The 144,179-nt window shown below is 35.6% G+C and overlaps 12 protein-coding genes and 1 long non-coding RNA gene across 18 annotated transcripts in view; 4 read left to right on the plus strand and 9 right to left on the minus strand.

Annotated features, from left to right (window-relative positions):
• Positions 1–4,123: 4,123 nt before the first annotated feature.
• On the minus strand, positions 4,124–4,994 carry LOC108988065. The gene is made up of 3 exons (XM_018961166.2): positions 4,884–4,994; positions 4,532–4,620; positions 4,124–4,367 (listed from the first exon to the last, which is right to left on the minus strand). Exons 1-3 carry the CDS (start codon positions 4,905–4,907, stop codon positions 4,220–4,222), a joined length of 261 nt encoding a protein of 86 aa, XP_018816711.1. The 5' UTR covers positions 4,908–4,994; the 3' UTR covers positions 4,124–4,219.
• A 4,136-nt stretch (positions 4,995–9,130) lies between these two features.
• LOC108988243 (COBRA-like protein 4) lies at positions 9,131–12,053 on the plus strand. The gene is made up of 6 exons (XM_018961453.2): positions 9,131–9,379; positions 9,510–9,589; positions 9,894–10,350; positions 10,743–10,890; positions 10,995–11,272; positions 11,549–12,053. Exons 1-6 carry the CDS (start codon positions 9,328–9,330, stop codon positions 11,830–11,832), a joined length of 1,299 nt encoding a protein of 432 aa, XP_018816998.1. The 5' UTR covers positions 9,131–9,327; the 3' UTR covers positions 11,833–12,053.
• Positions 12,054–12,137: 84 nt separating this feature from the next.
• LOC108988242 (COBRA-like protein 1) lies at positions 12,138–16,028 on the minus strand. 2 transcript variants are annotated; one of them, XM_035684760.1, is made up of 7 exons: positions 15,935–16,028; positions 15,147–15,226; positions 14,143–14,599; positions 13,538–13,697; positions 13,170–13,447; positions 12,667–12,886; positions 12,138–12,303 (listed from the first exon to the last, which is right to left on the minus strand). In XM_035684760.1, the coding sequence occupies exons 1-7, from the start codon at positions 16,026–16,028 to the stop codon at positions 12,243–12,245; spliced, it is 1,350 nt and encodes a 449-aa protein (XP_035540653.1). In that variant the 3' UTR covers positions 12,138–12,242. The 2 variants fall into 2 exon arrangements, with proteins under 2 accessions (XP_035540653.1, XP_018816997.1); XM_018961452.2 differs by having other exon boundaries at positions 12,302–12,886.
• A 9,879-nt stretch (positions 16,029–25,907) lies between these two features.
• LOC108988008 (metalloendoproteinase 5-MMP-like) lies at positions 25,908–27,170 on the plus strand. The gene has a single exon (XM_018961086.2). The coding sequence runs from the start codon at positions 25,978–25,980 to the stop codon at positions 26,884–26,886; it is 909 nt and encodes a 302-aa protein (XP_018816631.1). The 5' UTR covers positions 25,908–25,977; the 3' UTR covers positions 26,887–27,170.
• Positions 27,171–30,061: 2,891 nt separating this feature from the next.
• Positions 30,062–30,415, plus strand: LOC108987981 (metalloendoproteinase 5-MMP-like). Its single transcript, XM_018961062.1, has one exon. The coding sequence runs from the start codon at positions 30,062–30,064 to the stop codon at positions 30,413–30,415; it is 354 nt and encodes a 117-aa protein (XP_018816607.1).
• Positions 30,416–39,787: 9,372 nt separating this feature from the next.
• On the plus strand, positions 39,788–51,777 carry LOC108988142 (solute carrier family 25 member 44). Its single transcript, XM_018961278.2, has 6 exons — positions 39,788–40,093; positions 41,118–41,499; positions 41,706–41,902; positions 42,389–42,533; positions 43,520–43,673; positions 51,349–51,777. Exons 1-6 carry the CDS (start codon positions 40,032–40,034, stop codon positions 51,375–51,377), a joined length of 969 nt encoding a protein of 322 aa, XP_018816823.1. The 5' UTR covers positions 39,788–40,031; the 3' UTR covers positions 51,378–51,777.
• Positions 51,778–52,617: 840 nt separating this feature from the next.
• Positions 52,618–55,371, minus strand: LOC108988143 (uncharacterized protein C9orf85 homolog). Its single transcript, XM_018961279.2, has 7 exons — positions 55,236–55,371; positions 54,971–55,092; positions 54,818–54,870; positions 54,587–54,650; positions 54,384–54,426; positions 54,244–54,291; positions 52,618–52,971 (listed from the first exon to the last, which is right to left on the minus strand). Exons 1-7 carry the CDS (start codon positions 55,314–55,316, stop codon positions 52,807–52,809), a joined length of 576 nt encoding a protein of 191 aa, XP_018816824.1. The 5' UTR covers positions 55,317–55,371; the 3' UTR covers positions 52,618–52,806.
• A 7,914-nt stretch (positions 55,372–63,285) lies between these two features.
• On the minus strand, positions 63,286–66,202 carry LOC108988164 (receptor-like protein kinase FERONIA). 4 transcript variants are annotated; one of them, XM_035692435.1, is made up of 3 exons: positions 65,500–65,612; positions 65,175–65,371; positions 63,286–65,019 (listed from the first exon to the last, which is right to left on the minus strand). In XM_035692435.1, exons 2-3 carry the CDS (start codon positions 65,349–65,351, stop codon positions 63,349–63,351), a joined length of 1,848 nt encoding a protein of 615 aa, XP_035548328.1. In that variant the 5' UTR covers positions 65,352–65,371; positions 65,500–65,612; the 3' UTR covers positions 63,286–63,348. The 4 variants fall into 4 exon arrangements, with proteins under 4 accessions (XP_035548328.1, XP_035548320.1, XP_035548326.1 ...); XM_035692427.1 differs by having other exon boundaries at positions 63,286–65,371; positions 65,500–66,070; XM_035692433.1 differs by lacking the exon at positions 65,500–65,612 and having other exon boundaries at positions 65,175–65,461.
• Positions 66,203–68,061: 1,859 nt separating this feature from the next.
• Positions 68,062–70,899, minus strand: LOC108988156 (receptor-like protein kinase FERONIA). The gene has a single exon (XM_018961302.2). It carries the CDS (start codon positions 70,850–70,852, stop codon positions 68,261–68,263), a length of 2,592 nt encoding a protein of 863 aa, XP_018816847.1. The 5' UTR covers positions 70,853–70,899; the 3' UTR covers positions 68,062–68,260.
• Positions 70,900–92,796: 21,897 nt separating this feature from the next.
• Positions 92,797–102,562, minus strand: LOC108987980. The gene is made up of 3 exons (XM_018961061.1): positions 101,946–102,562; positions 99,928–100,063; positions 92,797–93,351 (listed from the first exon to the last, which is right to left on the minus strand). Exons 1-3 carry the CDS (start codon positions 102,560–102,562, stop codon positions 92,797–92,799), a joined length of 1,308 nt encoding a protein of 435 aa, XP_018816606.1.
• Positions 102,563–108,784: 6,222 nt separating this feature from the next.
• Positions 108,785–114,674, minus strand: LOC109016345 (protein FAR1-RELATED SEQUENCE 5-like). The gene is made up of 6 exons (XM_035686833.1): positions 114,314–114,674; positions 110,189–112,116; positions 110,019–110,093; positions 109,861–109,914; positions 109,705–109,764; positions 108,785–108,856 (listed from the first exon to the last, which is right to left on the minus strand). The coding sequence occupies exons 1-6, from the start codon at positions 114,672–114,674 to the stop codon at positions 108,785–108,787; spliced, it is 2,550 nt and encodes an 849-aa protein (XP_035542726.1).
• A 4,285-nt stretch (positions 114,675–118,959) lies between these two features.
• Positions 118,960–121,129, minus strand: LOC108988244. 2 transcript variants are annotated; one of them, XR_001995643.2, is made up of 2 exons: positions 119,648–121,129; positions 118,960–119,570 (listed from the first exon to the last, which is right to left on the minus strand). It is a non-coding gene; the product is annotated as an uncharacterized LOC108988244 (long non-coding RNA). The 2 variants fall into 2 exon arrangements; XR_001995642.2 differs by having other exon boundaries at positions 119,702–121,128.
• A 21,199-nt stretch (positions 121,130–142,328) lies between these two features.
• Positions 142,329–144,179, minus strand: part of LOC108988161 (receptor-like protein kinase FERONIA) — a 3,251-nt gene continuing 1,400 nt past the window's right edge. The window contains exon 1 of the mRNA XM_018961307.2: positions 142,329–144,179. This exon is cut by the window's right edge and continues 1,400 nt beyond it. Within this exon, the coding sequence (XP_018816852.1) occupies positions 142,732–144,179 (1,448 nt within the window). The 3' untranslated portion in view covers positions 142,329–142,731.

Genomic DNA, 144,179 nt, shown 5'->3' on the forward strand with positions numbered 1-144,179 from the left:
CTAAAATCGAAACGACATGTTTTTCAAAGGGTGGTACTGGCCGATTAAGGGGGACAATACCGACTGGCATAGTTTCAGCTGGTTACGATTGGTTCATCAGTGTTCCGAACCCCATCAAACAATTTAACAGCAAAATCATTAAAAAAACCAGAAAAATTAAAAGAACCCCATCAACAAATCTCCAATGTGGCGAGAGGGACGATAACAAGGCTGGAGAGAGTGACATCATCATTAGAGAGAGAGAGAGAGAGAGCTGAAAGCCTGAAACAGTGCAAATGGATCGGAAAGGGAGAGGGACGACAACGAAGGGAGAGAAGGAGGACAATGTGCAACAACATTGGAGAGAGAGAGAGAGAGAGAGAGAGAGAGCGAAAACGGCGCAATGGAGGGGAAGGGGGCTTGGGTTGAAGCCTTAACCCAAAATAGTGCAATTTGATGTATTAAACCAAACAACATTGTTTCATACCTACACCATAAACGTGCTTTTATTTTTTATCTTTTATTTCTTTTCCTTTAGCAATTGTGTGGTGTAAAGATGATGAGTAGAAGAACTATTTATGTACAGCTCTATGAAGCATACAATGCATACTTAATAAAATGCTTACATGACACAATTTGATTTTGAAGATAAATTTAAAAATTTTAATATTACAAATTAAATCTTATTATTTAAGTAATGAGGATAATATACTTTATATACAAAATATAATAACTTTGTTTAATTCATGTTCATTCTTTCGTTCTCGACTGCTGACACAGCATCCATTGAGGATTTCTTCTATGGGATAAAAGGAAGCATTATAACAAAAATTGTAGTAAGCACTAGTTTAATTTTATTTAAGTGTTATCGATTGCTGTTATAGGATTTTTAATTTTTAAAGAAATTCTTCTTGGCACCTGCAGATAGCTTCGATACATGAATGATATATTTTAGTTTGTGTCAAATCATGTTAACGGATCGTATTCGTATCGTATCAAGTCGTGTATATTATACGATATAAGTTAGCCTAAACATGAACTGTTAAGGTTAGCGGGTCAAATTTTCAAACCCTAACATGACTCATTAAAATAACGGATTGATATGACACGACCTGTTTCGACCCGTGTCAAGCCATTTATGTAAATAAGTTGAATTGACCCAAATAATCAATTTGACCTGATTAACATAAGTTTACATAAAAGTTGAAATCACAAATCTCCCAAAAATATAAAACTAACTATATAAGTTCAAAATTACTATCCAACTAATAAAAACACCAAAATTATAATCCAGAGGAAATGTGGGAGGCAGTCGTGACTCTTGAGAATTGACTCAACTGTGAACTAAGAGAGAGTGATGGTAGACAGTTAGGAAATATGAAATAAGGTTAGGGTATTTTTGTTTTTAAGTTAAAAATGATATAATTTTAACTTTGAGTAAAAAATTTAACAGGTCATTAACAGGTCATTAACAGGTTAAGCAGGCTGACCCGTTAGTAAATTTGTTAATGAATCATGTCTTAACGGGTCAAAATGTTTTGACCCGAACCTATTAACATCAAATTCAAATTCTCTAATTTTGTTTCGTATTGGGTTAACAGATTGTGTTACGTATTACCACCTCAATTTTAGCTTGGTTAGATTAAAAAAAGATTAAATTTCTTCTCCAATAGTCTCGCCACGTACAATCTCCAGGCACCCGGGGGCATTCCATCTGAGTGCTACGACTAGTACTTCTTTGTTAAAAAAAAAACCCATCCGTCACCTGATGTACCTAGCGAGTGAATTAAACTTGAAAAATTTGAAGCCCAACAATGAGAGTGAATAAAAAAAATCAACCTACATATGATGGATAAAGTTTTACATTCTGAATAGAAACAAATTAATCCATGAAAAATAAATTCAAACATTGCTGTGGTTGATTCAGGTTCTTCAATCTGTAGGAAAATGAAACAAAAAGAACTATGGAAAATATATCATAATCTAAGACTAGATTGTTGTGTTTCTCTGGGAAGTTTCGTCAAATACTTGGTGCCAGATTTCTCATGATTCCAAATAATTTTACCAAATTAATTTTTCTGTCAGACCGCCACAAGCAGAGAAAAGCTTACCATAACGAACGGCTGTGGTAATGCTTCTAGTTAAGTCAGTAATAATTTCCATGGTTGTGGTGAATATCTCTAGTTGCCCTTCTCTTTCTCTCTCGCGCCGTTGATGAGATGAACCCCCGGGACTCCGGGAGAAGCTTTTGCTTGGAAAGGGACCTATATATACTGCAAACGGGCCGGTCCGGTCTGGTCCGGCGATGGATCGAAAATTTTCGGTCCATTATTTTTCCGGACCGGACCGGACCGAACACCCAAAGGGACCAGACCGGACCGATAGCTATCGGTCCGATCCGGTCCGGTCCGGTCCGCCCTTTTTTTTTTTTAAATAATTAATAAAAAAATTTATTTAAAATACTAAATTAAATTAAGTGACTTATTAATGTGGATTATGTAATAAACTCAATAAAAAAATATTTTATATGGTCAATGATAATAAATTAGATGAAAATTATATTATTAATTTATATAATTACTATATAATTAACTAATTGATATTATATATTTATTAATTCATAGAATATTAACAAGTGTTAATAGTATATTTAAAATTTTATATTGTTAATAGTGATAGGTTAAATGAAGATATATATAAAATATTGTTAATTTATAGAATATTAACAAGTATTAATAATATATTTAAAAATTTATATTGTTAATTGTACAATTATTATATATAAAATATATATAAAAAATATATATATTTTTTAATTTTTCATTCGGTCCGGTCCAGCCCGAAAAAACTGTGGACCGTGGACCGGACCGAATGATTTCGATCCTCTAAAATATGGACCGGACCGGACCGGTCTAAGTCTCGGTCCGGTCCGGTCCGGACCGAAACGGTCGGTCCATTCGGTCCGACCGGACCGTTAATCACCCCTATATATATATATATATATATATATATATATATAAAGCTCTGTGGATATATATAATTTATAGAATTCTGTTACATACATTTTAGGTACTTTTTATGTATTTTATTGATATGATTGATCAAAATAGTTATTTCATATTAAAAAAGTGATGTAACCAATCACATCAATAGAATGTATAAAAAATATACAAAAGTAATTACATATAAAATTTTTATCTTTTATATTTTTTATGTTTATTATTCGTGAAGTGACGTGGCATATTTCATATTGCCACATCAGAAATCATGAGGAGACTTCATGCACCAAGTTGGACTGGCGATGGGGTAATACGTACTGCAAATAGAATTATTTAAAAGTTGAGATAAGTTGAGATGATTTGTGAATAATATAATAAAAATTGAATTATTTATTATATTTTATGTAGAAATTTAAGAAAATTGTTTTCATATTTAAAAAAGTTGAATTGTTTATTATATTTTGTGTGAGAATTTAGAAAAATTGTAATGATGAGATGAAATAAGTTGAGATGAGTTAATGTGAGTTTTAAATGCGAACAATACCGTATTCTTTGAGATTTAAGTGGTATCTATTATAATTATAATATAGTTATTATATTTATATTAATAATATTTTTTTAATATTGTAAGACCAATTTTACTGACGTGTTAATTGTGTGCTAGGCAATATATATTTTATATAAATGGTCACGTTATTGGTTAATTTGGTTTTATGTACACAATCTGAACAAAAAAAGAAGCAAGATAACCAGTCCTGGCCAACCGTTAAAAAGGGCATGAATATTTTCTTGTTCACAATTCCTGGTGAAACGCGTACATGAACGGACTATGCGAATCAAACCGGATCACGAGTTACATTCAATTTGAGTTTTGAACCCTCAAGCGCTACAAGGAAGTTTTGAGTTGTTGACCCTGGACTAAAGAAAAATTATAAATACACGTTACTTTTCACAACAAATTATATATATAATTATATTTTTAAAATAGAAGGTATTTTTGTAAAATATTTTATAAAATTAATACATTTTATAAAATTACATCTATTTTAAAATATATTTTATGAAATTTGTTGTAAAATGTATTGTGTAGACACGGTTACTCCCGATATAAATCCAATCAAATAGGAAACAAGAACAAATAGCACTCGCAGCAAAGGCACCATATATAAACAACAATCATCAAACACAAAACCGACCCATTTTCCCATGGATGGATTCTTTTCATCTATATATGTGCTAGCTCATTTATCTTCCGAGAAGAAGCGGTTGATGGCAGGCATAACCTCCGGCGGGCGGCTACGAAGGAACCTCCGGAAGCCATGCTCGGCGTACTTCTCACCCTCATCTTTGTTGTCGAGCACTCCCATAAGACGGTGACTCTTATTAACTCTGCAAATGCCATGCATCCCCAAATGGTTAGGCCCAAAAACTAAAAACTGCCTAGCTAGTAGTAGTAGTACTCGTTCGTACGTTCTCTCTTTAAATTTCGAGTGTTTAATACAGATTAATGTAGCTAAATTATAGTTTGTATATATGATGTACGTATAACGTACCTAACATCGGGATTGCCGAGAATGTTCCTTGCAAGCTGGAAGGCGCACAAACTAGTAACGAACACCATTGGGGCCAGAAGTGGATATATCTGAAACCACAAATAAGAAATATATATTAATTTGTAGAAGCCGCCAAAACGATAAAATGTTACCAGATTCTAATTGATGTTCCTCTAAAAATAAAAAATAAGCTTTTCATATCCCTATATGTCGTTGGCTTTAGGACATCAATCTCGTACATGCAATAGTTTATTGTGCATCAAACCAAGATAAGAATAGCGACGAAGTTGATCAGACGACCTAAAAGGATGGATATAATTAAGACAATAGACATCGTGGCATGGTTACTTACCTCTGGCTTCATCCAACGCCCCATCAGGAAAATCTCTTTCTTAGAAAGGTGTGTGTTTTTCAGGAAAAGTACGTGAATTAATTGTAGCAATTAAACAGTACTGAATAGGATGTCGAACCATGCTTGTGTATTATGTATATATAGGCCGTGTGGCCTTGTGGGAAAGCCAAGTACATTACAGTGGGCTGCTTCCGTTTAACGTTTGAATTTTTACTCCAAAACCAGGGGCTTTAGCCTCTTGTTTTCCTTGGAGTTTCCATTTCAGAGCGTTGACACCTACGACTGGAATGTTCCAATTCCGTAAAACACGTTCAAATTTACCATACGTTCTTTTATGGTAATGAAAATGGAATGAAGTTTCCTGACTAAAACCCTCTTAGAAAAATACGCGTCATCCTCAAAATCTCAGCTGGCCTCATCCAAGAAAGACAATCATATAATATATATATATATATATATATATATATATATATATATATATATATAAAGCAGCCCCTATATAGTATATATGGCCATATATTATGGGTCAAAAGTACTCTTATCATTTTGTACAGTATATATATTCGTATCCTAGATTTAATTTCTTTATTTAATTCATGTAGTACTGTTTCAAATTTAAATATAAAAAAATATTTAAAATCACAACTTTATTTTTTTTTAAAAAAAAGATATCATACAATACTGAATAAACATGATCACATTAGTACTATAGTATGATAGAAATAAGACTTGTTCTTATCTATTAGAATTAATACTGATAAATTTTGCTTCTTATTTGACTATTATTTATTTAAATCTATGTTCTTGTTTATTCTTATTTTAATGGTCCAACTCCTCAACTAATGTCGATATCCAAAACTTAACGAACTAAAATTCAACGGGTGCTTATCTAAATCTAGGTTGAATGAGTCTATAGTCAGTCAACGGTCAAACACGTCCTTCCGTGAGACCCAACCCATCATCTTCCCAAGCTAAATGTGCAGCAGTGGGCTAATAGTCCATGGGCTCATAAAAAGGAGACATAGATAACGGACCGCTGTGTGCTGGATGGGCCGGTGCAACTACCAAATTACCAACCCAATCTTTCCAGGCCCGTTTTCCAAGCTTAAATTAGCCGAGGATGGAAGAAAAAATAAAAATAAAAATGCCATTCATCATTTTTTTTTTTAATTTTCTTCGTCTCTTTATAATTATTCAAATGTTATTTGTTAATTTTTAACTTCAATTAGAACACTCTCATTGGATTAGTAAAAATTAAAGGACATTTTTTTATAAATATAAAAAAAATTTAACTTTTAGTTATTTCATTCACATAAATCTCTACATTAGAATATCTATTTTTTCATTATATAATAATAAAATAATATAAAATAAATTTAGTTTTAGTTATTCACATCAAATCTCCACATTAGATTATACATTTATTTATTATATAATATTGAATAACTAACAATTTCAAAAATATTTAATTTTTTTAATTATTAATTTATTTTATTTTATCATATTTTACTGTTCTACCTATTATATATTAATTAATAATCATATTCTTATTATATTAATATATCACTAACTCATATTAATATATCAATTGTGATAAAATATGTGATAGAAAAAAATAGAGAGAAAAATAATTAATAAAATATATATGTACAGTAACTTTTAAATTTAAAAAAATTTTTAAAATTTATTGTAACTAAATTCTAAATATTAAAAATTTAACTAATTCAATATGAACATATTTTATTTTTTAATAATTAAATATTCATTAGATTTAACTTTTACTTAATTCAATAATTCAATGTATCCTGATTAAAAAGGCTTACAAATATTATTTTTCAAGGAGTTTGAAGTGCTACGAATCCTGTGCCCACCCTATCCTCACCAACCACACATGCGCACAGACACCATTCTTTTTTTTTTTTTTTTTTTTAACATGTTAGCATTTGGGAAATATAAGGGCTGGATTAGTTATATAAAATTAAACTATTTAATCTTATCATATTTTATATAATTATTAAAAAAATTTAAATTTTTATATAAAATATACTAAATAATTGAATTTTTTTAAATTTTAAAATAAAAATAATATTATAATAATATTTTATTTAATTTTTAACAAAATATTGCATCTTATTCTGAACTTTGTAACCAAATTAGACCTTAGTAATCAATTTTCCCATACACTTATTATTACTCTTAGATCAACTCTTTTAACATATTAAATATTCAATAAATATTATATCTATATATTTTTTTAACATATTAAATATTCAAGAAATATTATAAGATTTATTTTTTTTTCAAAACGATTACGTGGTGGTTACACACTTTACGATTGTATGCAGACTTATTTTTTCAGTTATTTATCTCTCTTGCTGACATAAACTTTAAAATATAAAAATTTGATGTATTCTTGGGAGACTTTGAGAATTCTAATGAACCTTTTTGTTGACATAATATTTTTGGTGGGAATCTTGATCGACAACTTTAATCTTGTCGTGAGTAAATGCTGAATGTGATACAGATGATCTTCGACTTTCAATCACTTGAAGTTAAGCATTAACAAGCTTCTCCGATCGACCGGATAAGTTTTTCTTTTAAGTGTTTTTTTTTTAATATATTTATTTATTTTTTTTAATAGAGGATGGAACGTCCATACTTTATTAGTAAGCCTCACTGTGCACTGTGCAAATCACTTTGCAAAAGATAAAAATCAATAGATGCCTACAAAAATATTTTGATCTTTGGAGTACGGACAAATATACTGTCTTAAGTTGTACTTAGAAAGATTACAGAAGTAAGTTGATTACTCGTAAAAGATTAGGCCCCATAAGCTCGGTTTCTTTAAGGAAAATGCTAGCTCTATCGTTCTTCTTTCCCTCTTGAGCGTCCCGCTTAATGTGGCATTCAGGTGGCATGATTTAATAGATTCAAAAATCCTCTACCCTCTTCTTGCATTTCGTCCTCGTCAAGCCACCCTTCAGTCCTGAAAACCCTCAACTTGCATTTCGTCTTCTTCAAACCATACAGATCTTTCACTTGAAATTGAAGGTCACCACCAACCCATCACCACTGAAGCCCCGCTGCCCACCCCTAGCGCCTTCCTTTAATAGGATCAAATCTTCTAAACCTTGAGACAATATGTCATTGCATGATGATTATATAAATTAACGAAATTATAGGTTGGCACGAGATGTAATATAATCCTAGATATGTAGCTATAAGACTTGGGATTATTTATTGAGTTGAATTGAGCTGAACTGAGTTCTTGATGAATAATAGTAAATTGAGTAGGTAGAGTGAGTTATATGAAATCCATCTAAAATGAGTTTAGATGTATTTGAATGTTAAGATTGAGTTTAGTATTATTTATGAGAAATTGAAAAAGTTGTGGATCCTATGTATAAAAATGTGTTGAGTTGAAAAAGGTTATGAATTCCATATATAAGGAGGTTTTGAATTGAAATGAGTTTAGTAATTTGAAAGTTGAGTATTTGAATGTTAGACTCAGCTTAAAATCAGATTAAACTAAATTGATCTAAGTTGAATTTTGCAGCCAAACGATCCTAAAGTCTTGTTGTATATATTAATGCTAAAGTTATAAATATTACAACTCATTATTAATTAAAGGTTCAGGACGCAGTGCAAGGCAGGGCTACAGGCGCCGAGTGGCCGAAGACTTCAAAAGGAGGTATTCGAGAAATTTTATTGTTGAAGCATCCGAGTCAGTTGAACATATATGCAGAGGGGATGTCCTTTTTTTATCAGAAAAGCGACTCGCCACTTGTCCTTTTACACGTTTTGCTTGCTTCAAACTCTTTCTTCTGACTCAAAACATGAACATGATGGCTAGGTTTCAAAGGAAGACTCAGAAACTAGTCGGCAACAACAAACGAGTACTAAGCAAGGGACAGACAACAGTTGCCAGCAAACATGACCAGAATGACCATGGTGGACATAAAATGACTATGATACACATAGATTTCTACATGCATAACTAGTTCTTTCTAGAAAGATGGTCTCGTTCCTTAAATTACCAGGGTTATCGGGGTAAATTCATAGCTTGCTCTACCTACCCCGTTACCTGTCACATTTCAACTTCAACCTGCAGGGGTCCAGAACCGTTGGGATGTCTTTGCGTCTCCCGCCTGTTCTCTAACCTAGCCGTTACTTCAAGTTATGGGAAGCCAACAAGAAAAATTCATAAAGATGGAGCGACCGAGACCGACTTGAAAAATTTTTACAAGTAACTAACCACCATTAGGTGAGCCATCTCTAGAACCTGACATTTCCTTTACAACGATCTCTGTTATTCTCTCCTGTATACATACCAAACTGGTACCCATCTCACTTGGCCACCGACGCATAAGTGCCCTGAGCATTTCAGACATTGGACTCAAAACAAATCTGCAATATCAGAAATATTAGCTGAGTTTCTGACACTATGAGATTTATCGTCTCAGCCTTCTTCTTCCTTGCATTGCTTTCTTATGCGGGTAAGCTTATGCATGGTTCCCTCGATCCAGAATGGATTTACAGGCTTCTTTTTATTAAGGTTTTGCTTTCGGTTTTATAAGAACTGGCTTCTCTTTTTTGAGTCCTAATGTTTCTGTTTTGTAATTGTAGTTGCATATGATCCCTTGGATCCAAATGGAAATATTACGCTTAAGTGGGATGTCATGTCTTGGACCGCAGATGGCTATGTGGTGAGTATAATTTTAACAAATCCTCTTCTCATCAATGTGGAAAGCCTCATTGCCAATTAACTACACTAATTACCAGTTATCATGGCTAACTTGAATTGGTAAACCAAGAGAAAACCAAGTTATATATAACTCGAAAGAAACATTTTCAATGGCCAAGAATATGATCGAAACCGTCCATATATTTTCCATGAGGTTTTTTCCCTATGCCAAAATTGGCAATCTTGTAATATTTAAATATATATATGTACTGAAAAGATTTAGAATGGAATGGATCACTATGTTTTTTCTCCAAATAATATGGCAGGCGGTTGTAACAATGAACAATTTCCAAATGTACCGCCACATCATGAGCCCAGGCTGGAGCTTAGGATGGTCATGGGCTAAGAAGGAAGTGATATGGTCCATGGTGGGGGCTCAAGCCACTGAACAAGGAGACTGCTCCAAGTTCAAAGGCAACGTACCTCATTGTTGCAAGAAAAATCCCACAATTGTGGATCTTCTCCCTGGAGTTCCTTACAACCAGCAATTCTCGAATTGTTGCAAAGGTGGTGTGGTGGCAGCATGGGGCCAAGATCCAACAGCTGCTGTCTCAGCCTTCCAGGTGAGCGTGGGGCTAGCTGGTACTTCAAACAAGACTGTGAAACTTCCCAAGAACTTCACCCTGTTAGGTCCAGGGCCAGGGTACACCTGCGGCCCGGCAAAGGTTGTGCCTTCCACCATTTTTCTCACACCAGACCGCCGCCGCAAGACTCAGGCACTCAGTAAGTGTATCGTCCCTTCAGTTATCTAAATTTTATAAGAATCCAAGGTTAATCATATCATCATTGTTTCATTTGATTGCTAATTAGAAATAAATTAGAGACTTGTAGCAGAACAGTTTATATTAGGCAACAGGAACTCGAACTCTTTTGTATTACTAATTCCAAACTTTCATATGTTTCTGGAATCTGTACCCTTATTCAACATAAAATGGAGTTGGAGTTCGAGAAGACTGCATTAATATTTTATTCACAGCCTTCCCACATTAAATCAAGTTTTTAAACTACTCCAGAAGAACTCGTGTAACATATACAATATATCTATTTTGTTGAGTCCTAAATCTGTCTCTATGATTTTATAGGAACGGCTGACATATTTACTCTTTTTTATGCAGTGACATGGAACGTGACCTGCACTTATTCGCAGTTTCTTGCCAGGAAAAACCCGAGCTGTTGTGTTTCTTTCTCATCCTTCTACAATGAAACAATCACTCCTTGCCCCACTTGTGCTTGTGGTTGCCAGAACAAGCACAACTGTGTCAAGTTAGTCTTTTGTTTTCAACATATCTTGAATTCAACACATACAACAAGTTGTAGCGAATGCAAAGATGACTAAAATTTTCTATGAATGATTTATTTTTTTACAGGAGCAACTCCAAAATTCTTCAAGTGAAGGGAATAAACACGCCGAGGAAAGACAACTCTCCGCTGCTGCAGTGCACACACCACATGTGCCCCATCCGCGTGCACTGGCATGTGAAGCTCAACTATAAAGACTATTGGCGTGTGAAGATTGCCATTACAAACTTCAACTATAGGATGAATCACACACTCTGGAGTCTCGTTGTACAGCATCCAAATCTTAATAACGTGACACAAGTTTTCAGCTTTGACTACAAGCCTCTTCTTCCCTATGAGTCTATAAGTAAGATTTCCATCTGTCACGCTAGTTATATACAGGGTTCAATGTCTGTATAGTGATACTATTCTAGAGAAAAACTATTTTTATCCAAGATTTTGTCATACCCAACTCACTGCTGATTTCACATTTAAAGCAGCTGTCTATTTAAGTGGAAGGCATATGAAACAATTTATATTAGATCATGTCAACCAGTATATAAGGTTGGATATGACAAAATTTAGAACGAAGATCAGCACCGCTCAATAGTCTAATTAACATGGCTTTTTCCTGTGTATGCAGATGACACGGGTATGTTTTACGGCATGAAATTCTATAATGATTTACTTATGGAAGCTGGTCCATTAGGGAATATTCAGTCGGAGTTGCTTCTTCGAAAAGACAAGAACACTTTCACCTTGAAGCAGGGATGGGCATTTCCTCGCAAAGTCTACTTCAATGGCGATGAGTGCATGCTGCCCCCACCTGATACATATCCATTTTTACCAAGTTCTTCCCCTAATAACCTATTTGCTTTGTCAACATTGATTTGTTCATTGCTTTTCCTGTTGATATCTCTCTGGTGATGGATCACCTAGACTCTGGAAATGTTCAGTATCTAAAATTTTGAAGCTAAGGATACTTTGACACAGACAAAAGTGAGCAAACGTTTAAAAGATTCAACATTTTAAAAGGACCAAACTGGAGCTTGTGCAAAGAAAAACTTAATAGACTCCGGGATGGAATTTGTAATTTGATTTCTATATTGCATTGTGATATATACAAGTCTTCGCCTACGTTTTGTTCTTGTTTTTGTTTTCTTTCATTGTTTTTTGGAAACTAAGCAGGGATATTTAAAAGGTAAGCATTCTACTGGGCAAAAAAGCTCAATATTGTTTCCAGTAGTACTTTATAAATAAGATATTTGATTTACATGCAAAATGGCTATTTGATCCATCACAGAATGTGATTTAATTGAATCAACAAGCTCAGAGGTTCAAAAAAGAGGAATAAGGACAAAAAGCAATATTGATATAATCCGAAAGCAGTTCCATATCCTCGAATAGTTCTTATTGGGACTACAATTACAGTATGCTTGTGGATATTGCACGTAAAACATCATTCACTTGTATGTGAAGATAGTTACTGCAGCTAGAAGTAACAAAAGGTAGTGAACTTACCCATCCATACGCAATATACAAAAGAATAATAGCCCTTGAGATCATAGCGCACACAAACTCAATTTAACTGCTGCTTGAAGTCATTGCCCAAATGCATGAGAGCTGGAGTCAATATGATCCTTCTGAAAACTTTAGAATATTTCATATAGGTGACCTGGAGATTATAAGCTTTACAAATATGCATTTGTGAATGTCAAGGCTGACAAGAAAGTCATGATTAGTGTAAGCAAGGAGATGTACTTCCGGGAACTAGCATTTGGCAACCATGGATAGGCATCAGGAGGTGGCATGACACAGTTATCGCCATTGAAATAGACCCTTCGAGGGAAAGCCCAACCCTTCTCAAAGGTGAAAGATGCATCTTTCCGAAGAAGTATCTCTGACTGAACATTACCCAGAGGGCCAGCTTGCATAAGCAAATCATTGTAGAACTTAATTCCCCATAGCATGGCAGTGTCATCTGTTGGAAAGCAAAATATGTTAAAAGTTAAAACCCTTTCTGAACTTCCAGTATTCATTGAAGGAAAACATGCAAATCTATTATGAAAAGTCATGAAAAACTGCCATTCACTTCATACCTAACAGTAGTAAATACCAGTTTAGAAAAAATAGATAATGTGCCCCAAGAAAAATAGAATTACTATCCAATCCCTCCCCTTCCCATAAAAAAAATGATGATAAAAAAAAAAAAAGAAAAGAATGAAGAGCAAGCTGGAGCATTTCCATGTTTGGATCTCACTTACTTATTGCTCCATAAGGATTTAATGACTTGTAATTAAAGCTGAAAATCTGGGCCATATTGTTAAAGTTGGGGTGTTGAAAAACTAGGTTCCAATCTGTGTAGTTCATCCCATGATTGAAATTTGTAACTGTGATCTTCACCCTCCAGTATTCCTTGTAGTTAAGCTTAATATGCCAGTGGACTCGGACTGGGCACATATGACTGGTACATTGAACCAGAGGCAGATAGCTGTTATTGCCAGAACCTGAAACAACTGAAGCTAGATGTGGTGAATTTGCCCTGTAAGATGCACAGAAAAATAATATGTGAGGAACATATCATCCACAAAGGTGGGAGAAGAGTTCAACTGTTCAGGCTAAAAGAACTTACTCAACACAGCTCCCTGGCTTAGCCATGTCGCTTTGGCAGCCACATGAACATGTAGGGCACGGTACTATTGTGTCGTTATAGAAGGATGAGAGTGAGACACAGCAAGTCGGAGTTTTTTTAGCTAAAAACTGTGAATATGTGCATGTAACACTCCATGTCACTGCCAAGAAAGAGAGATGAGTTTGAATCCAAATATAGCTGTAAGGATATTTTAAGGTATTTATTCAATCATGATATATTTCTAGTTATTGGTAGCATTTTCACTTAAGATAACACCAAGCTCACCCCACCCATTTACTACCACCAGCAATTCAATTTTTCTTTCTCAAATGTAGATATAAACACAATTAACATAAATATAGATAAATAAGTTTTCAGGGAGATAACACATTAGATATTAGAAAACAACCTTCCACACAAATAAAAGGATTACTGTATCCCATGGCCACTAGGATATACATGCACAGAAAGAAAGTAGATGAAATCCGGCACAAGAGATTTATATTTCTGTCATCTGTTGTAAAAACGAAAATACCACAGTACTGGCTTGGTCCTTAAAACTGAGAAGGAACATTCATAGATGTGATCCTTATTATGTAACTTACTCAAAGCTTGGGTGACTCTCCTTTTATCTGCTGTAAAGAATTTACTTGGTTTAACAATTTTTACAAGTCCACATGTATAACCAGGCCCTGGGGCTTGCAGAGTGAAGTTTTTAGGCACTCTGACTGTTTTGTTGGAGGTTCCAGTGCGACCGACACTGAGCTGAAATGACCCTGCCGCATGAGCTGGATCTTGCACCCATGAATTGAGTACACCCCCTTTGCAACAATTTGCAATCTGCTGGTTGTAAGGTGTTCCCGGCAATAGATCCACAATTGTTGGATTCCTTTTACAGCAATGTGGGAAGCTGTTTTTAAATCCAGAACAATCCCCTTGCTCTGTAGCTTGGCCTCCATTCATGCTCCATATTATCTCCTTCTTTGCCCACGTCCATCCCAGTGACCACCCTGGTGCTTGAATGTGACGGTATTGCTGGAAGTTGTACATTGTGACAACTGCCTGTCCATTTGATGGAAACATTGATCAGAGAACACAAAGGGAATTTGATCCTTTTTAATTTTGGTACAGCTTTGGCAATCAAAAGAGATGATTTTAAGATGCTGAACACGGAAATACTTCATGTGACTGTATATAACAAAGGCCGCTTCCTTAATCAATAATTTTTAAGGGAATTCCTAAAATTCAACTAGTCGACTCAGAATTTTACCCTGTTTTAGTCAGATGGAAAAAGTCTGATTCTGAAAATCAACAGAACTCAAAAACTTGGATGCTGCATTTTGGATAAACATGGTAGACAGCCATTGAATTGAAAATGGGAGTTTAGAATTACTTCTGCCATAGCAAACATTCATGACTCTAATCAAGATGCAAATTAGAAACCTAAACAGAAAAATAACTCTGCCTTTTTTATGTCAGAAAAATAATTCTGTTGCTCAAAAGGTTTAGATTAAAAGCTTGAGCCATGTGCATGAACAGTTGATATTATACATTGTTAGGTCTTGGTTTCCATTATAGAAAGTATACATATCAGCAAACTAATACTCACAACATAGCCATCAGGAGTCCAACTCATTATATCCCATTTGATTGTGATATTTCCATGTGGGTCAAGTGCATCATAGGCGTCTGAAGAAGAAAAAACCAGCCAAAACATGATAAATAAGAGAGAGAATTGTCACTCTTAAAAAATGAGAATCAGATGTAGAAAAGTATAAGATAAACTACGAAACAGAGGCAATTCTTAATCTTGTTCAAGCAGTAAAAACGCCTAAGAATTTAAACAGCAACTATTTTGGAATGAAACTTAAAAGATATATTAGACTTCTATCTACTATTTTCATTCACAAAAAAAATTGAACAGCTAAATCAACTTACTCCACCGAATTATCATTGTTGTAGCACCATTTTCTATACTTAGAAGGTGACTTGAATGATTATATGAAGAACAGCATAATCTAAATTCGATAAGGCAGCATGTTTTATATAAACGATTTTAGAAAATACTGAAAATCAAGAATTATAGCCCGGTTTGATCATCGTCAAGCTAAACATGGTAGCAGAATATGATAAATACTAGAAATTTAATATGACTAAAGGACAAACCAGCTCCTCAGTCATTTAATACAATGAGCAAATCCTGGGAAATTCTGAAAATATTATTCCAATCAGTCAATAATAATCCACATCCCCAAGAAATGGAGTTTCATTAACGGCAAGACTATTGTTTTTTGTAAGTGATTAAAGGCTGAAAAAGTATACATGGATGGAAACAATAAACAGGCAAAGATACCATATTTGGCATGACAGAATGGAGAAGAAATAGAATACGCCAACCTGTTGAATTGAAATAAGTGCAAGAAAGCAGAAACAAAAGCGCAACGGTGAAGTTGGCGAGGAAAGCTATCATGGGTGACAACCAAAAGCCCATTTTCCGGGCGAAGATTTTCAGCTTCCTGTTTCAATGAATGTCTATTTTCTTGACCGCCACAAGCTTTCTTCCATTGAAGACTGAACTCTGAAGAGCGAGATACGAGAGAATACGGAAGACGGAACGCGGTCTAAGCCAGCATTTGCTTCACTCAGCAAGTCGGTTCAAGAAAATCAAGTCCGACTTTTAAGCCCATTGCAATAACAATGTTAAAAAAAAATTGAAAAGTATCTTAATATAATTAATTGAAAAATTCTACTTATAATTCTCTGAATCAAACACCAACATACCAAATACTAATATGAGATTTTTTATTTTTAAACTTTTATTTAAATACACATATATTAAAATATAAATATGTATATTTAAACAGAAAAATAAAAATGTTATTATAAAGTTTCTATGCTACATGCTATTTATGTAGCATAATTTAATTTATAAAATTTAAAATTTATCTTTTAAATCAAATTATAATTTTTTTTTGAGTAAACAGGTGTCAACCTTCATTAAGAGAGAACTTACAAAGTTGATTTGAAAAACAAATCAATTACAATCGTTAATGACTCTCCAGTACACTTTCGTGACTGACATGGTCTAGTCCAGACAGTAAATCTCTAAAGATCTAAATCTTTAGAGAAAATACCCTCTCTGTCCACGACAGAGATTACAAAGCCCCATACCCTGACTAAGCAGGGTAGGGTATCCCAAACCCCAACAACTCCGTCAACGCGGAGGGGGGACTAATACTCCATTCGGACCAAAGTTCGAAGGTACTAATTTTTTTTAGATTTTTATTTAACCTAGAGACTACATTACACAAAGAAAACTACAAAGAAAAAACACTGCAACAAAACAGAACACAGGGGCTGCTGTGGCGCGTGCAGCACACGCGCCACTCTGGGGAGGAAACCGCCAGTCAACCATGGAGGTCCCGGACTCACAGACTCCAGAAACGCCGCACGTGGTGTTGGCAGAGGGTTCCCGGGTGGTGCGTGGAAACCACGCGCCGGACGTCGCCGAAACTTCGAGCAGCGCGTGCGGGCTACTCGCCGCTCCGTTCGGTGCCGTATTCGGTGGTCTTTAAGATCGGCGGCAGGGCATCACCATGGAGGGGCGCGTGCTGGCTTGTGGCGGCGGGAAGACCCAGAACGGCGATTCATACTTATTTCTCCTGAAAAAACATAAAAACACAAAACAAAAACTACATAGAAGAGAAGGGAAGGAGGAAGAGGACGAGGAAGGGAGGGGAAGGGAGCCGAAGCTCCCACTCCTCAAGCCGGATCTATGAACGAGTTCTTGGTTTCGGCAAAACGAGAGAGCGCAGAGCTGTGTTTCTATTCAAGAGAGCGCCTTAAGGAGGGTGAGCCAAATTATAATTGAATATTAATGATATGTAGTATAAAAACTTTAGAATAGAGTCATTGTAGTATAATTACATTACAGTCCGATAGTATTTATTATTCGTATCTCTTATAAGTGATACTGTACATTTATCTTTAATTTCTTATAAAAAAAAATTACTTATATATAGCATAAAACGTTTATCTTTAATTTACTTATTGACCGCAAAAAGCGCATGGATACAAGTACTTATATCTTGGAATAAAAGCTAATTCTAAATCCGTTTTATTGCGTAACTCGCGCATATATTGCGCAAATTAAATACTCATAAAAAAATGGAAAATACTATTTCCACATAAGATTTCTACCGAATTGCATTTTATTTTTGAATTTTAATTTTTTTACTTAATGATTAAGTAAATATTTTTAAATGAATTTGTATTTTTTTTGTATTTTTTAAAAATGTTTAAAGTGTTTAAAAAAGGAAAAAAAAAACATTTGCCTTTTGGTGAGATTCTCTGTAAGAATGGGTGTAGCAGTTTCCAAAAATGGAAATAAAATTGTAAATCTTATTACATGCTAAGATGAATTCGATAAATATATTAGTCATAAGATCTTAAATTCAACAGAAAAAAAAAAAAAAATCTAAATTACAGCCAACTAGCTAGTACCTCCAAAATAAACTCTCACCGTCTCACGATTAATAAATATTTTTAACAACATATATAGATTTTAGCAAAATCATACCTAAATTCTTCCACAACCATTTATAATCTTATAAGTAATTAATGAAAAATGCTAACTCTTCACAAGATCAATAACTTACAAAAAACTTACTTATTCATATGTCAATTATTGATATGTTAAAAATTATGAAATTTAAAATTTAAAATTTGAATTTCAAAAGAAGTTGACTGACAAAATCATGAGTTTTGAATGTAAAATTATAAGTTCATGTAGCACTACTCTAAATAATTTTCCCATTTCTCTAACTCTTTGGATCTAGTCATTCTTGGTTTTTATTAATCTGCTACGTACGTACAAAGATATATATATATATATATATATATATATATACCTGCACTATTAATTAGCTAATTTATACAGCATATATATGTCCCACTATCATGATGACTGTTGTTAAATCTTATCAATCCTACAAAAAAATTTTCTTAATTATAAAGACCAGCTTCTAGCAAAAATATCCATCCTTAAAGTCCTTTTAGTATGTATTTTATTTTATTTTTATAATAATTTAGACCGTTACCATGTTAAATACAAAAAATTAAATTAGACAGAGAGCATTAATGAATTCTATTCAATATGTTGCTTTCGGAAGACTGGCCATGTATGTGAAAAAGACCTTTTAACTTTGAAAGTCTTAGCTTATTTCTAATTTTTATTTATTTATTAGTCGTTTTTTGGTTGTCGTTAAAATATAAAAACTATTTGTAAACTCCAAGTTCATGAGAGACAGTCCATGCCTTCGATGAAACGTTACGTACGTAATTTTGTCTGCATGCATGCATTCAAAATACAAAACCGTGTTCCTCCATATGTTACTCTTGTGTTCGTCGACGTTACACATGCAGCGGGAACTGCACGTTTTGTAAGGCGGCCGGCTAATGATGTTCTTTTTTATTTGGCGTTACGTTTGGGACAAACCAGCAGGTTAAAATAATTTGTCGCTATTTCCTTCGAGGAGTTCTCTAGGACGTACAATATAAATATTGGGACTAAGGAATTAATGCATGTATGTTTCTGATCAGAATATGGAAGGTTGCAACTTGCAAATACTTTGGGGGAAAGGTCGTTACATCTCCGAATTAAATTAGTAAATCACAAAAGGAAGGTTGCTGCATTGATCTACGACGATGATTATATATATGAGAAATGATAGTTGCAGTCTAAATACACAAGTGCGTGCCGAACAATCACTTTAAAAAAAGTAAATAAATACAGAATTTACATGAAAAAAAATTAATGTTTTAATAGTAGTTCTCACTCTTTTTCAAAACGACTGTATAGTGCTTGCACATTTCACGACTGCATGTAACATAAACAAAGAGTCTTGATAACACCTTCATGTATAAGTAGATCAAAGAAGTGTTCGAAACTCTCATTTTTCCATCATATATATGCTTCAAACTATCCCATGATCTGATCAAGTTATCCCAATAACAGTTCATCAATATATATGAAATGGAGTTATATTACTTGAGAATAAGATATATATCTAGGCTCAAATATTTAATCAGTACACGTACTGATCTCTCCATTCAAAAAATAAAATAAAATAAAATGTGGTGTTCATAAACAATCAATCTTATTTCTTCAATATAAAATCTTAAGCAACAATGATAAGAGGTAAGCGCTTTAAAATCATTTATTATCACCATTATGTGACGTTGATTTTCTCTAAAAATGTTATATATAGACGTACATGACTTCCTATACTTTGGGGCAACCTTTTAATTAACTTTTTGAGATTCGATTATTTCAGTTTTTTAAATTATCTTTTTACTTTTTTTTAATATGTTTCTATATATATGACACTCTACAATTGAGACTGACCTGATTTATTTAACAATTTAATAATGGTTTATTAACAGAAAGATCAAAATAATTGAAGTTCAAAATATAAAGAATGAAAGTTCAAAATTAGAGTATAATATATAGCCAATCTAGATCTATCTAAAGAGCAAAGTACGGGGACTATTTTAATATATTTAATTTTAAAAAAATAAAGTAATTATTTTTTAAAAAATAAAGAAATACATATAGTCCAAATGAGGCATTTTCTCTAGATAGTGTGTATATATATATATATATATATAATCTGTGAAGAATATACTTCCTTCAAACAAATATCCCATCTGTCTACCTAATATATATAGATATATGTTAGTGAAGTACACAATAATATAATAAAGATTACAATGAAATTAATATTCAAACGAAACCAGTAATTTAATTGGACTGATCATCAGGCACATAAATCTCGTTATCTTTAAGGAGATTCAAGCCCTCTGTAATATACAAGGTTTCAATTTAACCGATGCAGCAGAACTTCCTTTGACTTGACTCTTCCAGTATACAACAAGTCAACTGATCGTTGTATAACCAGAACCGACTCTGCACAAGTTATTGAGCCCAAAGCTCCACCAAAAGAACTTTTTTTTTCTTGAAAAAACTCTCAAGAATATATGCTCACTAGTTTGTTTTTCTTGTCTCTCTTTCTCTAAATTAGTTTTTCTCCCTCGTACATAAATAATAAACAAATATCAATATTGGACAAAAATTGACCCTGGACGTAAATGGAACAAAAAACAATAAAAATAATTAAAGCATCCAACTTTAACTATCCTTCAATGCCCATGTTTTTTACGAAGAAACAAACATCTACTTTTTTTTCATACTTTCTTAAAACCCAAAGAAACAAACGGCAACCTTAATTTTTTTCATACTCGTTAAAACAAAATGGAGAAGGAGAGGGAGAGGTCCGACGGAGGTGGAGATGGAGGGAGGGAGGGAGAAATGAAATTTCGAGGGAGAGAGAGGGGGGGAAAATTGAGAGGGAAGAGGAAAATGAAACTGATGATGTGGACAAGTGGATTGCACTAGGCGGTTGTATCCATCATTTTTCTAAAAGCAATCTTGAAGATATCATGCTTTGGCACTTGAATGCTGCCACTTAATACGTCCTAAAAAAAACTAAAGGAAAGCAACAATCGTGCTAAGAAATAGACATATGTCTAACTAATACTATCTATTAAAAAATATTAATGTTCTTCCATTATTTTTTAATAATAAAAAATAAAAATAAGAGAGACAATATTTTTAGACAAAGAATAATTATTATGCATTACGAAGATATGCTTTGCATTGAACCCTCACTTAATAAAATAACAACCTTTACTCTAGAGTCAGTAGTAGTCTTAAACTTGAACTATGACTACTTAAGGAAAATAAAAAATTATTACTCACACTTAGTAACCTAGGTGTTGACATGATCGCGAGTTTTATTAGTCAGCACATTACGGTCTTGTGTTAATCCCAGTTTCATGAGTATATTTGAGAATAAACCCAATTCTCATAGAGAGTGGCTCCACTCTCATACTCACATAAGTGAAATCTGTCAAGGGTGCTCCTGTAATTCTTACACCCTACTCATAAGAGGCGCTACAAAATTTCATTAAGAATTTTTTCAAAAACTCATCCTCCAAAACATTATAGGATAAATGCACTCACATCATAGGACTGATAAATAAAATAAATAGTGCAGTTCTTATGACCATCATATGATTCATTTTTCTATTTAAACCCGATTTTCAGGATCTCCGATTCCCAGGTTGGGTATCCTCATACATGACTCATGAATTTAAAAGTTTTACTGTCATTTCCCTTAATGTATTCTAGACTCTTTCTCTTGTCAAGGCCTTGGTTAGTGGATCTGCAAGATTATCACAAGACTTAACATAATCCACGTTAATAACATAACCATCAATCAAATAAGATTTCATAGTACTGCATTTTCTTCTTATGGATTTGGATTTAACATTATAATAATGGTTTTGTACTCTACAAATAGTACCAGTACTATCACAATGAATTAAAATGGGTAGAACTAGTTTTTCCCATAAGGAAATCTCACATGTAATAAATCTCTGAACCAGTTTGCTTCCTCACTTGCTGAAGCTAACACTATAAGCTCAGCTTCCATGGTTGAATTAACAATAATCATTTGTTTTTTAGACTTCCAATATACAACACCACCATCCAAAATAAAAATATAACCAGTAGTTGAAAGATAATCATCTGATAAGGTACTCCAATCAGCATCACTAAAGCTTTCGACTACAACATGATACATTTTATAAAACAAGCCATAATGTTTTGTACCGGATAAATATTTCATTATCCGATGCATTGCATACCAATGGTCTCTTCCAGACTTGGTAGTAAATCTACTAAGTGCTCCTATCACATAAGCAATGTCAGATCTAGTACAATCAGTCGCATGACATAAACTCTCAACCATGCTAGCATATTCCTTTTGATTAAATACATCATCATCATTTTTAATAGAAAATAAATGGACACTAGAATCAAAAGGAGTGACAACATGCTTGCATCCAACATAATTGTATTTTTTTAATAATTTTTCTACGTAATGCGATTGATCAAGAAAAATACCATCAAAAGTTTTGGTGATTTTCATACCCAAAATAAAATTAGCCTCACCAAGATCTTTCATATCAAAATGGTTACTAAGCATTTTTTTGTTTCATCTATGACATGCAAACTAGAACCAAATATTAATAAATAATCCACATATAGGCTAATAATAACATAATGAGAATTTTTTCAAGATTTATGATAAATACATTTATTACTTTCATTTGACTTATAGTCATTTTCGATCATGCAAGAGTCAAATTTTTCATGCCATTATTTAAGGGCCTGCTTTAAGCCATATATGGCTTTTGTCAACTTACATACTTTGTTTTCTTGGCTAGGCTCTACAAAGTCTTCGGATTGATCCATATAAATTTCTTCATCTAAGTCCCCATTTAAAAAAGCTATTTTAACATCCATTTGTTGAATTTTTAAATTATAAATTACTACAAAGACAATCAATAATCAAGGTTTTTATTCTTGTAACTGGAAAAAAAAGTGTCGAAAAAATCAAAGTCGGCTTTTTGTTTAAAACCTTTTGCGACCAGCCTAGCCTTGAATTTTTCAACTATTCCATCCGGTCTAAATTTTTTCCTAAGAACCCATCTACACCCTATGGCTTTGCAACCTGGTGGTAATTCAACTAATTTCCAAGTTTTGTTAGAATTTAGTAATTCATCTAATTATTCACAGCCCATTTCCAAAACACAGAATCATGTGATGCTAAAACTTCTTGTCAAGTATTTGAATTTTCCTCAATATTATAAATATAATAGTCGGGACCAAAATCTTTTTCAATTCTAATTCTCTTACTCATTCTGAATTCAAAAGTTTCTTCATTTTGTGAATGAGTAGAAGAACTAGTTTCAGAAAAAATATTTTGTCTAAATTCTTGACCCCCACTATTTTTGGATTTAAAAGAAAATTTTTCTTTATGAAAAATTGCATTGCTTGATTAAAAAATAACTTTATTTTTTATATAAAAAAATCTATAGACTGGGCTATTTTTTGCATATCCAATACAGATACAAATGATAGTTCTAACACCTAATTTGGACCTTTTAGGATTTGTTAGCCTTACAAAAGTCAAACAATCCCAAACTTTAAAATATCCCAAATTTGGCTTATACCCCTCTCCATAATTCAAAAAGTGTAGTTTTTAAATTTTTGTAAGGCACCCTATTTAGAGCATGAGAAATAGTCAAAACTGCTTCACCCAAAAAACTTGAGGGAACGCCTCGATCAATAAACATAGCATTCGTCAACTCAATCAACGTTCTATTTTTTCTCTCAGCCACATCGTTAGATGCAGGTGAGTATGATGCAGTAGTTTCATGAATAATTCCCAATGACTGAACAAAATTATTAAACTCATTTGAATCATACTCTCATTCTAAATCTTTTAATCTTTCTACCAAATTGGTTTTCAACTTCATGGAGGAATTCTTTGAACTTTTCAAAAGCATCGCTTTTATTTTTTAAATAAACATACGTATATTTTGAAAAATCATCAATAAAAGTAATAAACTATCTATTTCCTCCACGAGTTAAAATTCCTTCAAATTCACAAAGATCGATGTGAATTAAATCCAACAATTTGGTATTTTTTTTTTCAATACTTTTATGAGGCCGTTTTGTCATTTTTGCTTGACTACAAACTTCACATTTTTTAAAATCATTTGTCAGTTTGGGAATTAATCCTAAACTACTCATGAGAGCAACATACCTACTATTGATATGACATAAACGTGCATGCCAACAATTTAAAGAAGAAAGCAAATAAACATAAACATTCGATGCTTTATGCTTAACATTCAATTTTGAACATTCCATAACAAACATAGCCATTGCTCACAAAAACTCCATTTTTCATAATAACATATTGATTGGATTCAATAATTTGTTTGAAGCCCGATTTGTTGAGTAAAAAACTCGACATCAAATTCTTGCTAATAGACGGTGTATAGAGCATATCTTTGAGCATCAATATACATCCAAATGTGAATTTCAACTCAACCTCACCACTACCATCAACCTTGGTTTTACTTCAATCACCAAGAGTAATTGTTTTCTCTTCTTCTCGCTTCAAAAACTTACAAATTCGAACAAATTGCCCACTTTTGCCACAAACAAAATAAGATTGATTTTGTGAAGGGGCCATTGGTTCTTACTCTTTTAGCTTGGAAATCCCTTTTTGTCGTGAGGTCTACTAAAATTTTTGAAAAAATTCATTATGGCTTCAAATAACTTTTTCTTAAATTCTGACCTTTGGACAAGATATAATTTTCATAAATTAAAATGAGAAATGATAGTTGTAGTATTAAGTGTACGTGCAAGCGCCATGCAATTATTTTGAAAAAATGAATAAATACGAGATCCACATGAAAATAAAATTAATTTTTTAATAATGGACTCCACTCTTTTTCAAAGCGACTGTACAACGCTTGCATACTTCACGACTGTATGTAACATTACTCTTTATAAAATTACCTTTGTTGTGAGAACGTACAAGACGTTCAAAAAGCTTAGATATAAGAGCACCATGCACTTCCATCTTTTAAAATTGATTCCCTTGAAACAAAAGGGCTTATTGAGATCTTCAACACTTTCGGTGCATTTTTCGGTTGTAGGCTCCATCTTGAATTCTCCTTACACCATAATATAATAAAAATCACAATGAAATTAATATTCAAATGAAACCAGTTTGGACTGAGGCACGAAAATCTCGTTTTCTTTAAGGAAATCATTCAAGTCTTCTGCAGTATACAAAGTTTCAATTAGGGTGTGTAGCGCAGTAGAACTTCTCTTGACTTGACTTCTCCATGATACAACAGCCTAACTGATCGTCGTATAACTCGAACCAACTCTGCACAAGTTGTTGAGCCCAAAGTTCCACCGAAAGAACACTTTTTTTTTTTTGTTTTCTTTTTGTCTGGAAAAAGTCTCAAGAATATATGCTCACTAGCTATTTTGTTTTTCTTGTCTCTCTTTCTCTAAAGTTTTTCTCCCTTGTACAGAAAGAATAAACAAATATAAATATTGGACAAAAATCGACCCCAGACGTAAACAGGGAAAAAAAAAACTAACACTATCTAAAAAGAAACGGCTACTTTTTTTTCATACCCGTTAAAAACAATCTTGAAGATATTGTACTTTGGCACTTGAATGCTGCCATTTAAAACGTCCTAAAAAAGATTGAAGGAAAGCAACGGTCATGCTAAGAAATAGATAGATATTGCTAACTAATACTATCTATTAAAAAATACCAACAATATCTATGGTACTTATGAGTTTAAATATAGTCAAAATCTAAAATGAGTAACTTATATATATATCTATACCCATAGTTGCACGATCTTATTTCTCAATGCATTCGATATCTTGACTGCCTGGACAACAGGCGACCCTGTCCATCACGTAATTACTCGAGATGGCTAAGAATCTCCATTTTTCAAAATCATCCATTCTTTTCCTCGCAATTCATGTGTTCCTCGTAATTCTCTCAGGAAGTTTTACGCATGCATCCCATTTTTCTAAATCCATCCAAGGCCTAGGGGGATCCCTCAAGGGCCAGAGCGTGGCAGGCTTAAATGAGGTCAAGCGTTACCTGAATAGGTTCGGATACTTGGGATACGAAACTGCAGACAAACATAGCGTCGATGATGATGAGTTCGACGAGGGCTTGGAGTCGGCTCTTAAAATGTACCAGAAATATTACAATTTGAAGGTTACAGGAAGACTTGACTCCGATACCATCAAACAAATGAATGTCCCACGATGTGGAGAACCTGATACATTAATCAATGGTGATCTGCATGTCTTACGTCCACAATATGCATTTTTTAAGAACAATGCTAAATGGCCACCTTCTAAGCGCCATCTCACGTATACCTTCAACTCCACCGCCAAAGCCGTTCGCATGGAAATCTTAAACGCAACTTGCTACTATGCTTTCAAAAGATGGGAGGCCGTAACTAATTTCAGGTTTCAAGAGGCACCTCAAGGTACAAAGTCTGACCTAGTTATTGGGTTCCATCGAGGTGATCATGGGGACGCGGCCCCATTTGATGGGCCTGGTGGAGTTTTAGCTCATGCTTTTTCTCCCACGATTGGTCAACTTCATTATGATGCAGATGAGAAATGGAGTCTTAGCCCTAAGCTAACTATAAACCAAACGGACATCGTGTGGGTCGCAATGCACGAGATAGGGCACCTTCTTGGACTTAACCACACTCAGGTTCAGGATGCCATTATGTTTGCTTATGTTGCAAACGGAGTTACTCGAAGAAGTTTGCACCCAGATGATATAAGGGGCATACGTGCTTTATATGCTAATTGATGAATATTAAGTCAATGTATGTAAGGCAAGAATGACTTGTTTTGTAAGGCTCATTAAGCAACATAAAGTTGATTTGTTTGATGCGTGAATTCGATTAAGAGTTGTGCTACATGTATTTATAATTTTATTTTACGCACAACATTATACATATTGAGTAAAAGACTTATTTTATCAGTTTTTTTAATTCAAATTTTTAATTTCATAATTTTCAGTATGTATATCAATAGTTGACATTAACAAGTAATATTGTTATCATGTAAGTAAAAATTATAAGTATAAATAGTATTTTCCATTCGAATAAATCTTATAAGGGATCGGTATTATTGGCTCATCAATCAAAATATGCAGTTTGTTAAAACTTAACTAAGCCTTCTTTATTTTGACCCACATTGAATTAGGCATTAATTAGTAGCCAAAATAAACTTAAGCTACAATTTCTTTTTAAATTTAGAGAGACTCTAAATTAGCTACAACCAAATTTATTTTGATCTTTATTCTTGATATCTCTTACTCTCAAAATGTTCTAGCCAAAACTCTCTTTTCTTAAGGGATGCATCGGTAATGAGATGAGGTGAAAAATTATGATAAGTTTGTGAATAGTAATAAAATAATTTATGTTAAGATTTATATTGGATTCTGAAAAAGGAGAGAAAAGTAGTTAGATAAAAATATTATAAAGTTAAATAAATATTTTAATATAAGTTTTTAACATAATTTTTATTTTGAAATTTGAAAAAGTTGTTTTGTTTTTTATATTTTGTTCGGAAGTTTGAAAAAATTGTATAAGATTTTGTGTTTTGATAATGATTAGATAAAGAAAGTTAAAAATTTGAAATTAAAAAGTGTTTTGTGTGTAAATGATGTTTGAGAAAGAAATTGTGAGAAATTTTGTGATGAAACGAGGTGAGATGATTGCCAAACAATGCCTTATTCTGTCTTGCACAGTAATGACAACTGAGTCTATATTCCACATGCAACTAGAATAGCAGCGAGCGAGCATCAAGCATGTTTTTTTCTTATTCTTCTCTACTAGTTCTTGATATGCCTCTTCATTGTACGGAGAATACTTGCTGCATTATTTATTGTCACGTTTAATCTTCCTTCAAGAATACTCGTAGTACTTGTAGAGGGATAGCAAATTAAAGGGGAGAAGAACTGATCAAGAAGGCTGCGAAAAATCCAGCAAAGCAAGACTGGTGTTTGGGCACCGGCCGGGAGAAAACGGGGACCGATCGATCGAGCTAATTAATTAATCCCACTTTTGGAGAATATATACTTGCTAGCTTATATATACACACAGTACACACACACATATATATATATATATATATATTTATATTTTCTAGCCAAAGGCCAGATGTCCATGTATACATGCTATAAGAAAAATGAATACTTAAGATGAATTATTTATAACAAGAATGACAATTTACGAAAAGAATTAACTAATTTGAATAGAAAATTAGCATTTTTGTAGCAAGTAACTAGACGCAAATAAGTATATATTTATATATATATATATATATATATATTCTTTTTTTTAGCATCTAATCGCAAGCTGCTAGGACACCCTGCAACCCTTGAATCTAATTTATATTAAGAGTACTCCGATCACAGTTTGACACATGATATATCGTTTTCACTTTGATCGGGAAAACAAAAACTACTCGATCAATAAGTACGTACTCTATTCTTGGAATTATGGCAGCTATATTTTCAACAATAAGCCTATCTTTCAACATCCAGTGATTTTGTGTTTGTTAATTATTAAACGATAAGCGTACAATATTTGTTAATAATAAATAAAGAATAAAGAATAAATTGACAATATTAATGTTGTTATTATATAAAGCTAAAACGGTACTGGATTTGAATTTAGAATAATAATTCATGTACATTGATGAATTATATATGCCCATTAATTATTGATTTAAGCATCTAATTGATAGTTTGATAATTTCAATAAGCACTAGTTTAATTTTTAATTCGGACAAGCGAACCAAGCTAGCTAGGTATATATATAAGTGGTCTTTTATTGAGATTTTTCTAAATTTGCTACCTTTGTTGCCCATATATATAACAAAATCAAAGATAGTACCTATACCTGATCTCTCCAATTCTTCTCATCTTATAATTACTGCCAGAAATCAATGTAAAATATATAAATATTTAAAGTACCCATATAATTAAAAACTTTCAATATGGAATCATGATCTTCTCTTTTAGATTTTTTTAATTAATTAACTAATTAAAAATTAAGAAATAAAAAATATAAATACGGATATACAAGTCATCATACTTTTTTATTTTCTCCTTAATTTCGCTTTCTTTAATTTTAAGGAGAAAAACTAAAATAGTAAAAATTCGGCAATTTTTTGTTTATAAAATAATTGATTTCTTCAAACAAGCCAATTCCTCTGAATGCAGACTGTCAATAGTACCTAATATATCCATCCACTTAACTTCTTAACTATAATCCTAACCTAATTTGAATCAGAATCTATATAAATACATACCGGCCCATACCCACACACGCACCATAAGTTAAAAGATTTCTCAACACATGATCCAAGCCCTAGCTAGCTAGCTAGCAAGTAATCGAGATGACTAGGAATATCCATCTTTCAAAAGGTTCCCTTCTCCCAGTCTTAATTCATGCAGTACTGTTTCTTGTAAGTTTTACAAATGCATCCCATTTTTCCGTACCCATCCAAAATCTATACGGATCTTTTAAAGGCCATACGGTTCAAGGTTTAAATGAAGTCAAGCTTTACCTCTATAGGTTTGGATACATGGGATCCGAATTTGCCGAAAAACACAGCCTTCAAAATGATGACGATCATTTTGACGATAACTTGGAGTACTCTGCCGTTAAAGCGTACCAGAGATTCTATAAATTGAATGTTACCGGAAAGCTCGACTCCGCAACCTTAAGGCGGATGAATGTTCCGCGATGTGGAGCGCCTGATAACGTCAACGGTCTTGCTCCACAAGAAGCAGCAGTACAACCACACTATCATTTTTTCCCGAACAAACCGGTATATATGGCCGCGTTCTAGGCGCCATCTCTCATGTACCTTCAACTCCAGTGCCAAATTAGGCCCTCCAATGAGAATATCAAGGGGAGTTTTCGCCTATGCTTTCAAAAAGTGGGAGGAGGTAACTAAGTTCAGATTTCATGAGGCGAGTCAAAGTTGAGAAAGCTGACGTAGTTATCGGATTCAACAAAGGAGAACATGGGGACGGGCGGCCATTCGATGGGAATGGTGGGATTTTAGCTCATTCTTTTTCTCCCACAATCGGTGCGTTGCATTTAGATGCGGATGATAATTTTAATCATAGACCCAAGATAGGTAATAATGAATCGGACTTTGTGTGGGTCGCAATGCACGAGATAGGGCACATTCTTGGACTAACCCATAGTTCAGAAGAAAAAGCCATTATGTTTGCTTATGTGGAGGATGGATTAACCAGGAGAGCTTTGCACCAAGATGATATAATGGGCATACATGCTTTATATCCTCGTGAATAGCGCAACGGATCGAGGCGCGCGCGCTGGGAAAAGGTGAATTGGCTAATTGGGCTACTTATGATCGGTTGTCATGATTTGATGAATAATATTATTAGACATGATGAATATTTAATTTTCAGGTAAATATATAAATGCATGCAAGTACGAGATTTTTATATATAATTATGCTAATAATATAATTTTCCAACATTGCTTTACTATCATATATGTTTTGCCGTCACGTGTACTGCGACCTAAGTAAAAAAATTATTTTTTAAACAATGAACTCCACTTTTTTTTAAAAGAAATACACAGAACATCCTAAAACTGCTTCCAGCATTACTCAAAGACAAAAATAATTTATCGTGTAAGGCTAACTAAGTAACGCAAAGTACAACAAATTTGTTGATGATAAGTTTGATGCATGAATTCAAATATATCCTATAATTAAGGCATTGGTATAATTAATGGTATTTGCTCAATTAAAATATGTAGTTTGCTAAAAATTTAGAGTGATGATACACATACAATCATATTTTAAATTGATATTACAAAAACAGCCCTTTTTTAAAATATAATTTTGTAAAGAAATGTGTTTCATGAAAAGGATTGTGAGCATATCATTTTGACAAAATGTAACTAAACCATCTCTATTTCAAGTACTCAGATCGATCAAAAGTCAAAATAAAAAATATCTTGTGAATAGTAATGAATTGGTTAATGAATAATATTGAAATGGTTTGTGAATAGTAGTGAAATAGTTTTAATTAAGATGTTTTATTGAATTTTAGGAAAAGAGAAAGAAAAAGTTGAATAAAAATATTATAAAGTTAAAATATTGTTTGAATATAAATTTTTTAATATAATCTTTATTTTGAAATCCGAAAAATTAATTGTATTATTTTTTGTATTTTATTTAAAAGTTTGGAAAAAATGTATTGATTATGTATTGATTAAATGAAAATATTAAAAATTTGAAATTAAAAAGCGTTTTATATTTGAGTGATGTTTGGGAATGATATACCTAAGAATACCTAAAAATACCTAAGAATACTAGTGTTTCCAAACTAGCCCCGGGCTTGTTTGAGATTACTCATCTCATCTCAAAATTTCTCATAATTCTCTTCCCAAATGCCACTCACTTTTCAATTTTAAATCTTCAAATTTTTCATCTAATCATTATCTAATGATTACAATTTTTCCAAATTTCAAAACAAAATATAAAAAACAATACAACCATTTCCAATTTCAAAATAAAAATAAAATTTAAAAATTTTTATTCTAACAATATTTTAATTTTATAAAATTTTTATTTAACTTTTGCTCTCCCTTTCCTTAAAATCCAATAAAATATCTTAACTCAAATAATTTCACTATTATTCATAAACTATTTCACTATTATTTATAAATAATTTTACTACTATTCAGTATTCATAAAATTCTCATATCATGATCTAGTTATTATCTAAAGAAAGCTGCTAAAGACAGAAAGGAATCTCACACACTGATGTGGCACACTAACAGTATACTGCCACGTCTTCTTTCTTTTCTTCTTTTTTTCTTTTCTCTCTCTTCCTCCCCCCTCTCCCTATGCCTTCCCTCCTCCCCTTTTCCCTCTCTCTTTCTCTTTGCTTTCCCTCCTCGCCGGCGTTGTCTGCCCTCCCAAGGTGGTTCTCGACCACCACATACCATCGACTCAAATCCCACCACCCCAGCCACCTAGCGGCATGCGGTCGATCATGCACAATGTGTGCAAAATGTGGTCCTCAGCCACCAACGTGCATAGCGAGCTGCCATGAGCTCCACACCGGCGGTGCCGCTTGGACTGTCGGTGTCTTCTACCCACTCTGAGGTAGTCCCAGACCACCATGGCCGGCGTAGAGAAAGGGCATGGGGAGAGGGTAAGGGTGGCGGCACGGGGGGAGGGGAGAAAGTAAGAGGAAAAAAATAGGTAGAGACGTGGCACACTAATAGTGTGCCTCATCAATAAGTGAGATCCCTTTGTATCTATAATATTTTCCTTATCCAAATATGCCCTAAATGTTTAGCCAGTAAGCTACAATATCTCTTTAAATATTTAGAGAAACTCTCTGTCTACAAGCAAATTTTTTATTTCTCTCTTACTCTTAAAAGTATTCTATTCAAAACTCACTTATTTTTCTCTTTTATACAGTAATAACAACTGAAATGCCGCAGTCATCAACCAGTTTTTTTCCCTTCATCTTCTTCCCATCTCCGTAGACCTCTCCATTGGTGCAGGCATTTATTGCTAGCTGTTCGTGCGTGTTCAATCTTCGTTCAGAGAATACTTGTTGATTCTTGCATTTGAGCTAAATGCTAAATAAATGCCACGAAAATTTGTTTAAATATGTGAACTATCGCTTGTTTTAAAAGTTTAATTAAGTGAACAAATATGTAAACTTTAGTATTTATTTTATGCCTTTGACATTTTCCTTCACGCATGAGCCAAATTCCTTCTTAATAAGGTGATCTAATATGTGAAATATTTAATTAATAAGAATTATCATTTAATATAAAAATTTAAATTAATTAAATTATATACATTTTATTATTTATTTTATAATCTATACTTTTAACAAAGCCAAACGTGATAAGAAATACTTGTAGCGTTTTCAAAATAGTAATATTTAATCATTATAATTAAAGTTTAGCTAATGTACCAATGATGATAGAGCAGTGCTATGTACAGTCCCTGAATTGGGGACTCCGTTCGCACCCTAGGACAAAATGGTCATTTGTTATTTATTTGAACCGCACTAATTCTCCTACCCCTGATTCAATCTGAAGTCACAACTTCACATGCAGTGAAATCACACATATGAAATGCTCAAAATTTACTCACTCCTCTTTTCAAAACTCAAGAGGAACAAAAAGTAATTAAAAGAAGAACTAGAAAACTAGAATGACAATTGCAGTGCAAATATCTCTGTTACGATTCAACCTGTGTAAGTATAAACCTTGGTAAGGTTTCTAAAATGTAACTCACAACAACCTTGTAAGTATAAAGATGGAACTCACGGGATGAAGGTTAGGGCATAAGGAAAACGATGCATTTCGTTTCATTTGATTTTTTTCTTCTCATCTCTAGGAGTCCAAAGACCAACTGTCAACTACATTCAATAAATGGGACCCACTTTAAATGAAACTATGTGTTTCATGGGCGTGCGCAGGGAGTCCCTTTTTTCCAAGAAGAATTATTCATGATAATATTCTAGCGAAATACCGTTTAATTGGTTTGTAAAGGTAGAGACACACATCGTTTAACATATTGTTTTAACTCTTGCGAAAACAAAAACTACTTGGGAAGTCTATTCTTGATAGATATCTAGGCATGCAGTTAATTATTTTTTCAACAAAAACTTTTTAAAAAGCCTATTTGAAGGGGTTAGATTCGTTCCACATTTGGTTGGGCCTGGCCCACCTCGAGAAGGCCCAAGGACCAGCATATAACTAGTCTAGCAAACGGCATATGAGAAAAGGGCTCAAGGTCAACGTGGAAAGAGGATCAACATGTGAAGATGAGACAACACACATGCTGACACCTCTCTGTCAGAATAATCCATAGGAGAGCCATACTACATTAAATGACTAGATGCGGTCATAGATAGGAGATCCCGACAGGAGGCTCTATCCCTGACAAAATGCCCATAAAAATGCCGCAATTCCCCACCTATCACAAGAGACACGGCCATGGGAAGCCACACTGCATTTAATGCGACAGGATGGTTCCCAATACAGTGGGCGAACATCCCTAGTGCAGAGAAAGCAGAGGTCCCATTTGAGGAATGAGGTATATAAATCTAGTCACAGGTAAGATTCAAGGACTTTTGAAGGACTACTTCTCTCTAAAAAGATAGAACTAACTTAGGCATCGACGGTGTCACCCTCCCACCATGCCTTCACGTCTATTGTATTGCAGGTTCATTGAGCTCTTCAGTCAAAGTGTGAAACACATCCATAACACTGCCTTTCGACATCTAGTGATTTTGTTCTTGTTAAACAAATGAATAAGCAAGAATATTAGTGAATAGTTAATAAATAAATAAATAATATTCATTCAATTTAAGTATAGTTAAGTGATCGAATATATATATATATATATATATAAATAGGGGTGTAACCGGTCCGGTTTGGTCTAGTTTTGAACAAAATTTAGGATCAAACCGGTATACACCGATTTTGCATTTTTCAAAACTGATTACACACCGAATACCCTCCTACCTCCAGTTTTACAGGTTTCTAGTCTGGTTCGGTCCGATTTTTAGATTTTGGAAGAGCTTATGAAACAAATAATTGATAACAGGGGCCATGTCCATTGTAAGGCTTCGGACATCCATTTGTAGAGAGGTTAACAACAATTGAGAAAGCTTATGAAATGCATATTATAGAATAATAACTTTATTCACTATTCCAAAGTAGCTCATTCGGCAAGAAAAAAGAATTAAAATAGAAAATAATTCTTGATCAAATGGCCATAACAGAATCAGACGAGGATTTATATAACTTGTCAAATGAAAATAAAAGCGGCAGATAATGACAAACGACAGATACAACTAACAATATTTCCTTCACGATCAATAAGTCAAATGAAGAATTCCCCACCAGAATCAAAGGCAAATAATTAAGAAAAATAGTTTTTTAACCTGTGAAGATAAAAACAAAGCAAGTAGCAAAATGCATATCAAAATATGGGGTGTCTTAATCATTATAAACATGATTCCATAAGTTTAGATGCCTCATGATATGATTTTTTTAATAGATCATCACATATTTTTCATTCAAAAGCATCTACTAATGCTAAACATATTGAAAAAAAAAAAAAGATATGAGAGAGAGAGAGAGAGAGAGAGAGAGAGAGTATTGTGTATGGGTGAGAGAGAAACAAAGAGAGAATGTGCAACAGTTGACAGAGGGGCTGGAGGGGGGAGGGGATGCAACGGAGGGGCTGGGCTGCTGGAGAGAGGGAAGCGGCGTTGTTTGGATTGAAATTGGACCCAAACGGCGTCGTTTCAACAGATGTTTATTTTAAAAAAATAGAAACCCAGTTTCAAAATTGATCCAGCAGTAGACCTAAACGGCGTAGTTTAGGTTCAATTTTATACTAAACGGCGTCGTTTCTTGTTTGGCACATGAGGCGTGTTCTTCACTCTTCAGTTCTAACCTTAGGCTTGGCTTCCCCTCCCCCTGCACGACCTCTCTCTCAAAATCTCACCGGCAATCGCATGGCCTTTCTCAGAGTCCCACCACACGACCTCTCTCTCTCTCTCTCTCTCTCTCTCTCTCTCTCTCTCTCTCTCTCTCTCTCTCTCTCTCTCTCGTAGTAAGTCCGTATGGCCCTATCTCTCTTTTCTCCCTTCATTGTCTACACCTCTTCTCCTATGGCTTCGTCATGTTTTATCACTCTGTCTCTCTTTTCTTTTGATGTTTTATTTGCTCATAAAAGTTTACAGGTTCTCAAGGCTAACAATTCAACGAAGTTGCAAGATTTTGCAAGTTCTCGGATCTCTTTGTTGTCTATATATTTTCTCCCGTGACCCCATCTGTGTACTGATTTGATTTTAACATGCAAATGAAAAGAGAAATTAATATATTTTGTGATGTTTTGTGAATTTATGTAAATGCATAGATGCTTTGTGAATCTGTGTAGTTTGGGCTAGATGCTTTATGTATCTGTGTAGAATCTAGATGGGTATATGCTTTGCGAATCTCAAAAATAGGTAGATTCTTATCATGTTTTTATGAATCTGGTTGTGATATTCAACTTAATATCAACACTATGTCATAAACCCTAGAAAGATCAACCTTGTGAATTTCGTTGCACTATCATATGCTGATATTCCCTTTCTGGTGCTGCTTTGGTCATCTAAGTAGTAAAAACTTGTTCGTGTTTAAGCACAAAGTGAATTAAAAACAATAGAAAAGTTGAGAGATCTTAGTGCCCTCGAGTATTTGGAAATGGATGTCAAGACTGGCTAGACCTGGTTATTTCTATTAGAATAAATGGCATATACATGAAATGGGAGAGAAAGTATGAGTACACATGCAAAATATTTTAAGGAAATTGCTCCTAGTCTCCGTTGACACATTTTTATCTCATGATAATTTGGCTTCTAATTTTACACATTGTTTTCTTTGCTGGGTTCTTTCACCCTCTGAATTCAAACTATTAATTAAAAGTATCATAATTCCAGTATATTAATAAGAGCATTTAAATGTGACTCTCTGTTAATACAATCGAGATATGATTCCAGTCTATTAACTACCCGTGAAGTCTATTCTTGATACATATTAAGGCATGCAGTTAATTATTTTTTGAACAAAAAGTTTTTCAAAAGCCTATCTGGAGGGGTAGATTCGCTCCACATTGGGCTGGGCCCGACCTACCTCAAGAAGGCCCAAGGGCTAGCATTTAACTAGTCCAACAAACGGTAAACGAGAAGAGGGTCCAAGATCAGCGTGGGAAGAGGATCAACATGTGAAGATGGGACAACACGCACATTAGCACGTCTCTGTTAGAATGATTTGTAGGAGAGCCACACATTTATTAAATGACTAGATATGGTCATAGACTGGAGATTCTAGTGGGAGGCTCTGTCCCTGACAGGATGCCCAGATTAGGGCCGCACTTCCCCACCTATCACAAGAGACACGACCTGAGGAAGCCACGACGCATTTAATGCAACGGCATGGTTCCCAATACAATGGGAGGACACCCCTAGTACATAAAAAAGAAGAGGTCCCACTTGAGGAAGGAGGTATATAAGCCTAGCCATATATAAGATTCAAGAGATTTTTTTAGGACTTAATTCTCTCTAAAAAGATAGAACTAATTTAGGCAACAGAGGTGTCACCCATCCACTAAGCCTTCGCATCTCTTGTATTGCAGGTTCATTGAACTCGTGAGTTGGGATGCAAAACACGTCCATAACACTATGTTTCGACATCTAGCGATTTTCTTTTTGTTAAATATAAAATGAATAAACAAGAATATTAGTGAATAATTAATAAATAAATAAATAAATAATATTCATTCAATTTAAGTATAGCTAACTGAGTATATATGAGTACATATATAATTGAGTATATATAAGTACATATATAATATTAATATCTAGATAAAGTAAAAAATATAACACTTTCTAATCTTTGTAAATATAATAAGATGAGAAAATAAGTGCAAGGAATGTAGAACTAACAAAATAGAAATTTTCATCTTTTTTAACAGTACTGTTTTTTCCACCGGATCTAATAGATTCTGTTATTTAAGTTGTTTTATTTATTTATTTATTTATTTAAAGCTAAAAACGGAGGATTTGAAATTAGAATAATAGTTGTACGTTGATGAATTATGTCCATTCTTTTTTTTTTTTTTTTTGCAAGTGATAGTTCGATATATAATTTCAACAAGCACTTTAGTTTTTTGGACAAGCGAACCAAGCTGGTATATATATAAGTGGACTTTTATTGAGAATTTTCTAGAATTACTAGCTTTGTTGCCCATCTAAAGAAAGCATTTTAGAAAATTACAAATATTGATCACGTGTCAATATTTTAACCATTTAATTAATTAGAAAACAATGTAACGGTTGAGATTTAAACAAAACTACATATTAGAATACCCTACAAATTTTGGGAGATCTTAACCAAGAAAAATTGGTATATAGAACTTCATTTTTGACGTTATCTTTCCCATTTTACCCTTCAGCTCATAAACCATGTTCCCCATGAATAAATTGCAAATTCTAACGTCCCTGTAACCTGCATCCACTGTTACTTAGATGTCAATTAAGCTGGATGATCTGTTTGTGCAGTTTGGTCATGGTTGTTGAGAGGTTTGTTAATTCGATTACAGATTACTTAGTCAAATTATATATATGGATTTAATGGCATTCCGGATTTTGAAGAGTATATATTGATCATAAAGCTCAACTTCCGAAACAGATTAATTAAGCTTGGTTTTGCCTAGCTACTTAATTAAGATCGTGTATATATATAATTAAGATGCTGCTGTTTATGTGAATAGTTGGGGTAAGCTCAACAGGTTTATAGGATTTAATTTCCATAACAATCGTCCTGAATTAGATTTGAGTCTCCTAAAGTTTCTGCCTGTATTCGAGCTTCAGAACCCTAGGGTTTATATTAGAATGGATGGATCCAAACCCTAGGCCGGTTTGTATTAGATATTTACATAATATAGGTCATACAATGTTTGTTTTTGAATTTTAATCATGTTGTTTTAAAAATATGCTCAAACAATTATAGAAATGAGAAGTGTTATAACCACAAAAATATCTTACAAAAGTAAATTCAGAAACTAATTATATGGTTTCATATGATACGTTATATCTACTTTACAATCAAAATAATTCTATAATCTAACATACTACATCAGGTCACATCAATTTGTTAGTTCATTTTTTTAAAATCTATTTGTGGCTAAAGCATTTCTCATTATAAATATCATGTTTAGCACTTAATGTTTCTATCTCTCTCACACCCTAAACCTAAAAGTTTGAACATACAATCTAGAACAAATAAATTAATCCTTGAGATTCATTCCGAAAAAAAAAAAATTCCTTGAGAAGTACACAATTTTTGCCTCTATCGAAGTATAATAATTGGTCTTTTATTTAGATGTCATATAATAAAAGCTAAAAGTCTCATAACCTTCGGCCCTTTACTGTGGCATGTGGTTATATATCAAAGCCCATTAGGTGGGATCTTTTGTTATGGGCTTAAAAATCACAGGGTATGGACTATGGAATGTGATTTACTTACCAATTCACTCAAGAAGGGCTCCAAAATACCAAAATCAAATGGTAGACCATCATTTGCCATGTTGGCACCTTTTATTGGTTTTCACATAACCTAAGTGTGTTTAGCCGTTAAAAGAACTTATAAATAATTTTTCTTTAAAAAAATCTTGATTGCAGCACTGTCTTCGCTGATATAGTTACGCCGTGTTTGGTTCGTGCAATTACAATGGAAGGAAAATGTCGGCCGTAGGACATCACATTCACGCCGCCATATGAACGACTTGGCAAAAATATATATATATTATATATATATATATATATAAAATGTAAATAAATAAAATCTTTAAAATTAATTTTATTAATTATCTTTACACTACATACTATACATAATTTTTATATTTTTATATTTTTTATCTTAATAAGTACGTGAATGAGTAGAAAAATTTAATTAATTTAATAAAAATAAATATGATGTATATGGTATGAGATGATAAATAATAAAAATTTTTAAATATAAGGTCTGACTAATTATTATAAATAATTAGTGTGAGAGATGAATTAATTTCTATCAATATTAATATTAATAAAGGTATATGACATTTGACCAGAACAAATTGCAATCGATGGCAAAGGACGGAGGCTTAAAGCCTGGAAATTGGAATAAGATTAGAAGTGGCCAAAAAAATAAAAAAGTTGGTAGTTGGCAATTTCTCGCGTCTCAGGAAAGGAATTTTCAAAACATTCAATTCGCGTTCTTTGATTTTCAAAGGCGACGCGCTTCTGACGAAGAAGGCGCATTCTTCATTCGTATCTTTTCAATATCTGTGTTCTTTTGAGTCTGTTCGATCGAAAACAAGTTCATGGCTGCTGCACCTAGCGCTCGAGCCCATTCGTATGGTCAAACCGAGATTAACTGGGATAAGTACGTCTCCTTTTTCTTCTTTGAGTTTTGTTTCCTTTCGTCAACGCGTTCTTTTCTCGTTATTACTATGTTTCTTTCGATTTTCTTTGTGAAATACATTTGATTTATTTGGTTGCTGAGGAAAGGGGAGAAAGAGAAAAGGGGGAAAAAATTCAATTCCATCCTTCCCCGTTTGTTTGGTTATCTCGTCAAAATGTTTGTTTAAGCTTAGGCATAGAATTGCTGAAAGCGAGGAGTTCGAAATTCCACGGAGTTGTAGGATTGTTTTTTTGGAGGAAAATGATCCCAAGATATCCGCCAATATCTGGCAATGGGGAGAGGTTTCATTTCAATCTCAAGTGTATCTGTTAAGTCAACAAGAGGTGTAAGATACACTGTATACTTTGAAGTAATTGAATGAATATTTTGCATATCTGAAGCACATATGCAAACTTTTAACATAGTTGAGGAATATCTTGTTATCAATCAACTTGAATTGAATAAATCAAATTGATATGGTTTCGATCACATTGAGTTTGTGCATAACAAAAGCAGTCAAGTGAAGCCATCGTTAAGTAAGTTCTAACATGAAAAACTCTCCCTTGGCAGTGGGTTGTAGTTCATCCTGAAGTTTGCTGTCATCCTGCCTCTTTCTTTTATGAAATCATTTATAAATATATTTAGGCTTATAAACATAGAAATTCATTTCTGCCTATTTCATACTTGGTAGTTATATCCTTTCACATAGCCAATCCCAAAATCCAAGATAAAGCAGGAGGGTTGTAATATGTTGAAAGTCAGTGTAGAACTTTTGTCACATTGTATGAACTTTGATCATATTTAATAAGTCTTAGTTGAAAGATGTCTTTTCATATAAAAGAACACGCATGCACACATATTTTTTAAGTCAGTTACGCACTACTAGGAGCATAACCATCAGACTATTATATATGCGGATGGATTGTTTCTCTCCTGTTTTATTACTTAACTGTGGATTTAAATTCTCACAAGGTTTTGAACTCACTGGTTGTACCCCGCTTTGCAGGCTTGACAAAACTAAGTTTTATGTCGTAGGAGCTGGCCTCTTTACAGGAGTTACTGTGGCACTGTACCCAGTCTCTGTTGTGAAAACCAGGATGCAGGTCGCATCAAAGGATGTTGCAGAAAAAAATGCTTTTTCTGTCATCAGGGCCATACTAAAAGCAGATGGGGTTCCTGGTCTATACAGAGGATTTGGTACAGTCATAACTGGTGCAATTCCTGCCAGGATCATTTTTCTTACCGCTTTAGAGACCACAAAAGTGGCTGCCTTAAAGATGGTTGAACCATTTAAATTATCTGAGCCTACGGAGGCAGCCATAGCGAATGGTTTAGCTGGCATGATAGCATCCCTATTTTCTCAGGCTGTGTTTGTTCCAATTGATGTGGTATGTGGGCTCTAGATCATATTGTTGGATGAGCATTTTTTGGTCTCTATACCGTGTAAAAATTTGTTTGAGGGTTGGCATATCATCGTCTGATGTTTGTTTTATAATTTTTTTTGAAATGCTATTTAGAGTTTAGCCAAAGGTTACTGACAAGTAAAGCAAAAAAAAAAGAAAAATGCTGATTTCCTCGATTTTGTATTTTTCAGGTTAGCCAAAAGTTGATGGTACAAGGATATTCAGGCCACGCTAAGTACAGTGGGGGTCTGGATGTTGCTCGTAAGGTTATAAAATCTGAGGGCATTTGGGGATTATACAGAGGGTTTGGTCTATCTGTTATGACTTATTCCCCATCTAGTGCTGTATGGTGGGCAAGTTATGGCTCAAGCCAACGCTTGATCTGGAGGTGAGACATAGTAATATGTTGAAAGAGCTTGTTTACCTTAAGAGCCAGTCCAAATAATAAACTTTTCTATCGTCTAAGTTGGCATAAAATGTTTTGTACCTTCAGATTTTAGGTTTGGTATATCCAATAGATGACCCCTCCTTAGTTATTCTCATTTACTTCTTGAGGGGCAAACCAAAACTGAAATTACATGTCCCTAGGTTTGACTTGGTGGGCTTCTAATTCCAATTTCTTATTGGAACAGCCTAATGAATTAGGAGGCTACAAGGCTGAAAATGTTGGTTCTTATGACTTTAGTCTAAGACGCCATGCCATGGTTACCTCATAGGTAAGCTAGCAGGTTGTAAGAGATTTGCACTGTCCACATTTATGGACTTCAGGTGCACCATATATCATTATTGTGGTGGTTTAAATGTTGGGTTCTCCACTTATTGATTGGTTCATTTGATTTCTAACTAGTGCATTGCTATACCATTTGTTTGGCAGTCTCTTAGACCAAGGTATTGATCATGGGGAAGTTGCTCCTAGCCAGTCAAAAATAATGTCAGTTCAAGCTACTGGTGGAATTATTGCGGGAGCTACAGCATCGTGCATCACAACCCCATTGGACACCATCAAAACCCGCTTACAGGTTTTCATAAACCTAGTTCTATTAAACCATATTCTTCTATCTCAATGAGTCTCATTAGACTTTGACTGCTAAATATGCCTTTGGTTGGTTATAATTGAAAATTTAGTGTTAATTTTGCTAAAAAGAATTAATTATCAAAAAAGAATTTGCTAAAGAGAATTGCTTGCTCTTATATTTTCCATTAACAAATGAAATTTATGTATAATTGATAATTCTTTACCAATTTTCCAGGAAACAATGCTGATTGTGTGTGTGTGTGTTTTTTTACGTGGTTTCCTGGTTTATACCCATGCTTGAAGGCTTGTCAGTTGCTAGTTTAATTGCATGTGTGCCGTATATTTTTCCATAAGGATATGGTAGCTATTGCTATAGCTCATATCGGTTTTTCTTTACCATTAAGATAAACATAGGGTTACTTCCCGGGACAGAAAAGCTTGGTCATCAATTTTCCCAAACTTTCACCCACCATTCTAATATTTTCCCCTGCAATTTTACTTCAAGTCATTCAAATCAAGGTATGGAAAGGACATAGTAGGAAAAATAAGTTTTATTACTATGTAAAATCTTTTCACAAGTATTCAGTACAGGTCGGCATATACCCAATTTGTAACACTAGTTCATTGCTTGGTATTTATTGCTGAATAAAATTGTGCTTGCAAATTTATGCCCCCACGCTTGTATTACTTCTTTTTCAAATGTATTTGCTTCAAGCATTTAATTGCTTTGCTACTTTCTCTTGGGAAAATAAATGCCCTTATAACCAAGCTTGTAAAAGCTTTTATATTTGCACATACACACACACGGATGAAACTTTTAATACACAACCTTCGAGTTTCTGATGTGTTAACATTTGCTATATAGTCTATAGACCTCATTATTCTCAAATATAGCCAAAATAAGTACACTGTTGACCTGGTGCTCATTTTCATTTGATCAAGTTGCTGCTTATGGTTTTTGTTTTAACTCGTGGTTCTGCACTATAATAGGTGATGGGACATGAAAAACAAAAAACTGCAAGACAAGTTGTTAAAGGCTTGATTATGGATGAGGGTTGGAAAGGTTTATACAGAGGATTGGGTCCAAGATTTTTTAGCATGTCTGCTTGGGGAACCTCAATGATATTGACTTACGAATATCTGAGTAAGACTCTTCCCTCCATTTCACCATTATTCTGGAGTAAACAGATTTTAAGATAATGAAGTGAAAAGGCTAAAGGAGTCAATCATTTCTGTCTTCGTTTTTCTTGAGTTTTACTAAATGGATCTCAATTGTCACTAATCACAAGCATTGGAATTTGGAACTCAACAGAGAAAAAAAGTTTGAACTCGCCCAGTGGACCCTGACTTTCTTATTATATTCCAAATTTTTATTTCTTTATTTTCCTGTAATTCTTGAGCATATAAAGGTATTAACCTTGGATATAAATGTTGGTATCGCATGGTGTTGTAACTTTTCGTGGCCATGTACTTTCTGGACTCTCTCAATGGATGCCTTCACCTGGTTTAGAGCAATTGGACAGTTACCAAACCAGCTTTCCTTGGCTCAGTTTCTAAAGTCTTCTCATATAATTCTGTTGCTTTAGCCCCAAGGGGTGGCATATTGGTCTTGGGTGAGCCGTAGAAACCAGACGTCCTAGGTTCGAAACTCCGCATTTACACTCTTGGAGCCGTATAAACCGAGTGTTCCCTTGAATTACCCAATGTGCACTTGTGGGAAACTCCTTGCTGAGGGCCTGTACACCCCCATGATTAGTCGGGACTTTGTCCCAGACACCTGGTGCCAATAATTAATATATATATATATATCATTATATTGCTTGATTTTCGCTCTTCTGCTCGTGTAATCTCATCAGTTTTGATATTGTCATCTCTAGGAAATTGCTATTTCCCTTTTCATATGTGAGCTTTCCAAGAACTATGTTGCACTCTGGCATCATGTTTACATAAATTTTTAAACACTTAGCTTAAGGTTATCTTCAAAATACATGCTTGTTATTCTAGGGGGTGAACAAAGAAAATTCAGATCTATAATATTCTGCAGATGGTGAGTTCCTGCTGGATAACCCAAATATGGCTTAGGAAGGAATCTTGGCAGCGAAGTGCCTGCTGGGGACTTCCACACAAAGACATCAAAATTCCTACTAGGCCACTTAAACATGAGAAATTGAGAATTGGGGAAGCATAATTCGTAAAATGATAAATATTGGCTTAGGACAACAATAAAATGGGAAATAAAGAAGGGAATTGTTATTATTATTTTAAATTTGTGCTGTGCGGAGTTCTCTCTCTCCTAAAATTTTCTCTTCGTACACTCTTTGCTTTTCTTGGTTTTTTTGTGTTTTTGCTTCTGGTGTTGGGTCGTCAATGGTGGCAGTTGAATATGTAGTCCAGTTGGGTGTTAAGTTCAGACTGGTGGGTGAAGTTATCGAAGGTTTTCTTAAAAGTTCAAAAGGAGCAGACTAAGTACATCTTCTATGTACCTCTTCATTGAACTTAAGGTGGTGGTAGGTGTTTGATGGTGGTTGTGTGGAGTGGTATTAGAAGGAAAATGCCTACTGTGAGAAGTGTAGCAATTGAGTCCAAGTTTTTTGAGGTACGGGCAGATGGGAATGGAGTGCTTATCACTGAGAGGGGGTGGAAAGGAGTGCAAAACTTGAGGCTGGGTTTGGACACTGCTCATTGGGCATCAAGAACTTTGGAGGGTTGTCAAAAGCATGGCAGTAAGGGATATTACTCTGTTTATAGAGAAGGTAACAGAGCTTTCGTTGCGCAACAAGGCTCAAATTCCCGCGGCAGTTATTTGTCTCTGGTGGTCTATAGTGGAGGTGGTAGCCGGAGCTTCATCATTATACCTGGAGACAGAAATGGGTGGGGGTGGAGAAAACTTGCGGAGGCATTGAGGGAGGTTGGAAGTGAAGGTGGGAAGAGGAGAGTTCTTCAATCTTCGTCAGCAGAAGCTTTCACGTACAAGGAGGCTCTGCAGTCAACTCGAGAGGTGCAAAAGTCAGATATGGCAGGCCTAATACGGTCAGGTGATCTTACTGTTTTGGGAGAAAATCAGAGACAAGATGGAAGTGGCAGGTGGTCTGGGCAAATTGAGATAAATTTTTTGAAGGAATTATGGGATAAGCAGGCTTCGTTGGAGGAGATGAGTGATAACGTCAAGGGACTTATACGCATCGTTTTTGGAAAAGAAGAATTGGGGCAGGGCTTGGGGAGTGGGCGGCTAATAGGGAATGAAAATTTGAAGGGAGTGGGTCAGGAGGCTGGGCCCAAAGGGAAGGCACAGGGTAATTGGGTAGGAATTGGCGATGGGCTAGCTCGAAGAATCGAGCCCACGCCACAGGCGTCCTCTTTTTGGAGGAAGAAATCACGACATCTAGCAGGTCCATTGGGGGGTGGGCCAGTGACACCGACGCCGGCGCAACCCCAATCGACGTCAACGGAGGAAGTAGAGGCCTCGATGGAAGCTTTGTCGGTGGCAGAGAAGCAGATCCCGATATTCCTACCCATAGATTCCGATGTTTTGGGTTCCCTGGAGGGGCCCGAAACATGTATACCAAGCCCGAGTCTTGGGCAAGGGATGGCACAGAAGGGAGCGGCGGCATACGGCAAATTAGTTGGTGGTTCGGAGGTCGCAATACAACCGAAGGAGGTGGAGGTGGGGGAAATCATTGAAGGGGAAGGTCTGGAACTGAGTATTTATGAGGATGGGTGTTCATCTGGGATGCCACAGAACCCCTTGGGGAGTCAGGGGATGCCTTTAGATCTATTGGTCTCATCCGGGTTGTCACAAACCTCTCGGTGGATATGCCCGTGGTTTTGGCACATAGCATACTTTCTGAGGGAGCTCGTATAGAAGCTATAGTCATAGTGGAGTGTGGGAGCGCATCAGAGATGGAAGGGGAAGGTCAGTTGATGATGCTTGAGCCAAGTAAATGCTCTACAGTGGGAGAGGAGTCTGCAGGAGTGGATCCTACTCCAATAAGTATGATTCTTCCTACTGTCTCAGATGATTGGGTATTGAAAAAGGTAGAGGAATTTCAAAGTTGCATGGGAATTTCGTGTAAAGGCTATGAAGAACAGTTTAAGGCACTAATTATAGCCATTGAGGCAAGACAACATGGTGCAGGGTCAAAAAGAGATAGGGAGTTAAAGAGGCAGACGTGGTCTATTAATTATGATGTAAAGGAGGGGAGTGCAGGTCGTGGCAGAAATAAGGGGAGGGCTGGAACAGTTGATAAATGAAGCCTAAAATTTTGTGTTGGAATGTTAGGGGGCTGAATGAGGTTAATAAACGTATGCGAATAAGAGCTTTATTAAGGCAATGGAAAGTGGAAATCATCTGTTTTCAGGAAACAAAGTTGAAGATTATCAATAGAAGTATTATTCGGAGCTTATGGAGTTGTCAATATGTAGGCTGGTCATATTTACCTTCGAAAGGGGCTTCGGGTGGAATTTTGATTATGTGGGATAAGAGGGTGGTGGAAAATAGTGATGAGTTTGTGGGAGAATATTTGGTGGGATGTTCTTATAAAAATACTGAAGATAATTTTTTATGGGCGTTTATGGTCCTAATTTGGACAGTGAGAGGAGATTGCTTTGGGATGAGCTTGCTGGCCTATGTTCTTGGTGGGAGGTCCCATGGTGTATAGGTGGAGATTTTAACGTGACAAGATTTTCCAGCGAAAGATTAGGGGGAGGGACGACAAAACCAAGCTATGGTGGATTTTTCGGATTTCATTTTTGAGGTAGGTCTTATGGATTTACTGTTAATGGTAGGCGATTACACTTGGTCTAATAATCAAGCCTGGTCAAGACTGGATAGATTTCTCATTTCTCCCTCATGGGAGACACAATACCCAGATGTAAGAAAGACTAGGCTTCCAAGGATATGCTCTGATCACTTCCCTATAATGTTAGCTTGCGGAGGTATTCAAGGGGGTAGAAGGCCGTTCAAGTTTGAGAATATGTGGTTAAAGGTGGATGGCTTTGTGGATTTGGCAAGGCAATGGTGGAATTCATACATTATTGAGGGCAATCCGAGTTATGTATTGGCTGGAAAGTTGAAAGCCTTGAAGAAGGATTTGAAGATTTGGAATGAACAGGTAGTTGGTGACGTAACTTTACAAAAGAAGAGTTTGTTTCAAGAGTTACAAGGTTTGGAGGGTGTAGGGGAAGAAAACATCAGAAAAGGTCAGGTAGTTTCTGAATTGGAAAGACTGACGCTAATGGAGGAAATTTGGTGGAGACAAAAGTCAAGGGCCTTGTGGCTTCGGGAGGGGGATAGAAGCACAAAATTCTTTCATCGCATTGCCAATGCACATAGGAGGTTTAACTCCATTCAGTCCTTGAGCATAGATGGAGATGTATCTTCAGATCAGGTTGAGATAAAAGAGCATGTGGTAGGGCATTTTGAACATTTGTTATCGGAACCTCATGCATGGAGGCCCACGGTAGATGGTCTAGTCTTTGAGGTAATTGACCAATATAGTATGGATTGGGTGGAGAGACCATTTGAAGAGGAAGAGGTAAAACAAGTAATCAGGAAAATGAATAAAGATAAAGCTCCAGGCTCGGATGGATTCACAATGGCTTTTTTCCAGGTTTGTTGGGAGGTGGTGCGAGAGGATGTAATGCTGGTTTTTTAGGAATTTTACACTCATGGAAGATTTGAGAAAAGTTTAAATACTACTTTTATTGCACTAGTCCTTATAAAGGCCGGTGCAAGAGAGGTGCAAGATTTCAGACCGATTAGTCTTGTGGGTAGTGTATAAGATTCTTGCCAAAGTTCTTGCTAACAGGATGAGCACGGTCATGGAGAAGATTATCTCTAAGTCTCAAAATGCTTTTGTGAGGGAGGCAAATTTTGGACTCGGTTCTTATAGCTAATGAATATTTGGATAGCAAGTTCAAGTCGGGAGATCCAGGTATTTTATGCAAATTCGATATGGAGAAGGCTTATGATCATGTAAATTGGGATTTTTTGATGCATATGTTGAGGAGATGTGGTTTTGGGGGAAAAATGGAGGAAGTGGATGAGATATTGTGTCATCGGTTCACTTCTCGGTTCTGGTAAACGATGATCCTGTGGGTTTTTTTAATAGCTCGAGGGGTCTACGACAAGGTGACCCACTATCACCTCTTTTATTTGTCCTAGTTATGGAGGCTCTAAGCCGTATGGTGTCGGCGGCAGTAGAAGGAGGATTTTTTTCAGGTTTCTCGGTAGGAGATACCCATGGTTCCACTATTATTTCTCACCTCTTGTTTGCAGATGACACTTTATTTTTTGTGAGGCAAATGTAGGGCATATACAATCTTTGAAGGCCATTTTACTTTGTTTTGAAGCGGTATCCGGGTTAAAGGTTAATCTTGTTAAGACGGAGATGGTTGCAATTGGCGATGTTAGCAATATTAGAGGGTTGGCGAATATTTTGGGATGTGGGGTTGCTTCGTTGCCATTGAAGTACCTTGGACTCCCGTTGGGGGCTTCTTTCAAAGCAAAGACAAATTGGGAGGGGTGCTGGAAAAATTTGAGTGTAGGTTGGCCGGGTGGAAAAGGTTGTATCTCTCTAAAGGGGGGCGAATCACACTTATGAAGAGTACCTTATCCAATCTCCCCACATATTACTTATCTTTATTTCCCCTCTCCACTAGTATTGCTTCTAGAATAGAGAAACTTCAACGGGATTTTTTGTGGAGTGGGTTAGGAGATGAGCTTAAGTTTCATCTAGTAGAGTGGGAAAATGTATGTTCCCCTTTGAGAGACGGTGGATTGGGGGTCTGGAATGTGAGGGCGTTCAATAAGGCACTATTAGGGAAATGGTTGTGGCGTTATAACTATGAGAGGGGGCTTTATGGAAAGGGGTGGTGGATATGAAGTATGGAAGTGAAAGAGGGGGTTGGTGTTCTAAAGAGGGTAGGGGGACATATGGAGTGGGCCTATGGAAGTTTATACGAAAAGGTTGGTGCTCTTTTGCTAGTAATACTCGACTGCGTTTGGGGGATGGTAGAAGGATCAGCTTTTGGCAAGGTGTGGTTGGGAGACATGGCCTTGAAGGATGCTTATTCTATGATTTTCAGAATTGCACGGGAAAAAGAAGCTAAGGTGGTTGATTTGCGGGTTATTAACCAAGGTACACAGGAGTGGATCATTAACCTCACTCGAGATGCACACGATTGGGAAGTGAATGAGCTGGTGGGATTTCTGAACATGCTGTATAACATTTCTACTGCTGCCTCTTTGGATGATACGATGGTATGGTGCCCCTCTAGGAAAGGGAAATTTTCGGTAAGCTCTTTTTATGATTCTATTAATATGCATCAAAGGCATATGTTCCCTTGGAAGAACATCTGGAGGACTAAAGCACCTACAAAGGCTGCATTTTTTGTGTGGACGGCGGTTCTAGGGAAGATTTTGACCTTTGATAATCTTAGAAGACGTGGCCTCATTATTATGGACTGGTGCTGTTTGTGCAGAAAAAGTGGGGAAACGGTGGACCATTTACTTCTTCATTGTGAGTTTGCTCGAGATATCTGGACTTATTTTTTCAATAGAATGGGTATAGCATGGGTGATGCTGGGTAGGGTGGTTGATTTGTTCGCAAGCTGGAATGGGATCTCAGAAACATCACAGATTGCAGCAGTGTGGAAGATGGTTCCTATATGTATTCTCTGGTATATTTGGAACGAATGTAATGAGAGACTTTTTGAGGATCATGAACGCTCTTTGGAAGAGTTTAGGAGCTTTTTCTGGAAGACTTTGTTTGTGTGGGCCATTGCTCTTGATTTGAATGGTCTTAGTTTTCATGATTTCCTTGTAACTGTTTCGAGTTCTTAAATAGGTGTATTCACATGTATACTTCTAGTGTACCTGGACTATGCCTACCTTCATATCAATAAAATAACTTATTACTTATCAAAAAAAAAAAATAAAGAAGGAAAATCTTGATCTCAGCTCAGGTCATTGATAAAAATGCTGTTTGTTTTTTATTAGAACAATCACGTGTCATACCGAGTCTATGGTTTGATGGATAATCATTTCAATGATATAATTCTTATGTCGCATCTCACCTGCTTGAGATTATTCTATGGTTAACTAGTGTCTGCAAAATATGTTTTTAACAGTTACTGTAATGTGGCTTTAAAAATGGTCGGTATTAGGGTACAAACGGGAATCATGTGGTATAATTATTCTACGTAATTTTTTTTTTAGAAGATTTTAGTCAGCCTTCTTTCAGGAACTAATATAGGCAGCATGTAACTTACAGATATATTACCCATGACAATTTCTTTATATCATGAGAAACTACAGGGCGCACAATCACACACTTGTATGAATGTATTTATTAGTGGTTAACTTCAATGGTGAAAAACAAAACATCATTCATGGTTTCAGCCTCTGTCTCTCTCTCTCTCTCCCTCCATTCCTTAATTATCAATGAATGAAGAATGTCTGATGGCCATCCTTATACTGTGATATATTTGTGCCTCAAAATGTTAATACAATTCAGGCGTATTCTGCAAAGCAAAGCAAGGAAATGATTTTTCTCCATTTTCTTTTATCTTGTTGGGGTTTTCAGACCTTTTTCTGTATCAATGCATATCTCTCTCTCCATTCCTTATTTTTCTATATTTTGCATGTGACACATATTTGCAAGGCGTATTCTTTTGGAATCTATGTTACTGTGTGGACACAATCTCTCTCTCTCTCTCTCTCTCTCTCTACAGCCATATACAATCACTTATTATGTATATATGTATATACATATGTATTTATGCTCAATCTAAGCTTATTTTATTGATTGTCTGTTCAGAGCGCTTGTGTACTATAGAGGAATTGTGATGTACTACTGGTCCACAGCCTTGCTTCTTTCCAGCATGAGAGGTTAGCGATGCTGGGTCAAAACAGGCTGGGATTCAGCGTTTTGTTGACAATGGTTGTTTTTGCATATCACTACAACGCTTATCGTGCTGTAGGGTTCCAGAACCAGAATTGCTGATATTGAAGCCCCTGGTTATTTTTTGATTAGGAAGCCCATATTGCGGTTACCAGAACTGGATTACTTTACTAATTATTTTTGGATCCTTATAGGAATTTTCGGCCTGGAAATTTGTTAATTTCATTTCTGATAAAATTGAATCAAGTTGAGTACGTAGCAGATAGCAAATGTATTCAGTGGCATAGGAAGTGTATTCTTACAGCAAGAGAGATATATCATTAAATGCAAGTAATTTTGATTTCAGAGATCTAGTTTTTCTTCTTTTTTGTTTCTGCTCTCGTCAATCTGAGATATTAGATATATACCTGATAATTGCTCGGTTCTTATGTTGGGAATTGTCTGGCTCGTATGTAATTGCAGACAGGCTGTTAGACTAGAAATAGCAGTAATATATCATGATTTATGAAAGACCAAATTGGTTCCGGTTGACTTGTTGGTACTTTTAACACCTAAGAGGATTTTCCACTGCAGCGTCGTGCTCACGTTTGTCTTTGGTATTTGGTACTGCCTCCATTGTAGCTTTCTCTTGCCTGGCTCTGAACAGAGTTTCATATCATTTTGAAAACGGTGTCTAAAGAAACCCTTGGGTCGAACAACGCAGTCCTAATCAAACCTCACAAACTTGGGGAAGTTCCATCTCGATTCACCCATCCAAGAAACGGGTGGAATCGACAATATCAAGTGAATGACGACAGGCAAACCCGAACTGATTTATGAATAGGGCGGGAGTCCTCTCAAGGCAATGAAACCAACCATAAGGGGCTCCTAAATTCTGTGTCGGATCTCTCCTGCTGCCTTGACCTCGAAACTTCATCCATGGAGAATTTAGCTCAAAACAATGCATTTGTAGGAATATCCCGTTCTTGTTTCCAAAGACCACATCTGTTGGCAGAACGTTCAGAAAGAGCTGCAATCAAAGCCTAACTAGTGCCGAGATGAAACGCAACGACATGCAAAGAGCACTCCAATGGGATTCTGTTGGTTCTAAGAATTTTATTTTCATAATAATGCAATTATTAATGGAGAAGCTGTACACCGCAGATTAAAATTGCATAATAACTTATAAAGAATGATAAGCCAGCAGAAAAACAAAATAGGAGTAACTCATACTTATACTCTTGAAAAAAATGAAACATCATCCGTAAATGTGATACTTTAGCACATATTCAACAAAGAAACAAAACCTGATATTTTAGCACCTAATGTAGTGATTAGGACTAGGGAGAGGTCCCCACGAACTATAACTATCTGTTGGGATGCTGTTCGTATTCCTTAACTCAAAATTAGGTCCTCATCTTCATTATTGTCCTCGTCACCGTTATCATCCCTTCTTAGCTCAGCATGCTCCTCAAGTGATGCAGCAGGAAATAACTCCCCAACCTTGTTTTCTTTGCTAGTTGCCATTTTTTCTGAACTTTTAGATTGATCTCTGTTCATCTGGTGCAATAAAAAGATTAGACACCACACATGGTAAAAGAAAAAGGGTAAATGGCTGACATGCTCAATTGAGTGTAAGCATGTAATATATACCAGTAAAACAATAACTAGGAAAGACTACACAACCAGAGATACCTGTAAGAACTTAACAATGCACAGAGGACAGATATTTCCTATATAATAATACAACTTGCCGGTGGTTGAGCTTATAACAGCCATGTTATTAGCTATGAAAGTTGTAGCTGGTTCATATAAAAGGGTACGACATGATTGGTTCATTGTTTACTCATGGATGGTCTACCGTTCAAATTAGGATAATAGCAATTTTCTATTTTTTCTTCCCCACTAAATGGCAAGAAAAACAATATTTTGATAGTGTGAATAACATTCTATCCCAATCCTGCGCTTCAAGTTGTTTAAATCCCCTCAGAGAGGTCTTTTCGCAACTATAAGGAGAGATGCATGTTGACTGGTTTCCCCCATGTCCTGATGAGTCATCTTCTACCAGAAGCGAACCTTGGCCTACCACGCAAGAAGACCACAAGCTAACTCATGCCTTAGTTGGGTATCCCAGTGGGAGGGACCCTCGATAAATCAAACAGGCAACATATGGCTACAGCCCTCATTATCTCATTACTGATCTATGAAGAACCAAGCTGATCATAGTGGATTGCAATTGCCCAAGGAATTCATACAGTTTCTTATTTTCCCAGTCTTTTTTATTAGCAACAAACTTTGGACTGTTAGGTATTCTGTGACTGCCTAGATCAATGAGCTCAATAAAATCTTACAGCCATTTAAGAAAAAAGGTTTGAAACTCCAAAGTTTAATTTTCTAAACATTCATAAAAAACATGTTTCCTTTTCCCCTTTCCTTTGGTGGAAGAGTTTACAAGCATATTATTATCGTACAACTACAAAGACAAGCCAGGAAAAAGAAACTACAAAGACAATTTTGAACCTAGAAGTTTAATGCAGAAAGAAACATTATCCTAATTAAGCTTTAAGTATGCTACCAATTATAATCTCTTGGAAAATGTTACCGCATATCAAATTATATAAATTATTATCTAAAAACTGTAAATTACTTGCCCATAAAAGATTGGTGATATAAGGATTTTATGAATAAATAAAAGTCGCATTGTTGAGTTAAAGTGTGTTCTCAACCCCTAAAGAAAGCACAACCGATTAAACTGAAGAGCAATGTAGAGTTTCTATATAAATAAAAGAAAACAAATATCAGAGCTGAAAAATATTGCTTTATTGAGCTTACAGCCCGTAGCAGAGTCCTCCGGTCCCTTTCTCGAGCATTCTTAATTGCCTATAACAAAATCACACAGACCCTTGAATTATCTTCCAAAATGCTAAATTAAAACCCTATCTTGAGAAACGCATTAGTGACAAGAAAGTAACCTCGTCGAGCGACTTTTGCTCGGCCTCGACTTCCGAAGAATCTCTACAAGAAAAAGGAAAACAACATAAACAAGATTTCGTATATATATATACACATATATATATATATATTATCAGTAAACAAAGAGCATTATTAATGATATAGATAGGCATAGCCCAAGTACACGGCATATATGATTCAAAGACATGCTTTCAAACAAAACCTTCCAACTATACGGCTCACACGGCAACGACACTTTGCACAGACACCTTGCTCCTTCGCACAACCTACGTCCAAATCAGTCCAATGCCTCAATTAAACAAAACCCAACAGCCCCGAAAAAAGGGGCGTATTTGTTTGTTCCAACACAACATATTAACTTAAATGCCTTTCTCGGGAAAATAGATTCTATTGAACCAAACAGAGCTAAAATAATTCAAAAGGGGAAACCAACCAGGACAGAGATTATGGTAAGCCTGACGAACGGCTCGTTTCGAACATTGCTGACTGTAAACATTTAATTCAACAAGTGCAATTAAAATTAAATCACTTGCCCATTTAAAATGAAAATAGGAAATAAAATTCAAATATTAGAAAAAAAAAATACCATTTGGCCGGCTCGGCGAGGGGCTTGTACTTGCCGTAGCGGCGCTTCCAATCGATCTGTTCTTTACAACGTGGACAAACCCCCGTGATCTCTGAGAAGGGCCTAAACTTTCCCCCAACTTCCTGTTAAAAAAAAAAAAAACTATTTTTTCTTCAGCCAGTGTAATCGAAAAACAGTATCTAAATGAGTGAAACTCCTTTTTTTTTTTTTAATTCTGTTTTCAGCTTTCAGAAATAAGGAAGAAAGAGATGATGGCATGTAATACCGTTTCGTTGATCTTGTGGCCGGCCTTGGGTTTCCAAGCGTATTTGTTTTGGTGCTTGGGGGCGCCGTGCTTGTTGCTCATCTCTTCGCTCTCTGCGGCCTCTGTTAGTCTGTTTTACATATTATGGGTCTCTAGCTAGATGATGACCTGCTTCATATTAGCTTCATGAACGGCACGCAGTTTATGTTATTCGGGACTAAACGCCATGTCGCAATAATATTAAGATACTAATGGCTTGTTTGGGAAGTGAGATGATCTCATTATATCTCATCTCATCTAAAAATTTATCATAATTTCCTTCTTAAATACAAGAGTACCTCTTTAGGCTAGTAAATCCTATAATGGGAGTTGATCGGAAACCAATAATAAAATGACACATCTATTGATAGGAGTGTAAAAAAAATCGGTGAACCGGTAAATTGGAACCAATGGGTTCAGTCCAGTATCGAGTTTGGTTCGATTTGGTACCGGTTTTATTTTTCTTAAAATCGGTCCGATTCTGATTTTTTTTTTCTAAAACCGGACCGAATCGAACCGATTCATATATATATATTATAATTTTTATATATAATATATAATTATATATAAAATAGTTTTATATTATATGATAAATTACTAATTAATATAATATTAAAATTTAAAATTATTATATCACTATAGTCTATAATACAAATATAATATATTACAATATATTATCATTATAGTATCTATTATATATATTATATAATATAGAATATTGTATATAGTATATTAAAATCGAAAAATCGGACCGAAATCGGTAAAACTAAAAGTACTAGTTTAGGGGTAATCGGTGCGGAATCGGTTCTTGAAAATACAAAATCGGTGCATACCAGTTTAGTCCCAAATTTTGTCCAAAACCGGATCAAACCGAACCGATTACACCCTTATCTACTAAGTACATAATCTAAGGCTAAACCTAACCACACCAGAAACGGGTTTCCCTTTACAGATTTTTTTCTATGAACTTCATCCCTTCCCTTCAAATGCAAATACCCATGCATGATTTACAGAAGAATCATGCCTTGGCATCTCCGCATCTGATTGAAGAATCTCTTCTCTTCATAAATCTCGTGGGTATTTCCAACCACCAAGAAGTATCGACCATCAAAAGCTAGAGCTAGAGCTTTACGTGATGAAAATTAAAAGCTTTAGTGTATTGGATTTTCTTTCTCTCCTTTTATTTTCCACCATTTTCTCGGCAACTAAATAGAGCATTGTTCCGTTCTTTGGTTGTTTTATTTAGTTTTGTCTGCTAGGTTGATCAAAGGGTGGATGACGCTCATCAAAGCGGTGAGTAGGCATGAGCAAGAAGCCCGATGAGCCAATGAACCCATGCAACCCGAGTAGTTCCAACCCGATGAAGTCCAGCTAACATAACAATCGGTTTCAAAACTATCGAACCCGATGAATGTCAGTGGAACCCGTCTATTAAAACCTCTCACTTCTATATCAAACCCTAGCCCCTGCCCCCCGCATCTTCTCCTTGCCAGAGAAAGAGCATAACTGGTGTTTAAGCTCTGCTTTCTTTTTTATCTTGAGATCGTGGTCGCACTCGACGAGGTTTCTAGCTCTCTCTGTTTGAAGAATTTTGACTCGGTAAGGTTGGGTAAGTCGAGCTCTTGCGGATAGTTTTTAGTGGTGAATTTTGCTTTGTTTATTCAACTCCAATGGCAGCTTAGTGGTTTCTACAAGTTGAATATTAAATTCCGATGGATAAAGGTGCCTTCTTTTTGTTTGCTTGGTTGTCTCTTAAAATACAAACGGACGGTTTTATTTTTAAGGAGTTTCATGGTAGTTATTGACCCAAGGTATTTGCTTTCTAAACAAACCAATGATTTAGCGAACTTGGAATGGCAGTTTGTCGAGGATTCTTTTCCCGAATTCTGCACACCTTACCCAACCGGAAGTTTAACAGAAAAGCTTAAGAACGAAGGGCCGGAACCGAAACCAAAATTGGTAAAGCAGTGTTTCAAGACTCCTGTTCCAACTAAGGCTAGAAGCAAGCGCATGAGAACCGGAGGCCGAGTTTGGTCCCTGATCGAGTCATCCTCGAGTTCAACCTCCTCGACCTCTTCCTCATCCCCTTCAAGTACTTGGCTCATATATCCCACGGCGGCCCAGAAGGTGGGACTGATCGAGACACCACAATGGAGAACATATAGGAAACCTCCATTTTTTTATTTAAAAAAAATTCAATTAAAAAAAAAAGAAGAAGAAGAAAAGAGAAACCCACCGTCCGGTTTTCGACCCAACCCGCAACATTCGAGGACTGGTCGGTTCAACTCCGACTGGTCTTGTTAAAGGGGTCAGGTTGGCTCCAAATCAGCCATCGGTGGATCAGGTTGCAACCCTAGCGATGAGGATTTAAAGTTATCTTCTGAAGCATTGGAGAATCATCAGACATGTTTTTCAAAGGAAGGGAAAGGGAAGAGATTGTGGAAGAATGTGAAGTACCAGATGGTTGAGTACCACCCTTTGCCTGGTTGTTTGAGGGACAATGAAAATTAAAAGCCATTACCAATCCGAGTGGCCATTGAAGTAGGCCCTGCTTAGCATCTTTTGAAAAAAGCTTCAGAATATAGGGTTCATGAATGTTTGGAAGGAGAGGGGGGTGGGTTTCGACAGAGCATAAGTGACCATTGGGATTTTTTTTTTCCTCAGCAACGCACCCCACCAACATGAAAATGTGTATCCTACGTGGTCAGCTACTGTTGGTTGCCGTTGTTTGCCGTTGTTTGGAGAGCAACGGATACACATGTGTGAAGTTATTCTCTAAATACAAACGCTTTTCAAATTCAAGTTTTCAACTTTTTCATTTAATCATTACAAATTTCTCAAACTTACAAACATAACATAAAAAATAATACATTTTCAAATTTCAAAACAAAAATTATATTCTATTTTATTCAAAATTTTCTCTCTCCTATTTCAAAATTCAATAAAACATCTTAACTCAAATTATGTCACTACTTATTCATAGAATTTTTATCTCATCTCACTTTTCAAACAACCCCTAAATTAATAAATTGTAAACCCAACCATTTAATCGATATTTCAGTCCCTTTTTGTGAGGCAAGTATCAACTTAATAAAATTAATGAAATTATAGCTCTTAATTAAGACAGTTCACCTGGGTGCCTACTCGGATTATCCTGAGCCGGTAATTGGAAACTTGAGTTTTTTTTATACTTGAAAAATCTGGGTATTCGGGTTTAAAAAAAATTAACTCTTTCTTTTTTTTTTAAAAAAAAAATTGAGTACTCGAGTTGCACTTGGAAATCAGGATAACTTATTTTTTAAAAAAGTAAACATGGATAGTAGGTAGTGAGTTTTAAATTAAGTACTGACCTTATGTATATGTACCCACTCCCGAATATGAGTAGGTGAGTAATCCGGCTATTGGCCCGAATTACTGAATTAGATAACTGCCTTTGGAACCGAGTTATCCGCTTTTCGGATCGGGTAGAAAAAAAGGGGCATAGATGAGTGGTGATATATATATATATATATATATATATATATATTTTAATCAAGAACAACCAATAAGTGTTATTACAAACAGATGAAAGGATATGGTTAGAAGAAGGACCTATGCAAATTATGAATCACTCTCTTCTGTAAAGTTGAAAATCACTTTCCAGCCCATTCTTTCTTTCAACATGCATGTCATATAATAGAGAACCATACTTTGTGTTGATTTCATTGTTGTTTGTGGTCTTTGTAGGGGCGGAACTATGTTGTAGATTGGGGCGGTAAAAATTAGTTTTATATATTGTATAATTACAATTTTAAGTGTAAATATTCTTAAAATATTTAAGATTGCTCCCCAACACTCAAACACACAGTATATCACTCAAACATCCTTAAATATATTAACATAATAGCCTTATTTGTCATCTCTATCTCTCTTTGTTTGCCTTCGGTGTTCATTAAGCAGTTTGTTTAATTTCATATCAATGATATCATATAAGTTTTTATTGTCTTTCTGAGCTTACATAGTTACATGATTTTTTTTATTTTTTATTTCTCATCTGGGTCATTCTCGACTTCATTGAGCTACTTGTCTATCACCCGTACATAATCTTCCTTTACAACCTTTGAGATGTTTTTAACCACATATTAATCAGTTAACTAGCTAGAAGTTTCAAGAGAGTTTATCTAATAGTTAAAACGAATCTGGAAGATTCTTGCATATGGGAGGCATCAAATTTATCTAGCTAGATGATTGATGAGACGTTTCTAGAGAGATAGAGAGAGTATGTGAAGAATTTATTTTCTTTTGTGAAGAATTTATTAGTTATTCATATGCTTTTTTTTGTTTACTTATTAATAGTAATACAATTATATAATAAAAATCTAACGACTTTTATATTATTAAATATTTTTTCAGGTTTATTTTTTATCTATGATTTTTTCTTAAAGCTTAGAAAAATATGAGTAAGTTGAGAACAATTGTATAATTTTATGACGTATGATTATTTTTTTTATATAGTCACGTACAAAAAGTACATATTACTTATGCTGACACATACCGCACACTTTGCCGATCGCCTCCCCAGACACCAAATTCTAGTTTCGCCCCTGCAATCACCTAAGAGTCCCCTTCAAAAACTACTCTAGCAAATCCCAATTCAGAACATATCTCCATTGCCTTCCTTAAAGCCATGCCTTCAGCTATAATAGGTTTCATATAATAGCTTGCATTTGTGTAGGACACTGGCCATAATATCACCTGCCTCATCTTTGATAATATTCCCAAACTTGTCTTTTTTACTTTTTCATCCACAGATGCATTCCAATTGGTTTTTAATGTCGCTTCACTTGAATACATAAGTAACAATTTTTCTATACACAGTCGTCTCATGTAGAAGCTGTGCAGTCGGCTGACGTCAGCTGATATTAAAAAAAGAAAGAAAGAAAGAACAGCCACGAATCGATCAACTTCATGGTCGCTCCCAAGGTTTCTTACATATGAAGACATCACCATCGTTGTCGTTTCATTTTCGGCCGAACCTCAAAGGCAGAAAACAAAGAATAGCCACGAATCAATCAGCTTCATGGTCGCTCCCATGGTTTCTTACATATTCAGACACCACCATCGTTGCCGTTTCCGCCAGCTTTGCAACAGTTCGAATGAGTGAAAACTGGTTGCTCCCAAGGTTTCTTAAATATTCAGATGCCACCATCGTTGCCCTTTTTCTCTTCTTCCCTCCATTTTTCACTAGTTTTAAGCAAGGGAGTGAAAATATCTGCACTATTTTTCTATTCTATGGCTTTCTATGACTCTTCTTCACAAGTAAAGAACATCATGGCGAGCAATTGTGGTATAAAAGGGTTGATTGCAAAATTTGTGAAGGATCTGTGCAAATCGATTTGTTCACTTCTTCTCACTCGGTTCATAAACACTTTTTCACAGTTTCAAACGGGTTTGGGGAGTAAGAGCAGTTTTGGTCTTGTTTTTGGGTTAACTGGAGCTGTGGTTGCAGTTTTGGTCATGTCTTATTTGTTGGGATTGTACTTTTGGTTCAATAGGAGATGGATGAAGAAGAAGGCTGGGGGGGTCTGATTTTGATTATGGTAATGATATTGAGGAACAAGGGTCTAGGCCACGAGTGAGGCCAAATACAAGGTTGATTTGGTTCAAAATTTAGGACCTTGAGAAGGCAACTGATAATTTTTCCTAGAAGAATTTTATTGGTCGAGGTGGTTCTGAATTGGTTTATAAAGGGGTTTTACCAGATGGAACTGTGGTAGGGGTGAAGAGGATTTTGGAATCCGATATTGAAGGAGTGGCGGAGCTTGCTACAAGTGGAAAACACAAAACTCAAGTATCATAAGTCCTGCATCTTGGCAGGGCAGCAAAGGTTCAGGTTGCGAAGAAGGAAGAAGAAGGGAATGAAGTTTTTGGAGTTGCAAAGATGAAGGCCATGGTTATTGGGAATGAAGTTTTCTTTGTGGAAGAAAAGAAAATAAGCTTAAGAGAGAATGAGAAACAAGCAGAAGGGGAGAAATGGGTGCAATGAAGAAGAGGATAAGGAAAATGAGGGGTCACAATGTGTTTTGCCAAAACGACGTGGTTTGCCAAAAATGAAACTGTTTTATTTTCCAGATGGGCCACGATTGCACGTCGACTCTTCCACGCGATTGCAAGAAGCATTTTTCCATAAGTAAATTCTACTCAATTAAATAAGTTTTGATATTTCTAATATGGTGACGTTCACATATATTTAAATATTCTTAATCCATGTCAATGTCGGTTAAACTAGGTTTTTAATTCATTCGCATACTTTTTAATTCATTTGGAAAATGGAGATTTTAGTATATTAATCTTAAATGGAGATTTTCTAGTCTTTTGATGTTAAAAGATAGAACTTTATCTAATTCTAGTGCTTGAGCTTAATATTTGTGAAATCGTCACTTGTCTCAAAAGTTTAAACTGATGGGAATAAATATATTTTATTATTTATTTTATATCTTAACAATCCCCTTCACGTGTGGGCTAGACTCTCCTCAATGGATAACCCAACACGTAAAATATTTAATTAAATGTGATAGAGTGTAGAGTCAGGACTCGAACTCAAGACCTTTGCTCTGATACCATGAAGAAGTTCATGGACCGAACTTATCTCATAAAACTGGTTCTACAAGAGATGATTATTCATTCCTTATAAACATGCACAAGACTTTATCCATAAACAATGTGAGATTATTCCTCAACACCCTCCTTCACTTGCAAACCAGTATTTTTTCTGGTCCTTGTCACGGAATAAATTGTGTAGGCCCACATTCGTTCTGTGGCAGACTCTAATGCTATGTGAAATCGCCACTTATAGTAAAAGTCTTTCAATTTGTTTCCTCACGAGAAGCATAGAAATGCTGGCAAGAGGAGGAAATTCATTAGGTGAGAAACGGGAAAGGGAAAGGGTGAGGGGGAAGGAAAGTAGAGGCCAATGCCCAAGGGAGAAGGAGGTCACGGGGAGGATATGAGAGCTGGTGTCTTTCAAAAAAAATTTTTTGTGTGGTTTTTTTTTAGTCATTTTACTCCTCCAAAGTGGATGGTGTGGACGGATGTAATTAGATTAGAAATGATTTTTACAAATTCAAAATAAATAAGTCGCACTCAATATCTTGTAAAAAAGTGAGATTCATTTTTTTTTTTATAAAGAATTTACATAAAAATTTATTTATTTAAAATTTTTACCCAACATTACTCTTAAAATAATGGTTTGAAAAATGAATTTTCGTAAACGATATATTCTTATAATAATAGAATATCCCAAACCATCCATTTCTTATTATTATTCTTATTATTATTATTCTATGGATTTCGTGTAAAGTTCTTGGTTTGAAAGGTAACACAAACGACGTGTTTTTTTTTTTTTTCTAATTCTTTTCACAAATCAACAAAAGTAAGGCCAAACTTTGATCCCACTAAACACTCCTTTCCCAAAAGATGTTTCACAGAAAGTTGCAAATCCAATGACTCAAAAGTATACAAAGTAGCCATTCCACTCGAAATGCAAAAGCTATAGTTCACTTCTTTATCAACTAAAGTGACAGCTCTAATCTCCATTTATAAAGCGGCGTTCACACGATAGAAAGATCAAAGATGAGATCCTATCTACGCTTTAGTTGAATGCATCTCTGTAATATTTTAAAAAAAAGTGAAATTTATTATTAAAAATTTAATTTTTTTTACATGAATTTTATATTTATTCATTTTTTTTAGAATGATCGTGCGGCGCTTTCACATTCTACGACTGTAAATATATATTTTTTTTAATGTTTAAAAATGTTTAAGAGCTACTTGAAAGAAAAAGAAAAAAAAAATGTGGGCGGCCGAATAGCAGCATCCATATAATTAGTTTATAATCCATATTGCACGTCTCTTCTCAATAGCAGAAGTTATTCCTCGTGGGATGCTTATGCTAAAACCGTATTATTTTCGATATAAAAGTGTTCACTACCACTTTGATCAATCATTGTTATAAAAAATATTAAAATCATTAATTGATTGCTTCCATAATAAATTATATAAATCTACAGCATTCAGTCTTTATGTATATTCTCTAAATTACAAAAATAAAATACACTTACAAATTCTGATCAATTCCCGAGTTTCTTTCATCTTTACTGTTGGATATAGAATTATTCCATCCCATCTGAATACTCTTCCCACCACTACTAGCTTCCCAACTACTTCTTGAGTTCAACACGTGTCCAGGAGAAGAAAACAAGTCATCAAAATCAGAGGCACTCACCTCTCCACGTGGATTAGATGGGCTGGCTTGGGTCCCACCTGTGTCCAGGTCAACACAGCCTACATCCTCAACCCCATGTCCATCGTTGATATTCTTCTCAGCGTTTTCTTGAAGTTTAAGTACAAACTGAAGGGACCACACCACATCTCTCATTGTTGGCCGTTCGATTCCTCGATCACGTATGCAACTATCTGCAACCTCCCCGAACTTGTTAAGACAATCGTATGCAATCTCACCTCTCAAACGCGGGTCAACGATCTGATCAAGGGTCCCATTATGATAACATTTCCTGGCCCATTGAGCCAAGTTCACTTGCTCCTTGGGTAGGCTCGGCATCAATGCTGGCCTAGCACATAATATCTCAAACAACACCACCCCGAATGAGTACACGTCAGATTTTTCCGTTAGCTTCTGCCTCCGATAGTACTCCGGGTCCACGTACCCAAAACTACCTTTCACGACAGTGCTGACGTGGGTCTGGGACATGCTTGTGGGACCCAATTTTGACAAACCGAAATCTGAAACCTTAGCTAACAACCTCTCATCTAGCAGAATGTTCGTGGATTTCACGTCGCGATGAATTATCATATTCTTTGCACCTGTATGAAGGTAGTTCAACCCATGCGCTGCGCCGATGCAAATTTGGACGCGTTGCTTCCATGTAAGCGTAGGGTTGTCATTTCCATAGAGGTGAGAACGTAGGGTCCCTCGTGCCACGTACTCATATACAAGGATCATCTCGTCTTGATCATCACAATATCCGATTAAAGCCACGAGATTAACATGGCGAAGCTGGGAGAGCATGTGGATCTCAGTCCAAAACTCGCGAGTCCCTTGCTTTGACGATGGGTTCAACCGTTTGATCGCAACAGCGGTGGATCCGCTGTCAATGTACCCTTTATACACATTGCCAAATCCTCCAGCACCTATGACTAATCGGCGATCAAAGTTGTTTGTGGCCGCTTTGATCTCCACGATCGAGAAGTAACGACATAGTTCTAATGGCAGTGTCGAAACGTTCTCGTCAGTGGACCTCCACGTCCTGGAAAATGGGACCCATGAGGATTTGGCCAAGCTCGTACCAAATTCATCCGATCTCTTCCTCCTCCTCTGATGGTGAACTAAGAAACATATGTTAATGAGTATTGCAAGAAAAGCACCAGTGGCAATTCCTGTTGCAATCATACTCTGTGAGAGCTTATTTTTAGGAGTTGTCTTCTTCTGATTTGGTTCGGAGGATGTTGAACTTGGACCCAACATCGGTGGTTCTGGATTGGGCCCAGCGAGGTTACCATCCGATTGGTTCAACTTGAATATCTCTACACCGTTCAAGATCGCATCTGCGTAATCCGGTTTTGGAATCACGTCTCTGTTTGGTTGGAGTGCAAGCCATAAACCCTGCTTAGCTTGAGATTTTCCAGGCACCAACACAACGTAGTCTCTGTACACAGGACTTCCATTGCCACCACTCCATTGGATCACATCCATTTGCTCTTCTGCCGTCTGATTATAGATGAATACACGAAATACCCGTTGATTATCGTGCGTAACTTCTAATTGAGTCTCACAAAAATGGAGCCTAACCAGATATAGAAACCCAACATCCACAGGAAAAATCCAAGTGAGGTTATATTTCAAGTTAATGTTAGGATCCCTACCCATTGTACGAGAAGAAGTGTATATAATCTCTGGCGCGGTGTATGGTGGGGTGTCCTCAGTGTACTTGATCGTGACATTGGACCGATGAGGCATGGCGCCAAGTGCCCTTCCAAAGATGTAATCCTCATCCTGACTCCAAGATCGGAACATTCCAGTATCTTCAACGCTGGGAACATCTTTGCCACCCACGTTTAACCTATACAACGTCTCAAAAGCGAATGGAATATTAATATAGAAGGCCTCGTTGTCGCGTTCATTTACAAAGGTCACTGGGGGCATGTCTTGATTACTAATATTGTATAATTTACTTGGCATAGAAACAACCTCGATCCCGTTGATGAAGGCATAAGAGCTTGGAGATGGCATGAAGGTTACGTCGAGATTTTGATTTTGTTGAACGTGGACGATGAATTCTTTGACAAGAAATGTTGTGGAAGGAGTTGTAGTGGAGATGGAGAGATAGGCGCTGAAGTTGCTTAAGAGTGTGAAGTCATTGGCAGTGACAGAGAAAAAAGATTTGGTTTTGTCGTGATGGGTATATGATGTAGGGTAGAAGTAAAGGCGGAGGAATTTTGGGCCGGGCGAGATAGGGAAAGAATAGGTGAATTTGGAGTGGCGATCAAATATACGAGCAGTCATGTAGGGGACTTGAGAAAGGGAAAGGTCAAAATTGGAAGCATTGGATGATGATGATGTGGTTTGAATGTCGTGGGGGGAGAACTTTGAGTTGGAATCGGCTTCCCAGCGCCGGCCATCGAGTGAGGTAGAGTTGGAGGAGGAGCCACAGTTGAGGAGGAAATAATCAGTAGGAGTGTAAGGAGGTGGAGTTTTGGCGGTGGTGATGGGGAGAGATGGGAGAAGATGGACGATGGTGGAGAAGAGGCAGAGTAGTGCGACGATTGCCATGGGGCTAGAGTTACATGCTGAAAACCCAGGAAGAAATGTTATAGTTGGAATTTGCAGCCGAGGCAGAGGGCAGTGTGAAAAGCTAATTATTATTAACTTTATGGATAGAGAGGTGGACGTCAAAAGTGGGAGAGAATAGTGCGGTTGTATGCATGATTGGTATTTGGGTTCCGTGAAAATCGTGGTCTATAGATCTATCATCTAATTAAAGCAAGCGATGATATGATGTTGGGGACAGCTCCGCTCGGATCCATTAATCAACATTTCTTTTTAATTATGACGTAATACCCAATACCCAAGATTTATTTTTTCTTTGGCTAATTCATAATTTCTTTGGATTTTATTTTTTCTTATGTTAAAATGGAAAATCAACATGAACTGTCGTTTTCTGTTTACAAATTGACAAAAGTAGGCCCAAATTCATATTTTATTCCTGATTTCTAATGTCCAAGTATTAATTAGTCAAGCCACGCCTCCTCCTCGTCCACACCTTATTTTCTTACCTTTTGGATTTTATTTTCCATTGATTTTGATGGTCATTCATGAATTTTCAAGTCTTTTTTATCCCACTAAACACTGCTTTTCCAAAAGAAAGTTTCAAAACGTTACAAACTCCAGGCCTGAAAAGTATAAAGTAGCCATTCCATCACTCTCACATGAAAGCAATAGCCTCTCTCTCTCTCTCTCTCTCTCTCTCTGTGGTGAATCAACTTGCTGGAAATGCATGTGGCCGGTTAAGGCCAAAATAATTGTTGAAAATATAGGATTTGCCTTAGCGAACTAATTCGTCTACGGGGTTGATTAATTTCGTGGGAAATTGATATATGTCGGCAGCAGACTTTTCAGGCAGTAAATCTTCAAAATGTAAACCTTATTCTTCACGTTCATACCCATTTTCTTGTAGTTGAAGCAGTATAATATTTTTTTTCTTTCATTATCCGATACGCATGAAATGATCAAAACGCGTCTCCTTTATGCATCTGAAATACATGTGAACTTGGACCGGAAAAATAAATCTAGGTTGAAGTCAGCAGTTTGTACTTAGTTTCAACCTGCAAGAATTAATGGTTGTGTTTTATGATTTTATAATTTGAAAACTATATTATATGGTTTAGCTTATTAAACAAAATAGAATCTTTCAAAGGCAAATGAAGATGGGAGGGTATAAAATTTAATTTTACGAGTGTTTGCCTAAAATTAGCATAACAGACCGGAATGGTAGAAAGAGTCATTCTCGGTCCACTGTAGCGATTCATACCTTAGCCGGTGTGTTTCGAAACCCCCGGCAGTGGTCTAATATAACTATATGACGTCCATACGTATATCCATAATAGTGAACAAGAAATAAATGCAAAGAGGATAAAGAAGACAAAAACACACAAATTTATGTGGTTCAGTATAATGTTTATGTCCACGGGGGTTTGGGGAGAGAGAATCCACTATCATATGATTGTTTTATAGTCTCTCACAATCTCTCATCCTCGCTTTACAATGGAGATCAAATGCCTATCTTCTGATGGTGGCTGCCCTGTCATTGGTGCTCTGGTTGTGAGGTTAAAGAAGCTTCAAGGTAAGTTGAAGTTTGGAAGCTCCCTTGAAATCGTTTGATTTCCTCTTCTTTATCTTCTATCTCTTCCTTTATGTCTCATCTTCTCTTTTATTCTTGACACCATGTCCATTTGTCATTCATTTTCTTTTCTTCATCTCTCATTTTGTTGTCTTTTAATTGGACTTTTTGATGGATTGGACTTAATTTATTTTGGGTTGAAATATTTTATCCCCTTCAATGAAGACTATAGTTTTACAAAGAGATTTTATAAAAATAAAATTTTATGAAGAATGTAATTTCATAAAAAAATTTTACAAAAATAAAAATCATATCAGGGATGACTAAATGTGAAATGCTCGATATATTTTATAGAAACAAAAAGTTCTATAATTATCACGGCAAATCATATAAATTTGTGAGTCTTCTGTATGTTTTACAAAACAAACATATCTTTAATTTTATAGGAGGGCTTTTTTTGACAAAATGTAAAACGAGAAATCTAGTAGGGTACATGATTGACTTGAGTTCGTGTACGAGTACATTTACAACTTGGGCTTTGATTATTTTAAGGTATCAATTACAACAGTTGCAGAAAATAGTAACTATACTAATCACATTGTCTAATACGATCTACGCATTGTCTGATACATGCTGACCAGAACCAGAGAAAAGATCGTTCTCATCAACGGTAGATATCTCGCCACCTGGATCAGAGGTGCTGGTCCCGGCAGAGCCCTCAACGACCCCAATTTGGCCGCCCATGTTCAACTCGTTGATTTCCTTGTCGGCGTTGTCTTCGTATTCTTGGAGCTGCAATGCGAACTCAAGACCCCACAACACGTCGCTCATATTTGGCCGTTCTTCTCCTTGACAGCGCAAGCAACGGTCCACAATCTCCCCAAACTTTTTCAAACACGCAGGTGCGATCTCGGCCTTCACATTTGTATCCACGATTTCACTAAGGGTCCCACTTCGATAGAATTTGCGTCCCCACTCCGCAAGGCTGACTTGGTCCTTGGGTAGACCTCGGACCACAGCTGGCCGACCACAAAGGATCTCGAGTAACACCACACCAAACGAGTACACATCAGACTTCACGGTCAGTTTCTGCCGTCGGTAGTATTCTGGGTCCACGTACCCGAAACTACCCCTCACCACTGTGCTTACGTGGCTTTGAAGAGTACAGGTGGGACCCAATCTGGATAACCCGAAATCCGAAACCTTGGCCACCCATTTCTCGTCTAGCAGGATGTTCGTTGACTTCACGTCACGGTGTATGATCGTGTTCTTCGCACCACAGTGAAGATACTCCAGCCCACGGGCGGCACCGATGCAAATTTGGAGGCGCCGCTTCCATGGAAGAGGTGGGTTCTTTGTTTTGTGGAGATGCTCGCGGAGAGTCCCACGGGCCATGAAATCGTAGACGAGGATCATCTCACCTTGGTCTTCGCAATATCCGATCAACGGCACGAGATGGACATGACGGAGCTGGGAGAGCAGCTCGATCTCGGTCCAGAACTCACGGACCCCTTGCTTCGAAGATGCGTTCAACCGTTTAATAGCAACTGTGGTGGAGCCCCCGTCAATATATCCTTTGTACACGATACCAAATCCTCCTGATCCAATGACTAACTTTTCGTCGAAATTGCGCGTGGCCACTCTGATTTCAACGAGCAAGAAGTTACGGCAATGGTGCGACTGTAATGATGAAGCGTGGGAGTTTGTGGAACCAGGTACCTTGGGGAATGAGACCCACGAGGACCTGGACTCGCTGGTACGAGAACCAGAGTCCTTGACCCTAGTATTTCTCCGGAAAATGAAGATGCAAATAACGGAAGTAGCTATTAAGACTCCAATGACACCTCCGATAACAATGATTATCAATGGCAACCTCTTTTTCCTTTCCGTTAATTTTTCGTTGCCTTCCGGGGATGTGGGAACCACCACTCCGTCCAGGTTGAGCCCAGCAAAACAACCGTCCGATCGGTTCAACTTAAATATTTCCACACCGTTCAACAATGCATCCACGTATCGTGGTTTCTCAAGCACACTAGGATGTAGCGCCAACAACAAATCTAGTTTGCGTTGGTTTCCATTAGGGATTAAAATAATATAATCTTTGTACACTGGAATTCCAGTGCTGCCGGTCCATGATATCACATCTGCATCTGTCTCCGCCGTTTGATTATCGATGAATATTTCAAAAACACGGTCGTTCTTGTACACAACCTCTTGCACGGTTTCGCAGAAATGAAGCCTAAAGAGATAGTTAAACCCCGCGTCCACCGTGAAGTTCCACGTGAGGTTGGAATTCAAGTTGGCCGTGACATTTCTACCCATTGAACGAAAAGTTTTGTACACAATCTCCGGCGCAGTGTAGGACGGTATCTCCGTCGTATACTGTATGGTGACATTAGGCAGTTCATAAATTGTAATCCCGAAATGGCCAATCACATACGGCGAGTCGTCAACCCATGATCGGAACATTCCTGTATCCTCGACGCCCGAGACATCCTTTCCCCCAACGTTTAGCCTATACATGGTCTCCAGAGCGGTGGTGCCATCGAAATAGAAGCGCGTGTTGTAATCTACAAACTTGATTCCAGTACCATGGGCATTGTTCATATATAGATTATCCGGAATAGAAACGACCTCTATGCCATTAATGAAGGCGTAGGAGTTAAGAGATATAAAGGTTATGTTGAGACACTGGGTGCGCAACACGGGGATTATGAATTCTTTGACAACGACGGCTGCGGGAGGTTCCAGAGCCAAGATGGTAAGGAAGGCACTGAAGTTTCTCAAGAGAGTGAAATCATTGGCGGTGACGGAGAAGAAGGACTTGGATTTATCGACGGCGGCGTACGTGGCGGGGTAGAAGTAAAGACGAACGAACTTAAGGCCAGAAGAGACAGGGAAGGAGTAAGTAAAGTTGTTGGGAAAGATGCGTGCGGTCATGTAGGGAACTTGGGCAACAGAAGGGATTTGTTCGGTGGGTGTGGATGCATTGGAGGTAGTTTGAATATTATTGTGGGGAGAGAACTTTGAGTGAGAATCGCCCTCCCAGTTCCGGCCATCGGGTGAGGTTGATTTCGTGGAGGAGGAGCCACAGTTGAGGAGAATATAGTCGGGAGCAAGATATGGTGGCGGGCTGTGCTGAGCGGCGCCGGCGTGGGCAAAAAGGAGATGGAGGAAGGACACGTAGAGGGCGAACGTTTTCATGGGGTTGGAGATGAGCTATTTCTTATCGCGACTATATGTGAGAAACTTATGTGGAGGATGATGATTTATTTAAAAAGTAGTTTTAGCCTGGTTGTTGTCTCGTGAGATAAAAATTATTCATAAAAGATTAATTTTACGTGCTATAAAATATTTAAATAAAATTATTCAAATAATAGTTGTAGGCATTTTCTAGGATTAAAAACTACTTCCAGATAGGCGGCACTGCCCGAAGCTTCGGCCCTCTAAGAAATTAGACCTTGGGCTCTTGCTTCGGTTTGGATCGATAGGGCTATCAACCATCTCATCTAATTTTATTTTATTATTATAATTTTTATAAATTTATATAAAAAATATAAAAAATAATTTAATTTTTTTAAATTTTCAAATAATAATAATATTAAAAATTAATATTATAATTATATTTTATTCAACTTTAATGAGGATACAAGATTAATGAGGATACATGCACTAATGTATATAGTTTCACAATGAATTACTTTAATGCATTATCTTCTTGCAGACTTGCCGTGGTTAGATCTCTTGTACATAGATTATTGTCTATTCACGTTTGCTATTGTTGAATCTCAGGTGGACGAAAATAGCTGATATGAGAAGCATACAAGGCCCAGGTAGATCACTTCCCAGTGTACGAGGAACTCGTCCGAGGAAATTTGTGCCATACAAATGTAGTGCACGCAGGCCACGTGGTGTCTGCATCGGTGAGGCCAGTTCAGATGATTCAACGCAGCCTCCAAGCCAACCATTGGAGCATTATTGTGTGAACCCAAGGGTGGAAACTCAGGCAAACAGAGAACCCTCCCCGAGGGAACAACCGGAACCTGTTGAAAGTAATCAACTCGGTATAGTTGACTTTGATCTTGGGTTATTTTATTTTGTTTTATCATAGTTGTGTAACATTGATTTAATCAAATGAGACCCCTAACGGAATTCTGTTGTTATTATGTCAACCAGGTGATGACGGCTCATCTGTGCCTGTAGCCAACCAAGAACAGACGAGACGTGGACGGGGGTCGGCGAAGTGTACTGAATTTGAAAAATTACGTAAGCATGGAAAAGTATTGTTGAAGATAAATAGTGGAGAAACAGCACCATGTTGCAATAATGCAAACATGTTTACAACACGTTTAAGCTGGATTATTAAACATCATTGCAACATGAGCTACCCGAGATGGACTGATGTATCCCAAGAGCATAAGGATGAATAAATTGATCGTGTTCGGGTAAGACGACATTTGGTACTTTGAAGTTGATCTTTAAAAATTTAGACTATATAAAATTCATGAGTGTTCACTACTCTAAATTTTAATGGGCTATGCAGGGTGACTTTGAATTAGATTGGGACTTGGAGAACCATCGGTTGGCTGTGACTAAACAGCTTCGGAAGCGATTTAATGCCTTTCACCACCAACTGCATAAGATATATATGTCATATGCCAGCCATGACGAGGCATTGGCCAATGGGACTAGTTTGGTGGGCCCGTTGGTATGGTTTAAGCTCTGTGAACGATGGGGTAGCGAGGCCTTCAAGGTATGCATTTTCCGTGTTCAATCCAAACCCAAACAAGTTGGGTAATAACTCCCCTAACTTGAATATTTTATTTATTGCGATGTACTAAAGGGTTACAATTTATGGTTTATGATGACAAAAAATATCAAATAAAAACCAGGAGAATAGAAAGATGCTAAAAATTAACCACACGATAGGTCGCAAATCTTTTGTGAGGATGCTAGAACAGAAGGTAAAAGGTTTGAAGTAAAGTATTATCCACACAATACATTTCCCATTTTGTAAGCTCATATAATGTCAAACACACACTAAATTGGTATGTTTCCTTTAGGAGGTAGTTTTTTTGGACGGAATATGCTAAACTCATGTTTCTCTCATATATGATCAATAACTATTATGCATGCATTTGCTTATATTGATTTATTAGATTTATTAGCTATCGATGCCATATGTAACTTAATAAGATTTGCATGAATATGTTTCGTGCACACAAACCACACTCATGTAGCGTGCTGAAAATGCAAACTTGGTGGAGTTCTACAAGGAAACCCATTGGTCCAAGAAGAAAGATAGATTCGTGACACCTGCCACCGAAGAAATTTATGTGAGTATTTGCTACCATAAATCTTATTTGTTAAATGATCACCAGTTTGTTCCAATATTTATCAGATTCAATCTTAAAAATGCACTATTAGGACATTAAAGTCCATAATCGGTTCATTATGTCCTATTGCAAAAAGATATGGTAGGAAAGATGGATACTCTAGAACCAGATAAATGAACTGACGAAGCAGCAGCGGGTGTCTTCAAAGACGTACTTGGGCATCGCTCAGGTTATACTCGAGGATTGGGAGAGATGGTGATCCCAGAGTCTACAAGACAACGCTCATTGGCACGAGAGAGAGAGTATATAGCTTTGATTGAGAAACATAAGAAAGATGCTGAAGCGTCCAAGAGTGAGATAGAGTCAATGAAGGCAAACATGCAGGCTATGATGGAGAAACAAAACAAAACTGATCGTATATTGAGGGCCATCTTCGCTGCGTGCCCGTCCCTCATTGAGTCTCTTGGAGAGACTCATTGAGGGACATTTTTCAATGGGTGGATTTTTTGTGGGTGGATGTTTTGTGGGGAAGGTTTTGTGTGGTATTTTTGGGTGCCTTTTTGTGACACCTGATGGTGGAGTGAAAAAATATATATATATATATATATACACATATATATATATATATATATATATATATATATATATATATCCAATGGGAGGTTATACCGCAACATTGTTTTGTGGGAGCAAGCTAGGTTGGGAAAGTATATGTTTTGGCCCAAGATATATTCTTAAATACGTATTTAAGAATATAAACAAACTTTATGAGATGATGTTAGCCATACTCACTACACGAGTTAAACATGTAAGTATCTACGCCACCGCCTTCACTATACTTATGACTGGGTGAATCTAATGCTTACCAACATTTGGTTGCTAATTAATGTATAGGTTTGTACACACGATGTATGTACGTGGTATGCTGAAAGGGTCGGCTTACGGCAGAGACCAATGGGTATCGGTTCATTTTGTAATCTTCTTCGTGGTGCATGTTATCATGTCGTGATGGTACGTGAAATCTAATTTTTTGTCTTATGCTCGTATTATTGTTTTGTACATGGTATGAATGGGATAGTACGTGTTTCCCGAATCTGATTTAACCATATTCCTTGGGGGGAACAAAAAGTAAAAGCAACAAAGAATTCATCTTGGGAGTTCTTTATGTTTTTGACCTACTTAATTAATGTGGACAAACCTCTAATTATATATTCTGTGAGAGATCATCCAACCATGGTCCATGATTGTGTCCCTTTCATTAATCATGCAATCTTAGGCATCTAGTAGTACTTGCATGTGCTGAAACATTACAGCTGTAGTTAGGATCTTTAAAAGATGTTGAAACCATGCAGCTTGATGCTTTTGTGGATCAAAATTATGTAATTTTACTCATTCTCAGGGAATAAGTAGTACTACAAGATCATGTGTTTGGTATTGTGTTTGAGAGGGGAAGACCATTTTTTATAATTCCAAATAGGAGGAATTATGTATTAAACTTCATCTTGATCTGGCATGATTGCTGACGTGTCATTAGTTAATTTGTGGCTGTTTCCTTCATGAGAATGGAGCTTCCGTTCCAAAGAGTTTATAATATATAATAATAATATTGTCATATTGATAGTCAACCTGTAAAGGCAAGGATGATAGATGTCTTTAAATTCTACGTAGATACTATTTAAATCTAATTATTTTTCTTAGTGAAAATAATTAGATAACAAAACTGACCATGGAATAATTGAATCCATGGGCCGGGGGTGTTCCCTTTGATACCCACTCATATTTGGGTGACTACTAGTGTCCTTTAGATACATTCATTAGTTTTCAATTCAAGGTGGCTCTTCCCTCTATCTTTGCATCCCTTGCAACTAAAGGGAAAATGTTGTATTGACTTCTCAAACGGACCCTATCATTGAGCTCTAGATTTGAAAGAACTTTCCATTTTTCAAAAACTTCTTTTTTTAGCTAACTCAATCAATAAATTGTCTGTGTGGTTGTCCATTTTATTTAGGGGTGTTTTAAGTTGCTATATGTACATGTGGAAATTCTACTGAAAATGGCTAAACCAAGGAACCCGACAAAGTAGATACAAAGCTAGGCTGTCTTTGCTCAATTTGCCATGACATGAGCTCGAACAAAGTTGGCTAGATTGACTCTTGAAGGGTAAGCCATTCTGGGTAATAATTTAGTTATAAGTAAGTGCATATCTAAAAATAGATACTAATGTATTGACAAAGATCTAAAAATTTTAGTTATAAAATATGCATTGTTTATGCATTTCCTTAATTGATGTAGGTGTTAATGATGTGGTAGGCTTTTACATGCAGTGGCATAGTTTTTAAGTTGATGTAGTAGCAGGCATCAAATTCAAGAACATCGTATTCCAAGTATTTTTCAACGATTTATGTATATAAGCTTGTTTCGTAACTGGTATGTAACATTTTTTATGTTGCAACTTAGTTTACTAGGGTTAACTAAGTTTAAAGTAAAGGCATGAATACCTATATATACTTCCATTTTAATTTTTTGTTAATTAGATTAACAATATATATACAGTAAATATATACCCTACATTCATATAAGTCATGATAGATTACCTTTAAGATTTAAAACACAATAATTAACTAAGCTGAATGGGTGATTTTGACCTAATATATATACTATAGAAGATCATTTTAAATGAAAATTTCCTAACCATAGTCTTCATTTCCACCTGTTTGTCCTGTTCTTTGCTAGCTAGCTGTTTTAAGTTTGTTCTAATGTAGCAGCAGTACTGTATGTTGCTACATTCTGGGTGACCTAGTCTTGCATGGTTTGGTAATTAAGTTGTTGAATCAGAACCAAAATTAAATGAAAAAAAAGGTTTTAAATAAATTACAAACAGAAAATTTCAAGTATTGTTCTTCAGCCCACATGTTTGATGATGAATTGTCACTTTGGAGATTTTTACCTTGAAAATTTCTTTTGCACAGTGAATGGAGAACGCTGGGATCTTACATACTTGATAACCCTGTTCATTGAAGGTGGATCTTTGTCACTCAATCACCAGGTGCATCGCAAATCAAATGTCAATGTGCGAAGTTGCAGATGAAAGTCTCAAGCAAACTTTGTTTTCATATTTGTTTTAACTGATACATTTGTAATGTGGATGTTTGATCTATACTTTAGAGCTTGTAAAAGACATTAGCTGCTCCCATGGATGTAGTACTTCATTGCCTTCCATTAATGCACCATATGCCAGTGTATAGGGTTGATGTACTGATGTATTGGCGTGGATGGAAATTTGAATTTGTATATATATATATATATATATATATATATATATATATATGCTTTTATGGTTAACTACAAGTATTGGAAAGTACTATTTGGAACTTGTTGGATGATCAAATTAGGTACCTATGGAAAATTGGTGTATTTTGCATACTGGATTGGTACGGGTTGAACATACCAATCGCGGCGATTTCCAGGTCGCTGAGAATAAGAGGCAGCATATGGATTTTTTTTTTTTTTTTTTTGTAGCGATTTTCATTTTGACGTGAAAAACAAAGTAATGAAAAATACATTTTTGCGGCGATATGTTTCGCCGAAACTACTGCTTATGCGTCGAAGTCTGTTTCGCCGCAAATAAAATAAATGCGCACAGACCAATCCGCGATAGAGTTGAAAACGTTGGCAAAACACTACTGCGGCGAATTAAATCGACGCATAATAACATTGCGGCGATTTTGGATCGACGGGAAAAAAGCATATAGCAGCGAATTTTGGTCCACGATGCAAATAATAAGCATCTATTCACGGCGTTGTCATAATACCGACGATATAAAAAACGCTGCAAAAACTATTTGGCAGTGCTATTTACAAAGTCCCAAAGATATTTGCGGCATATTTTTTGAATAGTTGCAGCGAACAAAATCACAGCAATTAAGTATTATTCGCGACAAAATTTTGGTTTCGCTGGCCCATATTTTAAATGAGTCAACAATTGCGATGAAGTTTCGGCGCAACATAATTCACTGTAAAAAAGTACATGCAGCAATTTATGGTGTTATTGGCGACGAATTTAAGCGCCACAAAAGGGAGTTTTTCTTGTAGTGCGTGCACATAAGTTAACACCACCAATAGTACTGTCTGTCTATGAGGAAAACCAACATTAGATCAAGAGGCCTACATTCGACATCAACTTTGCAGTAGCAATGATGACCTGCTGGAAATAATTTGTTCTCATAAATAGTTACAATGCTCAAATTATGAGTATAATTATAAATTGAAATTTACAGTGTATTGTAGATAGATGCTCCGATTGCTGCTTTTTTCTATAGATTAATTTTTGTGTTTTCACTAGGTGTGCTACTGGCCCTTAGCCACCCATCTTACAGCTCAGGCCCGCCTGAGCGGGGTGACTAAATCAACCCTCACATCCTGTTCCCGCTCATATCTCTAGTCGTCTGCATCCGCTCACCAGACAGGTGAATTGACACCATCACAATCCGGCCACTCCGTCCAACAACACATTTTCACAAAAAACAAATTACACAAAATTGCAAATATATTAGAAAAATTGCATAAAACCAACAAGTCTCAGATATGTGCATAAATCTTAGTAGAAACACAGATTCACAGTCATAACCGTCATCCATGTCCACAACAGTGGCTCATAAACCCCACATACCAACCATCAGTACCTTGGGTAATAAAACTTGCATACCTGTGGTCGTGACTATGGGTCATAAAGCTCGCAAACCCATGATCGCAATCATGGGTATTTAACTTACAGATCCATGGCGACGACCGTGGTCCTACCTTCGCAGACTGCAACTGGATTGTGGGTGGAGAAGAATAAATGGGTTGAGAGGAGGAAAAGCAGATGAAAGGAAGAGAATGACAAGAAAAATGAGAGAGAAGAGAGGACGGGGAACCGTGAGACGTGAAAGGAAATGGGAGAAGAGAAGATAAGGGAGAGGAGAGAGTGAGGGAGTAGGGAGAAGAGGAAAGGAAAATGGAAAAATCTTCCCATCAACCTACTGTTGCTAGGAACGTAGTGTTTTCAGATAATCCTCATCACACATGATACAGGACACCCAACTTTGATTCCTCAATTATTCATGTCTCAACACCTAAGCATTACTTCGCATCAACAATGCCATTAAAGAGCCATATACTTTCATACATGTTTAGGCTTCATGTGTCAAAGGACCTTCCTCAAAGAATCGCTTCAGCCTCTCACCTATACAAATTAACAAGCAGGGACCCTAGCCAATAAAATAACTCATTTTAAGACCAAAGACGAAGTAAGACATTTAATGTATACCATTTCAAGGTTTTGAACTCATAAACCCCACAGTGTTATTCAAGCTTACAATTGTAATCACCATAGAATAAATAACCCAAATTGAGCATATTACAGCTTGCAAGCTCTTTAAACTTTATGAGATTCAGTGATGACCCGAACACCATAACACAACAAGGGGTCAAAAAATCATACCAAGAAAGAATTTGCTTGTCAAAATCCAACTTCAGGGGAAACGCATTTCATCAAGACCTTCTTCCTTTTCATCTCTTTCTGTGTGCTCCTTGCCTAATAGATCCTCATAAAAACAAAAACAAAACTCAAATTACAAACCCGACATTTGTGCTCAGATACCAACTACTTAACTAAGATTCAAACAAATAAAACCATAAAGACCTTAACTTTAAGATCTACAACTTCAAACGTTGCTTTTGAGAATCGAGAACCACGTAAATATATATGAACCAACACTTGTGAGATCGAAGATCGAAACATGTTTCGAGAGTAGTTAGTGGGTGTCGCTTGGCCGAGCGATGGATATTGCAGGGTGGCGCTGGGTAGGCGACGCAACGTTGGTGCTGGGGCGATGTGGGATGTGTAAATTGGAGGGGCGACAGAGGAGGAACGAGGGGCAGCACATGACAGAGGGATGGGCGGCGCGGGGTGGCGCTGGACCTTCTGATGGTTGTAGCTGGGTGGTGCTGGGCAGTTGACACAGGTGTTGGGCGACGCGGGTGCTACAGGCGCGGGATGTGCTTCAGATTTCAAATTAGGTATTTGTTGGGATAAAACAAGCATTTAGAAAAAAAAAAAAAAAAACCCAGCTAAGGTGTGCTACGAATTAGTTGTGAACAGTGGCTGATCTGTAGAAGAACTCTTTTTTTTTTCCTTACAAGCTAAGTAAATCTACATATTTGGAGGGTTACTATTCTCCACCTATTGAATATTTTATGAGTTATTTCTCTCACCTCCAAAAAATTATTAGGTTTGAAAGAAAAATATAGTTGGCGAATAGTAATTTATTATTAATTAACATATGGTCAGTATAATTGCTAAATATGAAAAAGAAATTTTAGAAAGAAACATGTGAAAATCTCTCTTGAATGAAATAGACAAAAGGCAAAACATTTGATTTTAGCCTAATTCTATCATTGCCTAAACCAATGCTAATACTCTTAGAGCACTCCCAATGGGTTACGTAAAACCCCTATTTCTGTAAAATTTGAAGAAAACATTCTAAAAGTGGCATCCAACGGATGATCTATTTCATCTGTAATTTTCAATTGGCTACAGTGTTACCACTACATCTAGCGGTAACTATTCAAAGTTGTAAATAATTTTTAAATAGTTTCTCTCTCATCTGTGTACTTTCCCCTCCCCTACCGTGATTTAGTTTATTTCATTTTAGCCCCTTTTCAGCCCCATCTGTTTATTTCACATGTCTTCCGTTCATCACAGTTGCCTTATCCTCACCTTCCATCTATCCCTGTCTCAACTCCAATTCTGAGTGGATTTTGGGTATGGTTTCTTACCCTCCAAAATCATCTTCGCCAACGGCCTTACTAAACAATTGAATCCATTAGTCTCCCGATCACTTTCCTCTTCCTTGCTAAATTTATCCAAACCTACGTTAAATTTGGCGGAGATTGACAAACTGTGACTATTCTAAGCTCAATCCATAAGGGGAGTTTAACACCCTGGTTTATATCCTACTCCAAGCTCCTCTCACAATGCATTGCTTCCAAGTCTGTAAGATCAAGCATGGAAGTCCATGCCCATGTAGTTAGATTTGGATTATCTAAGGACCGGAATGTTAGAAAGCATCTAGTAAATCTGTATTCAAAGTGTCGATGTTTTGGGTATGCTTAAGGGTGTAAATTTAAATCGGAAAACTGGACCGGACCGGTTGGTCCGGTTTTGAATCAGTCCGATCCAGAACCAATTCCTATATTATGAAAACTGGTCGGATTCGATCCGGTTTCAGTTCTGTAGTTGGACTGGACAGAACCGGACAGGTTGGAAAAAATATATATATAAAAATTAATTTTATATATTATACAAAATATTATATATATAAGTTTTATATATAATATATAATTATATATTAAATTTTTATATATAATTATATATCATATATAAAATAATTTCATATTATCATTTATAATTATAACATAAAATATTAATTTTAAATATGAACATTTGTAATTTGTCTGATAAAATATTATTAATATAATTATATATAAGATAATTTTATTATCTATTCCTATATATAAAAAGCCAAGGTCGGCTTCTGTGTCATGCATTCCGTGTCTTTCGGTTTTAAATTATGCACTTTCAGTTTTTTGGTATTCGTCATTGCGCCCGAAACGGCAGGTTTATTTCTGCGTTGCTCTCACTCAGGTTTATTTTTGGTATTAAACCATTTCACCAAGCCGTCGCACTGTGAACCCAAGCAATGCACGTCTAACACCCAAACCAGTAAGGCAACCACCGTAAACGACAGGCACCAAGCCCAAAGCCCCACCGCACTACAGCCACCACCACTACCTTTAGTTGGAAACCTGAAACCAGACGTGAACCCACAAGGGGATTCACCGTTGCACCATTACCAGGATCAAACTGAGAGCCTCTGTTTTAGGAGGCCAAAACCAAAACTATTCTGTTCATCAAGATTGGAAGATAATCCAAAGCATGGAAATATAATAGTAAAAGCAACATTAGGTGAGGCGACACACTCTGTTTTAGGAAACCAAAACAGGGCATTATAGGAACGTCACAATTCCACCGGTTCTCAGAACTTTTCAAGGTTAAAAACTCAATGCGCGAACCAAAAGAAAGTTTATCGTGAGTGGGATATAGTGGAGAAATTTAATGCGAGTGGGATATATATATAAGCTGCTCATTCAAGGTTCATGCCGCGTATATATAATATACATTATATATATATATATATATATATATATATATTCTTGACTGTGTTTAATGCGAGTGGTATATTGATATATATATATATATATATATATATATATATTTATATATCTGTTTATCTCTTTATATATATAAAGAAGCTATGGAAAACGTTGTTTTAACGGTTTTTATTTTTTTTCGTTAAAGTTAACATTAAAGATATCGCCATTCAAAATCTATATTAATGATCTATAGAGCTCATAAATTCTCGCCGCCTTTGCTTTAAATCACAGTGATCCACTCAAGATCTTTTTTCTTCTTTTTTCTTTTGTGCAAATCTCAATGTTTCTCTCCCCATCTATAAGGCTATGATACAGTTGTCTCTTTTCTCTTCTTATAATTTTTTTTTTCTAAGTGGATATAGCATGTTAAAGTTCTATTTTAAAAAACTTTCACCGTTTTTTACTTTGTTATGAAATTTTAGTATTGCAATTTGTATTATTAATTTAAGCTTTCATTAAATTTTAAATTTAAGCATCATTTTTCTGCTTAAAATTTTTAGATATTTGAGAATCTCTTTATGATTAAGAAAATATTTTTTAATGATGTGTTAAATTTATTTTATTTTTTTAAAATATTTAAAAGGGTTAAAAAATCTACTTATTTAGTGACTCCACGTCCATTGTTGGAAATCTTTCCCTCCAATATTCATTTTATAGACAATTACTTTTCACCAGATATGAGTTGAAACGATTTGCAATCAATGGCGATATTATTTTATTAATAATAAATTAAAATATTTGCACAAACATTTCTTCTAAAAATTTATTATAATTTGACGTAAAAAGTACAATTCTATATAGAGGTAAGGATAAATGTGATTGACTTTGCCCAAGTATTTTATTACATGTCATGTGTTGGTTGTAATAAGGGACTTGATATAAATACAATGAAAGTTTCGTTTGTATATATTGCAAAAGCTAAGGGGTTTGCAAACCACAATAAGTATCTTACAATTTTAATTTATAATTGATATCTAATTTAATTTAGAATTTAACACCGTTCAAATTGAAAATAATATATTCAATGCACTAAAAGTGCTAGGGCATATGTTAAACTGGATGATAATACTAAAAAGATAGCTACAACTATGTTTAGTGAAGTAGCAGAAGAGGCATTTGATTGTTCAACAGTTGAGTTGATGGAACATGCTGGAGATGTATCTTTTAAAATTTTTATAATTCAAAAATTGAGTTTGGTTATAATGAGTTAATTAAAAATAATTTGAGTTTTTATTAATTATGTAAAGCTATTCAAAATTTATTTTGTAGGAACATCGACCATATATTAAAAGCGTTGTGAAGAAATTATTAAAAAAATTTGAAAGATTCAAATTTATGTAGATCTAGAGAAACTAATGGAGAAAAAATATAAGTCTTTTAATGTCCTCTCTATTGAGGCAATGGAAGGTGAGAAAAATGCTGAATTGTCATCCTAGAATCAAAATTATCTCAAACAACTTTCATAAAATTATGGGCGATGTTTATTTATAAAACCATGTTAGAACTTCTATTAATGCTCTTCTTTTATAATATATTACAGAGTGTAAATATTTATCATATTACATCGTTATTTAATTAAACAAAAAATATTAAGTCCTTATTAATAAAAAATTAGTTCTTAACAAAAAAAAAAATTAAATATAAACTAAGCAAACGTGCATTGCACGTTGCTTTCACCTAGTATATATATAAAGTGTCTATCTAACAGAAATTGTTGGTTTAACCTTTTTTTGTTGTTTTCCATTAAAGTTAACGAAATTTGTCAATTTGTCTGTTATCTATAAAATTCCCATCTGTTAGCCATCATAAAAACAATCTCATTATAAAAGCAATCTCGGTTAAAAAAAAAAATAGAAAAAAAAACTGTTCATATTTATTCTATTCAGGCAGATTCATGCATCTGTAAAAGAAAAAAAAAAACTCACGCTCGAGATACGCAACAACTATCATCAGGAATGAAAGAAAAATAATGATTTACACTGATAGAACAAATAGTATATTTATTTATGAACAGTAAAAAAATTAGCTAGAAATTAAAACCAAAAAACTTTGCATATTCTTCGGTTCAGGTAGATTCATGCATTTGGCAGGATAATGAAAAATTGTCATTAGTCAGCGTCAGTCCATTCTCTTCAATATTTCAGTCCTGCACCACATTCAGAGAACAGAAAATACTGCACATGGAAAAGATCTGGGGGTTAGTCAATTTCCTTCTGCATATTGTTCTTTATTACAGGTGATTTTTTGAGAAAAAAAGTTTTGCTTCTTAATTTTATTTGTAATTTCTTCTTTTCCCATTTATTTTATGTTTGAAGTATAGTATTTTCTGCATTTTCCCCCTTTTTTACTGCAATGCTTATTAATTTGTCTTCAGATCTTTTGGTTGAGTTTGGACATTTCTGCTTATAATCTTTGTAAATGTTTGTTGTTATTTATTTTGTAACGTCATTTGTTATATAATTATTTCCCTATTTTATGGAATTGTGAGTGTTTTGGATAAGTTATTGTCACAAATTGTGTTTTGGACAAGTTTGACAGAAATGATTTTTGTCATGAGCCAAGCAAAACATACAATATATACAACCTAAGAAAAAAAAAAAAAAGGAACAACAAACCAACACCCATCAACACGCATTAGTTGAAAAAAAATAAACAGTTAAAAGATCTAAACGAATAGATATAGATCTGTTAGTACACAAAAAAAAAAAAAATAGGTGTTGGAATTTCTCGATTCTAGACTAAAACATCTAGATCTGATGTTGTTTGCGAACAAGAAAAAGAAAAGAGAGCTTTCAAGCGAGAGAGAAAGAGAGACATAATATAAGTTAAGGTTATAACATATTTCAAAAGTAAAAAATTTCAATTTAGTCTTTTATGGCTTCCTCTCTTCTTTTTTTTTTTGTTTTTTTGGATGAATGGTTATTAAACTTCTTAAGTTTTTTTTTTATTTTTATTTTTATTTATTTTTATTTTTTTATTTTTTGTTCAGGTCTTTTGGTTGAGTTTGAACATTTTTGCTTATAATTTTTATAAGTGTATGTTGTTATTTTTTTTGTTACGTCATTTGTTTTATAATTCTTTCCCTATTTTATCGAATTGTGAGTGTTTTGGAAAAGTTATTATCACAAACTGTGTTTTGGACAAGTTTGACATAAATGATTTTTGTTACAAACCAAGCAAAACATACAATATATACAACCTAACCTAAATAGTGAGTGTATTGTAAAAAGCTTCTAAAAACAAATTTCTCATGGAATTTTCTCTTTTCGAGTTATTATTTTTGTGTTTAGCACTGTGTTTGTGACTTCGTTGGTGTTGTATTTAAGGACGGTATTGTATTCGAACAGAATCAACAATAAATCGATAATATATAAATTAGAATAAATAAATAAATATAAACTAAGTAAACGTGCATTGCACGTTGCTTTCACCTAGTTACTCAGCATTGGGTGGGGAATTAGACACTATTTCCAGTGCCAAAAATCCTTTGTTTCTGTGGGTAAAAAATAGAGACCTCCACTTGCCGTGGTTTTTGGGTAAAAAACGAGTTACAATTGAAAGGGTGCAAGAGAGAGTTGCACCAAGTGAGCACCGTCAAATATTAAGGGAAGAGGCAACCGTTATCAAAACATAAACTGCTATAGAAGAGGCAACCGTTTTAAAAAAATAAACCGAAGAGGCAATCGAAGAAACTGAAATGGCAAATACGAAGTGGTTCTCTTTCTTTCACTCTTTCGATCATATATATTTTGGAAAAGTTACATTTCTTTGTTTCACTTTCTTCTCCTCTTGCTATCTCTCAAATCAATGCCACTTCGACCACGATGCTAAGCGAATGTATATTTCTATATTAAACTGTGTTTCGATTGTGGAGGTGCCATGACTTCATCTCAAAAATCTTGGTTTCAGATCCTGTAGCGGTTGGTGATTTATTATTTCCTAGAATGATATTTTTGTTCTTGCAAATGCATTGGTATTTTTCCTATTCTAAAAACAAGTTGATAGATGTGTTTACCTGAAGAGTCACTCTTTCTAAATTAGTTCCAATATTGTGTCATTAATTTCTTTATTATTATTATTATTATTATTATTATTATTATTATGATTATTATTGTTTTTAAATCAATGCAAGTTTGGTCTTAGAAAGCCTTCAATTGATGGGCGTGCGCGCGCACACATTTATACATACATACATACATATATATTTATATATATATATATATATATATACTAGTAAGACGTTACGTGCCTGAGGCACGTATGCGCAGTTCAAAGTACTAATATATTTTATTAAAATAAAAATAAAGTACATATATCTTATTATTTTATTACTAATATATATATTAAAAGCTGTTGAAAGATAGACTATTTGTAAATTATTATAATGCTTTCATATCATGATGAATACGAAAAGACAAATCTATATAAATATGTTTCTTATTATAATGTATTTTCAAATTGGAAATTGAATCCATGATTATTATTATAATAAATCTGTTTTATTAGCATATTTAAATATATTAATAGTGGAATAGAAACCAACAGAAATCATAAAAGTAGCCATAAATAGAATGTAAATGAAAATACAATTGTATCCCTGTGTTCTGTAATTATTACAAACGGATGGAAAGTTAATAAAAACCAGCATATTCCGTTAAAACAAGAAATTTCTGTTAAAATAAGAAAATTCCGTTTCATAGGCTCTTTATATATACAGAGAGATATATATATATGGTGCACAAACAGAAACTAAAACACGAGATTTCACACAACCTTTCAAGTTCTTCGATTAAATAGTAAATAAATAAGGGCCAAAAATTTTCTGCTCTACTTATTTGGTATGAAAACTGAGGAATCCAATGAACTCGAACTTATTTTGGCAGTACTCATGATCAGGTTCACCATAATGAACTCGAACTTAATGCATTATTATTTTTGGCTGGTATGCTTTAATTGCTCTGCAATTTTTTTTTTGTTAAGTGTTGAAAGGATTTTCATACATACATACAATATTATATATATATAGACACACACACACACATTATAAACAGATAGGCATATCGATTCGATTAATGCAATCGGCCTAATCTATCATAAATATACGACCCTATTGTTGGCAAAGAATACATCTTTCTACTAAGACTTGATGATTACAACTTAAAATATAGACGAAAAAATTACACAATTCAACAAATGTTTAATCCTGAATTTATAGAATCAAAGTCAATTAAAAAGGTAACAATAAATTACACGATTTGGTACTTAATCATATTTTCTATCAGATTTTATATTTATAATGGTTTTAGTTCTCATTGTTCAATCAATTTGTTGGGGGTGTTGATCAGTATACTGATATACTATACTTTACTAGAAATATAATGATTAAAATGTTTTATACATAAATATTTTTTAATTATATTAATTTTATTTCAAGAAATTACTGTAGACATTGATCTCGACATCAACTCAAATACAAAGAAAGATGATCATAAATCTCTGGCTACATCATCTAAGAGGAGAAAAATCTGGAAAAAATATTAATTGAACAATCGTGTCTCATATTAAATCTATCTATTTTACATTGTTTTAAATTGAACAACTATATATATATATATATATATATATATATATATACACACACACACACACACACACACATGTATATTACATTTTTAATATTGTAAATTGACAATGAAATATTTATTGGTAAAATGAACTCTTTTATATATGCTTAATAAAATGTATATATATATATATATATTTGATATACATTTTATTAATAGTTGTGGTAGTGATTATGTATATTAATGAACTATTTAGAGTTATAAAATTCAGCATAAAACACATAGGAAGAGAATCATAAAACACAGGCTACATCCAAGAGGAGAAAAATCCAAAAAAATAGTAGATTGATATAATATTTTAAAATATAATATTTATAAATATAAAATATAAATATACAATCGTGTCTCATACTAATTGTATCTATTTTACATTGTTTTAAATTGAACAATCATATATATATATATATATATATATATTAAATTTCTAATATTGTAAATTGATCATGAAATATTTATTTGTAAAGTGAACTCTTTTACTTGTTTTTGGTAAGAAATGCACATTACTGTATGTAAATTCCGTTGCATGGTATACATCGGTACTCCAGTGCATTTCTCCTTCTGTATGCATGTTCCATTTTATATATATTTGATATATATTTTTTTAATAGTTATGATAGTGATTATGTTTAATGAACTATTTACAGTTACGGTCCGTGCATTGCGCGGGTTATAGGCTCATAATTTATAAAATAAAAGTTTAATCTTAAAGATGAAAATTTAATTGATCATATGCTTTAAACATAATATATATATATAATTATTAATAACATTTTATCATAAGAAGTAACACTTTATTATATGTGTTTTATATTTTAAAAAAATCGAAAAATTGGATCTGACTGAAAACCGGTAAAACCGGAAGTACCCGTTTAGGAGAGTAACTGGGGCGTAATCAGTTTTGAAAAATGCAAAACTGGTACATACCAATTTGATCCTAAATTTTGTCTAAAACCGAACCGGACTGACCCGTTACACCCCTACGTATGCTCGAAAAGTGGTTGAGGAAAGTACTAAACCAGATTTGGTTTCTTGGTCTGCTTTGATATCTGGATATGCACAAAATGGGCTTGGTAAAGAAGCTATATTGGCCTTTCATGAGATGCACTTGTTGGGTGTCAAGTGCAATGAGTTTACGTTTCAAGTGTTCTTAAGGAGTGCTCGGTAACGAAGGATTTGGAGCTAGGGAAGCGGGTTCATGGGATTGTGGTGGTAACGGGGTTTGAATTCGATATGTTTGTTGCAAATACGTTGATTTAAAATATTTTTATTTTTTTAAATTAATTTATATTTTAGTTTAAAGTAGAACATAATTATATGACATTGTATATAAGAGATATTGCAAATATCAAAAGATATGAAGATATTATTGGTAGTTAGAGAAAATATTTGAAATGAATAAAAAAAATTAAAAAGTATAATATTTAAATGATATGAAGAAAAAATAAATAAGTTGATATATGGTATATTATAAAAATCAGTATGTAAAATAGAAAAAGTAGATTTTGGTGATATATTTTAAATGATAGGATGAAGAATCTCCAATGGCTCTTGTAAAATACATTTTTATTTAAAATATAAAGAAATTTGTTCAAAAAGGACCTACAATGTTGTATTTGATCTTTATTTTCCATTTTGCTTCAGTGATCCCGCTACATCTAGAGGATACTGTTCACTCATGTTAAACATTTTTAATTCATTTCTCTCTCCTCCCCACTACTGAACTTTAGAGAAATTTCATTTAGCCCATGTTTTCTTGTTTAGCGCAAGCTTTTCCTTAAATTGCCGTTGTGCTTGCGCACGCAAAGTTCATTACTGATTTGGGTTTGCTCTTTTTGGGTGTTCCTTTAGTTTTCTCTCTCTCTCTCTTTGTTTTTTTTTCGTGGGTTCTGTGATTAGAATAGATTGGTATATATTTGCTTTGCTAGTCTTACAGTTTACTTAGGCTTTGTTCGGTTACTGAGAAAGTCTTGAAGAATTTCACTTACTTGGGTGGAGAAAAAAAAAAAAAAGACGCGTTCTTTTTATTAAAACTATTTTCAAAGTCCATTACCACTAATGATTTTTTGTAACATATCAGTTTTCGGATGATGAAGATATTGAAGATGGAGGAGATATTGTAAATATTAAAATATATGAGAAGATTGAGAAAATATTTAAATTAAATAAAAAAGAATATTTAAATGATATAAAGAAAAAATAGATAAGCTGTTCTATTGTATATTGTAAAAATCAATATGTAAAATAGAAAAAATGAATTTTGGTGATGTATTTTAAAAGATAGGATGAAGAATCCATTGAGAGTGCTCTTAGAGAAAATATTTTTTGAGAAAATATAGACTTTCTTAGAGAAAATCTTTTTTGAGAAAGTCTATAGGGCTTGTTTGGTGAGTGAGATGAGATGAGAATTTTGAGTAAGATAGTTTGAGTTGAGTATTTTTTGAGTTTTGGGAAAAGAGAGAGAAAAATTTGAATGAAAAATATTATAAAGTTAAAATAGTGTAATAATATAGTTTTATAATATTATTTTTGTTTGGGAATTTAAAAAAGTTGGATTTTTTTTTTATATACATTTGAAAGTTTGAAAAAATTATAATAATTAGTTTGAAAATTTTATATTTGAATTATGTTTGAGAATAAGATTAGATAAGATAAATAAGATCAAATAAGAATTTTGTGTCTCATCTAAAGAACTGCCCTATATGTAATATAGACTTGCACATGACTTTTTTGAGAAAATCTTCAAATCAGATACGATGAAAATGTACACCATGCTATAAAACGCTAACACGTTATCATCTAAACGTTTTTTGCAATAAATTGAGACACACTTGATCATTTCCCATCTCAAAATAAAAGAATATCACATTCTTTCTTGTTTTACCGTCTCTCTCCTCATCGACATGCCTTTCACTGTAGAACTGAAAGCATCAGCTTTCTCCTTTCAAATCCAACTATTTCGCTCCCTCTCCATCTTTGTCTTTTGTTAATTTCTTTTTCATTTACTTGGGTTTTGATTTAGTTGGTGACTTTTGCTTCTTGTTTTTTCATTACGGTTGGAGAAAGGGTGGACATGTTGATTATCAACTTTGGACAAGTTCTTTTGCAGTTTGCAATTCTATTGTATCTTATTTCTAATACCCAAAAGATAGTGTGATTTTTTTGAATGCTTGGATTTGATTTTAGGTGAAATGGAGAAATGAGTTTAGTTTCTATTGACATCAAAGAATTTGGGAGATCATTGCTCCTGACAAAAGAAGAGGAAGGGAGAGAGAGAGAGAGAGAGAGAGAGACCAAATGAGTGTGGGTGAAAGAAGGGCCGTTTAAATCTTGTGTCTCTCATTTTTTCCAAAGGTAATCTTGGGTCTCCCTACTTTTCTCTCTCTCTCTCGTTCTAATTGTGGTTACCCAACTTCATTGACCAGATGGTATAAGATTTCATCTTTAAAAAAATTCGAAACTTCACTCTCTATATAAAAAAAAATTGTTTGACAATGAAGAGAGTAATATGACAGCTGATTCTAAAGGATTGCAAGTTGATTTCCTTATCTAACAAACGAATAAGATCATGGAATAAATCTATAATTACCTAAAACTGTTATCTACTCCTACAAGACATTTTTTTTTTTTGGATAGGAAAATAACTTCATTGCAAATAGGCACAATAGGCCTTAAGAGTGCTTACAAGAAAGGGCATCTATGTAAACAACATTATCAACAAAATAAGGAACTCCATGCCACCACAATTCCACATTAAAAATAGGCCAAGCATGCCTTGCTAGGTGATGAGCTGCTACATTAGCCATACAAAGCCATGTTGGATCTTACAATGCATAATCTGATCATAATTCTTCTAATTTCAGTAATCATAGTTCTCATAGATGAACAAGGCTCGGCAAGAATGTTTATGTCCTCTACTAAGTGTAAGCAATCACTTTCAATAAGTAGATTATGAATGCCAGTCTGAAAACAAAATTGGAGACCTCTCAAAACTACCATAGCCTCCACATTTTCTGGTTCTAAAAATTCCTCTTCTACTTTGCTAAGGGCCATGATCACCTCACCACAATCATTGTGAAGAATAGCTCCAATTCCAGTTTTATTGCAGTCAAAGAAAAGTGCCCTATCTACATTCAGTTTAAATCAGTCTGGTGGAGGAGGATTCCACCTATAATTCAGATTCTTGACCACCACTTGCTGTTGAGAACTTGTAGGCAGAGAACCCTTCAAAGAGAGAGCATAGCTTATGACTTGTTGAGGAGACAGTTTTATACTTTCATGAATCATCTTATTCCTTCTATACCAGAACCCCCATGCCATGTGCATGAAATCTATTAAACATTTAGCAGACTTTGTAGAATAAATCTCCATAGCAGTTAGCATATAGGATCTGAAAGATTCCACTTTATGTAAAATAACAAATTTGTTCACCCAAAATTCATGTATAGCTGGACAAAAGAATAAAGCATAGGCTAAATCTTCCATTGTTTGATCATAGAAACAACAAGAGTCATCCATAATTACCTTTTTCCTGACCATGTTAAACTTTGTGGGAAGAATCTCTTTACATGCCCTCCACCCAAACATTCTAACTTTATGGGGAATTTTCAGTTTCCACATAGCCTTCCAAAAATTCTTACTTGAGGCCTTAGGTAATGTCTCTCCTGTATTAATGGTGACTAACCCCTTGAAAAATCTGTATGCATTTCGCACACTGAATATACCACTCCTTTCATGCTCCCAAATCCACCTGTCTGGTCATTTGAAAAATTGGGATAGATTCTTAACACTGCCTCAACAATTTTTGGATTGAAGAGAGTCCTGATCTTAGATATATTGCACTAATGTGTATTGTAGTCAATTAAAGAAGAGACTTGATCATCCAATTCAACTTGTGCATTTATATATTGGTTACAAATAACAGAAGCTTCTTTACTTAGTTCTCAAAAGCCAGGAATCCAAGAATCTTTGAGGATATGAATACTACTACCATTACCCACACTCCATCTCCCTCCTTTGAGCAATAGATTCTTAGCCTCCCTTATCCCTCTCCATGCAAAAGAGGGTGAATTACCAAGAGGGGCCTGAAATAGATTAGAATTAGAAAAGTACCTGGCACTGTAAACCTTGTAGAACAAACCATCTGTATATTGCAGCAACGTCCAACTTTGTTTAGCTAGCATAGCCATATTGAAGGTTTCCAAATCTTTGAAACATAAACCTTCTATAGTTTTAGGCTTGCACATACTATGCCAGCTAACCCAATGGATCTTTCTTTCTTCCTTCTTCTGTCCCCACCAGTAGCTTACCATCATTCTTTCAAGATCAACACATAACTTGTGAGGAAGTTTGAAACAATACATGGCATATGAAGGAATAGATAGAGCCACTGCTTTGAGCAACACCTCCCTTCCCCCTTGAGAAAATATATTGCCTTTCCATCATTGTAGTTTCAACCATACTTTGTGCCTAATCTCAACAAATGCAGTCATCTTTGATTTACCAATCAATAGTGGTAAACCTAGGTACTTGTCATAGTGCTAAACTTGTGAGTTACCCCACAGTTCCATAATAGCTCTCTTTTTAGTAGCCTCAGTATTCTGACTAAACACCATGGCAGTCTTTTCTTGGTTAATCAGCTGACCTGAAGCATCCCCATAGGGTTTCAATAGCTCAAGTAATCTGTGATTAGTCTCAACATTAGTAGTACAGAATATGAGGCTATCATCTGAAAACAGTAGATGATTAAGGCTTGGGACCCCTTGACAAACTTTGAAATGGGATCTCCTTGTCTCAATCCTCTAGAAGGAATAATATGTCCAGAAGGAGCTCCATTGGTAAGAACTAAAAATGAGGCACTTTGCTCACATTTCATAACAAGTTTGATTAATCTATCATGGAAACCTAGCTTTAACATAATTGCTTCAAGAAAGGGTCATTCCACCCTATCATAAGCTTTACTCATGTCTACCTTGAGAGACAAATAACCCTTCTTACCCGTCATTTTCCTTTTAAAAAAATGAAGAACCTCATAGGCAACAAGAACATTATCCGAAATCAATCTCCCAGGTAAGAAGGCAGATTGGGTTTTTGAAATAATAGTAGGTAAGACATATTTAATCTTATTAGCAATGACTTTGGATATCAGCTTGTATATTACGTTATAGAGGCTATTGGGTCTAAAGTCATTGACTCTAACAAGATTCTTCTTCTTGGGGACCATGATAATATAAGTATGATTGACTACTTGTGGGGAATCACTAGAGTTTAAAGCATGGAGGACAGCAGCAAATATAGAATTACCAATTTTAGGCCAATACTGTTGAAAGAATAAAGGGGGCATGCCATCAGGTCCTGGGGCTTTCGAGGGGTGCATTTCTTTCATAGCTCTACTGACTTCATCCACAGAATATGGCTTAATAAGATCTGCATTCATCTCCTCTGTGACTTTGTTGTCTATGTTATCAAGCATGAAATTACCCAAGTGCTCCTATAATGCAGCAGAAATATCTATCAATTCACTCAATAAATTGGTTAGTATTCAAGCATGCAATTAATTTCAATATAAAATAAATAAGTTGCATAACACTAAAATTGATATCGAAGGGAAACCTTTTAAAGAACTCTTTAAAGGTAAAACCCTACAGAGCAGCCAAACCCAGGAAAGTTAATCTTATTATTTAAAAATCAATTACAAGTACTCATCAATTACAAAACCTTTGCAACTTGACTCTCTTACTTGCCCAGACAAACGACATGTTTGTCTTCTACAGCAGTAGCAGCTATAACACCCTGTATTTTAGTGTATTTTTACCGAATGATTATTTTTATTTATTCAAAACTTTATTCTCTTATTTTAAAATCGTTGGATTTTTTTAGTGGGACTATTTCATGATTTTTGAATTTTATGAAAATTATTTTGAAGTGTTTTCTTAATTATTAATTATTGTTATGCGTTTAAAATCTCTTTATTCTAAATTAATTACTGTTGGATTTAATTATTTCAATTTCACTTTACCATTACGTTTAAATTATTTTATTTAACTTGTGGTTTTGAAATCGTTTCCGTTGGATCATTTTTGTGACCCAAGTTATGAGGATTGAAATCATTTCTTTTCCTCCATTTTTCTTTCCTCTCATTTTCTTTTCTCTTTCTTTTATTTTTTTTTTCTCATTTCTTCCTTCGGTTTCCTTCCGTGTGCGACACTCTCTCTCTCTCCCTCTCTTCCGTCCGTTTATTCCATCACCACCTAGCGCCGCCGTGAGCCTGCGGTGACCGACACTGCCCATCCCGTTAGCCTCCTCAGCCACTGGCGACCTCACCCCACCAACCTCAGCTCCATTCGCGCCGCCGTTAGCCACCACCAGCCCTTCAAGCCGCGGCATCATCTTTGCTCCAGGCCGCCGTCGCGCCACCTCTGGCTACCATCTTCTTACCACTTCATCATCGACCTCATAGCAACCCATTGGACCCAACCCCACCTCCGATCCGTCACCGGTGAAGCACATTCATCAACAATTCCGTTTTGGGCTTTTTGGTCTTCTACCGCCGCCCACGCCGCCACCCACGGCCAACTTTCACCACCACTAGCTTCACCGACCTCCCTAGACCCTACCCTATCAATCTTGGATCTTCGTTTGTCTCCGTTTAAAAGTGGGTATTTGAGACCCACGGCCACAGTGCATTTTGCACTGTTACGTTACTCAGACGTCACTTCTTGCACCTCCGTGATCCTTCGGAAATTATTATATAGCACTGTAAGTATTTCTCCAAAGAAATTTCATGATTTAAATGTATTTTTGCACTAACTCATTTCACTGTATTTGGTTGAACATGCCGGACTGAGTCCGAGAAGTACGGGGGTTGGATGAATTGGTGATTGGAGTTGTTTGTGTGATTGATTGTGTTGGAAATTGTTGGTTTGGATATTGTGTTGTTCATGTACATTGCATTTTGCACGCATGATCATGTTTGTAAAGGAAAATTGAGTTTTCGTGTACTGCATTCATGTTCATGTGTTTATTGAAAACTAAGTTTTCATGTGAATGATTCTTGGGTGCGTGTGTATCACAACCCCAAGCCGAGATGAGACATTATTTCAGTGGAGCTCCTCTGGTTACCCGGGAGCGGAATATACTGAGTAACGTCCCCTGGATTGTCGCTGGGCGACAATGGGATCAGACGAGATGGTCTCGTGCCAACTCCGTGGTCCTTCTGCTGGTGGGGACTAGAGGATTTCTGGCCACGTACGCGTTGGGCGCGGAACTGGGCATCGCTCGTTGCGTAGTTGGTGCTTGGCCACGAACGCGCTGGGTGCGGAACTGAGCATCGCTACGAAGCCAGGATGTGCGGATGGTCCCTAGGGGAGACCATGGTGCATATGGTAATAATGGATTAATGAACTATTTTCTGGGAAAATAGTGTGTGTTGGATTTTTGTGTAAATCATTTTCTGAGAAAATGTTTTACTGATATTTTGGGCCAAATGAGATTTTGGCGTGTGTTGAAAAATAATCATTTTTCGGAAAAAATGATGTTTTGAGGAAAATGCTTATTTCATCATATGCATGCATGTTGGTTGCATTAACGCATTTACATTACGTGGTTATTTGGGTTATACCTACCTGCGGTACCATTTTGTGGTAACGCAGATTTTGATGCAGATGAGGAGGATGAGGGCGAGCCTGAGGAGACGGCTCCGCCCGAGGAGTGATTTGGGATCACTTGCTTAGTTATTTCATTTTACTGTATTGTATTTTAATTTGGATGACTGTATAACTACTTTTTAAACCTTTACTGATGTTTAGATTGTATTCAAATTCTGGTACTTAGTTGACTAATCCGCTGCGTTATTTTTTGTACACTGTTGCATGTACACACACTTGGCACTATCGTTGGGATGCGTGACCTTGTTGTCATCATCCTGGTGTCTCGATTCCCGTGTTTCCTTACATGGGGGTTGGGGGCGCCACAGCAGCTAGAACCTCTAGCAATCTTCAAATATTGTCTTTCCTCCTAGAACTCTAGGGGCTGAAGTCCAATCACACGATCTTCCACGCTCGAAGCATGATTACACTCAAAAAGAGATCACAAATATGAAAATTCATTAATGAATTTTCTCACCAAAATAATGTACTAGAAAGTGCTATATAAAATATGTATATCTAAATCACTATAGATTCTAACCAGTAGGATCATTTAAATAAACAATTTGAAAAGAGTCCTAGTTGAAGTAGGATTCTGCTGACGGGCAGAAACAGTCGCGAGAATGTTTCTTGACGGATTGCTGACATGTCGCGATAACTCTTCTCTACAGTAACTGATTTATGTTCAGCTTCTATTTTGGATAAGTACAGATCCTTATGGACTCGAATTTCACATAGATGACTTATCTAAACTACCTCTAAGACTTCTAGATAGACTCAATGTTGTTATAGATAAAGTCAATAATGATTTTACATTCATCCATAATTACCAACTTAATGATAGGATAAACTCTATCATTTTAGTCGCCTAATCCTATACAAACTTATCAACATAGTCCTAACCAAACTTTTACAGCTACAATCTCCCCCTTTGGCGGATTGGTGACAAAGTCAACTTGAGGAATGTCTTGCTCCCATTTTGGTGGATTGGTGACAAAACCACTTTGATGAATGTAGTGTGTACCTGAGACAAAAACAACTAGTAGACCAAGATCTCGTGAAGCATCATTAACTAATATTAGAAGTTCAGTTCAAACCATTCACTTGAAAACAATGAAATTAAACTTGGAACTAAATTAAACCATATTTCACAAGATTTAAAAATTAATTCAAAGTTTAATCATGTTCTAGCCCAACATTAAATTATGTCCAGCCAAAAAAAACTTTCTCCGCTTTAACATCATTCATCTCCCCCTCAACAAATTAATTTCAGCAGCAAATTCTTCAACTCCCCCTAAAATTCACAATACAAAAATATTTTAATTAGCTTTAATACTCTCCCTTTTTGTCACTAATCTGACAATACCCATTAGAGAATTAATACCACTTATGTGTGCCGAGATAAAAAAAAAAATAAGAAAGTCATGATGAAAAACTCTCATGCGTCTCAACTTCTCATGGATAAAATGCACCTGATGTATGAGCATGAATGTATGTCAAACAATGAGCAAATGATTTAGACAAAAAATCAAACACTTGGTATGCACTGAGATAAAACTGAAATGTATAATCACATAACTCACAAAAAATCACCCTCAATACATGAATAAAATACTCTCATATGATCAACTATGTCAATGCCCATTCTGCCCAATTAAAATCGCAGCCTCAACATCAACAATCAAAATCCCAATTTTCAGATATTGATGTGCCGAAACCTAGAACTGGAAGAAGAAAGTGATTTGAATAAACTCAAGATTTTACCGTGAATCCTTGATGGAGAGCCTTTAGTCAAGAAACTAGAACCCAAGTATTTCTCCCAAGTAAATCGTAGAAGATATGGAAGAGATGAGGAAGGCTACGGCTTGCGTATAGAGAGTGTCGTGAGCTGTGTATTGGAAGATTTAGAGAAATCAACTCGGGGCTGGGCGTGTGACTTAAGTCACTTAAGTGACTAAGGACCGTGCACTTGCTTTGTGCCTTAGAGTCCCACTGGGACTTAGAAACAAAACAGAGACCCACCACTGGGACTTATGCTAATATATCAGAAACCAAGTCCCAGACTTAAACCAACATCCAACACTTACCCAACCAAAAATTATATTTTATATTTTTATCACTTTGTTTATAAAAACGATAAGTAAAAAAATAGAAAAAAATAATCTTTTTTTTTATACATAAACAGTGAAGCGAGTAACATGCCTAGATGCATCTTAGTTCAAGCATAATGTCACTCACAAAATAAATTCAATAGAGTACATCCTCTTATTTGCAACAATCACTATGGCTGTTCACTCCTCATAAGATCATCAATGTCAAAGTTCATGTGAGTGTGTGAGTGAGCAAACTTATATAAAATAGCAACTTTTTATCTCTTTTTCTCTTAGAAATTTTTGATTCTTTATGAGTATTTTCTTCTCATAGATGCTCACAAGAGGTTGTTACTAACCTCAAAAGTCAAACTTTATGCTAGGGCCAAAATACAGGAGTATCTCCTCCAAACACTAGTTTGCACAACCCTTTTCATGTCTATTTTTGTTGCTCATCTTTTTCCACAATGATTTGAGCTACGATTCTTTCTATAAGAACTTAAGGGATAGATCCGTGTATGGTGTTTGTCTTGTTTCGCAATGATATAACACCGATTTTTTCTATATAGATCAACTATTTGTGTTTGGCAATGGAATATCTCTTTATTTTTGTACTAGATTCAACTAGTATTAGTCAATTTAAGGCATGGACTCTCTCTATGGTGAGCATCTCAATAAAAAATATGGAACTTAATTATAAGGTGCATACACATAAGTTTCTCACAGTGCTTTTTAATGAACTTTGTCAAGATGACTCAAAGGGTTAGTATGCCCAAAGGGAACTACACAAAGTAGAGAGATGCATAAGTTCAAAAATTTATTTTGTGAGAACACGTGCTCAAAACTTTGATATATCAAGCATGTACTTCCCAAAAAAAAAAAAAAAAAAACAAACCAGATTTTTTTTTATATTATTTATCTTATTAAAAAAAACTGAAAACAAAAATATAACTTAAAAATAGAAAAATAAAATGCATGTCTTAGACTAATAAAATGAAATGCAAGAATGTAAGAACAAGCAAGTGGTCCTATCAATTAATGTGACACGACATCTTATTTGATCACCCACTTTGCTTTAAATTTTGGCCTATTATTTTCATTAATACCATTTTGTATGATCTTTTCTTTATTGTGAAAGCAAAATTCTGCTAGTTCACAAAGCTTTAGAGTTATGAAGGTAATTTGTTGACTCATCTCTTCAACTTGATTTTCTAGAGTATTTCCCTTCTTTTTTAACTTTCTTTCACCTCCATTTTTCTTCACTTTATTTAAATTAAAAGTAATATGGTCTTATATGGCCAAGAATACCACAATGATGACAAGTAGGAATAAACTTACCTTTAGACTTACCTTGGTTGGGCTTCTTTGTCATTGATCTATCATGTGAGGCTCTCGGAACATGAGTTTTAGACACGGCTTTGTTTGGAGCTTCCTCATCTCGATTTCTTTTAATAAAAATGATACCTTTTGATGAAGTGGTAGCGGATGATGAGCCTTTAACTTTCATACCTTGGCAAGATGTATATCCCAAACCCGCGCGATCACAACTAGATCTTTGAAAACTCAACATCTCTTCTAATTTCTGTGTTGATGTTTTCTGCTTGCACTCCTGAAACTTTTCCAATTCTTTTTCAAGTTGATCTTTTAATATTGATATTTCAACATCAAAAATTTTTAATGCCTTAGAGAGATTGTTTTTCTCATTCTCCACAGTAATAAATTTATTGTATAGCTTCTTGTTGAGTTTCTTTTAATTTGACCACTTCTTCACACACATCATTGTATGCTTCCTGTAAACTTGGTTCTTGGTCAGCATCAACAAGTGATACATCCGAATCACTGTAATTACAAACACTTTCAGATTTTGTTAGTACGATCTCAGGAAAATCATTCAAAATAGAAGAAAAAATCATAAAAGATTTTTTATCATCAGATGCTGAGCTTAAACTTTCAGAATTTGAACTATCACTAAATGTGACATTCAATGTTTTTCCTTTACTTTTCTTGAAATTTGGATATTTAATTCTTATGTAGCTATAACCAGAACATTCATAGCACTTTATTTTATTATTATTATCAAATTTTTTCTTTATTCCAATTTTTAGAATAATTTTTCTTTGCAAAAGGTTCTTTATCTTGCTTTTGTTTTCCACTAGTTTTCTTGTTAAACAAGAATTTTCTGAATTTCCTTGCAATGAGATCTATATCCTCATTGTTAAAATTTTCTTCATCAGAAAAATCATCTTAATTATCTTTTATTGTTTTTAAAGCAATAGACTTACCTTTTCTTATTTGAGGAAGTGAGGATTCATACGTTTGTAAGGAACCGACCAGCTCTTCAACCCTTATTGCATCCAAATCCTTACTTTCCTCAATGACAGTAACCTTAGGCCGAAATCTTTCAAGTGGAGACCTCAAAATCTTTCTCACGACTCTTGAATCTTCCACCTTCTCACCGAGATTAAACCTGAAATTAACAATATAGCTTAGCATAAAAATCATTAAAACTTTCATCTTCTAACATCTTAATCTCTTCAAATTTTGAAGTAAGCAATTGTAATTTTGAGTTTTTCACAATTTTTGTTTCTTCGTGTGTAACCTCCAAGATGTCCCATGCTTCTTTAGCAATCTCACACATGGAGATTCTCTTAAATTCTTTCGGAGATACAGCCATGAATATAGCATTCAGTCCCTTGCTATTCCAATTATAGTTGCTAATCTCATCTTTTGTCCAAGCATCAATACTTGTTGCTGGTTTAGTCCATCCTTTTTCAACGGAATACCACACTCGATCATCTAACAATTTGAGAAAAGCTCTCATACGAACTTTCCAATATGCATATTTTTTCCCGTTAAAGTGTGGCTGGACATGTAGCGATATAGTCAACAGGGGAACAGATCACACTCGAATGAGTAAACCACGCTTTGATGCCAATTGAAATTACCCAAGTGCCCTTGTAATGCAGCGAAAATATCTAACAATTCACTCAACAAATTGGTTAATATTCAAGCATGCAATTAATTTCAATATAAAATAAATAAATTGTATAACACTAAGATTGGTATCGAATGGAAACCTTTTAAAGAACTCTTTAAAAGTAAAACCCTACAGGAAACCAAACGCAGGAAAGTCAATCTTATTATTTGAAAATCAATTACAAGTACTCATCAATTACAAAACCTTTGGAACTTGACTTTCTTACTTGCTCAGACAAACGACATGTTTGTCTTCTACTGCAGTAGCAGTCAGAACCTCTAACGATCTTCAAATATTACCTTTCCTCCTAAAACTCTAGGGGTTGAAGTCCAATCACAAGATCCTCCACACTTGAAGCACGATCACACTCAAAGAGAGATCACAAATCTGAAAATTCACTAAGAAATTTTCTCACCAAAATAATGCACTAGAAAGTGCTCTACAAAATATGTAGATCTGAATCACTATAGATCCTAACCAGTAGGATCCTTTAAATAAACAATTTGAAAAGAGTCTTAGTTGAAGTAGGATTCTGCTAACGGGCAGAAACAGTCGCGAGAACGTTTCCTGACGGATTGCCGACATGTCGTGATAACTCTTCTCTATAGTAACTGATTTCTGTTCATCTTCTGTTTTAGATAAGTACAGATCCTTATGGACTCGAATTTCACATAGATGACTTATCTAAACAACCTCTAAGACTTCTAGATAGACTCAATGTTGTTATAGATAAAGTCAATAATTATTTTACATTCATCCATAATTACCAACTTAATGATAGGATAAACTCTAGATAAACTCTATCATTTTAGTCACCTAATCATATACAAACTTATCAACATAGTCACCTAGTCCTAGCCAAACTTTTACATCTACAAAACACATAAGGTATATTACGAGTACCCGCATAGGAAAACAAGGAAGTAAAATGGTTAATGATAAGGTTATCACAACACTCTCCTTCATGCCAATGTCCTCCTTCATCCATGAGTTTAATGATCCTATTCTTCTTTTGTCTTTGAGATGCTTTAGCATGGAAGAACCTTGCGTTTTGATCACCTTCAGCTAACCACAGGGCTTGAGATCTCTACTTTGACATCACTTCTTCCTTACTCAACCATTTATGAACTTCTTCAGATGCTACATTAACTTCCTCAAAGTTTAGTTCAAGAGGGTCTTTTTGTTGCACCAGTTTAAGTTTATGCCTTGCTTTCTGCAGATTAGAATGAACTCTACCAAACTGGTCTTTATTCCATAGTTGTAATTTAGCAGCACAACCAGAGATACTTGACATAACATCTTCTAAACTTGACTCATTACCAAGCAGGTTCCAAGAGTTAGTCACAATCTGATTACACCCATCTTCCCTAACCACATAGCCTTAAATCTGAATGGCTTTGGCCTTCTTCTCCTTGGTTGGACTCCCCTAATATCAACCCATAGTGGTAAATGATCTGAAGAACTTGAAAAACCATGGAATATAGCAGCCCTTCCAAACATGTTGCACCAGGATAGATTCCCCAAAAATTTGTTCAACCTTTCAGAAACCAAAGCTGAGTCCTCCCTCTTATTACACCATGTGTATCTTTGACTACTAAACCCAATATCCTTCAAATTGGAATCAGATAATAACTGGTAGAAGTCTAACATTTGCTGGACAAGTCTATTCCTCCCTCCCCATTTTTCTCTCTGGGTTGGGATCTCATTAAAATCACCAAATACAAGCCAAGGGTCTGAATGACCTTTAGGCAACCCTCTTATAAGATTCCAAGTTTCAATTCTTCTAGAAGCTTTAGGTTGGCCATAAATACGAGTTAAGAACCATTGCTTTGAATCTTCCTCCACCCATGCATCAATATGAGAAGAAGAGTAACTAATTACTTCTAACTTTACATCCTTTTTCCATAAGAGAGCCAATCCACCACTATGGCCTGAGGCATCAACAGTTAAACAATTTGCAAACTTTAATTTCACTCTACATAGTTCCATTTTAGTAGCTCTAAGTTTTGTTTCTTACAAGAAACAAAACTTCGGGATCTTCCCTTCTAATTAAATTAGCAAGAGTTCGAATACCACGAGAGTTCCCAAGCCCTTAGGTATGCCAGCTTAGGATCCTCATGGGGCTTCAGCCACCACTGAATTAATATGATTAATACCATCGACTTACTCACTCAATTTCCCCTTATTTTTCAATCTTTTAGACACTCTAGGGGCCCCCACTCCAGGACTTGAAATAGAAGCCATTTTAGCACCAATCTTCAGTTTGTCATGCATGCAAGGATGCTTGAGCCTTTTCCATTTACATGAATTAGTCACTTGAAGTTCGAATTCATCCAAAACTTTTTCTGTCCCACCAACTTGAGTCCCAAAACCAACTTCATCAGTAGTTATAACTAACATACCCCCATTAGCAACAAAATCCTCAGAGGCCCCCATCAAACATGCATAATTCGAAATTCCTTTTTTAGTGCCAGATATCCTATAGACAATAGAACCCGAAATTTTTGCATCATGATAAATTGAAAATAACTGCTTTTTGGGACTTCCTTGATTAGGATTGGCCTCATAGTGTAATTGCTTTTTGGAACCTGCGTGATTTGGATTGGCCCCTTGGTTTAACTGCTCTGAAACATACTCATAATTTGAATGATCCACTGAAACTTCCATCTCTCGGTTATTCTCAGATTCACTAGAGACTTGATCCTTAAAGTGCACCGATTGTCTTCGCTGATCGAGTTGTTGGTGGAAACGACTCAGAGTAGGGTCACTATCACCCCCTGCACGGAGCCAAGGATCGTATGGAAATTCAAATACTTTCAATGAATTCATAGACTCTTCCCAAAGATCACAGTCATGATGGCTATGTCCAATCAAACCACAAAGGTAACACAGATTAGGAAGACGTTCGTATGTGAAGTTCACCTAGACGAGCTGAAATGAACCCACACAGACCTTCTTTCCACGTAAAAGAGGCTTTGACACATCCATGCAAACCTTGATACGCATAAACTCACCACAGGCCATTTCATCAGCTTCTAAATCAAGTGCCACCACCTTTCCTATAGCCCTCCCAATGAGGTTTCCCATTGTATCATCCCGTGCCATAACAACTAGGTCATGTATGCGGACCCAAAATAGAGCCTCAGTAAGATGAATTTAGTGAGTTTGTTTCAATCCGTCCACATCATTGGTTAGAACAAGTTGCTTATCAAAACTCCAAGGGCCATCGAGTTTAACACGGTCTTTATCTTTCATATCTTTGAACTCAGAAATAAACAGCATGGGTTGTAAGTCACGAATGGTTAAAGCATGGATATGATGCCAAATCTTCTTCATAGTACTTGTTGAAGTGTTTGGAGGTTAACAACTTGATCAACAGCAAACACCTTTCACCCCTAACAAGAGCATCTCCCAAGGAATGCTCCTCAATCTTCAGAACCTCTTCCTCCTGCTCAGTTAATGACAAGCGCGCACACAATAATTCAAGACTCAGATCCATACTGTATCTAGTATGCACTGAGAGAAACAAAGTAACGAAGAATCAAGATGAACGATGAGACCTTGCACACGACTAGAGAGAAACCTCTACCCCAGGAACCTCCGTGAGAGGAAATCATTTACCCGCTTTTAGTCCTTCACTACAAGACATTAATTACGACAAAGTTACCAAAAGGACATTAGGACATTTGGGTTAAGAATTTTTAAAGTAAGAAACATCAATTTGAAGCATGAAGTTTAAAGGGTCGGAATCCAGTGAAGACTACAGTCTCGAAAATAATCAATATAGAAGCTGGGAAACTTATCCAGACGACGAAGGGATTAATAATCTTGGCGTGTGGCCCGTAATTAGTCTAATCGGATTCCAGTGAAAAAAGAGAAAGGGAAAAAATAAAAAAAAAAAAGGAAAGAAAGAGAGATTAGAAATATTTCTGCATGAATAATGCCAGGGAGCTTTAGTATGTGTTTTTTATATGTATTTTTTTAAGTTATTTTTTATATAGATTTTTTTAATAATTTTAAATATTTTTAAAAAATAAAAAATTCAAAATATTATTAAAAAATACTTTCTTAATCACGAAGTAAAATAAAAAATATTTTATTTTATTTTTACTTTCTAATTAAGGAAGTGTTTTTAATGATATTCTAAATTTATTTTATTTTTTAAAAATATTAAAAAAATCTATATAAAAAACTACTTTAAAAAAAACATAAAAATATATGAAAACACATACTATAGCTTCAATGGGAGCTGTAGCATCGTCCATTTCTGAATAGATGAAGAAACAAAAATGCTGTTTTTGAATTTAAGTTTCAATACATGTTTCATCATCCTACGTTTTCTTGTTCCGGTATCTTCGCGATATCCATATAATTAACTCGAGTGCAGCAAATAATATACTTGGGCACTGCTATGGGTCCCGAATTCGGGACCCATTTTGTGTCCCGAATAGGCATTTTATTTTTTTTGTTTATTTTTTATGTATTTTTTTAATCATCATAAATATTTTTTAAAAAAGTAAAAAAATTACAATATCATTAAAAAATATTTTTTTAATCATTCAATAAAAAAAAAAAAAACATTCGAGACACACTTTGGATCCCGAATTCGGGACCGATCCCGAATTCAGGACCCAAAGCATTTCCCAATACAAAAATGCTACTTGTACACGCGGGGTACCCACCGCGTACCCGGGAGTCCACGTGGGATTATTAAAACGGTGCGGTTTCGTTTTAATAATCCTTCACGCTCGTTCAAATTGGCAAGACCATCGAGGCGACAAAGCCGTTTCAAACCCGAAGACGACCTCCCGACCTCCCCTAGTTTCAGTTCAGCCACGAAACCCATGGAATCCCGCACGGAACATGGGAACCTTCCCAAGCAAGCAATGAAGACGACGAAACACGGAGGGTGGTCATCTTCTTCAGCTCAGTTGAGCGACGTCCCCACCGACGTGCAGGAAGACGATACACAAAGGGAGGTACTCTCTTTGTCATCTTGATTGTCATCTATCTATTCGCATGACCACAACCGAATCTCCCAATAATTTTGTTTCAGCTTTTAATAGATGATTTCGATTTTTCCAAAATCACCAAATCCGTGAGTACACATTCATCTTGAATAACTGAAAATCCTAACCCTAAAACTTTCCCTAACCCGAACCCTAACCCTAACCATAATGGGAGATCTCGACATTCTTGTGGATTTTGAAATAGCACTTGATTTAGACTCGAAATTACAAATTATTTCGAAATACTTGTAGATTCGAAACCCTAGTCCTAATCGAGCAGAAAAATATAAATACTCTGTTTTTTTTTTTTCGTATATCATTTCTTGATTGTTCATTTACCGTGGTTGAGAAATCTTGTCTCCTTCAGTTTTAGTAGCAGTAGGCATGATTGATCTAAAAAAAACAAAACTAAAATGAAGGCATTTTCACTTAGGTATGATCTTTATTTTGGTAGGAAAATCAAAAAGGAAATAAATGTTCTGGATCCCAAAAACATTGAAAGCATTGGGGGATTGAAAAAGGACGAGACGAGGTGAAGGATTGTGTGTGCTGTTTCTGGATATTGCCATGGATGTACGAGCAGAATTTTTCTGTCTCTTTCATCTGTTCTTAGATTGAGACTTTTATCTTGACTAATCATTTCTTTATTTGTACATGTGTTACAATGTTACTAGGATTGTTTTTCTGGATGATAAGTAATAGATGTTATGTCATATCTTTATTATGGTTTTAAATTATACACTAAATTTTCAAACTTAGATTGAGGAGTATCAAGGAATAATTTAATTCGGTCATCTGTTCTTAGTTGTGTTTTATCTTGACTATATAATTTCTTTTGCAAGACGTGTTACAATGTTACTAGGATGGGTTTGTGTGTTGTTTTCATAAGCATTGTGTGATTGATATTCACCAAAATATCATGTCTCAGATTTTGAACATGCCATCCTTTGTTTGTCTCGTCTCACATATAGGAGCAAATGATACCAAATTAAATCTAGGTTTTGGTGGTTAAGGAATCTAGGTTATGATGGGAAGAGGAAGACTTTAATTATTTGTAAGGTCCAACATGTAGAATATCTTATTAAATGTTTGGAGAGTAAGATTTGTTTAGTTTAAATGTGTGGAGACTTTAAATTGTCTTGATAGTTGATAGTCTTTTAAAGAAGATGCTGAAAGTTTCTCAAAGTTCTTGATTGTCCATTTTCCTTTTGTTTCTTATTCACCTTAAGTTTAAGAATATCTCATCATCCACAACGGACTTTTCTTCATCTTCTGGTAAACGAAGTTCGGGTCAACTATTATGCTTCTGTGAAATTGAAGCCCAACTAAGATACTCATCTACTACAAGAAATCCAGGACGACCCTTCTTAGGGTGTCCTAACTACAACACAAAGGTAACTACATTCATGTTTAATAAAAAATTTAAATATTATGTGCATCTAACATGTTTCTCAAATATGTTTAAAATAATTAGGGATTACCATATTGTAAGTATTTTAAGTGGGTAGAGGAGGATCAATACAGAAAGTCCGATCTAAGAGAAACTCACAATGAACTGTTAAGAGCGAAGAAAGAGTTGGAGAAGATACTTGACGATATCGAAAAGAGCAAAGTTGATCTCCGGAGGAGAGCGGATGACATCGAGATGAGAGAGATGGCGCTATCCAATAGAAATGAAGAGGTTGTGAAGAAGGAGTTGGCGCTTATTGTACGCGAAGCTGAAATCAGACGCTCACGCACACTACTCCGGATGTATTGGGCTGCCGCATTTGTTGTAGCATGTTACTTGTCTTGTAAATAAGTGATAAACTTACAAATAGTGTTAGAAGTTAGTTGCTATGTATATTTAAGTTGTTTATATGTTGGTTGGTGATGTTAGAACTTAGTATGATTGTATAGTCTAATTGCATTTTTTTTTCTATGTTCTTCAAAAACATACTTGCATCTGAAATTAAGCAATTCTATTTGAACTCTAGTTGTTGATTTTGGTTTGAGTCTATGTTTTGTTCCCGTTTATGTAATTGTTTATTGACATTTATGTTATATTCTTGGCCACAATAAATTTGGGTTGGGAAATTTGGCTCATAGGATGCCTGGATTGTTTGGTTGATGCATAAGTTTGTGGTAACGCAGCGGCAGAGTTGAAGGATGGACTTGCTGTGCTATAATTTCTTACAACTATGAATGCATATTGCATGGATATTCTTATGTGATTAGAATGTCAGTTTGCACATTACGTGGTTTTCTTATGAAAGTTTGGTCAAAACAAAAATTTTATGTAACCAAATAGTAGATGGTTGCTGTAACTGTCACAGACTGGAGATTTATATGATTCACCAGTGTGCCTGCTTTGAGGAAAAATAACCAATATCCTTCAACTGATTTTCTCCCAATGGATATAGTCAAAACTACTCCAGTTTCGCTCAAACCGACAAAGCATTGTTCGGACTATGGAGTTAGGGCACACTTGAGTATTTTAGTCTGATTGTATATAGTGTATATTTAATTTAATTTTAATTTTTTTTTGGATAATTGGACAAAGTTGACAGCTGCACACAAAAGGGATGAGCCAACCAAAGCACACTCCGTGTGATTTTAATTTTTTTTTGGATAATTGGACAAAGCCGTAGCTTTGGCTTAGCATGCGTGTATGCGTGTATGCCCTGTAACTGCGTGTAAGAAGCCGTAGCTTTGGCTTAGTATGCGTGTAACTGCATACCTGTAAGTATGCGTGTAACTGCATACATGTAACTGCATACCAGTAGGTACTAACTTCTCTAACCCAGTAAATAATTCAACCAACTAAAATACCAGTAGGTACTAAAATAATCAACCCACTAAAATAATTCAAAATAATGTTATGATTTGTTCCAACTACACAAAAAACCATTCAATCTTGTATCTTTTGTCAAGATTTCCAAAAAAATTACATTTACAACTTACAAAAAAACAACCAACATGAGATTGCCATTCAATCTTGTATCTTTTGTCAAGATTTCCAAAAAAATTACATTTACAACTTACAAAAAAACAACCAACATGAGATTGCCATCAATCTTGTATCTTTTGTCAAGATTTCCAAAAAAATTACATGTACAACTTACAAAAAAACAACCAACATGAGATTGCCATCAATCTTGTATCTTTTGTCAAGATTTCCAAAAACCCCAATTAAAGTTTCTACCAAGAAACAAAAACATGACTAATCCATCACATCATTTCCAGCTCTTGAACATCCTTCACCAATGTTTCTACCAATAAACCCCAATGTTTCCTGCATGTGAAGTAAGATAAAAATAAAGGAATTAATATAATTGATATAGAAGATAAACCACATGATAAAAATAAAGGAATTAATATATTTGAGATGTACAAAGATTACAAACAATAAGAGTTCTTAAGCCTTTAATATTAGTTAAATGGTATCTTCCATCTGTAAATTTAAGCTGAGTATTGATGGAGTTAATTGAAAAGGCCAGGAATCCTGGCTTAGCTAATTGCGGGGTCATAATTAAAAATCATGATGGTAAGTTTGTTTAGAATTTTTCTTGCCATCTGGGTCATGGGATAAACATTTTGCTGAACTTTCTACTTTGAAATGTGGTTTATTATTATACTATCAACTACAAATTTTAAAATCAGTAATACAGTAATTCATGTGAAAGGTTATTAGCTAATTAATTAACTTAAAATAGATAATTAAAATATAAATTCAACTTTAATTTATAAAATATTAATCTTTCAACATTAAATAAATATAGAGTTTTGTTATATATTTTTAAGAGAGTAAAATCATATATATATATATAATTAGATAAAATGATTTTCTACCATTATAATAGTTTTAGAATTTCCAAAATAGAAGAAACTTACTTTAATGCTATAAAATTCTATTGTTTTGTAGTACTGCAACTACCGCCACTAAAACTGCCACTCACTTGAGCTATTGTCATCTACCAAGTTTGATCAAAGACAACCCCCACACTAATGTACCCCGACACAATAATCTAACAAAAGCAGATTCCATATGATGTTGTAACACGGATGATTTATTACTTTATCTATATCCTTAGCTCGTAGTACCTGGAATTAGTTCCTTGGGCTCGCCAACCACGGTTGAACCAATTGTGAATCATCTAATCCAAGTTGTTTAGGTTGTGATCCATCCAACCCAAATTGAACCTGTAAGGATTCATGATGGTAGATTAGAAATATGTCAATATTACTATTGACATATGAAAAGTTAAGAAGTATTACACTTTCTTGACTCCCACCCACTGTTTGTCCAATCTGGGTTCCATCAATGACAACAGCTGATTTGTCTTGAACAAGCTGGAGATAAACAAACAAAAAAAAACATGAAAATCAAATAAAAACATAAATATAACATTTCAAGTATAAATATAACAAAAGTAATATAATTGCACATAACCAACATTGGAAACATCTAACACTGATGGGCCAAATAAATTCCTGCATGTGTCTGGCACTGGTGTATCTCCTCCATCTCTCTAATAAACAAGTAGCATTGGCAAGAACGTAAGTTTTTGCATGTAATAAAATAGCCCCGAAACAAATATATTTTTAAAGCTAAAATAATATTCACCTGTTTACGTTTCCGGTTTACTGGTGCTTTCTTTGTCTTTCCTTTAAGTTTCCGCATCTCTTTCTCCATCTTGGATGCTCTCCGAAGAGATGGGGGTCTGCCTTTCCCTCTGACAACCAATGGACTGAGCACTTGTTTTGAACTACCCACAGTGAGTGTGTCATTTTGAGTACAACCAACATTAGAACCAGTGAGAGTAATTGATGGAGGTTCTTGATTCTCACTATATAATTCAATCATTGCATGTAACTTATGTGTGGCATCCTTAGTATGTTTTTTTGAACCCGCTGCATAAGTAATCATTTGATAACAGACTTTTAATAGACTAGAATATCTGCAAGCATCTGGCCGCTGATCCCCTGCATCATAGCTGCTATCGATTAACGTGTATCTCCTTTTGATATCCTTCCTCCATCGGTCTAAAATGTACTTCTCTGGCAGGGATTTTCTCCCGTTACACTTAAATACAGCGAGAATGTGCCGACACAGTATACCTCTCATCTGAAATAAACCACATGAACACTTAGCATCTGCATCTTCCTCATTGAAGTCCACAGAAAACGTAACCAACTTACTGAACTCTTCCACACGAACTTCATCCTCTACCTGATAGGTCTTTACTGCACCATCCCTCTTAAGTAACTCTGGATCCAAATCGATAATGCCGGTAAGTTGCATCTGAACTTCCCTAAATTTAGCATTTGTGTACAACTCTTGAAATCTCTTCTCCAGAGGAGATCTAGATATGCAAGGAATGGTAACGCTAAATGAGTAGAAGTCCGCGTTATTTTCACTCTCAATTTTTTTTTTCAACGCACTATCAAACTGATCGACAAACTCTTTCAAGTTTGTCTTAGCATGAATGTAACCATCGAAAAAAGCATTCATGCTCTCACTGCGTTGCGTTGTACTCATCCCAGCCCAAAAACAGTCCTTCAAGAATGCCGGCACCCAATACTCACGCTCAGTGTATAAACTTTTCAGCCAGACATTATCATGCAAGCGGTACGTATCGATTAACTCATCCCAAGATTTCTCAAACTCGTCAATGGTATGCGTGTCATACACACATTTCATCAATGCATTCTTCATCCCACTTTTGTACGAAGCATAGGAGGACAACTTCTCGGGCACTTTTTTCAGTATATGCCACAAACACAGTCGATGTCGGCTTTCAGGAAAAACAATAGCTATTGCATTTTTCATCGCCTTGTCTTGATCGGTGATAATAGCTTTTGGAGCGATACCATCCATACACTTCAACCACGTCTGGAATAACCAAACAAAAGTCTCTGTATCCTCACTGGAAATCAACCCTGCTCCCAACAGAATTGATTGCCCATGGTGGTTTACACCAACAAATGGTGCAAAGGGCATCCCATACCTATTCGTCAGGTATGTAGTGTCGAATGTCACCACATCACCGAAGTATTGGTAGGCTGCCCTACTACGAGGGTCTGCCCAGAAGACATTCCTTAACCTCCCCTCATCATCCAAATCCATCAGTGCAAAGAAACCAGGATTTTTGTACTGCATCCTACAAAAATACTCTTGAAGCGCTCCTGCACCACCTTTACCAATCCTTAGATGTCTTGCCTTGTCGATATAATTACGACAATCCTTTTCTAAAAATGGGAGGTTCTCGAATCCACCAGCGCCAACGACGAGAGATCCGAAACTCTTATTCATTCGAATACCAGCCATATCGTTTATATCTAGGACTCTTTTTACAGAGTCACTCACTTCTCTATTACATCGAAAGAAGCGAGCCTTATTTGGACTAAGGTCATGGTTATGGGTATTATTCACTGTTGTCAACCGGAACTTTCCATCAACTTTTAAGGCATTAATCTTTGCCTTACATTCTGTCTTTCCTGTTGGACGTGGTCTAGCGACATTCAATGTCCTATTCCGAGCCTTCCAACCAACTAATTCCAAAAAAATAAAGTTGGAAGTACATAAAGCCCCGCTAAACTATTAGCTAAAAGGATTTATTTACACTTAACTGACCATACGTGTTGCTTTAAAACATCAATTCCATAGAAAAGAATGAGCTCAGTACAAAAGATGAGTTTGGAAAAGGGTAAAAACATGGTAACAAAGTACGTGATAACAAGTAGCCCATTGCAGCTTGATTTCTCACATGTTACATAACGGGGGAAAATGAATTATTCGCAAAAAAATGGAAATCAAAGACTGAAAACATGTTACATCAATGCTTCATTGCTTCTTTTTTTCTTTTATTTTTCTGTGGAGCAGTAGTGGGCAAATCAATATTAGAGCCAAGGTTTTCTGGAATAGCGAATTATTTCCAGAGATAGTTAGTATATGATAGCGATCTTAATCCAGTGGATGCAAATCAAAAGTCCTGCACCCAAATATGATAAAAAAACAAATACAAAATCTCATTGCAGAAAGGCTTCTGAAACTAAAAAGGACGTCTATTTCATCACCCACTCCTTTTCTAAAGTTTTCGTTTGATACATCATCCGTTCTTCGAAATAGCACAAAACTAAACACTAAAACACAAGCTTCATCAAAATATATGATTGATGGCTGTGTGATCGGATTACATTGTGAACTTAGAATATGAATTGCGTCCCTTGAAATTCTACAGCATTAAAGCTAAGGACCAATAATCATACAAGACTTAACCAGACAATAGGAAGAAGTTAATGGCTGTGCGTCCATAAGCATGGCATAACAACAAACACATCTACTACAAAAAAATAATGAATATGAAAACCCATATCCAGGAATGTGACAAAAAAATTTATAACAAATACCCACATTACATTCAATCTCCGTAGGTGTTCTATTTATTTATGATAAAGAAGAAAGAAGAAGATCGGCTGTTGTTCAGACTACCATTTCTTGAGACAGAGCAAGCCCATACCCACTGTGCATCATTGGGTGTCGTTTCTTCAGACACCCAAGAGGAATACCAGTTCCAGTTGACGGTGATGGAGCCGGTGATGCCAAAGATGAAGAAAAAAAAAAAAAACCAGAAACCAGAGGTCCAACACGACGAAGAAGACGAACCTGCTTTTCTTTTTCTCAGAGCAGAAGATGGTTTCTGGGTCCGACTACACTCACTTGAACGCGATGAAGATCGACGAACGGATTTTCCCTTTCAGCGCAAAATGGTTTCGGATCCAGATGGAGAACGATGAACCCACAGCTCGCAAAAATGGTTTCTCAAATCAAATGGCGCTCTGAAACGAGGCCTTTCCGCCCAATTTTTTTTTTTTAATATAATTAATAACCGCTGACGTGGCTACGTGGCATTAGCCACGTCAGCGATTCCGCTACGGGTACTCGAAGACGGGTACCTGTAGCAGAATTGTTCCCAATATACTTTTGATTTCAAAATTATTGAAGCTGACGAAGTATATATTCTAGGATTGATGAGGCACATTACATCACATCACATGGATTTTCTACGGGCTCCAATATCTATTGACGTTAATTCATAATTAAGTGAGCGAAAAAGAAGGAGAGTACGATGGTTTTTGCTTCGTGAAAAAGATAGAAATTAAAGTAAGAGGAAATTAGAAATAAAAATCTATTGCCAAAATTAGAAAATAATCATGTTAAATTTCATTTTATATATAATAATTGGGTACTATTATTTAGTATATCACATGAGTGAAACATTAGAACCACGAAAATAATGAATTAAAAAATAAGCAAGGGCGCCAGTACTGAGAATGATATAAAGGTTGAGAATTGTAACAATAACATTGCAGAAAATATAATATATAATATACATTTATAATATTAATTGGGTACTATTATAGGCCTTGGCGTATGAATTTATAAAGAAATTAGGTATTAATCGTGGATAGGCGGCGGAAGCGGGGAATTGGCAGTCTTCTTAGATTTTCCTTAGTTTTTTTGGGGGTTAATATGATACGTACATCTCGAGGGATAAGCTCTATATAAATAGGGAGTGCGAGAGGATAGCTAGGCGCTTCAGTCTTCGTATAAAGTAAAGATACAAATTAAACACATTATTTTAATTCATTATTTTGATCAAAATGACAAAAATATAGATCGAGACCGCCTAGCTGTGTTTGTTTGCTTGCTTGTGATTTCAGGGATGGCCTGATCAGCCGGGGATACCGCGTTGGCATCGGTCGTAAGTGGAGCAAGCTCGCGTCCGTCCACGCACAGGGACTATGCAGTTGCCATATCTTATTCCACTACAGACTGGTGGCTGGAAGAGAGATCTGTATGCTACATATTCGCTAGAATAGTAGTAGTAGTCGAAGTAGTACGGTCCGGGTTCTGGTCCTGGATATACTTGGTAGTCATCGAGCTGCTCTGCTAATTCTCGGCTGCATTCTCCAACCGAAGCATCGCATCCAGTACTTGTATTTCTGTCATGATCAGGGACTACACCGGACTCAATCATGCTCGGTATTACGGCAAAAAACAATATCACTACTCCAAGTTGCAACGATCTCTTCGATTCTTTTCCCATCTTTTCGTTTGTTGTTTGAGCTCGTGCCTATGTTCCGGGGGGACTAGCTAGCTATATAAATGGGAAGAATATTCCTTCGCTAAAAAAGCAGAACCGGATTATGAATGAAAGGCTGTAATTTGATTGGAACGACTCCCCGGTTGTTTCGCCGCCTGACCAGCAAGTAACTCAAAACGTGTTTCCAGCAGTACTGGAGCGTAGTCTTTGTCGACCGAATAATATTGTTTTGTCTTCCTATTCTTTTCGTACGTCTTGGATCGAGATATTGCAGTATTTTAGCGATTTTGGCCGAATCATCACATGTGCTGCAAGGGTCCAGCTTGATTGAGATTTCTTCCGTTTGCTCTTTAATTTAATTTGAAATTAATAAATCTTTGGACTATGTTTTTTCTTAGAAATTGAACAGTCGTGAAAATTATATAATTTTACTAACAAAAACTTAATTAGTTCTTATAATATAAAATTGTAAAATTTCTATCAATAACAAATTTTTATAATTTAAATCATAAAATATTTAACGCACGATTTTGTATAATAAAATAGTTAAAGATAGATAAAAATGCAATGTAAAGGAAGACGCTCTCCTCAGTCCTCTCCCCATCGAAGTCCAAACGACAAAGGTGCGTGGTGGCTGGGCTATCCATGTAAAACAATATGACATAATTGCCTTATCCGATAATCATGTGTTGGCCATGAATTCAAGTAATTGCTTAGTGACGACAAGATTAGGTAGCGCATTTGCCATTTGGTGTGGCCCTGCAGCCACCTGCACCTAGAGGTTCAAAAAGGGATGACGATCAGGAGACTTCTTAATTTCATTTCTATCATACAAAATTTTACTTTTATTTTTAATTTATCTTTTCTTAAAATTTGTAACTCTTTCGATGATCAGTCTGTCACACCTTCTTCGTTAATGGTGATGCTAAAAGGAAGAAATTAATAGAGTGACCTGTTTCTCGGTGAGAAGAATGTAAAGGTATTTCTCTGTCACAATGAAGCGAGGGTACGTTTATTAATAAAATTAAGGTTCTGTCCTCATTTTTTAAGAGAAAATAGTCATCCTTATTGCTCATTTGATCTCTAAACTTGCAGTATTATTGCTATATATGACCTTTAGTAGCAAGAAAACAAATCTACAAAAATCGAACTGATCGATTGAGCCCAAAGGTCTCGTGCATGCAGCACCTTAATTCATATATAAGTTATTCAGCATGTGAATTTTCCCATTAATTTCACATCTTTCACACGTACGCTCCACACATGATGCATAATTAAGACAAGTAAACAAGTTTGAAAACACAGATACGTACACGTAGTTACACAAAGACTGACCATATAAATTAAGGGGGAGATTATGCATCATTTTCGCAACTGATCAACATCGATCGATCTCATGAGATATAGCGACGAGTACGGTGACGGCAGCATCGAGTAAAATAGGTACAGGGTCGATGGTGTGGACTGACGCGCACTATGCAGTTGCCATACATATTCGCATCACAAACCGGAGGTCTCTGAAGAGCTCCATACGATATGCCTCGTTGATACGTGGACCCTCGAACAACATCATGTTTACCCTTTTCATGATGATCTGCATTCAAGTACTCATGATCTTCTTCTTCTTCTTCTCCTACACTGTTGGTCCCATTATTATATAGCTGCTGGTTCGTGTTGTTCTCGGCAGAAACGCTTGGATGCCCTGAAACTGACATACTCGACGTTGTTGATCTGGAGATAATAATCGAGATAACTATAAACATCAAGCAAAGGCCTACTCCATTTAATAGGCACCCCATCATTTCTCTTCACAGGATCAGTATCCTTCTATTAAGTTCTCCACTTGTTTAAAAAGAAATTGGCAGTCTTAATTAAAGAATCCCACACATTATTAAAGACCTTTATTTCATGTTTGTGCACTGTGCTTTATTCCCACTAACTAAATCTTGCTCGAGACTGATCTACTTTATTGAAGCAAAAGGAAAAGCTAGCTGCAAAGATTTTTGTTTTTTGATTTAAATTCATATCGTAGGCCCACAAAAATAAAGCTAAAGTCTTGGTAGTTTAACCTTTTGTCGATGACCTTTTATTCGTCTGGTAAACATTGAGGAACACGCGTTACGTATTCTAGTAAGTAAACTAGGTTGAACTTATCTAAATTAATGGAAAAGTTGATCATTTCAAAGTACCGGAAAAAATTAAGATTCTTCTTGAAATTATATATGAAAATAAAAAGAATAATCATTTTAATCATCCTTGTCATTTGAACAATAGAATTATTATAGATACAAATAAATTACATAAAATAAATACGTGACAAATTGACATAATTTTTAGAATCTATTAGATCTACTCTTAATAAAAATAATCTTACGATTTGACGTGTCACATCAAATTATATCAATTTATAAATTTATTTTTTATAATCAATTTGTAGTTAAAATATTTTCTTTTAAACAATGGCCTCTAAAATTATTTTCAGAAGAAGGGTAGCGTACTGAGCGTCGCTACTGAAAATGATACGGAATAATCATTTTCTTGGAAGACCTGGCAATGAACTGGAGAGTCTTTGGCATTTTCGAATACGAATTTTCCATGAAACTTCGTTAATTGGCATGTTTGATACAGGATATAAATGAAGAAAAAAAAAGCTGTATCTACTTTGAAATACGCGCAAGCCTTGTGATGTGAAAGGGGGAAAAACCAAATTAAAGAGTACTCGATCTATAGTTTTTTGAGATGAAAATGACGTTTTTTAGAAGAAAAATTAGGTTCACAAAAAGCATATAAATCCCAAGCTCTTATGAATTAAATTGGGGACCTGAAATCTGTCAGTTAACTTATAATTAGCAAAAAGTGATCGAGGCCCAAAGTTATAATCCAGAGTGATCAGAAGTTGTCATATATATAATTAATCACCACGGAATATAATTATGTGCTAACAATAATAAAAATTTACGTCTTTAATATATTAACCTCAGATTTTAAATGTCACCTAACAATTTAATTTAATTTAATTTTTTAAAATGGAGACTTTATCCTTGTCTATACGAAGGAGTACTGTGAACTAAATTCTATATAGATAGAACTGTCCATATTTATGAGATTAACTAAGCAAGCCTATAATTTAGAAGATAATTAAAGTAGTATTGAATATTTAAAAAAATGTTTTACAATATAAAGTACTACATCGAGTTATATAATAAAGTTTTTTTTTTTTCTTTTTTGGATGATCTAAACATTATACCTTAGAAGTGATATTTGAAGTGATCAACAGGACTTGATTATCTGATGTACTCATGAGAGATGCATTATATCTTTTGGACTCAATGGTGAGTACTTTTATCGTCCACAAACTCAGAATCTTGATCTATTCACGCGTTTGTAGGTGGGTCATGATGAGTCACGACTGACTTGTCATGATCATGATCAGCGAATCTTTTCCTTTTATTTTTGATCTCAAGTGCCTAATCTGGCAGTCAATTTTGCATCCACGATAAGTCTTTTCTTTTTCTTTGTCGGACTGGAAGAAAAGTATAGCTCTCTTACAAGTGAACAAAAATTATGCGTCTACGTATTACCCGGAAGAAAAAATTCAAACAAACAAACAAACAAATATTGATGCGTATAGACAAAGTGCAAGCTGTTGCTTAGAGACAAAAACCCGACGACACGCTCAAATCTTTGGTATTTCTTTTCGGGAAAAAAAAAAAAAATTATACTAATAGTACTACTGCTATCGATTTGAATTGAAGTAAGGTAAAGTACTATAGGGATACAACCGTGATATAATTTGTTTAAAAAATTTAAACACATCAAATTACTCAAATTCATTACAAGAAAAATGACATTTTACAACCCCGCTTTTCGTCGCAAAAAGTGGTTGAAATAGTCGCATTTGGTCTTTTTTGTCAATTTTAAATTCGTTACACGTTGGTTGCTAGTGTTTATTCACTTTTAAGTTGAACCAATGAAAGCAAAAAATCGTCAAAGTTCATATTTTTAGCCTTTTTTTTTTTTTCCGTAAATAGTCCAAAAAAGTGCCGCAATTGCTCATTACAATTTCTATAGAAATCGTTGCGAAAAGGTATCCGCATCGTCACAACATTGTCGCAGATACACATTAAATCGCCGCTAATAGTGTTTGCAACGAAATTTAATTTGCTGCCAAAAAGAATTAGCAACTACTTGGGAGAGACTTTTCGAGGGAAATGGTCTTTGAAAAAGGAAAAGCTATTTCCTGCAACAATAAGTCGCCGGAAATAGTCTTTGATAAAACACAAAAAAAAAAAAAATAGCTATATATACTATCCAGCAAACGTACATGGACTTTAACAAACTCTTGGGAAGCCAATCCTAGTCTCACCACAGAGATATAGGTAAGAACATCAATCTTAAGCTTCCACCATCAAAATAGAGCTTTGGAAATGACATTACAACCGAACTCACAAATTCAAACTTTTGTAAGCTTTTAAAAACTCATAATAGGTGAATTGGCCCAACAAGTACATAAACAGATCCCAAGTCCTAAACACAACTAATATGAGTTACTTAACGCATCCTCTCACATCTATCTATGCCCAAACAACACCAAAATTAAGGCAAACAGGCCCAATAACCAACAAAATCCAAAATAAAGGCAACACCTGGAGTTCAAGAACAAACAAACCAAACACTGATATAAAGTTAAGAGCATCCAACCTAAAAGCTGAAGCTAGTACGTCAAGAGGCCCAACAAGTACACAAACCCATTTCAAGTTGCATGGTATGGTATGTGGCCCAATCCCATGGCAACACTCATGGCAAATTGTGTCACTGAAGAAGGATTCAAAATCTACAAGTCCTTGTTGTTCCTTTGTAATGCAAACATCAGCTATAGGTTGAAGAATATGCTTAAACCTGGTAAGTAAAGGCATGTCAGATTCAAAAAAATTTATCAACATTAAATGCTCAGATTTATCAAACTGTCTACTTACCTCTAATTGATGAGTCAAACATAAGATGGTTGATGTTCAATACTGTCTACTTACCTCTAAGCCAGACCTCTTTCTTTCTCTGCCAACTTAACCATTTGCACCACCCCAGACCTGCTCTCATCTAGCGATTCTAGCCTATGAGACCAATGGATTATTAACAAGTATCAGAAACATACAAAGTGCAACCAGGAATGTTAAACTCACTTGAACCAAAATGGAGCAGAAAAGGTGAGACATATTTGAAGCTGCACAGAATGTATAAAATCTGTATAGGATAGGAAATATTTGGTAAGTGATGGGAAAGGAAAATTTATCTTAACATACTAAATAAATAAGAAAAACCAATAAATCCAGTTTGATAAGGACAGCAGTACAGCACCATCAGATCAGAGGATACACCTCAAACTCATGAAGAACACTGGGTATGGGGAGATCACAGAGTTGGCTCTTTGAATTAATATGTTTTAGATACCACAGAAAGGGTACCCTATAAGCCATACAGTTGCAAATGGTACTTCCGTTACTGGCTTTCAATTTTCAAGTAACTTACAAATTTTAAATAAATAACAAGAGTTTGTACTTGTAGTTAGCACTAATACAGGTAATCTGTTATTACATTTAGGAAAATAGGAAGCCAATGTATAGAGCAGGAATAAGAAAGCAAACGTTCAACTGAGTTGAGAAGTAGACAATGTACTCGCTGCTTGTATGATTCGTCAATTTTTTTCAACATACTTGTTAGTCCCAATTATGTCCTCAAGATATTCAAGAAAACCTTCATCATGAGGTCCTTGAGATTTTGGCTTCATAAGTGAAATCTGCTCGACTTCACCCTGGCAATACTCAACAAGAAAAGTCCAGAGCACATAGAAACGAGCTTCTTATTCAAACTAAAAACACTGCATAAGAACTACCAAATCTGGAGAATCAAAAATGGTTGTTGTCAAGGTTAACTCCTTTCACTTTCAGCTTCTTGGTAACTTCAGTAAAATTACTTTGACGGTCATTGATATAATACTTAGAGGAGTTATCACGAAAGGCCACCCGGCTAATAATTAAATCACTCCCTGAAGAGCTCCATGCGATATGACTCGTTGATCCATGAACCCTCGAACAACATGTTTACCCTTTTCACGATGATCTGCATTCAAGTACTCATGATCTTCTTCTTCTTCTCCTACACTGTTGGTCCCATTATTATATAGCCGCTGGTTCGTGTTGTTCTCGGCAGAAACGCTTGGATGCCCTGAAATTGACATACTCGACGTTGTTGATCTGGAGATAATAATCGACATAACTATAATCATCAAGCAAAGGCCTACTCCATTTAATAGGCACCCCATCATTTCTCTTTACAGGATCAGTATGCTCATATTAAGTTCTCCACTTGTTTGAAAGGAAATTGGCTGTCTTAATTAAAGAATCCCACGCATTATTAAAGACCTTTATTTCATGTTTGTGCACTGTACTTTATTCCCACTAACTAAATCTTGCTCGAGACTGATCTACTTTATTGAAGCAAAAGGAAAAGCTAGCTGCAAGGATTTTTGTTTTTTGATTTAAATTCATATGGAAAACCTTCTGGTAGGCCAACAAAAATAAAGCTAAAGTCTTGGTAGTTTAACCTTTTGTCGATGACCTTTTATTCGTCTGGTAAACATTGAGGAACACGCGTTATGTATTCTAGTAAGTGAACTAGCTAGGTTGAACTTATCTAAATTAATGGAAAAGTTAATCATTTCAAAGTACCGGAAAAAATTAAGATTCTTCTTGGAATTATATATGAAAATAAAAAGAATTATCATTTTAATCATTGTTGTCATTTGAAAAGGAGAACTGCTATAGACTGTGATGCCCCATGTGATATGGATAAAGATAGGTGGTATATGAGATCTCACATTGCTTAGAAATAAAAAGTTCTTGCATGCTTTTTATAAGGTTCCAATAGGGCTCCAATTGTATCATTGATTAGTCTTTTTAGAATATAGACCATGTGGTTTGGACCTTCCATTGAGGCTTTACAAATCCGACATCCTTGTCGTGTCTGTTCATTATAGATGACATGGCTCAAGTCCCAGATTTCTGGTTGAGATAGACTCTGATACCATTTATAACACCTCAATGGAAGGCCCAAACCACATGGCCTATATTCTAAAAGGACTAGTCAATGATACAATTGAAGCCTTATTGGAACCTTATAAAGAGCAATAACTTATCATTCTTAAGCAATGTGGAATTTCATACACTACTTATCTTTATCCATATCACATGGGGTATTACATAGACACAAATAAATTACACAAAATAAATACATGATAAACTAATATAATTTCATGAAATCCGTTAGATCTACTTTTTAATAAAAGTAACCTCACGATCTGACGTATCGCATTAAGTCATATCAGTTTGTAAATTTATTTTTATATATTCACTTTATGGCTAATGTATTTTCCATTGAACAATGGCCTCTAAAATTATTTTCAGAAAAAGGGTAGCGTACTGAGCATCGCTACTGAAAATGAAACGGAATAATCCTTTTCTTGGAAGACCTGGCAATGAACTGGAGAGTCTTTGGCATTTTCGAATATGAATTTTCCACGAAACTTCGTTAATTGGCATGTTTGATAGAGCATATAAATGAAGCAAAAATAAGCTTCATCTACTTTGAAATACGCGCAAGCCTAGTGATGTGAAAGGGGGAAAAACCAAATTGAAGAGTACTCGATCTATAGTTTTTTGAGATGAAAATGACATTTTTTAGAAGAAAAATTTGGTTCACAAAAGGCATATAAATCCCAAGCTCGTATGAATTAAATTGGGGACCTCAAGTCTATCAGTTAACTTATAATTCAACTTGTATGTTCTTTTCTACTACTATAAATTAGCAAAAAGTGATCGAGGCCTCAAGTTATAATCCTCACAGAGAGTGAGAAGTTGTCATATATATAATCACCACGGAATATAATGTCCTAAAAATAATAAAAATGTACGTCTTTAATACGTTAACCTCAGATTTTAAATGTCACCTAACAATTTTTTTTTTCTTTTTTGGATCTAAACATTTACCTTAGGAGTGATATATATTTGAAGTGAATTGGACTTAATTATTTGATGTAATCATGAGAGTTATGCATTATATCTATCAGACTCAATGGTGAGTATTTTTAGAGCAATACTATATGTAATCGTAGAGTACATAAATACTATGCAATTTTTTTAAAAAAGAGTAGAATTTATTATTAAAAAATTATTATTTTTTTCATATAAATCTTATATATATTCATTATTTTTAAAATGGTTACGCTACATTTATATACTCGCGATTATAAATATTATTCCTTGTTTTTACCATCCACACAAACTCAGAGAATGTTGATCTATTCACGCGTTTGTATGTGGGTCATGAGTCACGACTGACATTTCATGATCATCAGCGAATCTTTTCCTTTTAATTTTGATCTCAAGTGTCCTATTCTGTCCGTCAATTTTGCATCCACGACAAGTCTTTTCTTTTTCTTTGTCGGACTGGAAGAAAAGTATAGCTCTTATTGATGCGTGTATTTCCCGGAAGAAAAATACTACAAACATACAAACAAATATTGATGCGTGTAGACAAAGTGCAAGTTGCTTAGAGAAAAAACCCGACGACATGCTCAAATCTTTGTTATTTCTTTTCCAAAAAAAAATTATACTAGTAGTACTACTGTTATCGGTTTGAATTGAAGTTAGGTAAAGTAGTACTATAGGGACACAACCGTGATATAATTTGTTTAAAAAACTTAGGACATGTTTGGAGGGTGAGATGAGAATTTTGTGTTTTGTTTTGAAGTTTAAAATATTATGTTTTAATATTATTATTATTTTAGGATTTGAAAAATATGTATTGAGATTTGAAAAAGCTGAATTGTTTATTATATTTTGTATGGAGATTTGAAAAATGTGTAATGATGAGATGAGATAAGATGAGAATTTTGTATTTTATTTTTATTACCAAACCTGCCCTTAAACGCATCAAATTAATCAAACAAAATTTAAATAAGTTAACGATAATAATATTACAATTGCCATTTTCACGGGCTAAGTCACGTTGACTAGATCTGAAATCTTGTTGAGAGTCATCTGCTTCCACATTAATAAGGGAGATAACAACGGAAACGATCTGCAGTGGGTGGTTTGCTCCGAGAGGTTGTATGCAAGCAATGCAAGGTCGACCAAGTGTGGCACCTTTGATGATACGAACATGTGTGGGCTATTTGAATAATGTTAAATATAGTTATAAGTTGTGTAAGTGTCGCACACTCTTTTATAATAAATTTGTCCAAATTACTCAATGCAATCCCACTTTGATGGTAAGACGACCTCCGAGAATAGGAAAAAAAAAGAAGAAGAATGAATTTGTATTATTTTTATGGATAAAAATCTCACATCCTTCGTAAATCCCATATATATCTTGAAAAGAAAAACAACAACCCCTCTCGCAGAATGCAGTTTATAACAATGTTTTGAATACCGTACCGGCCGTCGTACCGGCAAGGCACTGGAACGAAATATTTCGATACCGGTACCGTTTCGGGATAGCATTTCGAGATAATATTTCGAGATAGTCGATATATAAATAAATTATATATATAAATCTATATATAAATTATATTTTCAAAATAATAGTCTATATATAAATAAATTATATATAAATACATATATATAAATTATAAATAGTCTAGTCTGAATTAGGGATTCAAAAATAAGTTTGTAGTTTGAAAAAATGAAAAAAAAAACACAGGCCGAAATTTAGTCCGGTATGGCCGGTACGGCCGGTATTTTAGCCGGTACGGAACAGATATAGTACCTGTACTGGCCAGACGGCTGAAATGAAAAATTTCGGCCATATCGACCGGTACAGTACGAAGTTTAAAACACTGGTCTATAAACCAATAAGAAAACACCTGACACTGTAGCCTAAACGGCTTACTAACAAATAAAACGTACGCTTTAGATTATGACACTTGGCTTAATCATGAGCCTTCATTCATTACACTACTAGCTATTGATTAATGACCACTCGATACATCCAATGGTCCAACTGGTGCCGCGCATCTTCCCAACGTTGATGCTTTTCCCAAACGGATACTTGATCTTCCACTTCCAGTCCGACACATCTACTTTCCCAAAAAAGTTTAATTAAAATAATAATTATAATACTATAATTTTTACGGGCATCGGGATGAGTCCACTCTCCATTACGATCAGCACATAGTGTAGCATATAATTTTATTCGATCGTAATTGGTATCTAACTCTTGCTACATGACAAACATTTTATTTATATGAAGTCATTAGAATATGAAAAACGACAAACTTAAGCAATCCATTATATAAAATAGCATTACCAATTTCTTAGAGAGGTGATGGAATGATCTTGAGCCTGCATGATGATGAATTTTAAGTTTGATCTTTTCTTTTTTTTTTTAGAATTTCGCTCCTGCATAGAAGTTATAAATATTAGCAAGAGAAAATTAAAAAATATGACACATAAAACAAGTCATTTACCTTATATGTAGGATCATTAAACATGTCACAAAATTTGTCCAAATCAAAAGGTCAAACATCCTAAAAAGGATGTTGGCGTGCCTTGTCCTTATTCTTGAACTTATTGAAATACTTATGACATCTCGTCTTATATTTGCAGAATGTATTACACTTAAACTCATCAACAATTTTACGCTACTCTCACATGCCATAATTTAGTTCGAAATCATTAGTGAAAAAATATATACATGAACAAATCATTTGCATATTCTATATTTTGCATACACATTAAATAATTTGAGAAATCAATTAAACATTACTAAACAATGTTTTTTTATAAGGCTTTTGACATCTTGAAGGACTTTATGCTATGAACTCATAGTCAAAAGAACATAAGTTCATATATACTATCTATAGTATATGGTATGTATATATATACACACATACTATAGTATAAATAACTACATATAAGTAAGTATATATACTATAGTATACTCTATATAATGTATAGAATACTACATAATACTATATTATTTATATAATACTATATTATTTATATGGTATATATATATATATACACTATAGTATAACATAGTACTATATTATATAGACTATAATATACTCTATATAATATATAGACTACAATAGTATACCAGCTATATATAACATTAGTACTATATTATATAGTACTAATATTATATAATTTATATAATATAATATATATAGTATTAATATTTGTTTGTAAAATATCATACATAATTTAGTGTTCGAAAGCTACTTGGGTCTATTCAATACAATGCGTTATCGTTCAAATGATAAACGTGTATAGAAATAAAGTGTTCGACCTATTTCTATCGTTTGAACTATTTTTTTCCACACATTGTGTTTGTGTTTGAATGATATATGTAGTTTGAACATGTATACAAGGCATTTGTATGGGATGAATCCCATGGAATTATATTCGAATGTCTTTTAAAAACTGTTCGAACGGATTTACACGTAAAACACCCTACTAGGGTTGGGGATATCACATCGTTTGAACCATAATATTATTCTCTTTGCCATTTATAAGCACTATAGCCCCAACGCCGCTGTCATTGTCACCGCCACCACCAACATCCACTCCTGTTCAAAGGTACGCTACTTCTTGTTGCTTAGTATGATTTCATTATCGTTTGGTGTATGTACAACTACGAAATAATGGATTAAATTTTTAATATATTCATGGCCAATGGGACACCATAGGTGGCTGGAAAAAACATGGTCGGGATGCCTATATGCTCATCTTGGCCATGTTTGGTTGTTATTTATGCAATAATCAAAGGAATCCACCGATTACTTTCGTTTTAATGGGCACTAAGTTGACTCATCAATTGTTGAGTTAGATCCAGTAACCACTTGAACGCTTTCGAATGACAAACTAGACACCTCAAACAGTTTTGTAATCATTTGAGCATATGTTGTTGGTTTGAACGTAAGGTTATTATTAAAATATTCGATCGAATGTTATTATGATTTGATCGAAAGGTGTATACACAAGACATATTGTAATTGTATTATAATGGCAATATTGTGCATTCCATATTGTTTTTGTCATGATATAATTATTTTCGTGCAATATGTATTATTTTTTTTATAACCACTCTTCTTAGTTTTATTTTTACCATTTTAGGTTCATAACGACTTATAAGGGAATGAAATATGGCAGGTCAGGGTAACCTTCTAGAGAAGAAGTCCGAGAAAGGATTGTTTTACTGGAGTGTCAGGAGAAGATCTTAGACTTTTAGGATCTTCTCTAGGAGGGTCGTTCCTTGGCAGTTCTCTTCTTCGAGGGTTGTTGGACACCAATCATTGACTAGAAGGACGAAGGAAGGGACATCATTGTCTACATCGACATCTTACTTGAGTTTTATCAACAGCTTGGTGGTGCTAGCCGAGATCATGAGGCATACACGATCTTGGTTTGGGGCACATCAGTTAAATTTTTAGTGGACGTAGTTGTCGATCTTATTGGTATCCCTCAACTACCCACTGCATATCCGAACATGGTGCCCAGGGAGTCTACAATTGCGGGTGATGGGGAGAAGGCTGAGGACGAGGGTATTGATGTAGATGGACTCGATGGTCTCGCTGATCATGAGGTTCGGCAGTCAGTTGTGGGTTCAGATGCTACTTACTATGATGGGACCAAGAGCATCAAATAGGTCGATTTATCAGGTTTCTTCAAGATTATGAACATAATCGTTGTCAACAACATTGATCCTCAGTTGCGCAAGACTGATGTTGGTATGGATCGGATATGGTTTATGATACGCGTCGCTTTTGATGTGCCTATTGACCTAGTAAGTTATATTTTTGCTAGGATTCGATCAGAGGCTTACTACGTTAAGGCATATATATTTCCATTTAGGGTCCTGATCACATGATTACTGTTAGTGGTCGGGGTCCTACAAGATTTTACTATGCATGTTCGGAAGCCAATTGGATTGATAAACTCATCAACCTTGTCACACAGCACATGACACTCAAGATTTCGTTGTCGTGCTCCCACTACAGAGTCAGTTGAGACTCAGGGTGATGCACACCTGAGAGATCATGGCATATCGAGTGAGACATCTACACGAGAGGCATCACACACTGCTATTCGTGAAGAGATTGCGCACTTCAGATCTTCGTACACATTACATGAATCAATTTTGCCACATGTGCGGAGATATCTGCACTCACTATATTTGTGCGTTCGAACATATCTTAATACTAATTGAATGATAACTATCCATGTTCAAACTAACTCCTTGGAGTTCAAACAATTAAATAAATTGTTCGAACAATATCGATTCGAAAGTTTATTTCATTTATGATCGGATGGTTTAGTCAACGTTCGAATAAAAATTTTATTTGGGAAGAAATTTCCTGTCCTTACATATCTCATTTAAACAAACCTGGAGTGTTCAAACGGTGGGCAACTTCTATTGGTTTTTAGGGGGGAATTTGAATTTTGTCCCTAAAACTCATTTTTTGGGACGATCTTTATTTCGTCTAAAAACAAGCGTCCCAAAATCAAAATTTTGCTTAGTGACTCTATGATGGCAAGAGTAATGCTATACACTAGACTACCCTCTCACATTCATCATACTATGTAAGATATGACACATTTATCATCATTGGATGATAAAGAATCATCCAATAAAGGATCATCTAATGGCGATAAATATGTCACATTTTATATAGTGGGATGATGGTATAGTGTGTAGCATTTTTCATGATTGCATATATTATTTCTCAAATAAAAATAAACAATTATTTAATTTACAATAAAAAACAACATTTTATATTAAAATTGTAAAATAACTTTGTACAAATAAGTTTTCGAGATAAAAGCCTAGGTAACGTTAATAAACGCCATGAAGTCAACAATAATGACGCATAGAAGGAATGAGGATGGTAGGCGATAACTTGTGTAAGGGCAAAGTTACCAATCTTTGTGTAATTTGGTCGTAGGGTGAAGCATGAGTATAATTATGGTAACAAGTTATATTTATCTCAAAGTTTGGATGCAATTTGCTCTCTGTCTTTTTTTTTTCCTCATAAATTGATCACGAGTTGTTTATGTCAAGACTAAAACGGAAAACATAAGATTAATGTTTGTGTAAAGTTGATTATCAAAGATAAAGCTGATCTCACAACTCATATATAAAAGAGTGTCATTACTAATTTGATTGTTTTATCGTCTGTCTAAAATTTAATAATTTAATTTAGAGCTTTGCTATTCATAAGCCCCACATACTACATACCACATTTTCTTTTATTTTTTATTTTTTAATTAGTTTTAATTGTTTTTGGTTTTATTATTCTTAAAAGAGTTGAATTCTTCTACTCATCATCCATATACCACATATTTGGTAAGAGAAAAAATTTAAAAAAATAACAAAAAGAGCGTTGTGTGAGGCTTATGAATAGAGCTAAGAGAGCTAAACCTGTTTCCACAATATGTCTATGATTGCACTCAGCCACCCCATTTCTTGGGTAGTATGTGGGCAAGAAAGTCTATGTAGAATCACATGATTTTCAAGGAATGACTTAAACTGATTAGAAATGTATTCCCCCCCCCCCCCCCCCTAATTTGTTCGTAAGACTTTGATCTTAGAGGATAACATATTTTCTACTAGACACTTGAATTTGACAAAGCATGTATAGACATAAGACTTTTGCTTGATTGGAAAAAACCATGTGAACCGAGAATAGTCATATACTAAGATGACATAATACTTACAACCACTATGTGATGGAATGGGAGATGTCCACACATCAGAATGTATTAAATGAAGGGGAGCATTGCTTTGTCGAATGGAGTTATGAAATGGTAATTGTTTGTGTTTTGCAAGTTGACATGAAAAGCAAAAATGAATTTTATTAATAGAATATGTAACTGGAAGATTAAAATATTGCAGTACTTAGAAAGATGAGGGTGGTCTAATCTAAGATGCCAAACTGAGTTGGATGTCTTGATGCCAAGTAGACCAATGACTTGACTAGTCTTATTTTTGGAGATTCTTCCTAGTTGAATTGGTTAAAGTTCATTCTCACTCCTTCCTTGCAGTAGTATCTTCCTTGTGGTGATGTCCTTAACAAAAAAAATTATCAGAGGTGAGTAAAAAATAGCAAGAATTATCAGTGCAGAATTTTTGAATTGAAATAAGATTTGCAGAGGCTTTTGGACAGTGTAATATGTTTTGCAAGTGAAAAGATGAACCATTGGGTTGAAAGGTAGTTGATCCAGTGTTTGCAATGTTAAGATTAAAGCCATTGCCTACAGCTACAGAGTCATTGCCTTGAAATGGATGCTGTAGGGTTAGATATTCAATTGAGGCAGTGATATGCTGGTTTGCTCCACTATATGCAAACCAATAGTCAGTTTTCTCAATTTGAGCATTAGTTTGAGCAACCATAGCAGCTAGTTGGTGAGGAGGATGATGCCTTTGAAAAGAGTAATCCATCATGTGAAAACAATCAAGCGCTTGATGGTTAGTTTTGCAACATATTTGACAAGGTGTACGATTATTGTTTTGAAAGATGGATCCATATTTGACTATAGGAGCTTGACTATGGGTGTTTTTTGAAGGCTGTTGATTTGGATTCTTATGAGTGAAAGTTTTGGAGAAGGTATTTTGTCTGAACTTTTGATTATTGAAGTTCTTGTTGTCTTTGTTGCTAAAGAGAGCAAAAGTACCAATTTCAGGATGAATAGCTTTTTGCTGAGATTCAAGTAGCTAGAATTTCATAGTTGTAATTTTGCTTGAAAATCATCAAAGGTCATTGGACTGGGACGAGTGGCAAAAGTAAAGGAAGTAACAAAAGGAGTATAGGATGGATGTAAGCTTGATGATGAAGAAAATAAGATCTTCATCATCCATAGGCTTGCCAACTACTGCAAGTTGATTAAAGATATTGAGTGTAGGACTTTGAGTCCTATTTTAGTGTTTGAAGTTGCCTCTTTAGATGAGTAACTTGAGACCTTGAGTGAGAGGCAAATCGAGATGCCAAGGAAAGCCATACTTGGCATAAGGTGTTGAGACAAAAAACAGTAGAAAGAACACTCTCAGTTAGAGTTGCATTAATCCAACTCAGAATGTAACACCCCGTACCTTGAAGGGTCGGAGAATTACAACCTGTCACTTACAAACCTGTCTCCCCGAGCATCTAAAAACTCCAAAGACTTCATAAATAGTATACAATATCATATTTTCCAAATAACTATATTACAAACTCCATAAGTCATCATTACAAAATAACATAAACCAAAAAGGGGGTCCACAATCTCCCAATAATCTCAACGAAATAAAACGATACATCTTGAAGTCTCAATAGGTCTAACCAACATAAAGTACTTCAAATACTCGAGTTAAATCCTTCTACTAACAATGATACCTTTAGGTGCTTGATCTTCTATCCATATCTAGTCAAGCTCCAATTTCTATTCCTGACTCCCAGCTGGGTTATCAACGCCATTTGAAAAATAATGAAGATATGAGGTGAGTTATCCACAACTCAGTAAGCAGAGAATATATACTAGTATGTAAATATGAGCCTTTTCAGAAAGTTTAGTATGCAGAAACAAAATATTTTATTTTTATATGCAGATCTCAAAAATGTGTTTTCAGAAAATGGGAGCGACTTTTCAATCTTTTCATACTCAAAAACCAATTGTTCATATATAAAGACACTTTTCATATTCAAAGACCATTTGCATATTCAAAAATGCTTTGCCATAACAGACCTGAACATCATCATCTTATAGTATCATATCGTATCATATTGTGTCATATATATACCATGTTTAATTCTCGTGATAAGGTTGTGCTATCCCCGGTGGCCAAACCAGACAGTATCATATTGTGAAACTTTTCATTTTTCAATCTCGGAGCCCCGAGTGTGCACACAGGAAAGAACACATAAAATACCACTTTGTTTCCAAAGTGGGTGCACTCATATCATATCATATCAAATTGGTACCAACCATATCACGTGAACCAATATCATCATATCGGAACCATATTCAGAATCAGAATCAAAACAGATAAGTATGCCAAAGGTTTTCATACCCATATCATATCAAACCACGTGCTGAACACATTCATATCATTTGCCGATGATCAATAATAGTTCCAAAATATTTCCTATTGTATGTATAAAAATCTCAATTTTCATATTCGCTCTTATGCACATTTAAGAAATATATCAAATATTGCTCATGTCTACACTTTTCATGTCAAAAACATTTCTTTAATCTTTCATACATATTTCATGAATGAATGTAAAACATATACTGATGTTGTTTTTCACATTTTCTTTTCAAAATAACATGCACATTTTTACAAACCAACTTTAATTAATTTATTTTTATGCAAATCTAGCATAGGAACACTGCTTACTTGGACTTCTTAGCCTTTCAAAAACTTCCTAAAAAATGCTGAACAAATATTAATCTTCACTTAAAACACAATCATGTAAATTTTATAATTTCCCAATCGAACATGTATTCCAACATTTAAGCCTAAGATGCTAAAATAACTTACTTTAAATTCCTCAAAAACCTAAATTCACGAAATCCTAAAATGTTAATACCTCTCAAATTCCAACTAAATCTTTGACTAAAGTATTAAACTCTAACTTATTTAGTATTGAAAATCAAACTATCAGATTTAATATTACATAACATAATTATACCAAATTTCTTTTTAAGTAATACATAAAGACTATTTAACAAACTAGGTCATAATAAAATTACAACGTTATCACTTACTTTTGAAAGAAGCTTTACTTCAAATAAATTTAACTTATCAAAATCATTTCTGTAAACATGGAAAACTTAGAATAGGTTTAAAACACAATAATGCAACATGTAACTCAAAGGTAATAATGCAATTTTATTTATTTATTAGATCGACTATGCAATAGCTTTTGAAATTCTTCATCATATGAAAACGTGATCAAAGGGCCTAACAATAATAACTCCTATTCTATTAGGTTACAGACTTACCCATATATATATATATATATATATATATATATATATATATACACAACTCTTTAAGTCAACAACATGAAAAATGAGAGAAATGAAGTGCAGCAGCGAGGACATACAACTAAATCTAGAGTATGCGTGGAGGGGCAAGGCGTGACAGGCTGGCTGGAGGAACTATGGTGACACGACTGGAGTGTAGAGGAGGGCGTACGACGGCGAGGCTACCTACGCTGGGCGGCGAGAGCGAGAGAGACACACGGTGAAAGAGTGAGGGAGAGAGACCGAGAGAGAAGAACAACCAACCAGAAATGGCGTGAGCTTATCGGGGGACTTGAGGTGGCGTGCAGCGGACATGGGTGATGGGAAGTCCTCCCTGGCAGTTTCTGTGGGGTCACAGCGTGGTGGAGTTCTCGGTGGAGGGTGATTCCAGTGACTTGAATGCTGCTCTGTTTTGGACACTAAAACAGGGGATTTCGAGGCTTGCAACAGAGGCTACAGGGTGTTGGGCGGCAACTTCCTGTGGCTGGGCACGGTGGAGAGGTCTGGCCAGAGGTTCACAGTGGAGAGTGGATGTCCGAATAGTTTGGATGGCTAAGGCATGAAGAGAAAATAGCGGCAACGCATCTAGGGTTGAGAAAAGCTTAACATATATATAGACTATAAGTAGGAAACAAATCAAACCTAGATAAAAGGGAAGGATGGACGTGCATGAAAATGGAAAGATGGCGTGAACCAGTGTGGTGTGAATTCTAGAAGCGTTTTCCACGGGCCTGGGCCTGGCAGCAGGCTGGGTCTCACATCCTCCCCCTTACAAAAATTCCATCCTCGGAATTTGTTATAAATTGTCAAAACTCCCATCAAAAAGTTGTGGGTACTTATCTTGCATTTCTTCCTCCAACTCCCAAGATGCTTCATTAGTGACATGATTCTTCCACAACACTTTAACCAAAGGGATAGTTCGAGTCTGTAACACTTGTTCTTTCTTTTCCAAAATCCGAATTGGTTCTTCTGCATAAGTCATATCCTCCTGAATCTGAAGTGGTTCATTGTAACGCCCCGGTCCCGCACGGGTCAGAGAGTTATTTCCTAACACTTAAACTCACATTACAAAAATATAAAAATAGACTCCAAAATTCTCAATATCATATAGAAATTTCGATTCAAACTAATTTCTTCAATATAACCAAATTTCCAAAATGCCAAGTCATCATAGCACAATAAAATTTCTTAATTAAAAAAAAGCCAGTACTCATAAAAACTTTCTATGCTTAATCCACTGTACTTAAAATCATCCCACCTAATACCTCATAATCTTGATCCCCAGCTGAACCATCAAAATATCTGAAAAATATTGTGGAGATAAGGAGTGAGTTTTCAACAGCTTAGTAAGCATAAATCATATATTAGCATGTAAACATGAGCATTTATAAAGTTCAGTATGCGGACCAAAACATTTACGTTCAGAATGTAGAAACAACATATTTACTTTCAGAATGCATAAACAAGACTTGGTACAAAATATCAAAGTGAAATTTTCAGAAAACATTCTTATTCAAAATTCATTTGGCATATCCAAACTGAAACATTATATTCATATCATCTCATAGCATCACATCAGGACAAATACCATGTTTAACCCCCGTGGTAGGGTTATAAACTACCATTATACCCATAGCTAGGCCGTATACCATGTTTAACTCCCGTGGTAGGGTTATAAACAACCATTATACCCGTGGCTGGGTCGTATACCATGTTTCACTCTCGTGGTAGGGTTATAAACTACCATTATTCCTGTGGCTAGACTGTATACCATGTTTCACCCTCGAAGTAGGGTTATAAACCACCATTATACCTGTGGCTGGGCCGTATACCATATTTCACCCCCGTGGTAGGGTTATAAACCACCATTATACCCGTGCCTAGGCCATAACAGAATAGAACGGAACATCATCGGAACCAGATCGCATTCAGATACAAAATCAGAACTTCATGCCAAGGTTTTCAGATGACACATCATACCAAACAAAATACTGAATCACTTCAGATCATTTCACATGTTCGAAATAAATAGAATACAAAACATCTTCATTTATTCATAGCAAAAACTTTTAGATTTTCATATTCGCTCTTTTTGCATAGTTCAGAAACATAATGCACAAAATCAGCTCATGTCTATACCAGTCATGACAAAAAATATTTTCTCTTATATAGAATTTATGCATATGCAGAATAAACATCTGAGGTCGTTTTCAAATTTCTTTTAAAAAACAAACATGCTTATTTTCAAAGTCAACCTCATTTCATTTTTTTTATGCAAAACTAGTATATGAACCATGCTTACCTGGACTTTTTAGCTTTTCAGAAAATCTTCACAATAGTGCCAAACGAATATCAATCGCCACCTATAGAAAATTCATGTAACTTGAATAAATCTCCAATTTGAACAGTTACTTCGTAATTACACTTAGAATACCTATTTTAATACCTCATGACCTAAAAATTCTCATAACCCCAAAAATACAAATTTCTCAATATCCACATAATATCTTCAATTAAGATATTAAATTCTAACTTATTTACTATTGAAATCAGACTATAAAATTTAATACTATATAATATAATAAAAGTATTATACTTATAAACCCTAATTATCTTCTGTAATAATATTTTATACTTAAAACCAAGCCTTCACGTAGTAAATTAAAAACCAAGCCCAACGTATAACTAGGGGTATTTTGGAAAAAATGCATATACTGCATGGATGCTTTGGTGAGTACATTACAAAAATAAACTTATGAAAATACAAAACATAACCATGACAGCTCTAAGCTCAAAGGGAGAGATGGAGTCGCGACGGGATTGGGTAGCTGAGGTGCAAGCTCCGGCGGCTGGGCGTCTACACATTGAGAGAGAGAGAGAGAGAGAGAGAGAGAGAGAGAGAGAGAGAGACTCCGAGAGAGAAGGAGAGAACATAGCGTGGGGAGAGAGGAAACTCATTGAGAGGGAGGCAACGAGGGGCTCACTGGTGGCTGAGCTGAGGTCTGCGGTGGAGGTTGGCTGCGTGGTTGTCGAGTGGAGTATCACGTCCATGTTTGTTACTCTGATTTTGAGTATGGACAATAGGGGTGGTTTTCTTTGGGTGTTTACCAAAAGGAATGCGGCTCACGGTGGTGTTAACTGTGGTGGTTAGTAGTCTATAGGGGAGTCTCACGGTGACAACGTGGTGGTGAAGGGCTGAGGTTTAGGCTGTGGGCTTGCGGTTTTGTCATGCAGGGTGATCTCGGCACGATGGCTTCCATTCGGAGTTGTTGTGCTGCCAGATGGGGGCGGTGTTGCCATTTATGGCAGGGGACAAGGTGGTAGCAGTTTTCTCAAGGGGCTGGGCAGTGGCTCACGGTGTCGCAGCATGGCTGGTGCTCTGCCGACGGAAATGGGGTTGTTGGAGTGGAGGAGCATGCCGTGGGTTGGTTTTCATTTGAGGACACGGAGGGGCTGGGCCGTGGGGGCTGTCCCATCTTGCTGTAGCTAGGCACGACTGGTGGCTTCCAGTGGTGGTCTAGTGAGGTGTTGGGAGGCGGCTGGTTGGTAGGAGGTTGGGCTTCAGTGCTTGGCGGTTTGTGGCAGTGGAGTTGCCTTAAGGTCTGGGTCCGTGGGCTTTGGGGTGAGGGTGAGAAACTGATGTGGGGGAGAGGGAGAGAGTCTGATGAGAGTGAAGAAAATAGAGATGCGGTTGAGATGTTGATGAAAAAGTGGGAGTGAGATTCGGAAGAAGCAAAAATTGAAAATCAAATAGGGAGAGTGGAAAAAACCGTCAGAGGAAAATAAAAAGAAAGGAAAATGAAGGATTAAAGCCTTACCTGAAAACGACGCCGTAATGCTCCTTTGGCGAGAACTTGCCTGGGCTTGGGTTTTACATTCATAGTCAATAATGTGCATCGAGTCTGGAATATATTTCCTCAACATGGAAATATGAAATACATTATGCACTCCAGTAAGTGCCGGTGGAAGTGCTACTGTATAAGCCACTGGTCCAATCCAGTCAAGAATCTCAAATGGCCCAACATATATTGGGCTCAACTTTCCATTCTTTCCAAATCTCATAACTCCTTTCATCGATGATATTCTAAAAAATACTTTATCTCTAACCTCAAACTCTAATTGGTGGCGACGTTTATCTGCATAACTCTTTTGCCAGCTTTGAGCTGCTTGCATTCTAGCTCGAATGATATCTATCTTCTCTGTGGTCTACTGAATAATCTCTGGTCCCAAAAGTTTCCTTTCACCTACTTTATCCCAATACAATGGAGATCTACACCTTCTGTCATACAAAACCTAGTAGGGTGCCATTCCGATGCTAGCCTGGAAACTATTATTATAAGGAAACTCGACCAATGGTAAATGTCGCATCCAAGTTCCCTTAAAATCCATCACACATGCCCTCAACATGTCTTCCAAGATTTGAATAGTTCTTTCTGACTGTCCATCTGTCTGAGGGTGGCATTCTAGCGTGAACCCATGCGACGTGAATTCTGGAAGCATTTTCCACGGGCTTGGGCCTGGCAATGGGCTGGGTCTCACACAGAAGGTACTAATCCTTCTTATTCTTGAGAGCATAATCTAGACTCAAAGTGGGTGTAGATTCATCTTGAGAAGGAAGGAATTTGGTAAGACATGGCTCAGATCCATCTATAATTCCTACAAGATCATGGGTTCTTAACACTGATAGGAATTGTGAAACCCATAACAGATAATTGCTATCTAGTTTAATGGAGATGAGTTGAGTGAGGTTTGGAATGAGAAAGGAAGCAACATATGATGTATTTGACATGATGAACTTCGATGTTAGACATTATGGCTCTGGATAGCATGTAAAAACAGTAAACATACAGTAAAAAGAACACATCGAAGAATGGGAAAATGAAAATTGTATTTGTCTCAGTTGTACATGTCTATTGATGATATACACATTGTAATGTAAAGTCTAAATATGTAAATACAAGATTACAAGTTTAAATGACAAGATTACAATATCAAAAGAATAAAAAAAGCAAGAATAGAAAATGCATGATTTTCTCCTTCAAATCTGGATCATATCACAATTAGTGTAGTCCTTGATTACATCAATGATTCCTTATTTGCCAGCTTGATCTTGGATGGCAGATTCCTTCTTCATGTCTACTGTGATTGCAGCATAGTGGTTAACATGCCCAAACTGCATCATCACAAACCATGCCTCTCACTGGGTGTAACACTTTCTTGTTCATCTCCATGCTCCACCGTCGACCTCAGCCAGCCACCACCCATCACCGGTTCTGCATCAGTTAACCCCCATAGCTCGGTCATTCTCATCCCCACGTCGTTTTCCCTTTCAGTTAACACACACCCCACCATACGTAAGCATCTTTCTCTCTCTCTCTCTCTCTCTCTCTCTCTCTCTCATTTTTATGTTCTACCGCCTTGGACAGCCATCGTCGCTCACCCAAGCCAAAAGTCGATCGACAAACCCACGACCCACGTCACATGGTTACTCTGCCGTAAGCCCCTCTCACCCACTTTGCTGGTTAATACACATTTATGGTTAAACCCATAGAAATTTAAATTACATGGATGCCCCTGCATAGTTAATGGTTCTAGCAATTGTTCCATTGGGGCATTACAACAAAAGTGTTTTTGGTTGGCAGTCTTATAAGAGGTCTACTAAAAGTTTTCATTTTAGACGTGAATGAGTGCTATAGATGAGGTTGCACCAGTTCTGGATATATTGTTACAGTTGAAGAAGGTTATCGGCTCCTATTCTATAGACTTGGATAATGGAGGGAGTAATACATCAATGAGTTTTAAGAAAAGCAGTAAGATAGGTAGGAATGGAAGATCGGCTCGATCATAGCATCACATGCATATGAGAGATATGAAGAGCTTTATAGGCATGGCCCTAGCTGTAGAGGAGCACAGATGGTCAAATCTTGAAGACTTGAGACCCAGCAATCGAATGGAGCGGCGCTTATGGCTGTTGGAGCTCTGTTGCGTGATGCACACCTACTACTATTTTGCCCCACTTCTCACCCATAGAGCTTCCCATTCCTCGCCATCTAGCTTCCTTATTCCCTGCATGTGGCGCTTGACTGCTTGTCTACCATGACATGTGTTTATTGGCTTCCGTCATCTTAGACCAGGCCTTATACCCAACAGAAGCCATTTTTATTTCATTTTAAAGCCTTAATTATAGTAACTTGGATGTAGTTAGAGCATGACAAGTTATGTTCCAAGCTTTTAGAGACTCCACATGTAAAGTCCAACCCATTAGAGTCAACAAAAGAGTTATGCTGATAATGGTCGCTACTTATAAGAGTTTGAGGTTGGAAATGAAATATTTTTAAGGATAGCACCAATGAAAGGAGTTATGAGATTTGGAAGGAAGGACAAGCTGAGTCCTAGATATATTAGGCCCTTTGAGACTCTTGATTGGATTGGACCATTGGCATATAGAATAGCACTTCTACTGGCACTTGCGAGAGTTTATAATGTATTTTATGTTTCCATGTTGAGGAAGTATATACCCGACCCTATCCACATTATTGACTATGAGCCACTTTAGATTCAGGAAGATATGACTTATGCGGAAGAACCAGTACCGATTTTAGAAAAGAAAGAACAGGTGTTACGGACTCAAACTATTCTTTTGGTTAAAGTGTTGTGGAATAATAACGCTACTAACGAAGCTTCATGGGAACTTAAGGAAGAGATGCGAGATAAGCACCCATGACATTTCGATGGGAGTTTTAATAACTTGTAGCAAATTCTGAGGATGAGATTTTTATAAGGGGAGGATGTAAAGCCTAGTCCGTGGCCCAAACAAATGGAACTCAGCCCTCTGGAGGATACGACGTTGGTTAGGTAAGGTTATTTTTCCCCCTTTTGCTTTAGTTTTTCTTCTTCCCTTTTGTTTCTCCCCACCCTTGATGGTTTTGCTCTCTCTCCCTCTCTTCAATTTCTTCTATCTTGAAATTCTCTCATGCCCGTATCCCATCTTCCCACCATTTCACAGTTTTGTTCATTTTCTTTTCTCACATACAGCTTTCTCTCAACAATAGTCCCTCTCACTTCCTCTCTCTCGCTCTCCTGCGATCTTTGCCGTGATTTTTGGGCTGCTATCTCATTCCTTCCGTCGTGCAGTGTTGCCACCATCAGCACTGTTGTAGATGCCTCACGTTGTAAGGTTTTCTGATCTCTCTCTCTCTCTCTCTCTCTCTCTCTCTCTCTCTCTCTCTCTCTCTCTCTCTCTCTCTCTCCGAGTCCCATTCTCTTCACGAATCCTCTGGGTTGCAGGTTTATTTTTCTCAACTTGGCTCCACCCGTCATGCAACCCATCGCTGTGAAGCCGTTGCTGATTTTTCCCCTACACGAAGGTAATCCCTATGCACTTTAACCCTTTGCTTGTACACCATGCCCTCACCCATAGAATTTCAGATTTTCACTCTGTTTTCACCTTTGGGCACATGTTTTCCCCAAGAGTTTTAGTATAATTATAATTTTTTTTTTAAATTTTTGAAACTTCTTTTTAATTCTAGTACTTGATCCAAAATTGAGACTTGTGGTCGTAGGTGGTATAGCGCGATCTCAGTCCTAAGTGCAAAGTCCTCACTCAATATTTTAGTTATGCGTATGATAAAATGGTTAAAAGTTGTTGGAATTTTTATTGGGTTATGTTTGAATTGTAGGACTTATGAATGGTGTTGTATTCTTGTATGTTGTTGGTCGGGTGAAATTGTTGGCTGTTTTAGTTAGTTAGTGACTGGTCGGTTGAGATGTTGGATTGTGGAATGATAAGTGGCAGATTGGATTGATGGGTATGACTTGTTTGAACTGTTTGGGACTATTTGGATTTTTTTTTTTAATTTGGCCGTTGTCGGGTTTGAACGTACATTGATAGAGTAACAATGGTTGTTGTAGATTGAGTTGGATACGGAGTTGGCTGGGATGGTTGATGTGGGGTTTGCCTGGAATGTGGTGTGTGAGCTTGTTGTGTTGGATTGGCCTTGTTGTTGAATTAAGGGTATGGGACGTGAAATACATTAAATAGATACTCGGGTTTGAGGGGTGATTGCTTTGGTTATTGTTGTGTTATATGTCGTCTATAAGAGTTGATGATAAACTGTTTTGAATTTGTTATGTTGCTGTTAGGTTACAAGTAACATGTGGAGAGTGGCAAAAATGGTGTTGTGGGTTAATTTAAGTTCTCGACTAGATAAGAGCTTGTTCTATTATACTCTTATGAAGGTGGAAATTTTTGTTTGCTAAGCTAAGTACTAGTCTGAGTATTTATTAACATGTGCACAAATATTATGATATAGGTTATTGTGACACGACTAGAGTATAGTTCCAGAATTTAGAGAATACACTACAAGTGAGGTAAGCGAGGTTCCTATGCTAGATTTGAAAAAAAATGAAAAATGAATTGAGGTTGGTTTGTAAAATATGCACGTTATGTTTTTAAATGAAAATGTGAAAAAATAACCTCAATTATGTGTTCTGCATTCACTCATGAAATATGTATGAAAGAGGAAAAACGCTTTTTGACATGAAAAGTATAGACATGAGTAATTTTTGACATGTTTCTGAAATGTGCAAAAGAGCGAATATGAAATCTCAGAATTTTTATACATATGATATGAAAATGTTTTGTATTTGTTTTTGATCATATGAAATGATATGAATATGTTCAGCACGTGATTTGATATGATATGCATCTGAAAAACCTTTGGCATGACTTATCTGTTTCTATTGTGATTCTGATTCTGGTTCTAATATGATGATATTGGTTCACGTGATATGGTTGGTACCACCATGATATGATATGATATGATATGAGTGCACCCACTTTAGAAACAAAATAGTCTTTTATGTGTTCATTTTTGTGTACACACTCAGGACTCCGAAAATGAATAAGGAAAAGTTTCACAATATGATACTTCATGGTTTGGCCATCGGGGATAGCAAAACCCTACAACAGGGGTTAAACATGATACGATACGATACGATACGATATGATAAGAAGAAGGAATTTAGTTATGTTATGTCAAAGTGTTTTTCTTAATATGAACCGTTGGTTTTTGAAATATGAAAAAGATTGAAATGCCGCTTTGATATGTTGTTTATATGTTTTGAAATTTGCATATAAAAATGAAATGTTTTTGTATTTTGCATTTTGAACTCTCTGAAAAATCTCATGTTGTGCACACTAATATATGTGTTTTGCTTATTAAGTTGTTGATAACTCACATCTTTATTTTCAAAATATTTTTCAGATGATGTGGAGGGTCCAACTGAGGACCAGGAATCGGAAATGCAAGCATGACTAAGCTGAGGAGAGGGTGTTGAGTACCTTAGGGTACTACTGTTAAAAGAAGAAATTCTAATGTCTTTTAGATATATTTATGTATTTGGTTTAGTAGGACTTAAAGATTTATTAGTTTATTATGTTGAGACTATTGGGAGATTGTGGACCCTTTGGTTTATGTTATTATTGTAGTGATGATTTTGTGGAATTTATATTGTGTCTATTTAAAAAATATGAGATTGTTTGTTGTTTATGAAATCTCCAGAAATTTTAGATGTGTTGGGAGACAAAATATAAGGGACAAGAAGTAATTCTCTTACCTATCTAGATACGGGGCGTTACACCACACGAGGGAAGTCTAGACCTACTCACACTCATGATCATTGTTCACATCTAAATTCTTACTAAATTTGGACTCCGAATGATAACAATGAAACAAGCAATGAAGCAAGTACAGGAACTCCGGTCCAAGATATACCGCCGAAAATAAAACTCGTAAAAGAAATAGAATTACACCATTCCACGTAGAAATGACATACACACGTGGACCTTTCCCATGTGATCTGGCCTCGAGCTCAATTACTTTTCTTAGGATTGCTAGGAATTTCAACGATTATTCCTTTATCGCGCATTCCCATCCATAAGCTCCGAGAACACATGAGTAGTACTCCCGGACATGAAGCAAGTACTGGACTCCTTAGTAGAAAAAACTGTCGTCTCCAGTACTGCTTGTAATGTTCAGATTGCTGATGATCACTGCATTGAATAAACATTCGCTAGAAGAAGTAAGCATGTCATCGCTATCACTTATCCCGAACTTTTGAACGAGGGGTCCCTTTGTGTCCCCACCACGGCCGATATCATTGCCGCTCTCCTGCAGTTGTAATGCAAACTTAAGACTCCCCACTACGTCGTTCATAGAAGGTCGTTCGCTTCCGTCATCTAGTAAACAACTCACTGCGAGATCCACAAACCTCTTCAAACACTCGGGTGTGATCTCTCCCTTCAGAAAAGGATCAATAATCTGATCAAGCATGTCGCCGTTATAGCATTCTCGGACCCACTCCACAAGGATCACTTTGTTCTTCTCGGCGGCACGAAAAAACGGTGGCCTTGCAGAGAGTACTTCACACAACACTACGCCGAACGAGTATACGTCGGACTTTTCAGTCAGCTTCTGAAGTCTGATATATTCCGGGTCCAAATACCCGAAGCTACCTTTGACCTCCGTGCTTATGTGGGTCCTGGACACACTAGTTGGTCCGGTTTTGCAGATGCCGAAATCAGAAACCTTGGCCACCCATTTCTCATCCAAAAGAATATTCGTCGTCTTCACGTCTCGATGAATGATCATGTGTTTTGCACCGGTGTGGAGGTACTGCAACCCTCGTGCCGCACCGATACAGATCTCGAGCCGTTGCTTCAACGATAGAGGAGGATTATCAGTGTTGTAGAGATGATCACGGAGGGTCCCACGAGGCATGTAATCATAAACAAGTATCATTTCGTGATCATCGTTGCAGTAGCCAATCAAAGACACCAGATGGAGGTGTCGTAGCTGGGAGAGCGTCGCAATCTCGGTCACGAACTCGTGACATCCCTGTTTGGAGCCAGATTTCAGCCGTTTGATTGCAACTCGGGTGGTCCCATCATCAACGTGCCCCTTGTACACGTTTCCGAATCCTCCAACCCCGATGATCAAAACATCATCGAAATTGTTTGTGGCGGCTTTGATTTCAGAAAGTGAAAAGCAGCGACATAAATCTGACGGTAAAGATGAGCCTTCCGTCTTGGTTGACTCGGTCGTAGTGGAACAAAGTAGACTCCACCATGAATAACCACCGGCGGAGCCCAAGGCCGTTGCTCTCTTAGTCAGCCGCATAGTCAAAAAACCAAGAATGGCGAGTAGAGCTACGCCAGAAACTGCACCACCAATGATTGCAATTATTAGTGCCCGATTACTTTTGGACTTTACCGATGCTCTGTTTCCGGTTGAAATCGGCGGAGGTGTCATCTGCAATCGGTCAGGGTTCTGCCCGGCGAGACCACCATTGGATTGGTTCAACTTGAATATTTCTAGACCGTTCAAAAATGCGTCAGCATATTTTGGTTTTGATCCCATGTTAGGGTGCAGCGCGAGCCATA

The sequence above is a fragment of the Juglans regia genome, chromosome 1, assembly GCF_001411555.2.
Source record: "Juglans regia cultivar Chandler chromosome 1, Walnut 2.0, whole genome shotgun sequence".
In the NCBI taxonomy this organism is placed as follows: Eukaryota; Viridiplantae; Streptophyta; class Magnoliopsida; order Fagales; family Juglandaceae; genus Juglans; species Juglans regia.

Coding starts and splice junctions, on each gene's coding strand:
- LOC108987980 (XM_018961061.1), bottom strand. CDS start 102,562: ATGGAACTATGTAGAGTGAAATTAAAGTTTGCAAATTGTTTAACTGTT. Junction 100,064..101,945: donor TTCAGATTTAAGGCTATGTG/GTTAGGGAAGAT, acceptor TGTTAATTTCAG/GTTTAATCTCGGTGAGAAGG. Junction 93,352..99,927: donor CAATAAGGGTTGAAGAGCTG/GTCGGTTCCTTA, acceptor GCTGCATTATAG/GAGCACTTGGGTAATTTCAT.
- LOC108987981 (XM_018961062.1), top strand. CDS start 30,062: ATGAGGCGAGTCAAAGTTGAGAAAGCTGACGTAGTTATCGGATTCAAC.
- LOC108988143 (XM_018961279.2), bottom strand. CDS start 55,316: ATGAGCAACAAGCACGGCGCCCCCAAGCACCAAAACAAATACGCTTGG. Junction 54,427..54,586: donor GTGAGCCGTATAGTTGGAAG/GTTTTGTTTGAA, acceptor TTTTTCTTGTAG/AGATTCTTCGGAAGTCGAGG. Junction 54,292..54,383: donor AGCAAAAGTCGCTCGACGAG/GTTACTTTCTTG, acceptor ATTTTGTTATAG/GCAATTAAGAATGCTCGAGA.
- LOC108988142 (XM_018961278.2), top strand. CDS start 40,032: ATGGCTGCTGCACCTAGCGCTCGAGCCCATTCGTATGGTCAAACCGAG. Junction 40,094..41,117: donor ACCGAGATTAACTGGGATAA/GTACGTCTCCTT, acceptor CCCGCTTTGCAG/GCTTGACAAAACTAAGTTTT. Junction 41,500..41,705: donor TGTTTGTTCCAATTGATGTG/GTATGTGGGCTC, acceptor TGTATTTTTCAG/GTTAGCCAAAAGTTGATGGT.
- LOC108988243 (XM_018961453.2), top strand. CDS start 9,328: ATGAGATTTATCGTCTCAGCCTTCTTCTTCCTTGCATTGCTTTCTTAT. Junction 10,351..10,742: donor CCGCAAGACTCAGGCACTCA/GTAAGTGTATCG, acceptor TTTTTTATGCAG/TGACATGGAACGTGACCTGC. Junction 11,273..11,548: donor TCTTCCCTATGAGTCTATAA/GTAAGATTTCCA, acceptor CTGTGTATGCAG/ATGACACGGGTATGTTTTAC.
- LOC108988008 (XM_018961086.2), top strand. CDS start 25,978: ATGGCTAAGAATCTCCATTTTTCAAAATCATCCATTCTTTTCCTCGCA.
- LOC109016345 (XM_035686833.1), bottom strand. CDS start 114,674: ATGGGAAAAGAATCGAAGAGATCGTTGCAACTTGGAGTAGTGATATTG. Junction 109,915..110,018: donor CAGTGTTAGATGTTTCCAAT/GTTGGTTATGTG, acceptor GTTTATCTCCAG/CTTGTTCAAGACAAATCAGC. Junction 109,765..109,860: donor GAACCCAGATTGGACAAACA/GTGGGTGGGAGT, acceptor GAATCCTTACAG/GTTCAATTTGGGTTGGATGG.
- LOC108988242 (XM_018961452.2), bottom strand. CDS start 16,028: ATGGGCTTTTGGTTGTCACCCATGATAGCTTTCCTCGCCAACTTCACC. Junction 15,227..15,934: donor CACTTATTTCAATTCAACAG/GTTGGCGTATTC, acceptor TTTCTTCTTCAG/ACGCCTATGATGCACTTGAC. Junction 13,698..14,142: donor GAGAGTCACCCAAGCTTTGA/GTAAGTTACATA, acceptor CTTTCTTGGCAG/TGACATGGAGTGTTACATGC.
- LOC108988164 (XM_018961310.2), bottom strand. CDS start 66,081: ATGGCAATCGTCGCACTACTCTGCCTCTTCTCCACCATCGTCCATCTT.
- LOC108988156 (XM_018961302.2), bottom strand. CDS start 70,852: ATGAAAACGTTCGCCCTCTACGTGTCCTTCCTCCATCTCCTTTTTGCC.
- LOC108988065 (XM_018961166.2), bottom strand. CDS start 4,907: ATGGGGCGTTGGATGAAGCCAGAG. Junction 4,621..4,883: donor GGCGTTGGATGAAGCCAGAG/GTAAGTAACCAT, acceptor TTGTGGTTTCAG/ATATATCCACTTCTGGCCCC. Junction 4,368..4,531: donor CTCGGCAATCCCGATGTTAG/GTACGTTATACG, acceptor TGGCATTTGCAG/AGTTAATAAGAGTCACCGTC.